The 121,757-nt window shown below is 41.4% G+C and overlaps 5 protein-coding genes and 2 long non-coding RNA genes across 10 annotated transcripts in view; 1 reads left to right on the forward strand and 6 right to left on the reverse strand.

Moving 5' to 3' along the window:
* The window catches only part of LOC308391183 (heparan sulfate glucosamine 3-O-sulfotransferase 6), a 21,036-nt gene extending 3,313 nt beyond the window's left edge, over positions 1–17,723 (reverse strand). Inside the window, exon 1 of the mRNA XM_080873659.1 lies at positions 16,544–17,723. Coding sequence (XP_080729785.1) covers positions 16,544–17,016 — 473 coding nt within the window. The 5' untranslated portion in view covers positions 17,017–17,723. The remainder of the gene's footprint in view (positions 1–16,543) is intronic.
* Positions 17,724–38,106: 20,383 nt separating this feature from the next.
* On the reverse strand, positions 38,107–40,304 carry msrb1b (methionine sulfoxide reductase B1b). The gene is made up of 4 exons (XM_080873632.1): positions 40,150–40,304; positions 39,406–39,548; positions 39,178–39,295; positions 38,107–38,608 (listed from the first exon to the last, which is right to left on the reverse strand). The coding sequence occupies exons 1-4, from the start codon at positions 40,202–40,204 to the stop codon at positions 38,592–38,594; spliced, it is 333 nt and encodes a 110-aa protein (XP_080729758.1). The 5' UTR covers positions 40,205–40,304; the 3' UTR covers positions 38,107–38,591.
* A 458-nt stretch (positions 40,305–40,762) lies between these two features.
* neurl2 (neuralized E3 ubiquitin protein ligase 2) lies at positions 40,763–43,021 on the reverse strand. Of its 2 annotated transcripts, XM_080872597.1 has the most exons (3): positions 42,929–43,021; positions 42,005–42,804; positions 40,763–41,388 (listed from the first exon to the last, which is right to left on the reverse strand). In XM_080872597.1, exons 2-3 carry the CDS (start codon positions 42,767–42,769, stop codon positions 41,236–41,238), a joined length of 918 nt encoding a protein of 305 aa, XP_080728723.1. In that variant the 5' UTR covers positions 42,770–42,804; positions 42,929–43,021; the 3' UTR covers positions 40,763–41,235. The 2 variants fall into 2 exon arrangements, with proteins under 2 accessions (XP_080728723.1, XP_080728724.1); XM_080872598.1 differs by having other exon boundaries at positions 40,768–41,388; positions 41,992–42,995.
* A 2,417-nt stretch (positions 43,022–45,438) lies between these two features.
* Positions 45,439–81,444, forward strand: tex2l (testis expressed 2, like). Its single transcript, XM_080873056.1, has 12 exons — positions 45,439–45,761; positions 54,789–56,221; positions 59,236–59,436; positions 59,616–59,943; positions 61,678–61,913; positions 61,991–62,140; positions 62,241–62,340; positions 74,652–74,787; positions 78,614–78,751; positions 79,097–79,306; positions 80,831–80,951; positions 81,036–81,444. Exons 2-12 carry the CDS (start codon positions 54,830–54,832, stop codon positions 81,192–81,194), a joined length of 3,171 nt encoding a protein of 1,056 aa, XP_080729182.1. The 5' UTR covers positions 45,439–45,761; positions 54,789–54,829; the 3' UTR covers positions 81,195–81,444.
* A 2,925-nt stretch (positions 81,445–84,369) lies between these two features.
* Positions 84,370–95,208, reverse strand: LOC308390765. Of its 3 annotated transcripts, XR_013970490.1 has the most exons (6): positions 94,549–95,208; positions 91,998–92,162; positions 89,090–89,195; positions 88,845–88,926; positions 85,988–86,567; positions 84,370–85,175 (listed from the first exon to the last, which is right to left on the reverse strand). It is a non-coding gene; the product is annotated as an uncharacterized lncRNA (long non-coding RNA). The 3 variants fall into 3 exon arrangements; XR_013970488.1 differs by lacking the exon at positions 88,845–88,926; XR_013970489.1 differs by lacking the exon at positions 88,845–88,926 and having other exon boundaries at positions 85,984–86,567.
* Positions 95,209–109,641: 14,433 nt separating this feature from the next.
* LOC308391119 lies at positions 109,642–110,301 on the reverse strand. Its single transcript, XR_013970568.1, has 3 exons — positions 110,143–110,301; positions 109,861–110,045; positions 109,642–109,780 (listed from the first exon to the last, which is right to left on the reverse strand). It is a non-coding gene; the product is annotated as an uncharacterized lncRNA (long non-coding RNA).
* Positions 110,302–117,259: 6,958 nt separating this feature from the next.
* On the reverse strand, positions 117,260–120,915 carry noxo1b (NADPH oxidase organizer 1b). Its single transcript, XM_080873633.1, has 8 exons — positions 120,767–120,915; positions 120,583–120,663; positions 120,349–120,421; positions 119,897–120,080; positions 119,598–119,812; positions 119,391–119,501; positions 118,983–119,100; positions 117,260–118,835 (listed from the first exon to the last, which is right to left on the reverse strand). Exons 1-8 carry the CDS (start codon positions 120,839–120,841, stop codon positions 118,157–118,159), a joined length of 1,536 nt encoding a protein of 511 aa, XP_080729759.1. The 5' UTR covers positions 120,842–120,915; the 3' UTR covers positions 117,260–118,156.
* Positions 120,916–121,757: the final 842 nt, after the last annotated feature.

Below are 121,757 nucleotides of genomic sequence, written 5' to 3' on the forward strand. Positions count from 1 at the left end.
GCCAATACAGCTGAACCATGCCAGAGCCCACCTCACCTCCAAGCAGGCAGTGGCACAGAAAACTCAACCACGCCTGAACGCAGTCAAAGAAAGTTGACTTTGCAAATGTAGATTGTGTAGAATGAGGTACGAATGAAAAAGTAACTTTAACCCCAGGCCAGTCAACTGATGAGGCTTGGGGCATTGGTGAAATAACCTTTACTATATCCTCTAACTTTAATGTCTAATATTTGTCTTTGCAGGAAGCTTAAAGTAACATTTTAACCCTCCATCACCAAGTATCTCATATTTGATGCATGAATTTCTGACTTTAAAAAAATCTAAATCAATTGCATAAGATGTTGCAAATATGATACAAATTAAAACTAATATATAGAAATTAATATTTGATTAATTTTTGCTTTAAGTTTTTTTAGAATGTTCAAAAAACACAAAAAATTTTTAAAATGTAAAATTTATGGCTAAATTTAATGTTTCAGGATTTACAGGGTTAAAACTGACATGATATGACCACCTTGTGGCCTAAAATAAAATAATTTGTGTTGGTGCAAATGGCTTTTTGGTTCATTACCTTTGCACCAATATGCCTAACAGACGCAAGTCTTTCACAAATTACTGGGAGCTGGATTTGGACAGATTCCTTTTATTTTATCGATCAATCCATGCTATCAAACTCAAGCAAAGTAATAACTAACAAAAATAAGATCCAAACGATAAACTGGGATTGTTATTTAATTTATGGACTATTTGGGCTGTGGTGGTGTAACTGCATTTCTACATTTCAATTATACTACTGCAGCAGTTATACTTGCGGACTGCATACAGCCCAAAGGTATCCTATAATAGGGCTCACCATGTCTTCTGGTCCAATCCTGTTATTGCCTTTGGCTCCCTGCTTGTTATTATCAGTACTTGGGGTATTCTGGGCACACTTTGGCTTTAAAAAAAAAAAAAGGGCTGCCCTCTTCCTCTTGATCTTTACCCCTACTTAGATGACTCAGACTGAGAGGACATACCTCAAAAAGTTCAACAAACCCTGACCGAAGCCTGTGTTTGACTGAGAGTCTCCATAACCTGCCAGAACAGATTGTATATAAATCGGGGGGAAATGGGAGGGAAAGGAAAACCTATTTGTCTCGTATCGTTTACTTCATTCAAATGCTACCGTAACACCAAAATGGAATCTAATAACCTCCGTTGTGAAAAATATTCTGCCAATTTTCCCTCTCCTAAAAAAAACAACAAAACGCACTGGTTTGCAAAGGAGATTCAAATCGCAGGCAGCAGTTTGTGTTATAGAAATCCAAGTGGAGAAGAATGCCAGTGTTGCAACTGTGAAAGATCCCTCAGCTAATTTCCATGCTTCCCCCCTTCCCTCCTCAGCAGGCATGTGGTGGTGGTTGGGTCGGAGTCTTCGTGGTTGGTCTGCAAGTGAGGGGCTTACTGGGGCTCTGGTGTGTGGTGATGGAGACTCCATTTCTCTCTCTCTCCCTCTTTCTCTGATCCAACACACACACTCGGCTCCAACTCCGGCATGTCCCCTGGCATGAAACTCTGAGGGTAACACCAAATACACAACTTATGGCATTCATAAGAAATGTCTGACTCGGATTATGGGGGCTGAGGCAAAACAAATTTGTGAAATGTACAACAAATACCTAAAGGAAAAAAAAACGATGCTGTTCCCATGAGTCCTCTCTCCATTAGGGCGTAGTGTAAGCTACAACCTATAGCTCAGACGTTTCTAAGCATGTCGGTCGCGAGTTTATTTCTGGTGACCACATGATATAAGTGGCAATATAGTTTTTATGGATCTGAGTCCCAGAAAAAAAGAAGCTGAAGACCTCGTTTGTATCCCAGGAAAGTTTAAGAGCTCTGCCTTTCAGAGGAAACTGCACTCTCACATACAGTATGGGCAAAAGTTGTTGAAGCTAGGTTAAGAAGATGCTGAGAGAGCACTACAGATGTGATGTTTGCTTTGAGAGTGTTGATGGGGAAGTATTGAGAAGCTCAGAGTGTTTTTGTAGAATACATGTATGTGAATGAGAGAGAGACAGGTGTAACAGTGACGATCCAATGAGTACAAGTAATGACGGAGGATAATTAAATAATTAAAAATAAAAATAAAAAAAATAATTAAATACTTGGACTCATCCACACAAAGCAATGGACAGAGCAAAAAGTAGGTGATTTGTGACAGAAGGATAGCAGCAGGAGCAACAGGGAAGGTTTACAACATGGTAGTGAGATAGTTTGGAGAAAGGAGCACTGAGAGAAAGACAGAAGTTGAAGAAGACCAGGATGGGACAGATTAGAAATAATTACTTCTGAGGAAATGACTGGAGGAGGAGGGATGGTGGATATACTGGGCAAAGGATGCTGAATGTGGAGCTGAAGAGCAGGAGGAAAAGAAGAAGAACTCTGTAGTGAAAGAGGAGAGGATGTTAGGGATAGAGTGAGATGGACGCAGATGACCCATAAAGGGAGCAGCCGAAAGAAGTGGAAGAAGACGATGCTGTTTTGGTAAATTTACTTCTCCTTATCCATCCTTGCCTACCTGTGTCACCCACTTTTTCCAATATGATTCCTGAAATCCCATCGGAAAAACATGTGCGATCGATTCAGCGAGTATTTCCAGCTGAGAAAAAAGAATAGTCGCATCCTTTAATTATCATATTTTCTGGCCCATTAATATTACTGTCACAGGAATCAGCCTGACACTGGAAAAACTGATATTAACACCATCGATACCCCCTCCCCCTCTTTTTTTAATTGTATTTTTCTGAGTTTCCAGCATGTTTGAACTATTTCGTGAGTGTGCTGCAGCACTAAATGGATGTTTCATTTCAGTCAGGCTAATGAACGCCACAGTAACCTGTTTGAGGCACAGAGGGGCTTCTATTGACGTCGTGTTTACATTTTTAGGCCACACAGTGATGGAACACAGGGTGGGGGGAGGAAAGGGACTGCCGGTAAGGGTGGATTACAGCTGTGAGAAGAAGAAGAAGAGGAAGAAGAAGAAGAAGATCAGCGATTGTGAGTCTAAAAAAACAAAAGGCGAGAGCCACAGATGGAGAGAAGAAAAGCAGCAGCGAGAAAGCACAAAACAGGGGCATCTCATCTAATCTCCCATTATCTCATGAAGATGAGAAGAAAATCAAAATGTTTGTTCTTTTTATCTGGTGCCAGAGAGAGTTTAGGGCGACCTAGCAACCTGATGTTTGTTTTCATCACACCTCTCCCATCAGCATCTGGAGCAGGAATGCGGTTTGGTCCGATAGTATGCTGATGTGCGTTTATCTGTGCATACAAATGCATCCAGGCACACACACTGTCTCTTTCGCACACACACACTCTCTCTTTCGCACACACATTTAGCTTGTGGTCTGTGTGGGTGGGCTGAGGTTTATTAGAGACTGTTTAAATGGCTGCAAACTTGTGGGCTTTTATTTATCAACAGAAAATGAGCACACATCAGTTTAGTAGTTTGTGCTGCCCTCAAAGGCAAGAGAAAAGCAGGGGCTACTTGACAAACAGATTATCTGAAAAAGTATTTTTCAGCCACCCCGATTAATCAGAACAAAATGAATAATTTTGGATTTTGATGAATGGAGGATAAAGTTTTTCTACAGTTTGATCATTACGGAATATAAGGCGGGACTTCTCGTAGCTAACACTACAGAGTTTGATCTTCTTTTATAAAAGCAAAAGGAAAATATCCCATGTACTAAATTGTAGATTAAATTGATACATCTATTTTCTTTCTAATACCCAGCAAAGATTATGCACATTCATACCACTTTTTGCAACCTCAACGCCTTATTTGTTTTTAAAAAAGCGGTTTGGTAAGGTAAGGTACTGTGAATGCTTATTATCACTTTTCCAGTGGTAAGCACATTCCCCGGCCATTTCCATTTCTGTTTGTGCACAACCCATCTTGCTCTGTCTGCCTTCTCCTTACACACACATATATAAACACAGCGCACACATGTGCACACTGTAACCATCTGAACATGCCCTCCACAGGATGGACCCACATCTGGGAGCAATGAAGTTCTTAGTTTGTGTGCGCGTGTTGGATGTGTGTGCGCATGGCGGAGATGAGGGAAGTGTTTCTGGTTTAGGAAGTTTCCCTCTGGTCCCAGGGTTCGGAGCTCTGAAAGCTGTGATCCATACAGGTTCTGCCGGGCCTGAGGCCAGATCCCCGGACCCTCTTAATCCCCACCAGCCTGCGCTGCACGGAAATGGACTCTTCCACCCCGAAGGTCAGGGGCAGATGGTTGCGTTTCACGGAGCGAGACCACCGGGGATCACGGAGATCATGTAATGCAACATGTCATCACGAGCAGACTCTCTCGTATGTGTTGCGTTTCCTTCCTCTATCTCCGACATTTTTTCTCGCCTCACTTCCTTTCTTCCACTCCTGATCCCCCCCCCTTTTTTTTTTAACAACTTCAAAGCTTCCCCTCGGCCTCTACTGTATCCTTCAAAGTGAGAATGTTATGAATGCATTTGACATGTGTGAAGGGATTTTAAAACACACTGACATCCTCAAACCACTACAGAGGGACGTCTGAAGACAGATACAGTTAGCCTGCGTGTGTTCAAAGATCCGTAAAAGCTGCTGCGTGGAGGGAGAGGGTTGTCATTACTGTCGGCAAATACAGGGCTAAGAAGTTTCTGTGGGCTGATTAGAAGTCAGCAGGGACTGTAAGCAACTCAATAAAAGGGGAGCTAAAGTAATGCTTCACTTTGTGTCTGTTGGAGTCGGGCCATTGCGTTAGTTGGATGATGTTTTTGGCTGCTTATCTTTATTTAAATGTACCCAGTGCCTTGTATAAATACAAGAAATCTTGCACATCTTCTCCTTTACTTCTTTGGCTGCCAAAAATAGATTTGATCAATAATAATAATAACAAAAGGAAACTGAATGTGGGATTCTTGTGTGTCTAAATGCAATTCAAGAGGCTTTTTTTAATTCAAAGACGACACCCTACAGGGTTTACGCAGCGTTCATTAAAAATGTAAGACCTTTAAAATATTCCAGGCAGTGATATTTAATTTTATATTACATTTTGTTAATACTTCCCAGCAGTATGTAAGAATTCCTAGCATTAAAAATTAATTGACGGGCTGACCGTAATCAGACAATGAGCTTCTAAGTTAAAATAGCTTTAGTATGAAGTATTGGTAAGAAGTGGTCAAAAAGCACTTACAATGCAAAAGTTACTGTCTCTGTTAGGACCTATAAGAATTTACGCCTGCTTACTGGACGCGTATTCAGTGTTTTTAATGCTTCTTGGACATCTGTGCTATGTTATAGGTTGGCACAAGAGTCTTACACAATATCTGTGTGACATAAATCCATCACAGATCATGTTACGCTCCCTTCAGTTGTGTACGTGTGTGTTTTTGCGTGTGTGTGGCAGACTATTACACGCTCTGAAGGTTGCTGTCTGGCTGACGCACCAGGGTGGCGATGAGTATTTTTACCGAGGAGGTTTGCATCACTGGGGTAGGTCGGTAGGAAAGAGCTGAAGAATGCGTCTAGCTGAGGGGAAAAATAGAGGCGTAACAGTTAATAGACACATCTCAAGGCCTGAGAGCGGTGAGTGAGCGAGCGAGCGAGGAGCAGTCAGAGTTTCCCCTGAAAAAAGATCTGAGCAGATAATGAAAGAGGAAGCTCGGCATGGTTTTGTTGTCAAACCTATGTGTGAATTTCAATAAAACCACTAAGCTGTAGCATTCGGTGGAAACCGACTGCACTGAATGAATGTGTTTTATATTGAACTTCTGCCTTTTTATAACACATTATATTTTTGGGGGAGTAGCTTAACATTTTGGAAAATACTACACTCGTAAATCTCTTAAAGAAGACAGAATGAAGATCAGGAAGAAAGGATGTGGTGATAAGATCTTACTGATAACAGAACAGCCCGTAATGACAGAAAGCACTAAATACGGAAACCCTCATGAATGTCTGGGCGTGTGAGTCTACTTTTTTGTGCCCGTACAAGTGAGTTTAAATAACTGTGTGTGTGTTTGCATGTGCATGGCACTTCCCCTGATTGCTCCCACCCTGCTTGACTTATCAAGTGGGAAAATCTACTGTTGTGCTCCTGCCGGGGCCCACAGCGGCCCGCTTGTGGGGCTTTATCTCCGAGCAGCTAGCCAGGGGGCCTTTAAGGGGCCCCGCCCTGCCTTTCCCCATCTCCCGAATGCAGGATGAATACGGCCAGATAGAGTGGGTGGAGAAAGCGAGGGACTCTTCCATTTCCTCCCTTCTCAAATGTAACCCCGGTGATGTCACAATGTCACGATCTCACCGACATCACAGGACGCTGCAGTTGTATAATTAGGCTGGCAGTAAGATGTCAACACTTGGGAATGCATGTGAGCATGAGAGAAGTTTCTTTGGATTAAGCAAACACTCAATGAACTGCCCTAACACCACTTACTCATATGAGAATGTTTGGTACTTTATCAAAGAATATCCAGAGGAAGAGGACACAAACACACGACTCAAGAGCAAGAGCGAACCAAATTGTGTAGAAACATGAGAAAAAAACAAAAGAAGAACGCTACAAGAGGGGAAAAAAAGAAACTGCTGGAAAATTTGAGTGTAATGAGAACCAGATGAGCGAGCAAGTGGGAGGCGGGAACAGGTGTGGTACATTAAACACAGGTGATACTAATGCAACTGAAGGTGGGACAAAAAAATCACAATATAGGGAAGTCAAAGACAGGAAGTAGAAATCACTAATGTACAAAAAAGACCACAAATTACAAAATAAAACAACAACCAAAAAAAAGCAGTTATAATTATGTTATTACTATGTTATCTATACTACGTATATATATTTATATTATTATTTGCTCTTGACTGATGTGCACTGTTTGGCCTATTGACTGAATGACAATAATTCAATCAAACAGTGCACGTCTACAGTTCATGTATAAGCCTGTTTTGGACATAATAATGAATATGAGCATTTCTAGTCACTATGTTCACTATAAAAATAATGAAAAAATTTGATATAAATATATTAAAACCATACGGCAAAATGTATATCATTTTTACAGCTTGACAAATCTATAATAACAGTAATTATAATTTTATACCACAAATATGACCCATTATAGCAAACAGATAAATTGCTGTTTATTGCCTTTTGACTTGCTGTTAGTTTGCCCTCGGCCCAGTTAGTCCAGTTAAATATTAAACATGTGCAAAGAGGTACATGCTGTAATGTTTACCCTTCCCTTTGACCGTGCACTAGAACCAGGGAACACACGCTTCCACTAATTAAACAGCTCCTCTAAATGAGTACATACACATGTGGGACAAACACACCTCAGCAACGCTATAATTGACTCAATATGGACTTTTGCTTGCCTGGCAACTCCCCAGGTCCCGACCAATAAGATCACTCGATACTGTACGATCGTGGAAACCCACTTCCGAGCAGTTGCAGCCTTCATCCCTGTGGTTTCTCAGCTCATTGTTAGCACTGTCTTAAGCTGAAAAACGGAAATCACTGCTGGCAGAGACTGGGCTTTTACAACTGGAAACCATCCTTGCAGCGGTCTGCCATTAGTAGCATCTATCAGGCTCTTTGCAAGCTTTGGCTACATTTGTCCAGACATCAAACATTCAGGACACAGAAGGCTTTTGGATGAACATGAAGCAGGAGCTGGTGTTGGTTTCCAGATTTCCACCCATCACTGTGTCTTGTTTGATGTTTTGCTTGTCCTCAAATTCAGCTGTAGCTCTCTCTGCCAGAGTTTCAGGCATAATTAACCTAATTTCCTCTCAAAACCCACACAGACATCACTAACAATCAACCAGTTATTCTAAGTTGGTTAGTTCCAGTTTAGGGGAGTTTTCTAGGAAGGTTTTGTAGCAGACAAAGAAAAGTGTGTTTTTCTGTGGCTGCAGGTTCTCACGACCCACCCACCCCCAAGCCCGTCAGGCAGTCAGACATTAAACAGAGATGGACACCAATGAGAGGTCAGCAGCCACACACAAATACACAAACCGTCAATAATTACCTGCCTCTCCAGTGAGAGCATTTGTGGCAAATTTGGTGTGGATTTGTGGATTAATATTAACTATGAATGAAAAGCAGGAAACATCGTAGAGGAAGCAGAATTAAAAGGAGACTTAAATGTCTGAGCTTTTATAGATTGTGGAGCTGACTAAAAATCCCCAGAAGATGGCGAATGTATAAAAGAATATAAAGACATTTTAAATATTTTTCTGTTGTTTTTTACAACAAGCATTTTGAACATTTTGGAATTCAAACTGTTTTACTAACTATTACTATACATTAGGGTTGTTAAACGTAAACGTATAAAATAAAAAAATAATTTAAAAAAAATTATTAAAATAATGAAAATAAATTAAAATAAATACAAAAAAATATATAATTGAAAATATATAAAATTAAAAATATAATAACAAATATGAATATATAAACATTAAATTAAGTTGAAGACATAATTCACCAGTTTGTGGTTAGAAAAACATAATGTTAAATTGAAAAAAAAAAAGATTTATTAATCACGGTTAAATGAATATCAGTGTTGCATCATTAACATGGACGATGTACTGGAGTTAAAAATATTCATTTTAAAGGGATATAAAACAGTACTTATATCCCAGAACTGTACACAGCTTCAAATTTGCTTACCATAGTTCCTCAAATATGAGTAAATATGGCCAAGAGCTACAGATCAAAATGAGCCTATGACTAACTCTGGTATATTTAAAGTAATGTCCACCAATGTAAACTGGGGTTGTTAAAAAACAGTAGACAACATAATGGCCAGAGGTGTGGTCGACATGATCAAATAAAGGTCTCAAATAAGCAATAATAAGCTGTTTGTCTTGTATGTTTACCCTCCTTTTGTTCGTGCAGCGGTCATCAACGTTCACGTTAGATTAGCAAAGCTGTGACACCATGAGTGCAGTGGGTAGCTGCTGGCCTATGAGTGAGTGGAGCATATAAGTATAATAGGTGCTTATTTAAGTGAAATAAATAAAAATGTGTGCTGTATTGTTACTGTAACATGTATATTTTTAAAAAATGTAATGTAAAAACCTTTTAAAAGTAAAAGCCTACATCTAATTTATAAGTATATATATATATATGTGTGTGTGTGTGTGTGTGTGTGTGTGTGTATTCATATGCACAATATGAAGAGTGTTACCATTATTATATAGTTATTGACTCGTTAGTTTTGTTTCTCTCCTCACACCTCTTTCATTTCCTCTTTTTCATTTATGAGTAAGCTACGTCTGCAGATCTTGCACTATTTTTAAACCCCCCCCCCCCCCCCCCCCCCAATCTTTCCTCATGCACGCTCATTTAATATAAAAAGACTAATAACAGTGTAAAGGGGGGAAAAATAAAGCAAGAGGTTTGGTGGAAATGAAGGCAAATGATGTGATGAAAAGAAGGTGAAGGAGGTAGAAATAGGATTATTATTTTGTCATCTGTGGCAGCTCATCAGTCATCCTGATCTCGCAGGTCTCCTGCTGCCTCGTCTGCTCTGTCTGTTTAACGAGGAGAGGCTGATTTCAATGAGTCTGCGACTGAAGAACAAGAGCGACGCCCCCTCTTCTTTGAGTCTTACTAAAAATGCCCATACTCAGCACAGCAGTTTGGAATTAAAACCCCAAACAGAAGAATTAAAAACCAGTCTGAGCGATGAACAACACAAACTTTCTCTTTCTGTAACTGTGATTGAAATGTGGTAAGTTTCATACTTTCCCCAGTGATCCTTTCATTGTTCATCTCTCACCAGTCATCTGTTTCTATTAAATTTGACTGGATGAAAATGGCGTGCTGGCGGGGGGAAAGGTCGAACAGTGACGAGCTGTCAAAAAACTGATGACAGGGCTACATCAGGCCTTTTTTTGACCAAGTAAAAATCCATACCTCCTCCAGAACAAGTCTAGTTTGATTGAGTCACATTTAATTACAGCGCTTAAGCTTTTCCAGCTGAATTTTGTACTCGTTCTGATAATAACATCTCTCTATATATAGGTAAATAATCTCATGTGTGTCAGTTCTGACAGACATGTTGGATGATGCTACTAATGTTAATGGTTTGAACCCACTTGTTTATTCTTGTAGTGATACAGCTTCAAACATCCAAAGCACTGAACCCTGTCTTCCAAGGAAAGCTGCCTTTCTTTCTTTGCATTTCCTATTTTTCTGAATTCTTTATTGAAAGTGTCTCTTTCCCTCCCAGTCCTTGTTTACTCTAAAAAAACACTCCGTAACACGCAGCTTCCAAGAATGTGAGTACTGAGAAATTCAACCAGAGAATCCCATGTGATTGGTAGAGTGCCCTAACAGGAAATACAACCTGGACATTACTGTCTAGGTGGCGCATCTAACCCTCAGCTGAATTATACAACACGCTCCCTTGGTTTTACGACAAGAAAACGAAATGAGTCGATAAGGAAAGAGAAAGAAAAGTAGTGACTGTGAGGAGGCATAAAGAGAACGAGGCTCTAAAAGGAGTGAGAGCGTGTCCAGTGGCTTTACATTACACAGTTTGAGTGACCTGAACAAGCCAATAAATCCACTCCATCAACACTCAGACTGTGGGGCATAAATGTCAGCCGCGGATGGGAGTACGAGCTTCTTGTCAACAAGATGGAATATTCAGAAGTTAATTCATTTCTGCTGCAACAGCGTGATAAAGGCAGAGAGGAGGAAATCGATAGGAAGAACGTATTTTAGGTGATCAATATGGGGAAATGACATTTATATCTGCGAGATATTTATAGCATCAAGAAATGGTGGGGAGAAGAAGAAGAAGAAGAAGAAAGTGGATGGAGATCAGGTATACAGCTGAAGCAGTGTGAATGGATCCAAGCTCACACACATGCTCACACTCACTCATTGCACACCATGGCTGTCTGAACCCCCATTCCCCACCACAAAGCCACAGAATCGTTTCCAGTAGATGGTACAGCCAAGGCTTTTCCACATATAAGCATTTTTTCTGAAACAATTTGCCAAATGCTTCCTTTAAGGATGTCCATGTGTTTTACTTGGTTACCAGCTGAAGACAGGGCCGTGGCTCTCTGAGCTCAAAGACACTTTGAAATGAAGAGCTCTGTCAGAGAATACTAAGTGATACTTTCCAGCACAATTTCAGATGATTTTGTTGGCTTCATATGCTACGGTTCTGTTTCAAATTGATATATTTGAATCACTAGGTACTTAGGCTGTAATTACACTTAATTAGTCATATTTTTTTATTACAAAAATAGATTAGATTTGGAATTATGGAAAAGGCAGAAAAGCAGGAAAATCAAAGGAAGGAGGGAAAAGAAAATATTAGAAGAGTGCGACAAATTTGGCATTTTTGAGACAGATAAATTGCAGATATTTGGCAATTTAAGTATTTGATATTCTGATATATCTGTTAATATTTCCTTTGAAACGTCAAATATAAAAAGATTTCCCAAAGTTTGGTATATGTAAATATTTATTTACTACTGCTATGCTCTGTCCAGCTCTGCTAAGAGCAGCTAGTTGTTGTTTAGGGCGTTCTAAACACAATAGCCATCAAGGAATTTGAAAAGTGCCCTCTGGTGGACAAACTGTACAACGTCAATGCTCAAAACATGGCTGAAGGGTGTTTCTCTAGTCGTTTCCTTACTTATTAAAATGTAATTTAACAGCTGTTATAAAACCAGTTGGCAAATTAGCAAATAGCTAATAATGGCTAATAAGATAAGCTCCAGATACTACAGTAAATGTACTTTTTATACAGACTATAATGTAGCATACAGGGAAAATGTGCTGATGTCAATAAATGGTTACATTATTAAAGTACCTATGCTGTAGATCAGGGGTGTCAAACTCAAATACACAGTGGGCCAAAATTCAAAACTGGAACAAAGTCGCAGGCTAACGTTAATATTTATTGTAATATATTTATTCCTCCAGATATAAGAATGAATCTTTTCTTATGGACTCAAACACGTTTTGCTGAAAAACTGAATATGGAACAAGCAAAACTTAATACTAAACAATATATACATTAGCTGTATAATACCAGTAGGCCAGCTCTAATAGTAATTTGGTATGGCTTCGCGGGCCAAATGTAATTAGTCTGCGGGCCAAATTTGGCCCGCGGGCCAGAGTTTGACACCTATGCTGTAGATAATATTTTCAGAAGGCTATTATGTCTACGATAAAGTTGTGTGTAGTTGCACAAAAAAACTAAAGAAGCTAAGTGATCTCAGTACTTCTGCATAACATAGTTTTTAATAGTTTTTACATTTGGGAAGATATATCCTTAAAATATAAAATAAAATCATTTGACAATACTTTTTTGCACTACTACCACCTGGACTGGCAGAAGGTTTAGCTATTTATTTTGTTAGTTTGACTTAGGCTCACTTTTTCAACCATTAGCAAAAACCTTTAGATGCGTTAGTCATTCCATCTGTTTATCCAAAAACTTTAGATATTGTTTATTTACTTATTTCAGTTATTTACTTATTTCTAGTACCAATAAACTTGTATCAGATGTTATGTATTTTTTTTCTTGTATTTTATCATTTTAACGATTTATTTATTTTTTTACCTGGATATAATAGTTACAATAATTTATCCATTAGTTATCTAGCCTTTTTGCTACTTAGCTAACCTGTATCCAACTTTGCGTGATGTTGTGTAAATAAATTAAAAATAATTTTTCAACCTAATATTAATTTTACTAATATTACTTTTAGCTACTTAGCTTAGCATTACCAATCATCCTTTATTCAGAGGCATTAATCCCACAAAGTTCTGATGCATTATGTAGCATTTATTATATGTGATTCTACTTATTTATTATTTCTACAATGTGTTTAAACCACAATCTTTTTCACCCACCCTCCCCCCCAATACTTGAGTAACTCTATGGTATAACATGTACTCCCTCCAGTTTTAAGTAATGTATGATCTAAGCCTTGTTTGGAGTCACTGGACTACTTCCACTTCCTTTGATCATCTATCTGTCTCACATAAAATAAAAAAGTAGATACATAAGTCAGTGATTGTCTGTAAGCCAGAGGACTACATAGCCCTTGGGCACAATAAGTGTCCCCTGTTGCACTCAGGTGTAGGATGACTGCAGTTCTCATCAAGGATGAGTGCTACGTGGCGAGGCGGTGGCTGGATGGGAGGGGTGTTGACTAATGCTCGATAAGGCCTTGTTTAACTGCAGCTAGGAGCCTAATTCATCTCAGCCCCTTCATATGTCCCTGAGCTGTCCACGTTAATGCCTGACCTGTCATTACACCGGTCCAATTCGCGCAGTGTTGACAAGAGCTGTCAGCGGATTAGGATGGAGCAAAAACACACATTTCATTATATCTTCAAAGGAGAAAAGAAAAGAGAGACAAAAAACACAGAGATGTTTTACATCACATCTGTGTTAAAAAGAACAGGGGTAAGGTCACTTTCCTATCAACAGAAAGTATAAAGAACATGTAAAGGTCACTGATCTCTCCACATTTAATCCTGTTAGGTCTTGCTTTGTCATCACTGACACCGGCAAATGGCTTACAAATCGTGACATTTACATTTTCTTTTCTTTCTTTCTTTTTTTTTTACATCTCTTACGCAGTAATGTGCATTTAAAAATAGGTTCTTAGCAAACAGACTGCAGCCAGTAACACTAAAGAAAGAAGATTTTTTAGAAGATAGTCAGCAAACACAGCATAGCTGTAACGGCAGCACTAATCCACCTGATTAGTCTAGTTTTGCACCTCACTTATCTCATGGCTTTGGTAACATGTGAGAGGGAAAAGATATTAAAAAACAAACAAAAAAGGTTTCACCTTCACCTTTAAATCAAAATGCAAGCTTGAGGTTTTCATCAAGGTTACTGTGTATCTTTATCACTTTAGCAATTAATTAATTGATTTAAAATAAATAGAAAAAACTGAACTGAAATCTGCATTTAATTATAATTTAGAGATTACGGCGGACGGGTGAATAAAACAATTAATTTCAAGCCCAACTTTTGGATTCCAGGAAAAATAAGATGATTAAATAATTGATTACTAAGTAAATATACATATTAACTGAAAATAACATAAACAGTGTTCCACTGTTAATGAGCTAAAAATTCCAGTTTGTTTCTTTAACAGTTAATTTAGCATTTTTTGTATTACCCATCTATTGCTGACTCTATTCACAGTGATCCCCTGTCTGTGTTTGTGATTCTCAGACATACTTATTACTCTGTCAGCTCTCTCTTTATCTGTTCTCTGTTCGTAATCTAGATTTGTAAGATAGGATCACAGCTGGTATTTAAATTTACAGATACCACCTTTTGCCACCTAACCATTTAACGTGCTTTTTTTTATTTATTTTTGGGTGTATGTGAATCTGCTAGACCAGCACCTGACAATTCAAAGACACACCTGTTGGCATGGAGAGCAAATCTGTTTAGATAAAACTGCAATAAAAGCGCAGCTCACTCACTTCTAGATTTTTATTGCACTCTGCCGATAAAAGTGTCCCTTACTCTGGTGTGCGCTGGAATTTTTATTGTCCAATTAAAGGTTTTATGGGATTGAACTAGTCCACTTCTGTGCTGTGCTTTAATCGTCCCAAAGTTCAGCATCACTGATGATAAACCTATCTTCACATCTTAAACTGAAACTGCCCCGAGAAGCATTTCCCACATACAAAACTTCCCCCATCGTTCATCTTTCTCTTTGTTATCATGCATGCACCGTGCATTTAGCAGGAAATCCCCAGCCTCTTCCGCATTCAGTACCACTGTTAAGTGGTAAAAATGCCAGCCTACACTTGTGCATGCATACTTTGATCTCTGATGTCACTCAGCAGTTATTGCACCCTTCCAGCGAACAGCTGATTACCTGTCGTGTATTGACAACACCTGCCACCCCTCCACATTCACCTCTACCCTTTCCACATCTCTTCATCAAACTGTCATTTACTCTGCCGATCCTCTGTAATGGCTCTCATCTTTCCTCCTCCGCACACTAACTCTTGATTTTTTCTGTCTTCTGCAAATTTGAGGTGATCTGTAACGTCCATCTATGTTGTTAAAAGACAGTAAAAAAGATAAATGTTAACATTTTTCTCTGGAGCGTGCTATCATTAAAAAAAACTGCTTCATTGATTCAGTAGAAAGAGCAACTTGTACCGAAAGAAATATGTCCTTTGAAATCTGGGCCACCATCAGATCAACGACACCACCAGCATCCACAATAACCCTCTCTCTGTGTGATCAGGGGCTGATAGTGACGAAGGCTCTCAGGGGACCAGCATGGACACTTAGCCAGGCGGTGTGTCAGCTCAATAAACAGCAATTTATTGGCAGGGGACTGAATACGCTGCCATCCTTGCAAGCTATCAGCAGAGCATCTTATTGGTGCTGAGAGATATTAATGAAGAGAGAAAAGGTGAGGAAATAGGTTAGAAGAGCTCAGCTCTCCTCAGCTCTCCTCTTTCACTACAGCCTGGACTAAAAGAGACTTTATTTGCACTAATAAGGAGGGAGTGTGTTGAATTTGTTGTGTTATTGTTACATCATGTGCCAGGCAGTCCTATTTCAATATTTAGTGCAACAAGGAAGAGACACAAGAGACACAAACACATATTTTCAGTATGTGAGTCCCCCTTGGGATATATCACCTTTATTTCAAATGTGGCCTCAGCCTGAACACACACACACACACACACACACACACACACACACACACACACACACACACACACACACATACATATATATATATATATATATATATATATATATATATATATATATATATATATATATATATATATATATATATATATATATAAAATTTAAAATCCTCCCACTGAACCAGTTATTGATATTTATTTCTTTGCTGATTGAAGGCAAAACAGATTCCAAAGGAACAATTTTTCCCCCCTTCTTCTTCTTTTGATTTAACATCTGCCTAATCAGGCGTCTGCCACATCAAACTGCTCTGACAAGCTACATTAAAACCGCAGCTACTGAAGATAAAAGCCATATCTGGTTCAAGTTTCCATGACAGAGCAATCCAATATAATCCGGAGGGGAGCACTGATAGTACAGGCCCGTACAGAGGGGCTCGATTTTTAATTCCCGCACATGACCTGTTATGAATACACCACTGTCGTATTTAAATGTCTTTTATGAAGCTGAATATTTCATAAAATACATGTTTGCGTTTTTAAAATGCGAATTCGTGGGGGAAATGTGTCCGTGAACCAACATTATTAACGAAGGATAAATGGGGTATTCACATTTACGTAAAGAAAGAGAAAGCGTGTTTTTAAACTTATATTCCGGAAGTTTGAAGTCACCACAAACAGAAAGACTTCTTGAGTATTTTAAGGTCAGTATCCGTTTGCCCATTTTGCTGTTTGAGGACTGCTGGAACGAAACTCGTGATTTTTATGAAAGATTTCATAAGTCCTTCAATAAAAAATAAAATAAAATAAAAAGGAAAACAAAATAAACACGCCTTTACCTGTACCATTCCAGTCCCTTCTCGTAGAAGCGATCGAAGAAGTGCGGCTCAGCGCCCACAGCTCGCACGTCTGGATGGATGCGCAAAAACTCCAGGAGAGCCCGAGTGCCACCTTTCTTCACCCCGATGATGATGGCCTGAGGGAATTTTTTGTTGCCAAAATTATTGGCTATAGAAATATTGTTGGACGGGGGATCACTGTTCGTCAAGTCCGACAGCTGTTCGCGGACAAACGAGACCGGAGACGCGTTATACGCGCCGAGCTGCTCCGTTTCTTGCCCATCTTTAAAGATAATTTTGGTTTGGAGATTACTTCGCTGGTCATACACGGGTCTTGGCAGGGATTCGCAGTAACCGTTGAGGCAGTAAAAGAGGTAAATGAAGAGAATAATCATGGTAAAGAAGACAGGCAGCTTGGAGTGCACCTTCAGGTGTCCAAAGTTGAACGCAGCTCTCCATTTACTACATCCCATGGGTCGCAATCCTGAGCACGGGGACACGACGCAGGAAACATGCCATATCAGGGGGGTTGGATACTAAAGTCAAAGTGACAGCAGCTTAAAAAGCGCCTGTTTTGTGCCACATGTCCAAGTGGCGCAAAACTTGTCCACCGCGCATCCAAAAGCTCCACATGTTCCTTATTATCCCTCTCGCCCCCCGTGACTGTCCCTGAATCCTGCCGTCATCAAAACAAAACAAACAAACAAAACAAAGTTTCTTTAACAACTGGAGCAAAAATCCACAAAATAAAAACGCAGATTCAGCAGGTTGAATCTGCCGCACAGCTCTCCGTGTCTTCTGTGCGCCCCTGCGGCTCCTTGGCAGCGGCTGTGTAGGAAACCCTCAGCGATCCTTTCCGTGTGACTGCCAAATCCACGCCCTGTTTATCAAGCGTACGCCCCCTTCCAATCCTCAGCTCGTGCCACGCTGAAAATACAGCGAAAAATAATTACGCGGGCACGGCGCGTCCCCTCTCCTCTCCGAAGTGACAGAGAGGAGAAAACGCTCATATCGCGTTATTTTGAAAGCAATTTTAGAGAAATATGGTAGTTAGTTTAATTGTATTTAATGCACCGGGAGAGGAGAAAACGTCTGGGAAATGATGAAGAGGGGATATTAGTTTTTTGAAAGCAATTTCCCTTCATTTCCCCTTTAAGTCACCACATCCACTGCTGAACTCTCCGCATACAGGAAAACCACGCACTGAGCTCCAGGTAACCGGTCGCTTTGAGCAGCTCTGTATGGCCAACTAGCGGCCACCTGCTGCCTGCTATAGTTGGGCTGCCGGACCACACACACCAGTCGTGCCAGCCATGACACACACACACACATTTAACCTTGTCACCCCTGGCTAACTGTAACAAACAGGTGTCATCAATTTCTCTGTTTCTTTTCTCCTTGTGAGTGGGTGTGTGTGTGTATATGTGAGACCATACTGGTAAACATGAGATAATTGAGACCACCACCAGTCTGTCCCTTTATTTACTTTCTCCTACAGACAAATGCTAGAAAAAACAAACAAACTTGGAAATATAAAAAAGTCACGTATAGCAGCTCTTCTTTTTATTTCTTTTTGTTGTTGTACATGTTGGTGCAGGTTTAGGATTAGGCATTCATCTCCCCGAGACGTCTACTCATTTGTTCTTGAATCTTGCCAAGAAAGCCCCAGGATGCAGATGATATTTTCAGGAGTGACACAGACAGATAAAAAGTCCACATCGCTTCTTCCCTTCCTCCCAGTGATATTCATGAGGTGTACCGCTACACTGAAAAAACACCCAAGAGTCCCGGCTTGACCTCTGTAACCTGAGGATGCTGGCTGACACTCATCACGGCTACAGCTGAAGTGGCTTCAAAACCTGCTAAACACACTAAAGGATATACTATGGTTACTATGTTTGTGTGTGTGTGTTTGTTTGTATGATCCCAAAGGTATTCCAGCATTAAGCAGTTAGAACGCTGATAACTTTATTGGCACACTTATGATGTCTGTGCCTTTTAAAGCAATGCATTGTACTGCTGGATATAACTAACAAGTTCTCATATGTTATTACAGCTGTTTCAAACAAATCATTCTCTGGGTTTGAACACTGAGCGCCGACGGATTGTCATTTATGCCAACTAATATAAACTGAAAAAAGGAGCAGGTTCGGAGAGGAATAATCCACATCTGCAGTTCTCTTATCGGCCTCTGTGGACCTTTGCTGACTCTGGGTCTGAGTCTGGCTGCCTCGAAGTCATCCTTATATGGACCAGATGTCAGGTATGTTGTGACGTTTGGGGCACATCTGGCCCCTAAAACATATGTCAGTGATCTAACGGAGCTCTAAGTGCCAAAAGTAGCTCAGATTAGGCTGAAAAGTGTCCACTATCTGGGGTAGATGTTACAATCTGCCTGCTTCAGAGCACGTAAGGGCAATTCCAAGCACTTCTATGGCCTTTTTTCTACAAGTCAGTATGAAATCTATGAATAACTGCCCAACATGACATTACGTTAAATTAAAGGCTTGTAATCTGGAGAGTAATGAGAAACACGAGCGACACACCAGTGTTAAAATGAGATTTTTTAGTGTCCGGTGTACTCCAAAATCAAGGAATCGAGGATTGAAAGTGTTTATTTATGCACCGCAAACTGATGAGTATGCAGGAAGGATTTCACAGGGAAAGATTCATCACATAAGACTCAAACAGAGAGACTAAAACAACAACAAAAAAACAAGACACTCAACAGCAACACAGCTCCAGTTTTAAAAGTTTCATCTGCTGATTTGGCCTGAATTCTCTAAATCTCCAAATGCCAACCATCCAGTGTCAGAGAGAGTGCTCTGACACGGGATACTAAATCCCTTTACCTAAAATGGTGCAATCTAAATTGAAGAATATCGGCACCTTCGCCTTATATGTCGAAATATAAGTGAGGGTACATGGCAGCACGCTCTTGTGGATGATAAATCTGAAGGGGATGACAATATCTATCGACACAGGCATCCTCCAGTCCAGCAGTATGTCAATTTCTCAGTCTCTAAACAGAGAAGACATCATTTACTCTTCTCCGCTGCTGGAGCACTCCTCCGTATTGATCTGCCGTGATGTTGAAAAACAATCGGAGATGTGCCTTTCTCTCTCGTCAAAGTGATCGATACCGCTGGTTAGCCTTGTGTTGTTTAATGTTTAAGACCGAGTTTAGCTCTTTTCTCTTTTCTTAAACTGGTTGGCGACAGCTTGGCAAAGTGCGCGCACATTCAAAGGAAGTTAAAGTGAAAATCTTGAAATTACTAATGCTCTTTCAGCTTTCTTGTCCATTACGACAAGTTTGTTACTATATGTGAGTGTGCGTTTTATCTCTGTGTGTGTCCGTTTATCACATTAGGAGAGTGGAGAGGATGACACATAGCTAAATGTCCATCTTGGAATTAAATCAGTCTACTGTAAGGACTCCCGTCTGAAAATCAATATGTTGGCATATTCATATTAAAGTATTTAGTGCACTTAAATTCACTCACCGGCCGTTTTATTAGGCGGTGGGTTGGACCCGTCCCACCTTTTGTCTTCAGAACTGCACTAATTCTTCATGGCACAGATTCAACAATGTGCTGGGAACAGAGATTTCTGAGAGATCGTGGCCTGCTGTAGCCGTTCTGCTTTAAGGGCTGACATGCTGTGCGTTCAGAGATGCTCTTCTGCAGGTGTTATTTCAGTTATTGTTGCCTTCCTATCAGATTTTAAGGAGTCTTTTCATTTCCCTCTCCTCTCCAGCATAAACAAGGCTTTTTCACCCGGAGAACTGCCACTCACTGGATACTCAGATATTTCAGAGATTGATTGCAAACCATCTACAATATTTGGGCTCCAGTTCTCAATTTTGTTAAACACGAAACTTTCTTTCTTTCGCTCTATAATCTGCAAATACAAATGGGAACATGGTATATAAGGTACTTTACGATTCTAATGAGCTTCGGAGTCAATATTTACCTTTATTCTTCAACACAGTCTGAACTCTGAGGCAGCTTGTTGTAGCTTATTTCTGTAGTTTTTAGGAATAGTTCTTCAGTCTTCCTGAAGGACATTCAAAGCTCTTCTTTGGACGTTGGCTGTCAACAGGATCCCACACTGCTTCACTAATGTTGTGGTCTGGCTAATAGCTGCTAATTTTGGCTAATAGCTCTTTGTGAATCACATTTTTGTGCACAAACACTATTTCATGCCTGTCAAACTGTGTTATCTTTGGCATTTTTCATAGATTCAATTAAAGGAATGGGAACAACCTAGGTGCAGGTGTAACAGGCTGCTGGCAACAAAGTTCCTAAAGACACCATTTAAAACTGGTTCTTTGCCATTTTTCTGTTATGTGTAAACGCGAGACTGGGTCCTCCTTTGAGTTATGAGCCTTTTTTTATTCTCCGGTGATTCATAGGTCAGAGCTATGTTGCCAAACAAGCAAGCAAACTAACAAACATTCCTCTGAAAACAGTCAGGTACAACTAGTAGACTAAAGATGAGAGAAAGAATTTCATTTAAACAAAGTCTCCTCGGAAGCCAAATATAAAGAAATGAGGGGAGGCTTTAGACTATTGCTTCTTGAGAAAAACATGTAATTACTGCACAGATAAAATGTGGAAATAAAAATGTCATGTTGTTATTGTATTGCATTGTATTTGAAGGCCATCAGCACAATTACAGTACATGATATGCAGTATAAATAGGCCACTACGGGGCCTGTGTACTATAGCTGTGTAATCATGAATGACAGTGTACTGTATGGGAACTTTGCTCAGTTTACAGGGACACACCTGAACTAAGGTATTAACACTCTTTCACATAGGCCCTTGTCTGAGTGGCATCCTGTGGGTTGAATTCCTGCACACCTCTGTACAGTCTGAGGCAGTGGGAACACAGACAGCTGTACAAAGTCCCTCAAATGACCTGTGGCGGCTGCTTCAAAGACAGGATCTGTTTCACATCCCCCTGCTCCTGAGACTTAGGCGATCTTTCTTTATTATCAAATGAAACCAAATGACGTCTTGCCAAATATAAAACATCGTTTTTAGACAAACAATATGACCTGAAATGCATCTTAGATCTGAAACCACTGACGTCATATCAGCGATTTCACTGAGACATACACCAGACTTACCCCGATGTCGTGCTTTGTGATTCTTTTTAATGCTTCCAGTTTTGTGTTTCTCACAATAGAAAATCTGTTACTGTTTCCTCTCAGAGTGAATACACCATCATTACTTCTCAAGCTGTCCAGAAGGGCGTTGTAGTCATTGTCCCCCGGGAGAATACCGAGCATTGTACCTGTATTGTGCTGCCTCTCTGAAGAGACAATGGATGCGACCGGCAACTGAAGAGCTGTTAAGTCACCTGGATGGAATGTGTCTCGCTCTGAGCCTGGGACAAACACACACACAAAGAAATGTATCACCAAACCACACCAGACACCATCATTAAAGAGGACTGTGGATTAAAGGATGAGTTTCATGCAGAGCTTCTTGGGTTTTTTTTTTAAGATAGTCTGACTGATTCAACCCAGAGTTCAGGGAACACTTTTGGAGTTTTTGTTTGACCTTAAAGGAATACTTCAGGAGTTTAGGGACCTTTAACACACACCTTCCTGATATTCCTCTGATTTTATATTTGGTTTGGCAGAATGTCAAAAAAAGCCTCATATATAGCATCTAAGAATATTTTTATTTTTTATAATATGCTGCACACTGTTGTCCATTTGACCTCAAGATGGCACTGGTGTGTCACTGTTACTTTTAATAAATGTAGACCAAATGATACAAATTCTCATTTTTAAACTTTTTTATTTATTACTTTTTATTGTTTTATTGATAATACGCAGCTCTACAAACTAGTAGGATACAGTGAGGGTGCCAGTGGCATCCTCCACCAACATCTGCCACCAAAGCTCATGCCAAAACCCCAGCCTATCTTGAAGTTTTAAAGAATTTCCTCCCTTGTCAATGCTCTGTGTCACAATCAGGTTCCATTAAACCCGTTAAATTTGCTTAATTTTGCTGATGAGCAATGATTGGTGCAATGATTTTTTTAAGGTGTTCCTGTTGCAGGAAGACACTGGGAAAGCTCTATTCAAATAGACTTATTGGTCAATCCCAGATATGAAAACCAGATAAGATTTTTAAATCCATAAATAATTCTGTTTTGAGCAGGAATAACAAGTTAATGTTTCAACTCATTGTAGGATGGTTTCCTCTCTCTTGTGGTCACGTTTATAGAATTATTACCAACATAGGACAGTTTTTCCAGGGGTGCAATGGAGGAAACCACCAGCAATTTTTTTTTTTTTGGGGGGGGGGGGGGGGGGGGGGTGAGGGGGGGGGGTGTCCAGTACCCCGTGGCCCCCCCTTGGTGGCGCCCCTGGCTTTAGCCAGTGAGCTCCTACAAAGACAGAGGTGAATTTTTATGTATTTATTTATTATCTATGACTACTCAACAAAGAATCCAAAGTGCCTGAATTGAGGGCAAGTCAGACACCAATAGAGATAGATTGATACATAGATATTCACAGGTGAAAATGCTTTACTAGATTTTACTAGAAAACAAGTGGTTAATAATAATTAAGATTCATTCTCTATAAAATATGCACAGTTTCAATAGTTTCACAGTAATTTATAGAGAGAGTGCATTTTGAGCACCAGAGACTTTTTGTTCCACTCACACAATCGGCCCTGCTGATTTTTTGGGTGTTTAGTTGTCCTAATATACGTCACTGTATCCCCTATTGTTACTCTTCAATGTTTTGAGAGATAGAAAAATAGACCAATCTGGACACACTCTTTACCCAGTCAACAAAACATTTAAGGGGGGAAAAAGCTACACCAGGCAAAAACTTTGAATGACAGCGTCTCCCATTCAGCAAAGAAAACACTGCAGGAATTTGTACTCTATACAATAGCTGTCACCAGGAAAACTTCAGACACAAACAAAGCACAGGCATCAGCCAATGGGAGAGTCCATAGAGTCTTCACATCTACGCACACAGAGAGCCAGTGGCAAGGCCATATTCTCAGCCATAACTGCAGGGCAGAGCTCTGCGGCGAGCTGAGTAAGTATAGGGCACAGCAGCACTGTACATTATCACATGGGTGTGGCTATGAGCTTGCTACTTGAAAAATGTTTTCAATAGAGAAGGCACGTCAAGTGCCAGGCATGCCTGCACACGATTGTTGCCTCACTATGCGACCTGGGGAAATCAGAGGGCAGTTATGAAAACTGTTTACCAGTTTAAAGCTTTGCAGAGAGAAAAGCGAGAGCAGGAATTACACTCACCAAATGACCGGCTGTCTTCTCATATTTAGACTTTTACAACACTACATTGCAAGCAACCGATCATTATCTAAAATAAAAAACAAAAGAAAGCTGTTTTGGGGGGGGGGGAGCGCTCTTTTGTTTATTTCTCGTCTAATTGCTTCTCGATTTTTTTCTGATTTCATAAAGCAGAAAAAAGAAAAGGCCTCCAAATTTGAGAGAAAAACCGGAGGGGAACAAATGAATTTCAGATGTTTCCCTCTCAGTGGAAACATTCTTCTTTAACACTAAGGCAAATATTTTGATTCTCGTTCAGTCATTATGAATGCACTCCCTGTGTAATAGGATTGGGGAAATGCCATAATGATGTGTTGAGCTGTGCTGACAGCATGTTGACCAGTGACACACCGCCAGCATTTTGGACCTCCCCCTCCAGCCAGTGGAGTAACAACACAGGATGAGATAAGGCTTCAGGTGCTCCACGCAGGGCTGAGATTCAGACACAACAATGCAGACAGGATCGGCTCATCTACTGCTGACGTCTTCTAACATTTTTGTTGCTTAAAGAATGAGAGGGGAACGAGCCCCCCCCGCCCCTCAAAAAAGGCACATTAACCATATATATAGCTATTTGAAATGATTTTTCTGTTATAAAAGAAAATCAGTAGCTAGTCTCCTAATTCGTTTAATGATGTATATTTGAATCGTCAAGTTCCTTAACAATGACCACAAAAAAGTCTGTTTTTTATATTGTGAAAGTAATTTCAAATTATTTAGTATTTAAATGACTTTCATGTTTGACTATAATTTAAAAAAGGCACAGGTCATCTTTACACATAAGTAATTTTGCATAATGAAACCTTCCCACATACCAATGCATTACAAAAACCTACATAAAAAAATTAAGATTTATGGTACAATGAACTGTTATTAAAAATAAGGAATTTTTTTTTTATCCATATTTTTTAACCATTTACTTTTTACCATTTGCCATTTACAAATACAAAATTTAGAAAATTAACAGGATGTTTCCTGTTTTTTCACAGTTTTCTTTTACAGTGTATACTTTACAGAGTGGCATCCATTTTTTTCCCCATTTCTCTACAGCTGTGATTGCCACACATTTCAACAGCAGAATTAAACTGTAATTATCTCGTGACCTTGAGAGACTTTCCAGATGTTTTAAGTCATTAAGGGTCACTTTAAAAAAAAACTGCCATATACAGACGAGTTCTCACGCTGCACATCTACATGGCAGTCATGCCTGTATAAGCAAATGATAAAAGAGAGTGGCCCAAAGAAAAGCTTTTGAGTCCCCGTGATTCTGATCTCAGCTACACACCTGGAAGGTTTCGTGACACTATCTTGTGCCCTTGTTACACCATCATGTTGAAATCGGGCCATAGATTAACAGACATATAAACACCTGCCAAAACATTCAACACCACTTTCATGATAGTTTCCTGATAGTTCGTGCTACACCGGGTTTCTTTAAACCTGAGAAGTGAAAATATTAGTCTCTTGCACATTAACGTGATTGTTTAACTAGAGATGGTCATATTATAGGATCACACGAACTGTGAAGCCGATCAACATGTTGGTGTTTTGCCTCATGAATAACCCCCACCACTTAATCAGTAGTCACTGGCTGGACAGCATCCATCTTTGAACGTGCACTTCATTTGGATCTCAGCTACAATCCTGTAAAATTTCATGACTGCATTTGGCACAGTTTTGTTGTTATAGCACTGACAGACCTGTCCTCAGTTAGTCATATAAACACCTAACAAAGTATCGTGTTTGTCTCCCTTCCCACTGCAGCACGTTTTGCTGTAATGATAAATTTTGCGATAATGACACAGACACCAAAGCAAATAGCCTGAAAGGCTGAAAGCGAAACCAGTCGCCGCTAAAATGTATATATTTTAACTTACTTTGAATTATCAACACAATACAACATCAAACATAAATAAAGTGCAAGATTTGCATATGTCTTCACATACATACACTCCTAAATCAGTCCTGAATTCCATGTCTTGGTTACAAACAGCATCAAACTGCCATTTTAAAAAATATACATATAAATTATTATTGCATTCTATTTATATATTCAAGAACTATTTTATTATTAATAACCGCACGTAAAAAAACCCCCAAAATAACAAAATAAATAACCGGCGCTGTGCAGCCCGCGCTGTGCAGCCCCACGCTGCGCGAGCTAACTTGCTAACCGTGCTAACTCGCTAATGGAGATTCACCGCGTTAATGTGGTTATGGCATTAACATCATTTTAATGAGATTAACGCTAGCAGCACTACAAAAAACTAAACAAGTAAATAAAGCCATTAAAAAAGTTTTTCCTAGTGGCAGCTTATAACGTGTCAAATTTCTATCAGCGCTGCTTGCTAGCAGTGATAGCTACGCTAACGCTGTCTGCGGCCTGTAGCCTCTTATTTATCAACAAGACATGAAAGTGGACTCAAATCCGTCATCTCCGTTAGACAAGAGTGCAAACATGTAATTTTATATGTGTACTTTTATGTGCACGCGCTTACTTTTCAGCTAAAGTTCACCAGGTTAGCCAACTTCTGGCTGTTTACTTTCATATGAATTAGAAAAGCAGTATTGATCTTTACCTCTACAGCACTTTTGAGCAAGAAAAAAACACGTTGGACAAACAAACAAACAAAAAAAAGCCCAACTTCATGAAACAGCCCACAATCAAACCCTGGAATGAAGTTACAGGAGACCTCGGGGACTTGATGGCAACAGAGCAATCGCCCTATCTGGGCTACAGTTCACAGCAGCAATTGTCTTCTCCGATACGTTATCTGACAGATGTAACTCAAAGTAATAAGACCACCCCATGATACGAGCAGATTAAAGCTTCACAGCGGCATCTGTGCTCGCAGGTTATGCGAGTGCATTTCATATGTGTGTGTGTTGGTGAGTCCTTGCGCGAGGGCCTCCTTCTGCCCACCTTCTTCTTTCCTCCGCATCAAACATTTAGCCCAAAATGTCAGACTGCACGCTACAGCTACCGTGCAATTTACTGCGCTGTGTGATCTCCAAAACCATACCATTCCTTGATCTACAATCATGATGTCATTCACAGAATTTGGGGGAAAAAAAGTGGTTTATAATCATTCTGGTCACTTCTTCTCTCTGCTGTGAAATTCCACAGAGATTTATCAGAAGCTGGAAACGAATATAAATTCAGACACGTGCCATGCTGTTAGATCATTTGGGGCTATTACAGTTACATGGTGTTTGCGTGAATGCCTGTGTTTTGAATACAGGAGCTTTATAGAGTGGCATTGATTTCACTATGTGGTTGTTTAAGCAGGAGAAATCGATGGAGCAAAGGAAAACTCAGAAAACTTGTAAGATCTTGAGCAGTTTCACCACAGAATTATACCTCTATAAACCTAGGCCGTACTGTCATATGCTGTGGGAGTGTCTGGTTGGGCGTGGTCCAGGTTCCTGTCATTTGTCCCTGGGAGTGGAGTTGGCCAGCTCATCACCTGTTGTCAATCTCCGGGGCTCCACCTAGAGGGTTTTTAAGCCAGCACGGCCTGCCACTCCTCGCCAGTTCGTCCTGCTACCATCTGTGGTAAACTCGGCCTCCTCTGAGCTCTGACTCTGTATATCTGGACCTTGGGTTAATATGTTTTTGTTTCCTGTATTCTTCAGATTCTCCACCCATCGCACTCACCAGTAGTGCTGTTTTTGGTCTCCATCCTGTCCTCCCATCTGCTCGGAACCCGAGGATTATATACTCCACTTCTCCTCAGCCTGCCCTTCAGTCTGTATTCTCCATCTCTTCGAAATCTGGACCGGACTCTCCACTCTTGACCCTCTTTGGAATACACCCCTGGCAGCCTTTTCCCCGTTAAATGACTAGGGTCGCCAAGTAAGCCCAAGACTATTCACTGGCACTCCGTACCTTTGTCCCTTACTCGTTTGTTTCCCATTCAGTAACATTTCTCCCCTGTGTTTACAGAAGTTCCCGTTAGAAGTCTCCCCGTGCTCTACGCCGGTTTCTCCGCCCACGGATTTCCTTTAGTTTTCTGCGTATGGTTTTTGTTAAACCCAGTTCCGTTCACGTTTTGTTCTTTTCAATAAATTATACACAGTTCTAAGCAAATTGAGTCTGCTCTTGAGTCCACCGCATTCTCGTCCGTGACACGTACCCACAGAGGGAAAGACAGAGCCTAAACAAACATGACCCCCTCAACCACTAACACCGCACACACAAACAACAGAGTGTATGGCAGCACCAGTTCTGCAGCGATGGCCAGGAGAAAAGCCCCTGATTACATTTCTTTGGAGCGTGTGCCGCTGCGGTTCAGGAAGCTCGGCTGCTTTGAAGCCAGTCACTCGGTTTTTCTCTTATCTGCTCTTGGACTTAAGATAATGCAGTTAGACAGCAGTAAAAGACGATGTTTACAAACAGCGAGCGGTGCTGACAGGAGGAATCCACGGCGACGCAGAAGTGAGGCTCAGAAAGCAAACCAGATGGTGATTACTGGGCAGATGGTGCTTGAAACCTGGATGCACTTCTACCTGCTGCGGCCAGACATCCCATGAAGCACTTCTGCTTAAACTTTGTATCACATCATATTCAGTTCTTTCCTTCCCCCTGCTATATTTCTGGTAAAGGGTCAGTTCACTAAATTATACTAAATTAAGTGACATTTTCGTACTGAGGTTAGAAGTATATTCCTACTCACATAAAGCAGATTTGGATTTATTTACACTGGTTTTGAGTTATGTTTCTGGGATTTGTAAAGTCTAAGACAGATTTTTGGCCTGATGATGACACAGAGGGATGGATAGTTTTTCCTTTTTCCAATATGGATACTTTCCATTTTTCCTCTTTACTGTATGTTTGACCTTTAACCAATACACAGGGGGAGAATGAAACTTAATGTCTGATGCTTAAAATGTTGGAAAATGGTATATTAAAAGCAGAAATGATGAGATAAAACACAGAAAGATGCGTAATTAAAAAAATACTTTTAATAATTTGACTCTTTAAAAGTGATGGCACTATTTTAAACACAAAGAGTTGTGGTCAGAGGTTTGAATACTTAGGTCATGGGCATAAATCTCATGGTAATTTGGGGCTTTTAATGATTATTTAACCTTAATCCTTTAACCATTTGCTTAATGACTTAAAAAAAAACAAGAATTTGGTGCACAAGTTTGAACTTATCTATCTTTTCTAACACACACAAGGTCAATATATATGTACACACCCACTAATAGTTAGTTAAATGTTCCTTAGCACCTTGACCAAATGCATTTTGTGTGTCCTGTTGGAACACCCAACTGTGTCCAAATTTCAATGGTTTAGCTGTTGCATCAAGGTGAAAATGAAGAATTTGGAAGTAGACGTCCCTCTTAAGTTTTCTATCCACCGCTGGCAGCAAAACAGCCCCAGAGCACGATGCTACCACCACCATGCTTGACTGCGGGTGCAGTGTGTTATGGTTTTAAAGCCTGGCCTTTACTCCTCCAAACACACTTCTTGGCCAAATACCTAAATCTTTGTCTCGTCTGACCGTACAATCTTTCTCCAGAAGGCATTTGGCTTGCCCATGTGGGCAGCTGTAACAATGGTGGAAAGTTAAAATACAGAAAGCCACATGAAGAAGTAAACTTCAAAATAAAGCAAGGTCAAGGAAAACACACAAAGCAAACAAGAACTAAAGATTACAAAAACACACTGGGATCATCAGAAAGGCCACAACAATGAAGGCTTTAACTGTCAGTGTGCTTTAACTGCTCCTGAGATTCTCATTAAGAGCTCAAAATTCAGTTGCAACAATCGGGCAGGTAATAAGGACTGGGCTTCTTTTTCACTTGTTTTTTGTCTTCATACTTTCTGCCACTTGTGGGTTCAAGTAAGTGCAGCACCATGAAAATGGCACACCTTCATCCCAGTTTGAACGATTGCTGCCCTCTCTGTGATGGCAGGGTTTTCGTGCTGTCCCCGAGTGTGACCATTAAGGCGTAATTATGCCTTTAGATGTGGCTGAGTGACACTTTGCACAAAAGTGGTTTGAATGAACCGTGCATATAAACCGGCCTCAGCTTTAGTTCGCTGTACCGAGTAACCATTTGATAAAAAATACATTTGGTACACATCTGAAACAGTGTCTCCTTTTTAATAGAAATAATGAAGAATGTTGTAGTACATATTTATGAGCCCCATACCAGGACATTAACTTTATACAGATGCATAGCAGACCTTTTACAGAATCAAAGCCACTGTTAAACATCTGGCAAGAAAAGCACGCCAGTATAGCCCCTTGTTGCATTTTTAACTCAAATCCCATCTGGAGCTGAAAGTTGTCGATACCTCGCTGTCTGTGCTGACTTATTGAGCAGCAGCTCAATGCTCTGATCTCGCAGCATGATGTATGGGTGTGTACGTATGGGGTCCGCTGGGACCCGAGAGATGCCGCTGACACTGGGGACACACAGCAGGCCGAGGGAGCTGGGCGCTAAAGTCGACAGGCGTCAGGGCATCAAGATGGATGGTGGAGATTTGTCCAGAGGATGGAACGTAATTCAGCCCAGATGCTGAGTGACTTTTGTTCCACTGCCTGGCTGGGTAGCTGCCTGTGGGTCGATCCTGTTTGCAGCATGATTTAACTTCTGACTGCACGATCTTCACCCAGCAGGAACGGGTCATAGAGCGTGCTTTGTCTCTTTTTACTCAGATGGTTTTACATCTTCAGACAAATTTATAGCCTAGGCCTGCTTTTCCGAACTTCAATGCTGCCCATGCCAGAACACTGTAAATAAACAGCAAGTGGTTAGTGATCTGACAAGTTGGAGCTGCTTTCTATCTCCAGTATGTTTTACCTTGATTTACATCATTAAATGGCTATCAGGGGAGCCACGGAGAACACCATCAGGTTGTGCGTTTGAAGTGAAATGTTGCATAAATGCACCAGAGCCAATTAGAGGCTCTACCAATTTTACACAAGTAGGTTGGTTTACTCATCATTATGAGTACTATTCAGACTGCGAAAACACTTTGTAAAGTCAAATGACCATCGGGATGAGGTTATAACAGATTTGGCATGACGCTTTGAAATGTCTTTGATGATGCTCCAAACTTTAGGTGTGGCGCCTGAAGCACAAGGGTATTTACTTTCAGACATAGCATGTCCATGAAGGTAGTGAGTTGCACTAACAAAAACACAAAAAAACACAAAAAAAAGAAGGAAGAAAAGAAAAAAGTGTGCATCTCAGTCTCAAAGTCTTTGTGACTCAGATGGCAATATAGAAGTGACACTGCATTGTTGGAGTAACCCTTCAAGGCATCTATTTTTGTAGAAAAAAGCAAAATAATTTTTCTTCAAACTTTCTTTAGTACACAAGAAGGGGGTAAAAAATAGTTTATAACTACCGGTATACAAACAAGTGCAGAAAGGCGAAAGAGACACGAAGAAGACCTGTAAAAAAACCTAAACACAGCCTTTCTGCTTCCTTAGGAATTAAGAGGATAAGGAGCAGCCAAGTGCTGCTAATGAAATGCATTTGATTGAGTGATCATTAGCAAATGAGAGCACCTCTATAAAAGCAGACATTTTGGCAGTTTGTTGGTCTCGAGCTTCCAGCTGCGTGTTAACACAACGTCAGGGAGGAATAACAGTGAGTGAGCAACCGTTATAAGACCACCGCCAAAAGAATCTGAAAGTCTGCCATTCTTCAGTGAGAAAGAAATAGGCATTCAAGACAGCTGTGAATCTTCCCAGGAGCAAACATCCCAGCTAATTCATTTGAAAAAGAAAAGAATCAAAGTGCTGCAATGGTCCAGCGAAACTCCAGACCTCAACCTGACTGAATTATTGTGGTGGGACCTTCAGAGAGCTGTGCACAAATGAATGCCAGCAAGCCTCAATTAAGTGATGTGATGTTTGTTTTTTGTTCCATTTTTTAGCATGTAAACAGTGCACAGTATGGCAAAATTCTGTATATATGCAGGATAAAAATGAGCATAAAAAGAAAAGTCTAAAGACTATACTTCGCAATGATGTGAGAGACTGATAAACTAAGAAAATGTTATTGCTGGTAAAGGTGGTTCTACAAGCTACTGAATTCACAGGACTGCATAGAGCGCTCTGAAGACTTTCTACCTACAGACTGCAAAAGCAACCGAAAAAACAAAAAACAGCATCGACAGACCAAAAAAAGATAAACATATAATAGATATTATTTAAAAAGTATGAAACAAATACAGAATCGTGACATTTTTGCTAGCATGCACATGTGTTTGAGATTTAAAGCTTCATATATAATATATCAAAAATTATAATGAGTTATTTTTGTTGGCATCTCAAATAGATTCATAGTGTGGGAGTCCAATATGGCTGCACCATTTAGCACATATATACCACATATTAGCAAACTGATAGAAATGCTATCTCTCATTGGGGGTTTTCCCATCTACTGAGCAAGTTGTTACCACCAAAACTCGTACTTTGACTTCTGGTACATTCAAAGTAAGGCGTTAAGGCAAAGTCTCTGACCATGCAATATATCATGACATGGACATAATTACAAGAATAAAATATTACAATAAAACACAACACTAAACTGCACCATCAAGTCATTCCTGCTCACATACTCCATTTTAAAATGCCTTCCTAATAGGAAGGATAAACATACCGCGATGCAGGTACAGGTAATTGTTTGTCGTCTAACAGTCGCCCCTATGGAGGAGGCATTTCTGCTGAATATATAACGGTTAAATCTAACTCTTTATCTAGACCGAGACAATAGAGTTTCACCGTCCCATAGCAAAACTGATATGTGGGTATGCATGTGCGTCTCGGCGTTTGTGTGTGTTTTGGCTCAGCAAGTGGCTCTAATATGCCCTAATAACCATGATGTCATCCACCTGTTTTTTGGCTCAGGGGCAGCGATGACTGATGGGACAATTTTGAATAATCATCTTATCTGATCTGGAGCCCGTGGGCTAGAAACCCAAAGAAAATAGTACCTATGAATGTGAAAAGTCGTCTATTCGGAAATACCCTTGGGATTTACTGCTTTGGGAAAAATTGGAGAACAAAGGTTTTTTCCATTAGGTTTCTCCAAAGTGCTGTGCAGAATGTCTGAAAAGTGTTTGTTTTGTAGACCAGAACATTTTCTTTTATAAAATACACTAATTTGGATTCATTTACCCTTTCAATTAAGCTGTGGTAGGAGAGCCCTCCATAAACTCCCCGTTTGTAATGAAAGATTCATCTGTACGGCCGGGGAAGAAAAGGTGTAGTTCTTTGAATACCCTTTCTTTTTTTTACAACACTGCACAGGTAACATATATTTGAGCTTCTTCACACCAGTACAGAAATGTTTTTTCTCACTGGATCAAACATTAGCTCGATCTTAAAATGTTTCAGGGCAGCCAGGTTAATGCGGCGCCTTTGCAACAACAGCGTGATGTCTGCCCTTCGGAGAGAGTCGCCATTAACCCGCAGACGTCCTACGTCCACACACCTCATTGAGAAAGCACTCTGTTTCTGTTTTGCGTCTTTCATTTCATCAGTGGTGAAACCCAAATGCAGCTTGATGCGTATGAGTCATGCTAAAGTTAATGATAGCTATGAGAAGATCAATTATTGCTGAATTATCTATCAAGTAGCTGTGCACAACATGCCAAGTGGAAGCCTTTTATGACGTGCAAAGATGTTCAGACCAGAAAGGTAGTTATCATATTTGTGGTTTAGAGGTGTGCAACTTTGTTTGGTTTCCTGCGAGATATAACTTCAGATCACTGACAGTAGTGTTATGAACATTTACAGATGACAACTTTTAATAGAAAAATCCTTGTAAAACATGTAAGCACAGGCCTTTGTGAAGCAACTCTTTTTCTTGAGGGCAAAATTAGATGATATAGTGCCATTAGAAAACAGACATGTTTAGTCATATTGCAGAAAACGCCAACATAAATTAAAAGAAATATATATGATGACGTTTTTTTTTCCATAAACAACAAGAGGTGAAACTGTTTCTTTCTGTTTAGATTTTCATGGCCAATTACCAAATGTAGCATTGCGTCTAATATTAAAATGGTTATTATGTCTCAAATCAGACCCTTCTGTTGCCGCACTTTTATTTAGTACACTTTATATTTTGACCAGTGTAGTGTATCTCAAAAAATGGAAAGTTTGGCACTCAGTGGAAATGACAATTGCAGCATTTGACTGCAACACATTTTGTAAACATCTGAGATTTTTAAAGCCTCTGACCAAGAAACTAAACTGAAACAAGTGAAGATGGCAATTAAACACAAAGTAACAAAAAAAATGGCAGATGTAACATCAATGCCTGATAAAAACCTATGGATGTTATCAAGATAGCTAGCATTGGCATTGCAATTTAATAAGTATGTATGTCTGTTTGAATCTTCTTAATGTGTTGGCCAAAATTTCTGGACGAAACTTGCACAAACATAACCACACATACAGCAATTAATAACATCTCTATATCAAGTAATTGTATAATAAGTAATTGGCGTGAAACAGTAATTTCACGTCAACATCAATCCAAGGCTTACAGGCTATATGTAGCTTGCAAAGATGATGAATCACTGTCACATGTATCTTTCTGTTGTGAATTTTTATAAACAACCAAAGTTTTTCTCATCTGAATATATACAGCAGCATATACATGAGTGAAACGAAAAAAGTGCTGCAGGCTAGTCCTCTTAATTGTTGTGAATAAGAGTAAGAAGTATGTAGTGTTCCACTATTAACTGAATTGTGTGTGAAGTCCTATTTTAAAGCCTTGAGATGAGCGTTTCTGGCTTCGCTATTTTGGCATTTTGAACTGCATGTGGTTAGCGAGGAGCAAATTTATCTGTGAAACAACATGCTCAGTAGCTAACAACGTTGTTAGCTAACAACGTTAGCCTGGATACTCCTCTTGGGGGGCTCCTTTCTGACACCTAGCATTAGTACTGACACCAGCATTAGTAATCCAATGGGATGCGGACGCAGTTTAAGAACATAAAAGATTTTGAGCAATAGCTGCTGACCGTAGTGACCCCCAGGAAACATTAGCATGCTATCACTGTTATTCCATGTTAGCATCATGGATAGCAGAACAGATGGGTACCTTCCAGATTTGATTACGAAAAAGGCGCTTTATTCTTTTCAACAGCCAGCAAGGGTAGACTCCTCAAGCACAAGTTGTTAGTCAGCAAGGGTGTAGCAAGCTTCTTTCAAAGATCGTCACATAGGCTTCCAAAACACTGAAATGCTAACACATAACAGGACTTCACTAACCATAAATGGATGATGTCTATGGTGGTTGATGCCACCTAGTGTTTAAAGATGACAATGAATAAGGAAAGAAAAAGATGATGCCCAGACCAAACTGGAAAGAGTTAGTCCCTTAAGATTTTTATGGAAAACTATTGTGGGAAATACGAGCAAATTTCTGCATAATATGAAAGACTCGTTGAGGTACAAAGAGTGCATAAGAAAGAAGTCAATCATGACAGGAATGAACCACATGTCACAGCCTCGTGGAATATAACAGCAAAGATGATCCATGGGGCTCCTTTCTCTGTAATTACAGACTTCATCTCGGCTATCTGATGTCGTAATCACAGTCCCCTAGATGTATCTGCTTTTACCTTATCCTACAGGGCTGTACAGTATACCAGAGGCAGAGCATGACAACCACTGCCAAGAGTTATGGGTTTAACTCCTAGCGGGACCACCTCTGCTCAAAATGCTGTGCAGTGCGGCATCTTGGGTAAAAACATCCACCAAATAAGCTAAGTTAGATAAGATAAGATAAGATAAGATAAGATAAGATAAGATAAGATAAGATAAGATAAGATAAGATAAGATAAGATAGAACTTTATTAATCCCTCGGGTGGGTTCCTCTGGGAAATTCGATTTCCAAAAAAGCACAGCACCGACAGAAGTTACAGAGTTATACACACACACATATATATAAATACAGAGACAATATAAATAAAATATACAAAGGGGATAAATAGAATAAATAGGAATAAAAATAAAAAATACAAGTGAATTGCACATTTCAAGTATTGAGTCTATTGCACCGTTGACTATTTACAAAAGTATTGCACAAAAGGTATTGCACAGTGAGGTGAAGAGGCACTACAGCTTAGTTGTTCCCCCCTCCTTTGTCCTCCTGTTTCCCCTCCCTCTCCCCTCCAGAGAGGAGTTAAACAGTCTGATGGCGTGTGGGACAAAGGAGTTTTTAAGTCTGTTAGTTCTTGTCTTTGGGAGAAGCAACCTGTCACTGAACAGACTCTTCTGGTTGTTAATGGCCGTGTGCAGAGGATGCCTGGCATTGTCCATAATGTCCATCAGTTTCTTTAATGTCCTTTTCTCTGCCACTGTCACCAGAGTGTCCAGCTTCATGCCGACCACAGAGCTAGCCCTCCTGATCAGTTTCTCCAGCCTGGATGAGTCCTTCTTTGCTGTGCTGCTCCCCCAGCACACCACAGCATAGAAAAGTACTCCAGCAACCACCGACTGGTAAAACATCCTCAGGAGCTTCCTGCAGATGTTAAAAGACCTCAGCCTCCTGAGGAAGTACAGTCGGCTTTGGGCTTTTTTATACAGGTACTCTGTGTTGCATGACCAGTCCAGTTTATTGTCCACCCACAGCCCGAGGTACTTGTACTTGTTGACCACCTCCACCTCCTCCCCCTCTATCTGAACCGGCAGTGGACCTGCTCTAGACCTCCCGAAGTCCACAACCAGTTCCTTAGTCTTTGAGGTGTTGAGTTGCAGGTGGTTTGTGTGACTCCATGCGACAAAGTTCCTCACCAGACTTCTGTACTCCTCTTCCTGATCATCCCAGATACACCCCATGATGGCTGTGTCGTCTGCAAACTTCTGAATGTGGCATAATTCAGAGTTGTAGCAGAAGTCAGAGGTGTACAGGGTGAAGAGAAGAGGGGACAGCACAGTTCCCTGTGGTGCTCCTGTGCTGCTGACCACTGTGTCAGACGTGATGTCCTTCAGCCTGACGTACTGTGGTCTGTCGGTGAGGTAGTCGGAGATCCAAGCCACCAGGCAGGGGTCCACCTCCATCCTGTTCAGTTTTTCCTGAAGCATACAGGGCCGGATGGTATTAAAGGCACTGGAAAAGTCAAGAAACAGGATCCTGACCGTGCCTTTTCCCCCATCCAGGTGTGAGTGGGCTCTGTGTAGGAGGTACAGGATGGCATCCTCCACTCCGACACCCGCCTTGTATGCAAACTGTAGTGGGTCCTGGGCATGTTGTACCTGTGGTCGGAGGAGGTTGAAAGAATAAGCTGAGTGTCTGCCTGCCAAGACAACACAAGAGGAAATTCACTCAGCCGTAACAACCTCGGTGGAAGGTCAGGCTTCTCTGCCACTCTGAGGCCTGAATGCATTTGAATACCTTTGGCAGCGCGAACACGTGAAGTCGGATGGAATGTTTGCAGCTGAATATTCAAGCTGCGGACAGTGAGAGTTCATCGACATCTCCCAATGTTATGATGACCTCTCGTAATTGCACACTACAAGAAGTGATGTTTGGAAAGAAAATAGGCTTTAAACTTAACTTGTCTGTGGTGAGACCAATAAAATGGAGTTCAGTGTGTGTGTTCTGTGTGTGTTTTGGCATGTACAGCTCCATGTTTTTGCACATAGGAAAAAAAAGAAAGCGAGTCGATGCATGTGACAGCAATTAGGTGGGAAAAAAATAATACATCTCTTTGAGGTAATACACGTCTGTGACATGGACGAGAGAGGGTGGCGACTGACACGTTTGTCGAGCTTTGTGTGCACGAGGGTGTATGTTTACTTCCTTTGTAATGATAGCCCTCAATCTCTCACCAGGCGGCCGAGCTACTCCTCTAAACCTCAGGGTCTTTGCCAACCCCCGGAACCCAGAGAATATGGCCTGCAGCTGGGCCTCAGAGAGCGCCTAAGCCCCTGCTGAAGGAATTAATGCCAGAGAACTCCCACAAACACACACACAGATTTCTGCCTGTGCATCAATCACACGCATAGGCAGTATACCAAAGCATACAGTACACCGTTTGCATCATATAGGGGCAAATGTAGGGAATCCTCACTTGTGGAAAACAGTGAATGTCATGTGAAAGGACAATATCGCCATCTAGAGCTCAATCTAAAGAATGACAGCTCTACCACTTTGAAGGTAAATTTAAATAAGCAAGTTCATCCCTAATGTAGCTATGTTAAGTGCTGCAAATGCATCTTTAAAGACAAAGACGGACTCTATCAAATATAATTTATTGTTTGGTTTTTCCTTCGCATAAGCAACAAAACACTGGAAACTGGAAGAACAAATCAGCTGAGTCATGATTTGTTTGCTACTGCATGAATTTCAAGTAACACAACAGCAGGCAGACTATCTGGACTTTGGTGCATAGTCGATATTTTTAAATAGACAGCAGTCTTTGGAAGTGAAACTGCTTTCAAGTGTGTCTACTCACATCAACGTGTTTCAGCTGAGGAGAGTAAATGACTAAATGCACATTAAATATGAGGTGTTCAAAATATTTGAACCATCTTGTAAAGGAATATTTGCAGAGATGCGGTCCGAGCTCGGCGTCACAGGCCCGGTCAAAGATTCTTCAGTGGACAGGACGTCCCTCCGGGGCCTTTCTCCCATCCACGTCACCCACCGACCCAACCTGTTCGCCGGATTCGAGCCGAGCAGCAGGTACAGCAGCTGGACACGAAACACTTCACTCGCTCTTTACTGCTTGTCCTTACCTTGGACAGAGAAGAGAAACACACTTGTTGTTGTTTGATTGCATGTGAGGCTAAATCTGAAAAATGCTGATTCACTCTTACAGGAAGCTACCAGTCAAATCTCAAACATCGAGCACTTTGTGGAGCAACATCAGGACACACGAGTTATTAGACGAGAGAACCGGAACAGCATTTGCTACCTCAGTTCATTTCAGATTCAATAATATTGTACTTTAAATCCACTATATTCTTCTAATAGCTATATTGTCAAGTAAGTGTACAGTTGATTCTTTTTCCTAATGCTTATCGAGCCTGAATCACCAGTGGTGAGTGGTTTTTGCAAGAAAGGATTGTTTCATATGTGAGAGAATCAACTGACCTCATTGTGGACAATGCTTATTATTTTCTGCTTTTAAGAGAAACAGCTACCAATTAAAACTTTTAACAGGGAGTATTCATTTCACAGCTTAACAAAGCATTATTGCTAAGAAGCAGGTTTTATAATATAGGTGAAGTGACCTTTTCTGCCTGCATGCATGGATTTTCCAAGGTTAACTTGTTATAAAACAGCAGTAAACACAGTTCTCTACCTTTTCTGGGGACAAACTTGAGCGAGTGGCTGAATATTCAAAAACGCGATATTCCCTCCTCTGGACCGTCATTTACAAACTCGTGGCCTAGTCCATTGCCACACTTGCCGCACAGGACCTGTGTACACACAACACCAGAGTGCACAAACCTCCCGTTGGAACCAACAGGTGACTGTAATTATGATTTTTGTTGCTGCAATGCACACTTTGCTTGGTTGTGACTCGGACCTTGTAGGCGGTGAGGGTCTCCATCATCTTGGTTACACTGTCCTCCCTGATGGTCTCTGTGAAAGCCGGCCAGGGAGACGAGTGAGCAAACTTGGACCGACTGGAGAAGAGCGGATGGTTACATTTGGAGCACACATACACTCCTGCAGGGGGACATGCAAAAAAAGCTTTGGTGCCTTTATTTATTTCCAACCTGCAAAAAGACATTCAATATAATCTAAAGATGTTTAAGTAGTTAGAGAGAACTGGGTTTATTTTGTTTTCTGAATAGCTGAGATCGTGCTGTTTTTTTTGTACTTTTTTTGGGCTAAAATCCTTCCAGCATTGCTCCATATTCTACAGTTTGTTTGCTCATTAACAAAAACTAAAATCTGTGTGCTACAAAAATTCCTCCAAGTGCCATGACAACATCTGAAGAAATCGTTTGAACATACCACCCTTTAATAGCTGTAGCTAAATACTTGATTGGATTCTAAAGCTGTATCACTGCTTTGTTTTTACTATTACAGCAGCTTTATTCTATTGTGATCCTGGTAAAATCCAGCTACATTTATTTTATAAATGTACCCAGATTTTGCCACAGTACATCCTGTATCCTGCCACTGCGATGCTGCACAGGATTTACTTAATTTTACAGTCACATGATGCCTCAAAGTTCATTTTCATCCTTACTTATATACTACAGTCCAGGGGAGGTTACATCACATCACCGTTTACCGAATAACGGGACCGCCTGCTGCTCACCTGGTTTAAAATGATCCTTGTAGATCTCACCGCCGAAAAACTGACAGAAGGACATGATATTTGGTCTAAATAGATTAGCTGAAGGGAAAATTCTCTCTTCTAAGCTTGCTCGGTGTTTCTTCCTCCGTTTGGGAGCGATTACGGAACGTCTCCGGTTTCCCCTCCTCTCGTGTGACGTGATCCTGGCTTAGGATTTAACGGGAGCTCCGCCCACTGCCGTTATTACCACGGCCACTAGATGTCAGTGTCTGACAGCAGACGCACAGGTGGAGGTCGTGTTACTCCGAGTCTGATGTCTGAAACAGATGTGTTATCTCTAATTTATGTGTTTGATGGGCTGAGCAAACATTAACCAACATAACGTACCGGAAATGAAGCATCATATTTTCAATTGGAACCACGTGATACTTTTTAAAAATTCAATTACAGCCTTATTCATGGATGTAGTGAAGGAGGACATGCAGAGGGTTATGGAGGCAGATGAAGAAGAACTAAGAAGATTGATTTAATTATAACTTTCCACCACAGCCAGACTCGTTTTAACTTTACAAGGAGATTGATTGTTATTCTGAAATATGTAAATCTGAAAATCACAGTTCAGTGCAAAAAGTATCAAGCAACCCTTCATTTTTTTTTTTTTTAGTTTGCTGGGAAACTGGGGAATAATTGCAGTCATCTTATTGGAACTTGTGCAAACATGGAAATATATAAGGCAAAAACAGATTGTTGACAAGTTTCCACTGAGACCATTTCTGACGAGGCTTCAAAGGGTGAAACGTGAACATGAATGTGGAAATGACTCCGTGTGACCAGATCATCACATGAATTTAACCCTCTGCTTGCAAGCAGCTGCACCGCAGCTGGAACAACTTTATTCATTACAGACACAGCGATGTGTGACACACCGATGCTCCCTGTGATGCAAACATTAAAACTAATCAATCAAACAGACACATAACAAACTATTTAAATTTACTTTACTTTGATCTTGTCATCTCAAACAATTCATGTCAGCTCCAAGTGAAAAGAGTGTAACGCTATAATTTATAAATGTCATCCAAATAAATATCAAATTCTTGATGGGACCTAGCACTTAAGTGATATCCACGTGTCCATGTGTCCTTCATTCATACTTGCAGTAGTGTTTGAGTGCCTCTGGCAGCTCGAGCCAGTCAATGGCCATCCTGTGAACAATGTGCTTCTGGATGGCCTTCCTACACAGTGTCTGCAAGGATGAGACTGGAGTGACAGAAAAGAGAAGAGGAAAATGACAAAAAATACAAAGTGTTTTAGCAGATTAAAGGCAATGGAGAAAATAAGAGATGAATAAAAAGCACTAAAGAATTTCTAAACATGCAAACTGCCCAGCTGTCCCTGAGCCTGAGCAACTGAAATTATTAAACAGTCATTAATATTTGATGGATGGTCAAATTACCATAGTGAAGCCCAACATGACAAAAAGGTGACGACCCTTTGGATGCAGAGAACAATCACGACAAGACACAACATGAACACAAAGAGATGCAAAAAGTCCAAAAGAGGCTAAAAACAGCCATAATCTGACTAAGAGAAGATAAAAATTATAAGCAGACACAAACACAACAACACAGAGACTCAAAATGACAAAAACTTGACACAACAGACTGCAAAGAGATGCCAGACAACTACAAAGAGATTAAATAACTACAGAGAAATGCAAAGTGACTGTGAAGATGACCACAAAGATGTTAATAAAGGAGCGTGTACACAATGACTCCTTTGTAGCTGTGTTGTATCTTTTTTTAGTGCTAATCAATGTCTGTGCCTTGCATCCTATTATCTCAAAATCATTCCTACACTCACATCCATACTCCACCTGGACAATCCGAACACACTTGGTAGCAGCAAATACATCCACCACAGCATAGAGAGGCCCCGCAGTAGAGATTCTCTTTGCAGAAGCTCCCATGTCCTCCCCATTAATGACTATGTGCATGTCAGCCAGGCCTTCTCCTCTAGGCACATACAGTACTCCTATCCTGCTGCGTCTGGCTGTGGGAGGCAGGGCGTTGGTTTTATACAAGTCGTCTAAAATGTGACTGTAGTGCCCGGGCCGGCTCCGACCAACCAGCTTATCTCTGGGAATTCGAACATTCTCGATGTACAAGTGGGTGTCGGTGAAGAAAGTCTTTGGTTTTCTGTTCCTGGCCATTCGTTCATCTGCCTGATCTCCAGCCCCGTCTTCTTCCTCCCCTCGCCCAAGCCTCCGTCCCCCGACCAGTTCTCCCTGCCTGGGCTCTAGGACCTCAGCCTCCTCGACGATCTTGTTATGGTTGCGCGTGATAGCAAATATCCAGCTGTCCCCTAAATCTGTCAAGTTTGGAATGGAGTATTCAGGTACCACCTCTAAGCTCCTGGGGTCCCTAGCAGTCAGACCGATCCGGAGGTGGCCACACCATCCCAGCTCCTTATCTTCAATCTCTATTAGAAAAATCTCTCCAGGCTTCAGGGGGCATTTGCTAAAACAAACTCCGTTGGCAAAGCTCTCTACTCTTGTGGCCTGGGTTCCCGAGTGGTCCAGTCGAACATTGGTACCATGGATGGGGTGGAATTGCATGAACTGGTCAGAAACGGGCTCCATTTCCAGCTTTGGTTGCAGCACTTCAAGCAGCCACTCTGGATCAGGAAATGATCAAAGAACAAAAACCCCAGATGAACAGAGGGGTTAAAAAAAATGAACAAAAGAAATGAACTTGCAGTGGTTTTAGAGTACACGTGGTCATTGTAGAGTCAAAACAACCTGCATGGACGTGGGACAGGAGCCCTCTCTGCTGATCTGCAGGCCACTTACGGAAGCTTCTGGTAGAGGGGCTATTTTTGAACAGCTGCACATGTCAACAGATGGCAAGATATGTGTGTGAGTGTGTGTTGAGGAGGGGGTGGCCAACACTCGCACGGCCACAGTCACTCACACGGCAGACACGGAGAAAGACAGGGACTGAGCAGGGGTTAGCTGGGGCGATGAAGCCCCCGGGGCCTGAGCGCTCATTTTTGATTTCACAAACCCACGTACTGAAGATATACCAGCGTAATTATCCTAATACCATATGCCAGGCAGATATGTTAAAATACTGGCCTTTCATGGCTGCACTCTAAAAATAGCTCATGCAAACAGACTGGGATTTCATTCTTATGTAAAGCAGCAATTAAAGTAACTTACCGAGGTAGACAGAGCCGTGGAGAATATGAAGAAGAATTACTTTTTTTTTTTAAAGGAGGAATGTGATGAGCGGTTTTTTACTTATTATGTATAAATAAAAGAATATAATGTGAAGCTATCTGGTTCTTTAACCAGGTCATATTAGAGCAGTTATGCAACTGTGAAAAAAAAAAGAAATAAGATGTTAGAAATGAGCATTTAAACTAATGAGAATAAAATACGTCACTTGGGTTACCGTGGCGGCGAGCTCATCGTGGCCTGTGCAACCAAATGTTATGAAAAGCACGTTTATATATTCTTGTGTTGCTCGGCAGAGATATATGCTATGAGATACGACTTTTCTTTACTTTTTCCTGTGAATACTGCCTACATGAACTATTTCCATTATGCAGCTGCTGTGGTGGAGATTGCATAACTCCACCACAGCGATTGTCTTTTTAAGGGACTCAGTTCTTTATCTGAGATTCAATATCTGAAGGTTAATATGATAATGTGATGAAAAGAAGCTCTGCACCAGAAAGCTTAAAAGAGTGTTCTTCCAGGAAATAGCATTAAACAGAAAAATTTAACAAAATTTTAAATAAATAGGGGAAAACCTTAAAGTATGTTTAATACCTTAAAGCTATGCTTTACCATACTGCATGATTAGATTTACTTTGAGGCAAGCTTCCACCTGGTCTGTGTTTGAAAATGTCACAAAATCTGCACACTTCGTAAATACACTTATTATGAAGCTTTTTATTTTTGACCCAATGCACTTCATAGTGTTCTACTTTGGGGGGTCTAACATCTACAGTACAGTAATTATATGCTGTGCCAGCTGCCAAGTTGGTGACCCGCTTTCAGTCCTGTGCCTCCTGCTGGAGACGCTGATCTAGCATGCTGCTTTCACTCTGTGTTTGAAAGCTCAAGTGGCCATTAGAGAGTCTTTAGAAAATGACACTGCTAAAGAGAACTAATGCTCAAGCTTCACAGTGCAATAAAAAAACACCAATTTATGGTCTGACAGAAAGTCTGAGGAGTAGTTACTTCTTTTGTTCACATGCAAATGCCAATGGAGCTGCACAGCACTGTGGTGTGATCACAGGTCCTAATAAAGGATATCAGGACATCGTGCCAGTTTGGTCAGAAATATGCACAAGTAGACCACTGGAGGTTACTCTGTAAGGCTCTGGCAGTGCTCCTCCTCTTCTTCCTCGCACAAAGAAGCCAATCCCAGTCCTGCAGCTGGGTTGAAGCCCTTCTAACAGCCTTCACCTCACCTTTGTGTAATCACCCATCTCCTGGAATCTCCTCCACGCTCTCGAGACTGTGCTGAGAGCTACAGCAAACGTTCTTGCAATGAAATGCATAGATGTGCCATCCTGGAGGAGCTGGACAACCTCTGCAAACTGAATGTGCTGCAGCAATGACAAGCGCACCAGAAAAATGACAGTGACTAAGGACATATATTTAATTCAAGGAATCTTTTAAGTTCTCACAGGAGCAAAAACAAACCCTTTCAGGACTATTTAAGGACCCTCTGGTTCCATGACTCCACTCACTGCTCATATGTTAACACCAACAAGTTAAACAAAACGTGTAACGCCATAATACCAACAGAGCAGAGTTAAAGTAAAACAGAACCATGAAAATGACCAAACTGTACACAGGCTGTAGCTCTTCACTGAGTCTCCTCCTCCAGGCAGTGATGGATGGGGGTTACTGTCTCTTACCCCAGCTGCAGCCTGCAGGCCAGTCTGCCCCATTCCTCACGTTGTCATTTCTAGGGCTCATATTGTGTTTTATGTAGGCCAAACTGCACAGAAGAAGGGAGCCGTATTTATTCTTTCCTTTTTAGCATCGCATAAAAGTCTTCTCTGGCATTTCACTCAAGCTAAACATACTCTTTTTAAAAATCGCACATTCCAGTATCAGTGTGTTCTGCTGATTATGGTACTTTTGATCGATAAGACGAGTAACGGAATTTAATGCAGTAGGCTGTGTAACGGTATTCAACCCTCAGGGTGTACTTCAGCTGTCACCCTGTGGTGTGTAGGATACAATTAGACGATTACTAGACACACACTGTGCCAGCGTGCGTGTGTGCGTGGGTGAGTTTGTGCGAGTGTCTGTTAGGACCGCAGAACTCTGTGGTTAATCTGGATTACCATGCCGCGCGGCCACGCTTTTCATAATCAGGCTGTTGAGCTGTGATTCTCAGCAGCGCGTGACACATCTGGAAACGGGCGGAGGGAAGGTGTGCGCGCGTGCGAAGACGGGAGAAAGAGAATTGGGGGGGGCAGGCAGACGAACAGAAGAGCGACACTTTCGCATTTCGCAGTCCTCTCGCGCACAAATGGAGAGGAACCCGGAGGAAGACAAAACTAACGAACCGGTTTAACTATTTTCCGCACACATACAATTTCCCGGGGTAAGTAAACGCCCCCTAAACACATTTTTATCTTCCTTTTATTTTATTTTATTTTATTTTCCAAACATCATAAGCGGAGGAGACGTGTCTGCTCTTTTAGCTAATTGTGCGCACTCGCCATCGTCTCTTTAACTTCCACCTCTCCCGCCGTGATTTCCTTTCACGCTCGTCTTGTGCATGCAGGGAGGGATGCAAAAGTGAAGATTTTACTGCTACACGGTCTGTATGCGCTGTTCCAAAGCTGCACTCTGTGCTTTAATAGTTTATATGAGACAACTGTTCTTGGATTTGGCTGTAAAGTCAGCCAATAATATTTTATATTTTCTTTCATACCTATCACATATGTTGGTGCAAAAAGGATTGTTCTTATTATTGATTGAATGATTGATGTATCGTTTATTACATTTATTGTTTGAACGTCGTGGGAGGAGCCCCGAGTGTCATTTTCAAACTCATAACTTTATTATTAGTGAGGTTGAAGTTGCTTTTAAACTGCTGCAAGAAGTCAGTTGTTACTTGTAATATTTAATCTAACAGGGACTGACATTCTTCGACTTTTCATGTGAAAAGAAAAAAAATCTCAGGGTATCTTTATATTGTTTGTGGTCTCCACCGGCCTCCATCTCAGGTTCATGTAAGAGCAGAATCTCCCATAAGTCCTCAGTCTGGATATGATTCCTGCAATTTTTTATTTGTCAATCATCTGGCTTTCACTTTAAGCCCAGGAAGATGACTCATAGCTAAGGGACTCTAAAGTATTGCACTGGTACTAATAACTACAATCAACATTGGGTCAGCTGAGATGAGCTAGCTTGGAAACACACTCCAGCAAATGTTGGTCTAGCCCATAATCCGGCTCTGTGATTTGTCAGATTTCACAGTAAAGCCCTGCATTAATGTTAATCTGAGATTGTTACTGTTTGTGTCTGATTGGCGCGCCACACAAACACACAAACCTCTACACTCACATACAGAGAAAGTGAGTGAAAGACACCCTGTCATTTGAATGCTTGGATTGCATGTTAAGATCTGTTATGGCCTAATTGTTTGACAAGTGAGCTTGTGGTTGAGCTTTTCATGTTGCCTGTTAAGAAACTGAAATGAGTTTCTGGAATCACAAATACAAATGAAAGGCTTTAGGAGTAGTAATGTTGAGACACCAAATTATTACTTTTTTCTTGCCCTTGTTTCACACAGTTTTCAATGCCCAACGGGGCTGCCACTGTCAGGGTTTCTGGGTTGTTGACCAGTATTTTCAGTTCATGTTCACTGTTTATCCTCTGTACGTTCCACTTCCTGTTTTGTGTTACGTTACTCTGTGTGCATTATGTTCTAGTTCTCTGTCAGTGCGCCCCAGGGTGGCTGTGGCTACAATGTAGCTTACCATCACCAGTGTGTGAATGTGTGTGTGAATGGGTGGATGACTGGTTGTGTAAAGCGCTTTGGGGTCCTTAGGGACTAGTAAAGCGCTATATAAATACAGGCCATTTACCATCACCTATCAGTCATTGTTCAGCCGGTGTATTTAAGTCCTCAGTTCTCTCCTGGTCGGCGTCGCGTCATTAATGTTGTCACTGCTGTCTATGCCCCATGTTTGCCTTCCAAGTTCAGATCAGTCAGCCGTTCATTCAGTTATTCAGTCAGTCAGCCATCTCCTGTTTTCGTCATTCGTCCCTCACAATAAACACCCTGCATCTTCACCGTGAGTCCTGCGTTTGAGTCCTTTTCTCCACATCCACTCAGCAACCCCTGACAGCCGCAGATGAATACTCCAAATGCACAGTTAACTAAGTGGACAAAAAGGACAAAGTCAGGGAAATCCCCAGAGATCACACAAACACATCATATAGGGATCTTGATATTTGTGTAAATGTTTCTGAAACATTAGACTTTGTGTCTAATTTTCTTCTCAAAAACACATCAGGGATCAAGTTCTGAGCCACACTTGTTATTTATCAGTTGGTCTGCATTTTGGTACAGAAGGAATAACCTCAGAAACTGTTTTTTTGCAAGTTAGCATGTAAACATACAGTAAGATAGTAGTGTAAGTTAAACAAACATGTAGTTAGTTGTACATGTGGATCATAAGCCATATAAAACATGGACATAAGTACTGTGATGTCGCCCATTGGTTTCTGAAGCCCTGTTTTAAAGTCGCAGTCATGCCCAGCACACTGGTGACAGTGAGCACGCATGCAGATGGGTCAAGGATTTCTTAACAAATGGACCACAGAGTTGGGAGTTCCCCACTCTGACACTCTTCCGGGGCTGTGTGCTAAGCCCACTTTGCTACTCCCTGTACACCTACTACTGCACATCCACCCCAGCACCAACTTAGTCATCAAGACTGGACATGGTACCAATGTCATTGGATTAATATATAATGATAACAATTCTGCCAACAGGAATGAACTCTGCAAACTATCAGAGTGGGGCTTCATCAATAACCTGGCATTCAATACCTCCAAAGCAAAAGAACTGATCACTAGCTTCAGGTGACAGAAATAGGAACCTATACAGAACTATTTCTGTATAGACAATCATTCTGTACAATACAATAATTATAGTTCTGTTCTGGTCTGTTTACAACTGTTTATTAATACTTACAATTGTATATCTACAATCTGTATAGTCTCATATTTTTAACCATATTTATATCCTGTTCATAGCCTGTACATAGCTTGTACACTGACTGCAGCCTATAGATACTTATAGTTATAGCATATTCATAACATAGCTTCACACCACGTACATTGTAACATACCTATAATAGATCCATATCTTGTAATATACCTATATTATTACTAAAGCGCTTTCTGGATGGATGCAAACTGCATTTCGTTGCCTTGTACTTATGACATGTGCAATGACAATAAAGTTGAATTCTATTCTGTTCTATTCTAGGAACCTGTTCCATTAAACATAGGTGGAGAAACTGTTTGGAGACTATTCAACTTTAATTTTTTTAGCACACATGTTCCAGAACCTCACATGAATTATAAACACAACCAGTCTGGTGAAGAAGGCGCAGAAGTGGCACTAATTGAGACACTGAGGAAAGCTAATCTGTCAAAACAGTTGTTAGCATCAGCGCAGCAGGCATACAAACAAAAAGGCTTTTGAGAGAGTTAATAAATCTATGATCATAATATCTATGAAGTGCCTTGAGGCGACTTTTGTTGTGATTTGGCATTATATAAATAAAATTGAATTGAAATTGAATAAATCAGCACAGATGGCCATCAACACTCAGCTATTTTCAGTTGAGCATATGTACATTAGGTCAAAGACATCATCAACGATGCTTCTCATTTTCTTACATGGTTGCCCTCTGGAAGGCATTACACATCCTCCCTCTAGACTGAAGAAAAGCTTTTATCCAAACGCCCAAATATATCTTTTATACAAATGTCATAAAAAGACATTTGGCTCATTTTGGCTCTAAATTTTGTTATACGGGGCTCTAGAGTGCAACCAATTTGGTCGCAAATGTGACCAAATTTTTCAATGGTGCGACTAAAAAACAATCTTAGGTCGCACCGGTGCGACCAACTGTTCGAGTAACAAAAAAAAAGTCTCTGCAATTCTGAAAGTCTCTGTGTGGTCAACAGCAGACACACATTATGCCCCTATCGTGGTCTAAACCAATCAGAGATAGTCAGGGGCGGGACCTCTCTGATTGGCCGTGGTCCAGTTGAAAGTGCAGGTGGATTTAGAGAGGTGAGCTTGAATAAAGCGATATCGATTCATTAAATCCTGAATCGACTTTTAAATATAAATGTATTTTGCCAGGAACCCCAGAATCTCAGGTTAAAGCTCACAAAACTATTTCAACAACCACCAAACAGTAAATGAGAGCTTGTACACGGATTCCGCACAAAGACACACAGAGCGGACCCGACGCATCAAAATCAGCTTTCTCTTTCTCAGCTTTCTCACCTGACGGCACGTAGACTGACACGCCGTTGGGGCTGAAAGCCGACAGCTCACTGATTCTGATGTGTCGGGTCTGCACTGTCTTTACGCCTTTTTTGCGCTAGATTCTGAGCTGCAGGTTTTGTGTCTCTCCAACCGAAATTCACTGCCTGAAAAGAAACTATTGATTCTATTGAAAAGAACGATTGATAACTTTTTTGTTAAGTTAAGGCCTGATCTGTCTGAAATTCATAGGCAGTGCTCTGACACAGAGCCATCAATCTTTGAATGCTGAAAAAGCACAGTGTATCCAGAAAACACATTATATGTCGTGGTAAATGCGCTGCCCAAGTGTCCCCTCTCCCCACGGCCTTTCAGCAGCAGGTAGCAGCAAACAGGTCGTCAGGAGAGGCCGATGTGATGATTAAATTTAACATTGTCTAAAATATTGCCAAAGAGTGCCAAAGCACTTTAAGCACAAGCACAAGATTGTTAGTTAATCATTTACACCTAACATTTGTGCTGGTGCGCCTAAGAAAAAAAGTTAGGTGCACCAGTGCAACCGTGGCAAAAAGTTAGTCTAGAGCCCAGTTATATATCAATACAGTGACAAATTGGAGCATGTAACTTCTTCCAAAATGAGTTACTGAAAAAAATGACTGACCAACTGAATGTCTTTAGAGGTCAAGACAGAAAGTTGTTTTCTATAAATAGCCCTGGAAGTCTTTTTGCAACCACAGCTAGGGCTGTGCGATATGACCAAAATCTCATATCCCGATATAAAACATCTATCGTCCCGATAACGATATAAATCACAAAAAATTTTATATTTTCTGTAAATTCTGTGAATCTCGGGTAATTGAAGTGTTTCCAGCTGGGCGTCGTGTACCTGGAGTCGAGTGTTTTAACCGATGTATGAAACTATACATCTTTAGACATAAGTTGTAACGGCCGCTGTTTTCTTTGAGTATTTATTACACGGCGTGCTGCGGGGAAAAGCCTGTTCTAACGTTTGAGTCTTAAGGTTTATTTTTTAGCACCTGGCGGCTCTTTTTTTGCTTCTCATCCATCAATACGCTGCATCCTCTTTCAAGTGATTCCGTTTATTTTGAAAAGTCTCAACAGGATCTTGAGCTTTATTGTGAAAGGTTTATGTGGAAAATAAACAAGCGGACATGCGATGGTTTTACTGTCGTTGTTGCTAACGACAACCCATTAAAAACAGGCGCTTGTCCGCCCGTAGTGTGGTTATATTAAATATAAGAGAAAGACAGAACTTTAAGAAATTAATATAGCCGCTACAGTGACCATCAAAACAATGAAAAAATATTGCCGTAAACAGTTTATTTTGCGACACCATGAAACAAACGATAGCGCAAAATGAAATGACGTTTTTATATCGTCATCCGATATATATCGTTATATCGAACAGCCTTAACCACAGCTATCGCCATCTGGGGTCCTTCATTTAGAATCCTTTTTTTACGACACTGGCTTCATTTTTCTGACTTGAAAGCTATATCAATTTTTAACCTGTCCATGCTTGTGCTGAAAGCTGAGAGAAATTTAACTTCTGAAGCACCAGCACTGACATCAGCCAGTCAAGTCACATTCATTTCATTCACTAACTGTCATGCTCCAGCATGGCAGTCAGCGAATGAAATCACGTTATGCAAACGTCCTTAGAGAACGGCGTGGACATTGTGTAAGATGTACTTCAAAATGTAGGAAACTGATCACTCTGTGAATAAGCAGCCTGTTGTATATGCACCAAGTTAGCAATAGCCAGCTCGCTAATGGGCTAATGCTCGGCTAATGCTACCTTCCAAGCGAAGCTTGGTTATCTTGGCTTGTAATGATTGGTTCTAGTTCTTATGAGCAGAGGTGGGACCAAGTCATTGTTTTGCAAGTCTCAAGTAAGTCTCAAGTCTTTATCCTCAAGTCTCAAGTCAAGTCTCAAGTAATGTCAGGCAAGTCAGAGTCGAGTCTCAAGTCACTGGTGTAAAAGTCCGAGTCAAGTCACAAGTCTGAAACTTTGAATTTCAAGTCCTTTCGAGTCTTTAAAAAAAAAAAAAAAAAAAAGCATGTTGCAGTTATGCTAAATGTAAATATTAGACCATGTAATTTTTAAATCTGTGTTTTTCTCAACACATGACAAAATAGTGAACTTAGAAAATATACACAAATTGTAAAATTGCACCTCTTTAAAATGCAGCTCAATTAAACCTAGCTCCAAGAATAATTTTCACCGACAGTTCTGAGATAAGCTGCATGTTATTCTTGGATGCGGTTGTAGGACCAGCTTTAAAATCGCATGACAAAAATATCATACATATTAAAAAAAACTGCATCACCAACGTAGCCTGGACAACATTTGCTAGTTAGATGAAGTCAGCTATCTCATCGTAGCATATTTATATGCATATTTATAATCATACGGTTCTTGGAGTGAGTGCACACACTCATGAAGTTTAGTAACTTCAGGTCACTGCAACAAGCCCAGGTACAGTTTACCGACGGATGGGTACAGGACCTTGAAATGCACCGTGTCGAACGAAAGACCATCTACCTATCATAAGTTTACCAGTCTCACAAATTGTCGTCATAAATACACATTCCTTAACCGTTTATTAATAGGACCTTTGAGCTCAACGGTAATTAATTAGTAGTGGAAATAATTTCTGGTAGCATCACAGAAATGTAGCAGTGACAATAATATTGTATGCTGTAATCGTACTGGGCAATTAGTGATACAAAAAACCTGTTTTATCCTGTGAATAAAAGTATATGTTTTTGTCAATGTACCATAATAACAGAAGCGAAACGCAATATTGTGTCAGGACAATTCACTATTTATGCACAATAAATAAAGGAGCATAGCGCGACAATTTCTGTTCAGCGCCAGACTTGCTTGTAACCTATATCACTAATTATGTTAAGAAAATGACGCATTAACTACAACAGCAGACTGACCTTTGTGTAAATGCTTGGAGCAGACTAACCTGTGAGCTGGAGTGTTCTGGGACGTTATATTTGGTCTTAGAATGGCTGCAATCCAGGACACCCGTCGCCTCTTTGTTACTTCGGAAACATGGCTCGAACAATTTCTCTTCAACGACGTAATCCGATAACAACCGATCTCTTTACCCGTCGGCTTCCCGTGGCTGTCATGCGACCGGCTATTGCAGTTAATAATACAACAGCTTCTTGACATTTTTGTGTTTCTTTTTATCGCTGTGTGACTGATTTTAATTGAAAGCCTAGTACCGCTTGCCACGAGTTCCCAGAATCCTTTGCGGTTCTACCCGTGAATGACGTCACATTTTCAATCTCTATATAATATGCATGTTAAATTTTATATTTGGGGTAAAATATCAAGTCTTTTCAAGTAAACCGGTTCAAGTCCAATTCAAGTCCCAAGTCATTGGTGTAAAAGTCCAAGTCAAGTCACAAGTCTTAGAACATTTTTTCAAGTCAAGTCTAAAGTCATAAAATTAATGACTCGAGTCATGTGACTCGAGTCCACACCTCTGCTTATGAGGTTCCCACCAGCAGACATGTCCCCCCAAGTGACAGGAACAACTATAGACAATCACTGAAGCAACACTTCCACATGAATCCTGTGTAATTAAGGTGTTTAACAGCAATTTCTGTACAGTTTTATTTTCTCTCTGTCTTATTTGAGACATATAGAAGACCTGCACATGTTTTAGCTTAAAGCCCTCTCCACTGTGGATTTTGTGTTATGCTATTTGACCAATACAATAATCTTATATGCGTTTATGCATAAAGCCGACTTATAGCTGCCGTGATTGTTATAAAAACATCTGGATTAGAACTACAGCAGCATCTGGAGTCCACAGCAGTTTCCTAACTCACATGATGATAAGACAACAGTCAGCTTGGACAAAACATTATTAGCTTAACAGTTGTTTAATGTGTGAGTGCATTTAGCACCTTGCAGCTTCTGGTCCCTCTTTCCATCCCGTTAAAGGTTGTGAGGAAGGAGTAAAGCCGCCTCAACACATCTGTGTGTGTTAGTTTATCTCCCCTCCGTCCATTTTGGGCAAGAGCAGATTAGTCAGAATCCACCAGCTGCTGGGGAAGTGGGTGAAACTGTGCCACACAGTGCCCTAATACAGTTACGTAAATCTGAACAGTAAGAGGTAGGGTTCAACTTGCAGGGCACTTGACCTCAAGAGACTGCAAATAAAAGGGCTCCCACTGGGCCTTTATGCTGGTTTCCAACTTGTGTTTTGGGACACAGAACTGCTTTTTTCATTCACTAAATCAGAGCTGATCTAATGCGTCTCTCCAATGTTGGTTTTTACTTGTATCATTTTACAAGTTTGTTGGTGGTGGCCGTGTTATGTGAAAAAGCGCAATGCTGTTGCGACACACAAAGGCCATATGCGGGGATGGAGGTGGGGGGTGAACGACAGAAAACATCCCCCCTCACTATTCATCTCAGGGTTGCATAAGTAACTTTCAAAGCAGCTTGAGAAGACATCACAGGGAGCGTTGTGGCTCAGTTTCAGTGGCTGACAGTAGGCTCTTTGGAGGGTGACGCTGGAGAGAGATTACATTCTGAATACTGCTTCACAGAATGAGTGGAGCTTTTTTATGTTTGTTTCTGCTTTAAAGGGATCTTACCATATTTAAATTACCCCTTTTTTACTATCATGCACAGATTTTTCTGTTTCCATAAATGCATTCATATCAGGGCCAAAAAGCATATAGATCCAAGCCTGAGTTGCCCTAGTTTGTGCAACATTTGGGGAAGAAAGTCTGTCTTGTCTATTTTTGCATGCTTCTAAAAAACCTTCAGTATGTGGAGCGACAGCTATGGGAGACATGCTTACTTGGCTGTGATTCAGGCTCACTGGTCTTCAGATTAATGTAGGTTTCCACAGCTCTTCAGAGCTCAACTAAGCGGCATTCACACATTAATGCGCAGTTGGCATCAGTAAGCAGTTTCTTTGGAAATTACGCACTAGCACAGAAAAGATGCCCTTCCTCATTCTCTACAGCTCAGACCCTGACTGCTTTCATTTGTTCTGCCCTTGAGGCTTAGTGATGTAGCTGACCGTGTCTTTTTTTATTCTTTTTCAGTGACACATAAGTGCCTCGGCCTGGAAATGTAAAGTCAAGAAATGGCAGAAGGTGGTAAAAATGGAGAGAGAGGAAGCGAGGACAAAGGTGGAGCAGGTGGCAGATCTCCCGAGGAACCCCACGGTCTCTCCTCAGTGGGTGCCACCTCCCTCGGGACAAAGAGGCATCTCCCCCGAGGGATTGTGATCCAGCTAACAGGGACTGAAGGAGAGTGGGACAGCCTGGATGAGAGTGAGTTCATCTTCTCCCTTGAGCATGATGAGGACTACCCTGCTATATCGCTCTCAAAGGAGAAACATTTTTCTGTCGAGGATGACAGAGGGGTGAAGTCCGAAGAGTTCCATGTCCCTCTGTCTCCCTCAACGCCAGGTTCCCTGGGGAACTGTTCTGGTTCTCTGGGCCCAAGCTTCCTCTTGCCTGGCCCGCCCTCACCCACCCACCGACCCTTAGCGAGCCTGGTCAAGTCTCTGTCCACAGAGCTGGATCTGAAAGAGAGCTCCACCCTCAAACCCAGACCTTTTCTCAGCCTCGTCAAGTCAATCTCCACAGAGCTTTCCCGCTCAGAGCCCGAGGTGTCGCAGTCCAAATCAGACTCCCGACTTAACCTCCACCTGTGGAAGCAGCTGACACAACCGAAAACCCGCAGCAATGGGGACTCTCGGACTGCTCCCCCATCTCCTAGTTCGCTTTCCCCAAGCGGAGACAGCCTGAAAGGTGGTTTCTTCAAAATGGAACTGGAGGACACCAAGAGGAAGCTCACTGAGGTTGTGCACGAACCTTTGAGCAGCATGTTCAGTAAGATCAGGAGGGAAGAAAGCTCAGGCAGCCCCAAACACCAGTGTAAGAACCAGGGAACTCACCAGATCAGCTCCAGAGGTTTGGGGCGGGAAAGTAGCACAGACACTGTTCTGTCCGAGTCTCCTGTGAGAAGCGCCAGGAAAACAGATGCTGATGTTTTTTCTGTCTTTGAGTGGCCTTCTGTAAGACATCTCGGGAGAACTCAGCACTGCCCCTGCCCGGTGCATCACCACGTGCAGCAACACAGGGATGAGGAGCTGGAAATATGTACAGATGGTGATATGATGCAAGTGTTTGCCATCGAAACTCATAAGCAGGCGAGGAGGTTGCCTGGTTCTCAGGCTCTAACAGCACCCACGACCTCTCCCGTTCCACAGCCCCCTCACCCTCTGCCACGAATGAGTTTATTTTGTGTGGCAGTGCTTTCATACGGCTACTTTATCCTACCTCTCAGTCCATACTTCTCTGGCCTGGCTCTGGGATTAGCACTGGGCTTCTTGCTAGGGCTTTGGCTCATTCGGATGGGTTCCTCCAGGTCTAGCAACTCAGTCCATACCTATAGACCGCCACAGACGCTGTTGGGAGAAGGGATTCTGACAGGTGGCATTGTAAGCACTGAGCCTGACACACTCAAGGTAAATGGATGAGTCATCAACGATGAAAATGTCACTTTTATTTTCAGACACCTCTGTTCAGCTCCAGTACTCACACATTTTTAGTTTGTCATAAAAATGCCTGGGAATCAAGTGCGTTATGGCACTTGAAGGTGCCATAATGCTCAACAGATACAGAATTGAATTTCTTTGTTTTCCTCATTCTCCAACTCACAGGGAACGGGGTTAAAAATGAGACTAGACCCGACAGCCAGTTGAAGTGTTAGAAAAAGGCTGGCAAAAGGGAGAACTAAGTAGTCCTGGATGAAAATTTTGAGGATTTATTTTACATTTTTGTTCATCAATCAGTGATCTTTACATATACCCCACATTGCACCTGTTTATAGTCTTTATACTATGAGCTCAACTGGCTCTATTTTGATTCAGAGGCTGTTAAGCTGAACAATTTTCCACCAAATGTTTGAAAACTGGCAAAAGCAAATGTATATATACTGTACATTGGCTTTTCCATTTTCTGCACTTATTAGCAAGAAAGTTCTTGGATTGAAGCTCTTAGTCATCTGCGGCCTTTCTGTCTGTCCCACCTTCCCTGGTATGGGTTATTTTTCAGGCTCAGATATGCATGTTACATCGACTGGAGATTTTAACTCTCTGAATTATAAGTTACTGTAGGTAATAAATCTAGTTCTGACTCTCAACTTAACCTAACTCTGTTTTTGAGATAGTCAAACGTTTTTTTTAAAAGGGAAGTAGTTTTTAATTTGTGTCAGGATGGTCATTTTCTTTGTTTGTTCCTTAACTGTCAAGACACAGATTTTTTTTAAAAGCAACCCAAAAACTATTCTAATTACATAGGTAGAGTTAAGGTTAGGGTTCGGTATTGCTGCTGAAAACTTTGATCTCAGAGGTTTAAATTGGCCATAGGCGTGAATGTGAGAGTTTGTGGGGCTACGTCTACACTAGCCCGGATAAATTTGAAAACGGCGTATACGTCTAAAAACGCTCTGCGTCCACACTATTGTTTTCATTCATTTTCACAGAGTTGTGTGTCCACATTGAAACGGCCGAAAACGCTTACGTTCCAGTACTGCACATGCGTGAAATGCCAGACGATTCGACCTGCGTCATTTCTGTCTGCCATTTATTTACTTTTTGGCTCTTTGAAACTTTGCGGCAAAATGTCGAGGAAAAGTTTTTTAAATGGACTCACAATGAGGTGGAGTTGTTGCTGCGAGTAACCAAAGTACAAAGTTGCAAAAGTGAGTGAGAATTAAAGAATTTGAAGAAAAGCTATGTGGAGCATGTTCAGACTGATATTAATCTTTAATAGGGCTGTCAAAATTGAGAGCAAACAAAACAACTGCTGTCTAATGCCCTCCGCTATCTTAGTTTAATTGGTCACATGACTGCATCACATGACTAAAATGTCTAATTTACGAAAAGACTCCGAGTTCGCTGTCCACACTGCGACGCAAAAACTGAGTTTTCAAATGGATCCGCTTTGGAGAGTGTTTTCAAAATACTCTGTTTTCCTTGACCAAAAACGCCGTCTCAGGCCAAAACGGAGAGAAAAAGATGCGGTTTAAAACGAAAATGTATTAGTGTGGACGTGGGTCTCTGTGTGTCAACACTGTGATGGAGTGGCAATCTCTCTTGGGTGTAAAGTCATTTCTATCCAGCTTTGACAGGTTTTGTCTGCCTGTGACCTTGAATTTGATAAGTGTTCAAAAGAATGAATTGAACAAATACTGTTGTATAAATATTATGTGGAGATGGGATCAAGAGTTACTGCAAAATAGGGCATTAATAGTCTCAGAACAAATTCTGATTTTTGACCCCCCTGTGCACAGAGAGCTGAAACAGGTTCATATTGTAGTGCACAAAGTTTTTTCATGTTGGCATGTTCCTACTCTGTAAACAAACTTCAGTTTTGTCTAAAATGTTCACATGAAGCAGATGGATGGAAACATGTACCTTAGTATGGTCACAGTGGGATTATGGCTATTTCAAAATGTTTACCTCTTATACGAATGAAAATTTACTAATTTCTGAATTCACTTTAAAAAGCTTGTTAAAAAATTCCTCCAAGTAAACTTCAGCACCCAGAGTATGCCAAGTAGTTGTTATTAGTCTTCACTGCTGCTCACTTGGTCCAAAATAACAATGTCATGCTGGCGAGTCGCTTCAGCAGGTCTGACTGTTTTGTTCTCAGATTAAAGCTTCTGAATGTGGCGTGCTACTACCGTACACGAGGATCCTGGAACACAATTAAAACCGTCAATAATGAAAAGTGCTGGAGCCGCAGTGATAATTGCTGTTCTGCTCCTGGCTTAGCTTGACACGGGGCAACCAGGGAGGACTACACCACCCAGACACTGTCAGCTCCAGAGGCAATTAGTGGGAAATACAGACTGGAATAAGCTGTAATTTGTCAGGATGGAGACTAGGGATGGAGAAGAGTGGAAAACAATGTTTGCTGTCTCGCTATTGAGCTACTTCCCTTTTTTGGCCATTAGCAGTTGGGTATCAGTTTGAAAGCAATTAAAACGTGAAAGCTGGGGAGGTTTGTGAGGCAGTCTCAGAGGTCATAGGGTGACTCTGCTTTAAATTATTAAATTACTGTGTGTAATGTACCAGTTAGTTGACTGGAACTTTAAAGTGGAGTGCACAAACAGTTAATGAGGTACTTTTGTTTGTTGCCTTAAATTAAATCTGGAAGTCTGCACTTCAATCGCACATTGAGTATTTGTAAAGGTGAAATAAGATAAAGCATATCTTTAAAAATCAAGAGAGTTGAATATAATTTGCCTAGTTTGGTCCCGAGACATCAGCTCTCACTGAAACCTTCACTGACAAATAAAGCGTTTAAAATGCACCTTTACTTTTCGCTCTCCACATCACATCTCAGTCTGATTACAAAGATCAGGATTTTCACGGCTGGAACAATTTGAGATGAAGTGTTTACTTCTCACTTGAATGTGCATAAAAACCCCTAGTGTTGATTTTAAATCACCTCTTACTTTCTTTCTTTTCAGGGCTGGATGAATGAGATATTTGATTACGACCCAGAAACCAGCCATCTAGGTCTGACTCACTCTGTGTTTGCCACCCTGGAGGGATCGTGTCTCCGTCTGGAAACGCCACGATCGAACATCAGCCGCAGGGCCACGTATGACGAGAGATTCCACGAGCCCACCTTTGTCAAGTCACGCTGCTATCAGCTGGCAAATAGCAAAGTATGAGAACTCGCTAAGTAATAGTGTTAAATGAAAGGTTTTACTGTATCTGAGGCCCCACTGGCTGAAATGAAATATTTGATTTTGAAATTAACTCTCAAGATTAAAATAAACTGTTTACGTTCCCCGTTTAACAGTTTTGCTTCAACGCCATTGAACTCTGCTTGCTTTTCCCAAAGGTATTCCTGCTGCCATCTGTGTTGGCGCAGAAGAGGATGTGGAACCCAAAGTATCCCATCTGCATCCAGCTAACCAGGGGGGCAAAATCTCAGGAGGATGAGGGGGGAAGGCGGGAGGAGAGGCGAGGATCGGAGTCCGGAGCCGAATCAGCCAGTCCAAAACCAAGATCCTCCAAATATGACCATGAGCTTCCCACCGTTCTTTACCTCTTCGGCCGTACGGGAAGAGAGAAAGAAGAGTGGTTCCATCATTTCCTGTTTGCATCCATGGACACAGAAAGGGAAAAGGAGAGAAACAGACAGAGCAAATATGTCTCCTGCACAAAGGGTATGACACGTTGTTAATGCATTAGGAATCTGTAATATATGAGTGGAATATGGATTACGTGCTCTGGCAATCCATTTCAAGCGAACATGCAATAAAAAACAGAGACCAGCCTTGTTTTGGGGAAACTTGAAACGGTTTTACTACAAATATTCTTAAATCAAATCTGTTATTTCATCATGCTTCTGTTACACTTCCCTCTTCCACTGGCAGCTTTATTCATCCGAAATCCGCGGCACTAAAAGTATCTGTCATGCTGCGCTCTTGGGAAAGGCTGGTTTTTAATCTAAACGGTCATTTTAGTAAATTCAAATAGAGTAATAGTTGAAATAATCATGCATGATTATTCCTGTGTCTGAGGAGCTGAGAATACTATTAGCGCTGTCTCTCCTGTACTGTTCTAGTAAAAACCTGAAGCTAGGAGATGACTAGCATAGCTTAGCATAAATGCACTGTCGTACAGGGGCAACACTGCCCCTAGCTTTGTCGTAGTGGTCTCACCTACTATATACTCGGGAATCACAGAATACAAGAACATATCGGAAAAGTGTTCATCAATACTCCCACACCACAGGATGATTCAGGGTTCAAACCACAGACTGTATATCAAAGATGGACAGACACTATTTTTTGTGAACTCCAGTTTTGAAAGCGCAACTTGAGTAGTTTGGCTATTTTTTTGGTTTAGGGGGGAAGGGTGGACCCGACTAAGAAATTGTTGATACTACACCCAAAATGATGTTTTATTCTAAATGAGAACATTATTGATATACTGACTTCAAACTAGTGATTGAAGTCATGGATAAAGCAGTAGCGCTGCTGTCTTATATGTACAGTCGCCCCCTTTTGGTCATTAAAAAGATTGTAGGTATGAGGTATTTCCACTTTAGCTTCACTTTCACATCCTGAAAACTATGTCTGTCCGTTACATACTGTAGATATGATTAGAAACTAATGGTCAGCCAGGTTCCAGTGGAGTTTACATGGTCAACAGATTGTTCCTCAAAAACTGAAGATATATGCTTGCAAAGAATTTTCTTTCAGATACCATCATCTACAAGTCTGTCCATCAAAAACAGACTTCCAGCTGCCCTGTTCATGTGGAAAATATATTAGAGGATTAATGAGGAACTGCAACATAAGCGATGATATGATCACTATAAAAAAAAGCTTTCAGAAATTAAAACCCATAGTACAATATTTCTCACTCAAGATTTCCAAGGTGGATGTTGTGAAACTAGCCAAAGTAGCTTGCAAGTTATCCCTTGCTGAAAATGAGACAACTTGCAAGTTGCAAATAGCCCTTCTCCGCTAGTACCTAATCAGCTCGACATAACTTGGTCATTTTCCATTATAATCCAGAACCAGAACTTAATGTGCATGGGGTTGTTATAGCAACACGGCCGAGAGTATCACACGTATGTATAGTTGCATATATATGTACATATATTTAGTTTGTGATATTACTCTGCTCTTTTTTTGAAGTTTGTGTCCCAGTGACAGGTCGGCCACGCATTGACTGGGTAGAATTAGCCATTTAAATCCGTGTCTGTGTTGTTTATGTTTTTTGAATACAGTTTTCAAGAAATAAATCACTTTATTTTATATTTTATATAGAGAGAAGATTTATGATTGGGCATGAGATTTTCTGGTTTTAAAGTGGGTCGCTTTGCTCTGAAAAATTATCAGAGTTACTTTTTGTCAGAACTATGATTAAATGATCCTGTGTTCTCCCAGGTGACCAAACACAGCGCACCAGTGTACAGGTTAATGTCCCGAGCAGCAGAGGCTCCAGCAGAGTGGGCAGCAGTGACGAGGACGCCCCATCCACACCCCCATTCCCCATTATCTCCGGAGCGCCCTCCAGTAGCACCAGGGGCCTTTCTGTGCTCGACTACCCCAGTTATATGGCCCGTCTCCTGGTTACAGAGGAGCTGACCCCACTCTGTAGTCCTGGAGCCAGCAGCACAGATGTAAGCTTTACCATTACAAACTATGCAGCCTTTAATTTGATCTAAACTTGTGTTTTCCTTGTCTTTATTTTTTTAAGTGTACCTGTGATCTAGCAGAGTACCCAGGGAAAAGCCAAACTGCCTGGGCTAACGCTCTACTCGGTCGGATCTTCTGGGATTTCCTGCGAGAGAAGCGCTGGGCCGACGCCGTCTCCCACAAGATTCAGAAGAAACTCAGCAAAATTAGAGTGAGAGCAGTAGTGAAAGCTGCCGAGTCAGAAAGGTTAACCATAATTACACCACAGTTTTGCCCCCCTGTGATTTTAAATCATGCAATATTCTCTACAGCTGCCTTACTTTATGAATGAACTGACTCTGACTGAGCTGGATATGGGCAGCTCAATGCCGCAAATCACCGCTACCTCCAGACCAGAGGTTAACCCCAGAGGTGAGTGCAGAGAGGAGATTAAACACCGCAAAACATAAGGGCAACACAAAATGCAAAGAGATTTACACAAATACACAAACACAGCAAGCGATGACCTCAGCATCAGATCAGACACGGTTATCCTGTCGTAATCTTGTGGGGCAGGGCAACCATTACTCTGCAATTTGGGGCATATTTGCGTGTGTGTGTGTGTTTTGAAATCAGGCCGTTTGGCTGCTCCTAACGATGAGGGAAATTTAAGCTTATCAGCATGAATGTAGCTGTGTGACATCATGACTTTTGTTAAGGTTCGTTCGAGTTAGGGAAGAGAAGAAAGCAAGCCCAAGTCGAAGTAGGTGTCAAAAATAGTGATCTTTATTACACACTTTGTGCACTGAGTGTGGGAAAAGACAATTTGCAATCGAATCTTCTCGTCAACTGAAGCATCAGTCTCCTTATATTGCCTTTATGACATCACAGTTGGATCTTTACTGGAAATGATCTCAAATGATAACAATTCCCCGCCTATCCCAAAGTTTTCCCTTATATAGACATCAACTGCTACTCTTAAAAGAAAAACAAGTGTGTATTACATTGTGCATTTTGTGAAAGTGTATTTATCAGAAAAACTGTCCTCAGATGACCCTCCTATTATTACTAAGTGTGTAGGTGAACGTGCGTGTGTGTTACATAAGTGCGTGCATGTAGTTACAGGCCGGCGTACGTGCAGAACCACACGCAGGCCTGCCAGGCCCAACAGGACTGGTGGGTCTAAATGGTGTGACTGCTCTAACGTGCAACAACTTTATATAAACAGTCAGTGTGCATTAATATTTGCTCAAAGTAACACAGATGTGATTAAAAGATTATACTGTCAACAGATTCAACAATGGTAAATGATTAATCAATGATAACTGATTGTAAGAATACAAAATAAAATATCTCCTGATCACACTCCTCCTCTTTGGCCTTTTGAAAAAAGGCCAACATTTAGAGATATTGTGTCACTCCTCCGTCCAGGCAGCTTCTCGCAACGGCATCATATGTTCCGGACCAGCTGACCCAGCTGAACCAGAAGCTATGGCCCTGCTCACCAGATTACCCAACACCTGCCTCACCAGAGGAATGAGACAACACCCGATCAGCAACAAACCTAGAAAAACTAGAAGAGAAAACATGGCAGACATAAACAATCCCTTATATTGCCCAAAAACAGATGTGAACCAATCTCCCAGCCTTGAGTTCACGCCTGATTGCTCATGCATGGTTCTAGATAACGTTTTCAAATTTTCCAGCGCCCGCGTGACTGTTCCGTCCGGAGCTGTATTGTTGGGAATAAAGGTGCAACATAAATCTCCGAACATCGCGCACACGCCTCCCTTCTCGGCCAATAACATGTCCAGCGCCATGCGATTTTGGATTCCCATTAACGACGTCGGACCTAATTGTTCTGCAAGACCTTCCACCGCGTCCCTGGTGAGATTAGAGAGTCTCAACACATTATAATGAACATAATTAATGCGATCAACATTTTTATTGGGAGTCACCCACAGAAACACACTTTCAAACCCGGCCGCTATCTGATCAACTAACTTATACTCATCTGGAACTCCTCGGGGAACTCCTATTGAGTCTATCCAGGTTGGCGAGTCCCGTCTTGGATCATACTTGTGGATAGCTCCTGCGGCTCTCCTCCGTCTGGCTGTAGACACATCCGCACCTTGCTGTGGGATTGTCTCTAGCCTACTGCCTATGAGCATCAAAGGTGCAGCTAAGCGCACCAGAGCACACGTTCCCACACTCCCCAAGGGAACCTGCACCAAAAGGGTGTACTCCCCACAATAATAATATAGCCCACCTCTCGCCCAGGTGCCTATAATTGTGCTTGGGTCACCTACATCATTGTTAGTCCTACCTGTGATTGTCCTCTGGCACCAGCTTGGATTAATCCTTCCTAGCCTAAATCTCACTCTGTCTGTAGAAAACTCAAAACATGTATAATTATCTCGTTTTGGTGTGAATGAACCTGGTTGTGTGCGTTTATCAATTGGCGGATATAAACCTGACAAAGTGGTGCAGTTACCTGTGTCCACCGCCTCTCTAGTTAATCTCAACATGCAATTATATCCCCACTCATCCTCTGGATACAGAGGAGCGGGTTCAGTAAACAAATGTGGTCGAGCGGTAGCACAAGCAACACAATCAACCACTTTCTGCTCCTTAGCATTTTGAGCCACCCAATCTAACCAAAGATTCCTATCTCCAAAACCTGTGGCACGCTCTATCAACTCCTGAGGTCTTAACCTAGTATAATCAGTGGCAACAAACCATTTTTGTTCTGGATCCTTGTAAGTAACTGTCTCTACGGGATCTGTTTGCACCGTGAGATTCAGTGCTGAGTCATTTCCCAGCGGTTTAAACCTGGGATTAAATAAATTCACCCGAATTAACCCGAATGGATCTGTCCCTACTTTATCTACCCCTACTACTAAATAAAACGCACCTCCATCAAACCCAGGTTCAGGGAGTTCACTCCATGGTCCTAGGGAAAGAGTAATAGGGTTATTTGTAACAGAATAATCTCTCTGAATAGCTATTCCTTCAAGGGCCGGTGGCACCGTTGGCTGCCATCCTACTCCTGTCCACGCGACCACATCCTGCCAAGAACACCACTGATCCGTTACATAGGTGTAGGTGTCACTATCCCATGATGGGCCCCACACCGACTTAGGGTAACACATCATTGGATGATAACAAACCCACACATTATATGTTCTCCAGCTATTCCCGTCACCCGAGCATTTAATTACCTGACACAAATCGAATGTGAACGCTGTTGTAGATCCATTAACATACCCAAACTCGACTCCGCCACTGGCTTTGAGACACCCATCATCCCCACCTGAACCAACCGCACGCTTGACTTTTTTCGACGATTTGATCGGTTCGGGCTCAGGAGCGGATAGACCTCTGTGTCTGGGCAATTCACCTGTCTGCCAAAAAACAAAGAAACACGTTATAACACTTATTAACCCCAACACCCCCGTTATTTTCCAATTTTCCCACAATTTCATGATGACTGTTCCCAGGCTCGTTTACTTTTACTCTATACTAAAAAGATAAAGTTACAAAAAGAAGAGTATAAGGTTATGAGTATAAAAATATGCAAGTAACATACAAAACTATTACGATTCCTTCAAACTATCAAATACTTTAGACTAGAGCCCTAGCCTATTTAAGAGCCTGTAATGGATTCCTCCTTGGCGCGTGACGCTCCTCTTCTTTCTTCGCCTCACTCAGGTTAGACTACTGAGGAGGACCGTAGCACAGGTGGAACGAGTATTATTCTGGCTCTATGTTCCCTCCTGCGTCGATTGGGTGGAAGCTAGCTCCAACAAACTCTCGTCCGCGACTGCACACTGAGACCAATGGAACCAGGTCTCCCCTTTTCCCTTTAGACGGACAGCACTGGTGGTTCGGGCAATTACTTCGAAAGGTCCGGTCCACCTTGGGTCTCTCCACTTTCGCTTAATGACCTTCAGCCACACCGCCTTGGCATCGGGGATGGACCTGTCCTCCGCTTTCACCCCTTCTCCAACCTGTTGTGTGAAACTAGACACAAGAGCTTTTAATTCTTTCCAACATTCAATATGTTTTCTATTACTTTTTACACTTTCTTCCGCCGGAACTGTTGTCCAAGGACCTGGAAACTGTCGTCCTGTCAACAGCTCATATGGTGTGAAACCTGTGGATTGATTAACACAACATCTTATTATCATCAATGCAACTGGCAGGGCCGCTACCCAATTTAGCCCCGTGTGAGCTGAAATCTTAGCAATTTTATTCTTCAGATTTAGATTCATTCTTTCTACCTTTCCCTGCGACTGGGGGTGATATACTGTGCCAAATCTATGTTGTAACCCCAGCTTCTGTTCTACCTCTGCCAAATCTTTGTTTTTGAAATGAGTCCCATTGTCGGACCTAATCCGCTTAGGGAAACCATGCCGGGGGATGTAATGATTGATTAAACACTTAATCACACTTTTTGCATCCTCCCTCTTGGTAGGCCATGCCTCAGGCCAACCCGTCAAAGCATCTACACTTACCAGTAGATATCGAACTCCTCCTGGACCTGGATCAATCATGTCAGTGAAGTCAATGACAATCTCTTCACCTGGTCTTTCTGGAATGGGGAACTTACCTGCCTCTGGTTTAATCACTGGCTTCGGATTGTGCCTCCCACAGATCAGACACGTCCTAGCCTTTTCCTTGATCATATCCTTCAAAAAGGGATGCCACCAATGGCACAGATGTCTCCCCATCTGGGCGACACCTACATGTCCAAGGCCGTGCGCTTCGGCAATCTTCTGTTTTGCCAAGTTGGCTGTCAACACTGGTCGACCGTCAGGTCCTCGCCAGAGACCTCCTTCTTCCCAGGCTCCTCGACTCTTCCAGATCCCCTTCTCTTCTGGGGCAGCCTCCCCTTGGGCCTTCCTGGCCTCCTCTAGCATGTTAACTCCTGATTCTTCTTCCACCGTTATTTGTACCATCTGTCGTGATGCTTTATAACCCGCTGCCTCTTTTGCAGCTCGATCGGCTTCCTGATTTCCTCTGGCCATCAGGCCGGTCCCTGAGGAGTGGCCTTTGCATTTTATGATGCTCACCTCCTCTGGATCTCCCAAGGCTTGCTCAAGTTCCTCCATTTCCTTTTTGTGGCAGATTGGTGCGTTATCTGCTGTCCTGAATCCTGCTCTTCTCCATTGGGCTAGCTCCACATGAGCTGCTCCAAAAGCATAAGCTGAGTCCGTGTAAATGTTGACTCTTTTTCCTTTTGCAAGTCTCAAAGCTCGACTTAGAGCAATTACTTCCGCTCTTTGGGCTGACTGCTGCCCTTCAAGTCTTCCAGCCTCCTTCACTTCAAATGCAGCCCCTTTTCTGCAAACTACCGCGTAGCCTGCTTTTAATCCTTCATTGTCCCTGTAGCAGCATCCATCAGTGAACCAATCTTCAGCTCCTGTCAGAGGTTCTGCTTTCAAGTCTTCTCTTATCTTCTCGTCCACTTCAGCTCTCTTTGCGCAGTCATGAGGTTCTCCTCCTGACTCCATTAAATCTGCCATGTTAATTCCTTCATGTGTGAAGGTCAAGTTAGGAGCATCTAAAACTCTACACACTCTCTGTTGTGTAAGAGGTGTCATGGTGAAGGCTTGTGAGTTAACATATGCCACCACACTGTGGGTGGTCAGCACCTTCAACGGATGGTCCCTCACTATATGTGCTGTCTTTTGTATAATTTTTGACACCCCAATGGCATGCTGAGTGCATCTCGGGTGCCTTGTCTCTAATGAATTCAGCCTGATGCTGACATACATAAGTACATCTCTTCCTCCCCCTTTTTTCTGAAACAACACCCCATTAGCTATCCCGTGTGTTTCAGAAACATCAAGATAGAAGGGTTGTTCGTAATTAGGGATAGCAAGATCAGCCGATCTAGATAAGTCCTGTTTTAATGCAATAAATGCCGACTCAGTGGCCGATGTCCATGGCAGTTCAGCCTTAAGATTTCTGACACCTGCCGTTTTTACCAAATCCCTCAACAGGGCTGTTTTGCCTGCATAATTTGGAATGAAGTGCCGGCTGTATCCCGTTAACCCCAAGAATGAGAGCAACTCCTTAACCGTACGCGGTCTTGGATGTGTCAAAATCTGATCACGATGAGTGTTTAGCAGACCCACTGATTTGTGAGCAATGACACGGCCCAGAAATGTTACTTCTGGTCGGACCAACTGCAACTTTTCTTTACTGACCTTGAAACCGCACTCAGCGAGTCTCTTCAGTATGGTAAGTGAAGCTGCCGTGCATGCCGAAGCAGACGGAGCTGCAATGAGCAAATCATCAACATATTGCACTAGTGAACACCCCTCTGGGAGATGGCATGGCGATAAAGCTTCTTTCAACACTTGGTTGAAAATGCCAGGGGAAAGTGCAAACCCTTGTGGCAACCTTGTGTATCTGTACTGTTGTCCCCCATATGTGAATGAAAAAATGTCCCTCAGAGACTCATGCAATGGGAGACAGAAAAATGCATTCGCTAAATCAATACATGTAAACCACTTCTGATCTGGTGTTAATGCCGTCAAGGCTGTGTATGGGTTTGGGACTGGCACCGTGTCAGTACGTAAAATGGCATTGATGGCTCTTAAGTCATGTGCCATTCTGTACTTTCCTGTCCCATGCTTCTCTACTGGCAAAATAGGAGTATTCCAGTAGGATTGAGAGGGCTCAAGCACCCCTACTTTCAATAGCCCCTCAATAGTTTCTGCAATTCCCTCCTCAGCTTCTCTCTTTTGCCTATACTGTGGTTTCCAAATTGGCGTTTCAGACTTCAGCTGGAACAAAACGGGCGAACACGTGGCCTGGCCCACATCCGTAGGCCCTGCTGACCACAAAGTGTCAGGAAGAGTCGCAAGTGCGGCAACTGCATCCGCATGGTCTGTTCTTTCTCTCCCATGAATTCTTGAGATTTGTTGATGCTCCAACATCACTGTGTCCTCTGATTGACAAGTGATACGATAAATTTTGCATTTTGGCGAGTACCAAACGTCTGGAATCTGAGTAGCTTGCCAGCCAGGTTCCTCGAGGGCTCTTTTGACCATCGTCCCCAGCTCCTTCGCCTGATGACTCTCATGGACCGCCAATGTTATATGGGGCACTGAATCAGGTCCCATTTTGAACCAAGGCCGTTGTTCGTCGGTTAATTTTACTGCTGCCGCGACACCCTCCGGACCGACATAGATGTTTTGAGAACACACATTCCAAGTCTGGCCTTCAAGGTCAGACTGGAACAGGTCCCTGTAAATTTCATCATCATTTCTATCATAATAGAGGGTGACATGGAACGGATCCCTGGGGAGAGAGAAGACTGCCAAGGCCATAATCCAAGGTTTCCACAACTGATATTGTCTTAGTATGCCTTCTTCCACCACACGACCCCAATAGATGTCAGCGGTCGTTTGTTCACAGTCTTTCAGCAAGTACTGGTTCTTTGCAAATGTCCCCAGGCACGGAAACTCTTTTCCTCCTGGAAGTGTCACTGTTAGTCCATCAGCTGAACACATGATGGTGGCCCCCAGTTTAATGAGCAGATCCCTGCCCATCAAGTTCACAGGCGCATGGGGAGACACCACATAGCTGTGCTTCAATGTCTGTTTTCCCAGCACCGTCAGGGCTGGATTGGTTGTTGGCAGCGTCATTGGTACCCCAGAAAACCCAACAACACTGACCACATGGTTTGAAAGTGTGGCACTGTTTGGTTTTTGTTTCAGTGTTGAATAGGTAGCCCCAGTGTCCACAAGGAAGGTCATTTCATCTCCTTCCACACTCATTGACAACATAGGCTCTGCCACCCCCATGTTGTCTGGTCTCTGTGGGTCCCGTCAGTACAGCTCCTCCTCTCCGCCCCAGTAGCCCAGGGGATACTGAGCCGCTGGCGCCATGCCTGGGTTTGGAGCTTGATGTCCCCTTGTCTGGCCCACTCTGCCTCGAAAAGTTCCCTGTGCCTGGGGTGATGATGGATAAGCTGTTTCTGGTAGCCATGGCGTAGGACAATTACGAGCCCAATGTCCTCGTCCTCCACACCTTCGGCATACATTCGGGTCCAGCATAGGTCCCCCCAGACCACGGCCCCTTGGTCCACCTCCCCTTTGGGATCCACCACGTCCCCTCAGCGACCTAGTAGCCCCCCAATTCCCCGCGGGTCTTCCTTGCCTTGGGAATTCATTGGCGGGCCATCGGTCATCAGGGTACAGAACCGGATTCAAATCTGGCCAATCAGGCCCCGGATCGCCCCGTGGCTGCGCCACCAGCATCTTCTTTGGTCCATCTTTAGTTTCCTTTTTCTTTTCGTTTAGTTTTTCTCTCGCCTCTGCCAATTTCAATTTCACTAACTGCCCTTGCGCCTCCTCCAGCTCCTGTTTTTTCTTGTTCACCTCGTCTTTCTCCAGCTCAAGTCGATGTATAATGTGCCTCTCCCATTTTGCTGAATCCGCCACCGCAAAATCAGGATTCTTTTGTAAATCTGTTCTTACTCGTTCTGGGAGACCTGCTAATACTGCAGATCGGAACCACGCCCTTGGTTCACCATTCTGCCCAGGATGTTCACCAGTTTGAAGAATCCACTGTTCTTTTGCATGCTCCATAAACTCTCTAGGGGACTGTTCTGGGGTCCAAACAATCCTAGGTGTAGTGCCCATGTTATGAGTCGGATACTTCTCACGCACTGCGTCAGAGAGAGCATTTCGCACCCTTGCATAGGGGACGTCGTTTGGTTGGCATACAGTTCTTGCTATCTCTTCTACATCTGCGAGGCCTCCTCCTCTGAAGGTCCTCCCACCGATAGCTCGGAAATCTCCCAGAGCCAATTCCTCTCCTTCTGTAAGACTTCCTAGTCTCCTCAACCAAGCGGCTCCTCCCTCCGTAATTGGGGGCAGCTGCTTCACCAGAGCCTCAAGATCTCTGATATTGTAGGGGTGGTAGACTGGTTCACCCCTTCCACCCGTCAATAAAGGCATTGTGAGGGATAATTCCTCCTCTGCGTCACACTGCCCTTCTTCAGTTGGCAATGCAACAGTCTTCCTCTGGTTCTTCTCAAAGATGGACGGTCTTTTATCTCTTGGTTCCTCCAGAACCCTCCCAGAGCGAAGGATCGTCCTTCCTGTGGGAGTCTGAAACTTTGGGGCAAATCCTCCCCTTTGCAGGTTTGACACTTCTCTGGATTTTCGTGTGTTGCTTTCTACTGAGGCCGCCAAGTCCTTTTCCAAGGCATAAAGTGTTTGTGCTACGCTACGTGGTGTTGCTACGCCTTCCTCCTCCAATTTTCTCAAGAGGCGTTCCAACTGTATCACGGCCTCCCGATTGTCAGATTCTTTTCCAAAAACGTGGCCTTGCCACTGTTCTTTCTCAGAATCATCAACCGTTGACCTCTGATTAGTTTTTCGGGTCGCCTTTGATGGCGCCTTCTGATACTGCATTGAAGGTGAGTCTTCCTCTGAAGTCCAGGCCTCCTGGGATGGATTTTCCTGGCTGGGCTGTTGCAATGTCACCTGTCCGGTACTTGTAGACGCCACAGGTTGAGCTTCTTCTGTAGCTCTATCTGGGCTAAAAAGAGAGGGAGGAATCAAGATCAACCCCCGTGTAGTAATTCCTTGTGATGTCCCAGCAACTGGGTGCGACTGACTTACCTCTGATGCAGCTGCGGCTGATTGAGACTGCATTGCTTTCTGTGCAGGTGCCCCTGATTGTGGCTGCACTACTCCTGTGTCTGCCTCCACTGTGGCTGGAGCAGATGTCGATGGTGGAGGATTCTCCTGTAAGTTGACAATTCCACCTGTCACTTTTCCTGTTTTTCCTTCGGGCCCCCACATAGTACCACCCTCCAGGGCCACCACTGGACAAATATAAGGTGGGGGTGGGCCACTCAGGAAGTCCTTCAGGCTGGGATATAGCTTTCCCTCAGCCTCAGCTTCCTTCTTTAAGGCTGGCTGGATGTCGTTCACTTCCTCTTGCATCCAGTGGGAAACACCTTGGGAGATAATCATAAGCTTACAATACTTACTTTGTTTTTCCATCATAAGTTTCTTTTCAGCCTTTATTTTTCTCCCCTGGAAACGTCCTAAAGATTCCTCTTCAAGCTCCTTGATTCTCTCTTCACATTTCTCCCCTTGTCGTTGAAAGAGGGAGTGCAGAGGGATTCTGTCCTCCAATGTCTTCTGTTGATTTTCACATAATTCCTTCACTTCTTTTTCTAAATCCTGACACTGACGAGCAATCTCTTTTGAAGACGTCCCTTCAGTCATTTTAATGGCTTTCTTCAATTCCTGTATTTGCTCCTTCAGTGGCTTGTATCTCTTTCCCCCTCCAGGGGTCGCCTTTTCCTCTTCAGCCATTTTGCTTTTTGACCTCACTTACCTTACCAAAATGGCCGGTCTTAGGCTCCTCCCCTAGGGGTTGCCTCGTTGTATTTTCCTTTCGGCAGTCAGAATCTCACAAGCTGGTCAAGCCGAACTTCCGCTAGGCTCCAGCCTGAGAGAGAGAGACCGCCCACAGACACACACACACACACACACCCTCTAATCCTCCTTTCAAGCTCAAAGCTTGACAAACGTCTAATATAACAGTTTTAAGCACGCAAAGCCAGCGAAAATTCACTCTCACATTCACTTCCCTGACAACTACAAAGTTTTCACATACACGAATAATCCAAACAATCTACCATGCACCGTTTTCCCTCCTTATACGAGAGACTCAACCAACTTTTAAAAGCTTTATTTACACAACATCAAATAGAGCACAGATCTCTGCCTTTTCCAGGTAGAGAAAGAAATACGACCCAACTAAAAATCTCCCAACAATCACACAAAGTTCTCAAATCTTGTCAAGATATTTATCCCCGCACTCCTACCTTACTGGAGTTTTACACAAGGGATCATTACTCATGGAATTCTATTAAACCATAATCACATTAGGAAATCACCAACACAAGACTACAAGGTTTAGTTTATTTAATATACTGAAATCTTTCAACCATACTTCTGAGACCCCCCTTCACCTAACGAAAAGAAGCTCAGAAGGACAGAAAGGGAGAAATAGGGCCGCAACTGTACACACACACACACCGCTCGTACTCGCGCGCGTGTGCCCGCTACTGCGCAGCACCACACACCCCTCCCCTCTCCTTAAGGAGAGATACACACACACACTCTCTGTTCCCTGAGAGTGAGAGAAGAGAAAGGCGTTTTCGTTTTTTCACACACTCTGAATCCACACAGAAAAAGTTCAACAACACAAGACAGTTTATACAATTTACACTTTTAAATGCACAGACACACGAGTAATTTATATACAATATACACGGGCCCCATAGACGTCATATACCAGAAGAGGTTACTCCTAACTTTTTTGACTAATTTAAAAGCACCTATAGCCCAGGCCTAGCCTTGCTGGTCAATACACACCTCGGGAACGCCCTCCCGATAGTGCTCAAATTCCTAAGAAAACACCATATGCCAGAACAACTTTATCTCACTTCTCTATTTCTCTGCTGGTGTTGCTAAATTTTTGACTAATTTAAAAGCATCTTTCAGCCCAGAGCCTCGCTCTTGCTGATCAATTACACGTTTCAAGTACGCCGCCTTGAAAACGGCCTCATTACTAAGTTCTAGTACTTTAAAACTGCTTCCCCGCCCGGACACCCGGATCTCCACCAGCGGCGTGAAATATCCCAGATCACGCTTTTGGCTTTACTTAAAGTTCACAAGCTCCTGACGTTTAAATAGGAGGCAGCCGGTCCGCGACTCTACCTGCCAATTAATGCAGTATAAGACACTCACTCCTAGAATGCCTGGCCATTAAGGGCGTCCCAAGTGCCCGCGGTAGGCCAACCGAGCTTAAACATACCAACGCGTCCGTTGCATGTGGCGTCTGCCAAAACGCTGAACAGCCTGCATTCCTAGGGGCCGCGCCCCAGTCCTAATCAAATTTACTTATTTTAAAAGCCTCACTGTGGGTACCCTGCCCTCCAGTTTAATTACCTGAGACCCAAAACCGCGTTTTTGCTACCCAATCAAAACCAAATTATCCCTACACTACCGATTGACTGGCTGGCATTCCCAGTCAACCCACATTTAACCTCTTAAACCGTATTTATTTGTTTCCACACACCTTAAACCGTATTAACTTAAACACATAACTTCTTAACTCAAAATTCACCCCCAAAATGAACAGCAATGAATTTAGTCAGACTACTATGCCCTATTTTAAAACTAATTAGTCAAGATCACTATGGACCAACGCCAGAAGCCCAGACTGAGTGAATATTATTTAATTAAATTTAGTTTTAACTTCCAATATAGCGCCTTTGGATAAAAATCAACAGGTGGCACTCACCTTTTCTTATGTCGCCTGGCGTCACTCAGATAGGCTGCTGGCCTTCGCCCCCTTTGTCACCTTCCACGACGAGCTGCAGGTTGCAACTCCTCCCCACCCGGAGTTTCGGCACCCCTTTTTCGATTTCTCCGCCTCCTTCGCCGTTACGCAACCGTGTGTCAACAGCTTTTGCTGTTTTCTGTCCTCCCCCACTTTTTCCCCCCACTCACCTCCTAAAGAGAATTAATAGTCTCTCGTAATTTACTATGAATTTAATTCCAAGCCTCGATAATCTCAATGAAAGCTGTTTAATCTGCCTACTAAGCAGCGTGTGTCCAGATTAGGCTGTCTCTAGCAGCATTTGTCTTAATTTTGGAGGTCTAGTTTTGACCTGTTTGGGGTGTCCTCTGCAGGCCTGTGGGTGGAGCTTCAGCTGGTTTACACTGGTAACCTGCAGATGACCCTGCAGACCAAGTTCAACCTGTCCAAGCTGGGTAAAGATGGCGGTCAGGAGACAGTGCACTGTATGACGGAAACCGGTAGCCCACGGTCAGTGCTGCACACATGTCCATTCGCACAGTGACACGTGACGCATCCCTGTAATCTTATAGAGTTACCTATCTATAGATATATTCTTACATATCACACACTTTCTTAAACAAGATGCTGTTTAAAATGTAATAGCCAGTGATGTCTGTGGATAATCTCCTTAATTAGCTACCTTACTGACTTTGTTTTCATATTCCAGTAACCCCCACAGAGCAGTGTATTAATTGCATCCTCATCTCTAATGCACTAATCACCGCGGGGGTGAAATTCACAAAGACAGATACATCCTGACTTACCTACTGAGCTGCCTCCTATTTTTAAATTCTGTCATGTATTATTATTTTAAAAAAAGCTAATAGTGTTTTTATCATCTGTAATGCATATTTCATCATGTTGCCTTGCCCAAGTAGCACGAGCAATGTAAAAAATAACAGTAAACATGGGTTTTTCATTCTAATCCTTTCTATTGCACGCACGCACACACCTACACATCTCTCTCCCTTGATCCCTTCTGCTTTCTGATCTACAGAGCCGCACATTATAATGATTAGACCTTCTTGTCATAAACCCACAGGGATTAAAGTCCAGGCAAAGCTTCACATTAGCCGTCTTTGTGCTGCATCTAAAGCTAAAAGTCAAGATAGCAAAGCTGCAGATATGTTCACTAATAGCAGATGCAAAATTGGCTCCTGCACATGTACGTCCCCAGTTCTGGAAAAGTTGGAACGCTGTGTGAAGTGTACATAGAAACAGAATGATTCGCAAATCTCAGAAAGCGACATTTTAATCAGAATAGAACAGGATATTTTAAGAAACATATTTGCTCTTTTTTCATTTGTTGGCATGAACACACCTCACAAACAGGGGTGGGGGCAACGAAACGAAGTGGTACTAAAAAGAAATAGCTGGAGGAACATTTTGCAACAAATTAGAGTAACTGGCAACAGGTCAGTAACACGATTAGATAGAAAACGAACATCTTAAAGATGCACAGATCCTCAAAAGTAAAGATAGGCAGAGGTTCGCCAGTCTGGAAAAAAATGTGTGTACAAATTATCAAAACAATGTTCCTCAACACAAAATTGCAAGGACTGACTATCGCATCCTGTACAGTACATAATATCATGAAAGGATTCAGTTTGCATGTATTGGATGCTGTGATCTTTGTCCCTCAGGCAGCATTGCATTAAAAACAGTCACGATTCACTTCATGGGATCAGAAACACTCCCAGAAATCACTGTTTGTGAACACAGTTCACCATATCAACCACAAATGTAGGTTAAAGCTCTGTCGTGCAGTAAATATGTCATATATGAACATGATCCAGAAACATTGCTATATAGTCTGGACCAAAGTCATTTTAACACTTACATCACCACGGACTGCCATTTGGCTTTTTCTACCTTTAAAACCTGGAGAGCAGCCAAATGGCTTTTAGCTAAGCTTTAGCTTCAGCCAAGTGGAAGCTAAATTGGCTAGTCATTCATATGTATATTAGGTTGTTAGCTGGGAATTCTGGAGGGAGGGGAGTGGGGGTGTGTGGATGAGGGGGTGGGGGAGCTGCTAAAAGCTGTGAACTTCCTTTTGTGTTTCATCTTGATGCATTCTCAATCATCCAGGGAAATAAATCTCCAAAAGTCACCAACTTGGAGTGTTTCAGTTTGCCGTCTTAGGGAGAAATCAACACACATGGGTGTAGGTCCTTTGTTGCTGAGATTTATTGATAAAAACAGTACAAAAAACCAACCATTTGTACACATATTTACAAATAATAATAAAAAGTGAGTGAGTACATTTCAACATTATACCAGTGGTCTGATTGATGCCACAATGGAGCAAATCGAGCAAAGACTGATAAGTTCGCTGCAATTTCCAGTGTGTGGGGATCATTGGTCACCAACTGCATCACGTGCTACAACCCTGGTCTACATATCACCGTTGATGAACAGCTTTTCCCATCAAAGACTCGGTGCTGTTTCCTGCAGTATATTGCAAGTAAACCTGACAAGTTTGGGATCAAGTTTTGGGTGGCCTGCGACCTAAAATCCAAGTACATTTGCAATGTCTTCCCATATCTTGGCAAGGACCCCAATCGTCCCACTGGGGAGAGACTTTCTGAAAATGTAGTAATGAGGCTGATGGAACCATTCCTAGACAAGGGCAGAAATGTTACCACGGACAATTTTTTCACATCGCTTTCACTTGCGCAAAAACTTCTTAGACTGAAAACCACCATCCTCGGCACAGTCAACAAGATTCGCAGGGAAATTCCTCAATCCACTAGTGGATTGGCTAGTCATTCATATGTAAATGTGGTGGAGCTTGCAAGAGAGTTGGCTCACTCTCATGTAGCTGAGAAGAAGGCAAGAAAAGAACAGTTGCTTCACACCTAGTCCTGGAAAAAGAGCCATGTGTCAGGTCAAACACAAATGCAAGAACAATCAGGCCACTGTGCGATGTGTTCACTGCTACAGATACACATGTGGTAAATGCAGACTACAGATACCATGGCAGTGCCAGGATTGTGAGTGATTGCTGAAAATGTTGAAATGTACTCACTCACTTTTTATTATTATTTGTAAATATGTGTACAAATGGTTGGTTTTTTGTACTGTTTTTATCAATAAATCTCAGCAACAAAGGACATACACCCATGTGTGTTGATTTCTCCCTAAGATGGCAAACTGAAACACTCCAAGTTGGTGACTTTTGGAGATTTATTTCCCTGGATGATTGAGAATGCATCAAGATGAAACACAAAAGGAAGTTCACAGCTTTTAGCAGCTCCCCCACCCCCTCATCCACACACCCCCACTCCCCTCCCTCCAGAATTCCCAGCTAACAACCTAATTTACATATGAATGACTAGCCAATTTAGCTTCCACTTGGCTGAAGCTAAAGCCTAGCTAAAAGCCTACCAGCCATTTGGCTGGTGGTGGGTTTTAAAGGTAGAAAGGTAGAAGCCTGGGACTCCTAGTTTAATTGGATCGAGGCAAACTGAAAAACTGTTCTGTGGTCAGATTAATCAACATTTTAAATTATTTTAATAACAATAATGGATTGCATTTATATATCGCTTTCTAGGCACCCAAAGCGTTTTACAATTCCACTATTCATTCACTCACACACTGGTGCAGGCAAACCACAGTTGTAGTCACAGCTGCCCTGGACACAACGACCAGGACAGAGAGAGCTGGGGGATCGAACCTTCCGGGTACAGATGAGCTTCCCAACCCCCTGAACTATGGTCACCCTATGTTTTGTTGGGAAACATGGATGTCACATAGTCTGGACTAAAGAGGAGAGGGAGGATCCAGCTTGATATCCGTGCTCTGTTCAAAAGCCTGCATCCTTGCATATTTCATATTTCTGCAAGACAAATGCTAAACCGCATATTGCATGGCTTCATGGTAGAATAAAAACCTCCTCATTTCCCAGATGTTTATGGGCTGTTGTTAAAAAAAAAGAAAGCGGTGATGCTACATAGTGGTAAACATGGTCTTTTTTCTCATTTTTTGAGATGTTTTACTGCCATCAAATTCAAAATGAGCCAATAAAATGCGATGTTTTCTCAGTTCAAAAAGTTTGTTCTCTGTTTTGCTTTGATTAAATTCAGGTCTATGAGATCACATCATTTAATTCTATCGTCCCATTGTCCCAAGCATTTAATTCTAAATCTAATGTCTCAATGTTTTAACACTTGAGATTGTATCCATGGTGATATAAGTGAGTGTTTCAAGCACTGAATTGCCTCAGAAATGTTTTTTGAATACTTGTATTATGCCTGTGTCAGTACCTAACTTGCCTGCCTGTTTATCCTCCCAGCTGCAGGCCGATCCTCAGTGTGTTGGCCGACAGTGATGAGGAGTCCTCCAGCGCTGGTTCATCTGACGAGGAGGAGCCGCTTCTCTCTGAGCCTCAGGGTCCGGTGGGGGAGAAGGGATGCCCACCAGCTACAGAAGGGTAAATTTTGAATGATTCATGTCATCCATTCATGGAAAATATATCCTACTTTTGCATCATGCTTAGTAAGAGCTAAAAAAAAAGTTGCAGCAATGACATTATATTACTTTTGTGGAATGATCAGCAATAACGGCTTCTAAAAGGAACGTTTCAGTAAGAAGTGTGAAAGAAAGTGTTACTTCCACCCTGCTATCTTGCAAATGCTCTTTTTTTAAACCGTGCTGACATCACACCCCAGATGGCTGCTGCTCTCATTTACATTTCGAGGCTCTCGTCTCCTCAAAATTCTGACTCGTAGGATCACACAAACGCTGTCGTTTCGTCTCCTCTAATCCTCTCTAACAGGACAGGGGGTGGCAAGACTGGAAGGAAGATTTTGAGATTTGTGGACAAAATCGCCAAATCCAAGTACTTCCAGAAGGCGACAGAAAACGAGTTCATTAAGAAGAAGTTCGAGGAGATGTCCAACACGCCCCTGCTGCTCACTGTCGAGGTTCAAGAATTGTCAGGGACTCTGGTTGTCAACATCCCGCCGCCCCCTACAGACAGGATATGGTACGAAAAGACACGCCGCTGCCTTAGAGCTGGAACGAGGCACAAGCAGCCCTTCAGTGTTGATCCAGATTATTTCTTTCTGCATATAAACATGTAGACTAATTCAGAAGCCCTTCAAAACCATGTTGGATCAAAGTGTTCAGGCCCAGTAAGAAGATCAGTCGCTATAGCTTATTCAATAACCACATTAAAGATTAAAGAGGATTGAGCAATTCAGATAAACATGTATGTGCTGATAGGGCTTTGGAGGCTTTGGACCATTATGAGTGCACGTGTTTAAATAGCAAAAAACATACAATTGCGTATGCATGTGTTGTAATTAATAGTTTGAAAACAGTTTAAAGCATCCAAATATTAACAATGAATCAAGCGAACATGAAACGGCATCAAAGGCGTAATTACACTCACTGGTCACTTCATTTATTATACCTTGATCTTCACACCAGCTCACCAAAATTGGACAACAGAAAACTGGAAAACACAGCCAGGTGTGATGTGTCCTGATTTCTGCTGCAACATTTAGACGGTAGAGTGAAAACTTTGTGTAAACAGCATCATAGCATGGATCCATCCTGCCTTATATCAACAGTTCAGGTGCTGCTGCTGGTGTAATACTGAGGCAGGGATTATTTGGCACACTTTGGGCTCCTTAGTATCAAGTGAGCATTGTTTAAATGACAAAACATTGTTGCTGTTCATGTCCATCGCTTTGTGACCACAGTGTAGTCGTCTTCTGGCGATTGCGTCCATGTCACAAAGCAACTTTGGCAAATCTGCATTAACTATGTGATGCTATCGTGTCAAAATGGATACAAATATCAGAGAAACATTTCCAACACCTTGCTGAATCTGTGTGTCATGAAGAAGCAAGGCAGTTTAAGGTGTAATAAAATGACCAGTGACTGTTAACCCTTTTTTGATATAAAAAAAAATAAAGCTAATGGAAGTGCCACCAATCGCTACTTGGGTTTGTCTTTAAAAAAAAATGGTGACACCTTCTAGAGTAAGATTTTCTATATTTTGCATCTTTAAAAATTGACAGAATGAAGAGGTGACAAACAAGTTGAGCTTAAGATTGATAAGCTTTAGATTGGAACTAATGCAAAAGTTAAGAAAAACATAAAATACGGAGAAAAAAATATGGAGAACATGAACAAAACATCTGATTTTACTTCAGGACGTCCTGATTAATTGATTTTCTTAAGATATAACACAGTATAAGTTTACATATATTCAAGGAAAAAAACACTGTGAGATTTAAAAGACGTGGTTATGCTGCATGCCATAAGTGCATTTAACAAATTCTCAAAAACAAATCAGCTGTGTGATCTGTTTCTGACTCTCTGTGGAGTGACTCACTTTTCACTGCTTGCCAAAGGAACATTTATTTATTCGCCCGATAAATCTGTTCGAGCACTGAGGCTGTTTTGAAGCGCTCCAACAACGTGAGATCGAAATAGACCTGAAACATTCTCATACTTGTTATCATCTTGATGCATTTGAATATTTGAATGTCATCCGCAGGTACAGTTTCTGTGTACCACCAAAGCTGGATCTGCATGTCCGTCCTAAACTGGGGGAAAGGGAGGTGACTTTCTGCCATGTGACTGAGTGGATTGAAAGGAAACTGCAGGACGAGTTCCAGGTAGTCAAAAATCATTCGAATTCTGTGCTGCCATCAAATGTTTCTGATGCGTTTTCCTAGCTCACTCCTGCTTTTCTTCTTCAGAAAGTTTTAGTACTGCCAAACATGGATGACATCTACTTACCGCTGATGCAGTCCGGCGTGGACAGCACTCAAGCCTCAGAGTCCCAACAATCCCAAAGCTCCTCCACAGAATCCATAGAAAGGATCCCACCTGAGATCGCCGGGGCAGAATCAGACTAGTGCCACAGTGATAATAAAATAATGGAAAGCCGACCCTGTGAAGTGGATACATAACATGAAGCTAGTAGCTCTTAGGCAGACTCACTAACCTTAGTGTTTATGTCTGAACCAGGAGTTTCTATAAATTGCGTTTCACACTGTACGTGTTAAGATAACCGACCATGACTTAGAGATCTGCTTGTATCATCTAAAGGAGAATAACTGTCACAATGAATGCTATGGAGCAACTTGCAACTGTTTACATGTGAATGATCCATAGAAGATATATTTATTTATTTATTTAATTATCTGATGTTTACAATGTCCCTTTGGATAATAAGATGATGGTCATTATTAAATAAAGTTGGAAAATACTGAAAGCATCTCATCTTACTACAATACACAAAACGTGTGTGTGTGTGTGTGTGTAATGAACCATAGGAACATCAACAGTCCCTAGCATTAGGGGTGGTTAGTTATAAATAATAGAAATGTGTTAATTTATAACCAACCATTTTTTGTTGAATTCAGTCATTTGCTGCTTAAAGGAAGCTGACATTTTTTCTAGTGATATATGATTTAACAGACGGTCCTTCTCCTGTACAGCGAAACGTCGCTCTGCACTGAAAAAAAGGGATTGGCCAACTCTTGGATTTACGTAAGCATCTTGCGTGTATTTAACATAAGTGCCTCATGCTTTAAAGTTAAGTGTAACTATATAGTGTAGAAACTACATGATATGCAGAGAGGCTAGATTAAATTGTTCATATCATGTTCGAGTGAAGTAAGTCAATAATTTACTGCGACACCGCACGGGATTTCAGTCTCGCACGCTTTGGATCGTGGTTTCAGGAAGGCATCCATCTCAGTCAAATCGAGCAACCGCCTCTAAGTAAATTGGGTGGTTGTTGCATTAAAAAAGTCTAACTTGTAATTTAAACACAATAATTTCATGTTTCTATGAATGTAATTAAATCATGAAGAATCTGTACGAAATTCAACAACTTAATTTGTTCTTGTTGAGATGACATGATACAATCTAGTAAGAGTGGTTAGTTGCTGAACTCATGAAATTCACAAGATCGCACGAGATGTCAAACTGCAGGAAAATCACTGGAGTTATAAGAGGCAGACAACTACACACACACGACATGTATGCTATTGCTATTTATTGTGGTTTAACCTGTCAAGGGCAAAAATGTACAAAAGAATTCTGCATCAAGCCTTGAAATCATAGCTTTCGTTAAGTCTGGATTGGTGGCATGGTAGTTAGTGCTGTTGCTTCACATTAAGAAGGTCCTGGGTTCAAATCCACAATCTGGCTAGTTTGCACTGGGTTCTCTCTGGGTATTCTGGTTTCTTCCCACAGTTAAAAGTCAAGCAGTTGTTAGAGTTAGGTTAATTGGTGATTCTAAATTACCCGTGAATGTAAGTGCAAATGGTGGTTTGTGATAGACTTGTGAGTTGTCCTGCCTTGTAACCTATCACTTCAGGGTTATTTCCCTGCACCAGAATAAGGTTAGGAGGATGGTAGCTATTGTAGATCCATTCAATTGTTATGGTAACCAGACTCTAGACTTTGAACATTATGTAGTATTTAAGTGACCAAGTAGTGCTGGGGTAAAAGTTATTGAATAGTGTTGAAATAAAATGACAAAATTGTGAAGGTGTTTCGAAAAAATGCGTCTCAACTGTTCCGATACTCCTGACACATATGGGATCACTACAGGTTTTCGCTTGGGCAGCGGTTGTCCTTCTCTCCTGGATCGGCTGGAGCTTTCTTTAGGTGCCTTTCCATGCATCAAGACATGTGGATAATACAAGTAAGGTCAGGCATCTACCTACTGACTTATTTCTATTTATCCATCTGAGGCGACACGAGCGCTCACAATTGATTCTGTCTGTCTGTCCTGGTCGTTGTGTCCTTGGGCAAGACATTTTACCCTACCGCCTACTGGTGTTGGCCAGAGGGGCCGATGGCGCGATATGGCAGCCGCGCTTCTGTCAGTCTGCCCCAGGGCAGCTGTGGCTACAACCGTAGCTTGCCTCCACCAGTGTGTGAATGCGAGAGTGAATGAATAGTGGCATTGTAAAGCGCTTTGGGTGCCTTGAAAAGCGCTATATAAATCCAATCCATTATTATTATTATTATTAGACAATCCCCACACTCATATTTTGAAAGTACTAACCAGCACTTAGTACTTTCAGGTTTCCTGACCAGGTGTGTTAGCTGGCTCGGTTGCTACCGTAGCAGTCTTTGACGACAGCTTTGACAATGCATTTCTCTTAAAATCTGCTCTCATGCATGAAATGGACAAAAAGTGGGCGTTGCATCCGTATGCTTGTTATGCTCTTCTGATCATTATTATGTCTGTGAGTCTGAATATTTTTTGAAGTCTTTTGTGACACAAAAACCATCTCCAGCATGTCTAACATGTGTCCATTCTCTGGTGACTCACTTCTCTATATCAAATAAGTACGAAACGTCATCCTTGCACAGTTTCTGTAACCATCATCTCAGACTGAGGCTTCCACAAAATTTACTTAAAAACCAAACAAACTTTAAATGTTCCTAAAAGCTTTCCGTGTTTGGAACGATTAGCAGAGGAAGAGCTTGACGTACCCAGGAGGTAAACTGGACCTGAGATCTAACAGTTCGTTCTCCTTCCACAGTTATCTTCTGTTGTCCCCTTTTGTGGACAACAGAAGATTGAAAATGTTGCCTGATCTGATGGGTCTCAATCTCTGTAACATTCAGATTTTAGCTTCAGAATTTGTCTTAAAAAACACAAAAGCATGGATCCATCCTGCCTTGTATCAGGAAACGCTGATAAACTCTGAGCAAATGAAACCACAACTATAAAAGATTATTTTCCCTAAAAAAAAAAATAAAAATAAAAAAAATCAGAAGTTTTAACACCTACAGCAAGTTTGATAAAAAGAAATACAAGATTTTAAAGATCTTATTTTTCTTAAATTTAAGATCAGAGTTTGTAATAAGCTGCAGGAACCCTGCTCAGTGTGAGGGAAGGAAAGCCAAGTGTCCTCCGATAAACCTCCATCTGGGTCACTGAAAACAGTTAATCTGACTCTGACTGTAAACATGTTTCCATTCATCCCTCGAGTCTTTACTCTGAAATACAGGAAATGACATCATGGCTCAAGCTGTCATTAAACCATTTCTTTATTTAACATTTTCATTTTTTATTTAACCGTTGCAAAGTTTCATAACACAGACAGCCTGAACAAAGAACACCTACAGAACACATGGATCAAAATGCATTCAATAAAAACTTGATTACATAACAAGCTTTCTTCTTCCAACAAAAAACAAAAAAAGCTAACCACTCGATAAGAGCACTAAAGTAGAAGAGTTTAGAAAGCTTAAGATGTAACTGCAGGAACATTTATATTTACAGCAGCCTCATCAGTTCTTTACGTGAGGTTCCAGCTGAACTCTGTGGAGCCTGATCTCAACAGTTTTAAGTCTGACCCTGACACCAGATTCACCGTGATCACGCTGATGTTTGCACAGAACAGATAGTGAAGTGAACGTTTTTGCACATTTGTAGCAGTGAAACAGTTTATCTGCAGTGTGGGATCGTTTGTGTTTGGAGTATGAACTGAGATTCCTGAAAGTCTTGTCACACCGGTCACAGCTGTGTGAGTGTGACCGTGTGTGCACTTGTATGGTTTCTCTCCTGTGTGGACTCGTTTGTGTTTTAAGCTCACCTGCAGTAGTGAACGATGACCCACACTGATCACAGAGGTGCTTTTTAACCCCACTGTGAATGACTTCATGGTGTTTTAACTCATGTGATCTGGGGAAGCTTCTCCTACATTCTTTGCAGTATTTCAGTTTGTCTCCAGTGTGTCTACGTTGATGTATTTTTAGGCTCTTTGCATGACTGAAAGATTTTCCACAAAGGTCACAACAAAAGTTTTCCCACCACCACAGCGATGACAGGGTTGAGAACTGGACCCATCTGCACCACTCTGCTTCTAAACAAAGACACAAAGACAGTGGAAGTCAGTCCTTCAACATTTGTATCGTGAACGTCGCCTGAAATAAAAAGCATCTCTGCCAACGTCCAATTACTTTTTACTCCAATTACTTTCTCAGTTCACAGGGATACGATAACTACAATACTACCACCATAATACTACAGTAATACTTATTTAATGTTACACCATGCTAATATTTTCAGGGTACCAACACAGTGCTAAACTACTAATGTAACACTCCAATAATATTAATTTAATACTGCATTCGAAACACTGCAACTGTGCAGTTACGGTACTCAGCTGATTGGGACACAAGAAAAAACACTACTACCCCCATGACACTGCAATGATAATATTAAATGAGTATTTTAACACTGATGTCTAAAAGTACTTGAGCTACAAGGAAGCAGTGATACTACAGCTAAAGTACTACAACGCCAATATGTAACGATACAACTTTGTTAACATAAGAGAAGATTACTGAATGGTTTGGTTTTGTACTTATTTTGTGTTTTATTGTATTCCACGTACACCTGACAGAGGAATGAGCCGCTGTAAACCAAAGGTCATTTATGCTGAAATAACAACAAAACCATGATATACCACGAAACTCCCTGAGGATTACATTACAGCAATTTTAGTTTTTCATGACTGTGTAAGCAAAAACCATAAATGAAATTAAAATCTGAATAATCACTCAGAGCTGCTTTTCCGTCCAGTAGAATTTCCAACATGTTAACACAATTTAATGAGCTGAGTTTTCCCAAACAGTCAGGCTAAAATTATAAGATAAAAATAAACATACATACGTCACAGTAACTGCACTTGTAGAGTCTCTTTCTGGTGTGGATCTGTTGGTGTCGTCTCAGGTAACGTGGAGCTTTAAAAGTCCTCTCACACAGGTCACATTTATAAGGTTTCTCCTCAGCATGGGTAAACATGTGGCTTTGTAACTGTACATCTGTTATAAACTGTTTGCCACACTGATCACACCAGTACACAACATGTCTGGTGTGAATGCGTAGGTGTCTATTTCGGCTGTCTCGCCAAGTTTTTCCACAAATGTCACAGCTATATGTCTTAGTTCCAGAGTTGCCTCTGTAAGCTGCAACTGCGATCAAAAGCTCTGTCACACTGATCACAGCTGTACGCTTTCACTCCACTGTGGACGAGTTGGTGTTTTCTTAGGCAACTATCCCAGGGGAAAGACTTTCCACACAAGTCACAGCTGAACGGTCTCTCTCCAGTGTGGATGACTTGATGCATTGTTAGTGAAGCTTTGCGAGAAAAATCCTTCCCACACTCGTCACAGCTGTAGTTTTTCTCTCTCTTTCTTCTGTGAGGTTTGTCGGCCTCCTGAGAGCGCTGACTTCTCGGTCCATGTTGGTCCTGCAGCGACAGAGATACAAACACAGGAAATGAGTGAAATGCAGTCGCTGAACAAACTGAACCTTCAAAGTCCCTCCATTAACACTAATTTTAAACCTGAAGGTGGAGTGTGGCACCAAACACCTAAAGGTCTCTTATCACCACCTACTGGTAACAGTAACACATTACATCCAACCTGGTGTTAAAAATAATGAATGACTGTTCAAACACACTAAAATCATGCCCATCCACCCTGCTTTACACAAATATTAATGCTAGCATGCTAACACACTCAGAATAGTAATACATGTTTACCAGGTCTATACTTTCTTATATTTCTTTCCCCTGTTTCATATAATTTAAATCCAGTGTAATAGTTGCAAGCTTGGTTCAGTGAAGAGTCTGTTTGTAAACTAAGGTTGTTGTTTTTTAACATTTACTCCCTACATTAAAAATAATAATCTGTACTTTATACTCCTTACATTTCCAAACAGATGTGTTACTTTTGGTTTAAGGCCTTTGAGAGGAGTTAGTTCATCACAGCTTAAACAGTAACACATGAACGGCAATCCAGATGGTGTATTAATCACCAGAGTGTGACACATGAAAATGAAAGAAAGAAAACTGTGGGCCATAGTCAGGGGTCAAAGTGGGCCAGTGTTTTTTATTTTGGCACAACGCTGGAGTGACTGCAGCGCTCATATGTTGCTGTCACAGTACTTCAGCATCTAGCCACACACAAGATGAGCGAGCATACGTGGAGTAATAGTTTTTAAGTGGCAGCTAATTTCAAATGCAGCATTTTTATCAGCTCAACAAAAATTTGAAACGCACCAAATGTTTGCATGCAGTTTGTCTAACAGTGTGTTGCTAGCTAAAGGTCCAGCTGCTGTATTTCACAGGGAGAAAAGGTAGCTTCAAACAAAAGGACCAGTCAAAACAAATCGAGGACCTTATTCCTAAACGAGGGGCTACCTCTGTAGCATGGACGTAAAAGAGTATGGAGAGAGTTTACAGATTTTATTGATATCAGTGATGGCCAAATGAAGCTTTCTGAAACACTGAAGCTTGTATTATAAGCAATGTAAGCCCAACAAGGGACAATGGTTGGAAATTAGCAACAGCTATAAACTCATGTGCAGTACATCAGTTTTATGTTTCATACTTGGACTGTGTTAAACTGCACTGTTCCTTTTAAATAAAGAATTATTATTATTATTATTATTATTGTCGCGCTGACCTAGTAGGTGTGGCTGTTACTCTTCTCTTCCTCCTCCTGCCCACTACCTGCTCTGTGCTGCTGCTTGCGCGTGGCCGCTGATTAGACCTTGTGCAATCTACAGCTAAGCGCGGCCTGGTGCGCGCCGCTCCGCCAGGTGAGCTGAATTAGAGCAATCAAGGGCGGGCGTGCCTAGTAGACCTTAAAATGCATGCAGCAGTCATTTGACCTGGGTGCGACATACTGAGAGGACAGCAAACGAAGCACAATCCACTTTCCACTGTGAGGAAGGCTTTGAGCTAGACGGGCTATCGGTAAGCTCTTGGACTCATATTTGCTGCTTATATGTTGGGGAACTATGGAAGCTCAATTGTGGAAATGTATTTATGCTTTGGGAAATAGTTACTGCATTTAAGTTTAAAAAAAATTATATTGATATTAAAATGAATGTTTAAGTTTGAATAAATTGTTTATGTAGGTAGTGTTTCCCACATTTATGTTAATTAATACTAAAAATAGTTACCCCCAAATCCTTGGTTAAATCTTAAAACTTGTGTAAATATGTTTGGTTTAATTTAAGGAAAATAATTCTTTGTAAAAGAAAATCCTTGGTTAAAGTCTCTATTTAAAATATTTGCAAACTCTAAAATGTATACTTTAAAAATGTAATTGTTATAAAAGTGTAAAAAATGCAAGGTAGACACATTTTGTGTACTTTGTGTACTTAAGAACCACAGTTTATTTCATCTTCATTTTTTTGTAATTACTCAGCTCTGTGATTTAAAAACCAATGAATGTAAAACTAACTTAAACTGGGTTAAATGATAGTTTAGACAAAAGTATTTAGCTTTAGCTATGTTAAGTGGCTTTACTGAAGTGTATATATTTTTGTTATTTCATTTGTCTTCTGTATAATGCATTTAATTTATCTGAATGATTAATGAAATGTTCTTTATTTTTTGTGTTGAAAGGTTTTTCACTTATCTACGTATCTATCCATCTACCTATCAGCTATCTAACTAGCTGGTCAAAATGAATTGAGCAAAATTCAAAGTCTGGTCTTTTTCAAGTGTGGGCACCTCAGAGACAGAACACTTGACAATTATTCCATCCATCCATTTTCATCCGCTTTGTCCGGGGCCGGGTCGCGGGGGCAGCAGCCTAAGCAAAGAGGCCCAGACCTTGACCTCTAACTTGACAATTATTGTTATTGAAAAAGGGTTCATTACTCAAAGCCTTTCAACACAGTCGTATGTGGGTGTATGTGTACATATATGTATTAATTGAAATCCATTTGGTGAAACGGTAGCATTTTTTTCCTCACCTTCTGTGTTGAGCTCATCGTTTTCTCTGTAGTAGCTGAGCTGAGTGCAAACGGCTGAAAATGTTCCTCTGCTGCTCCGTCAGACTTCTCTCCTCCTGCTGATCAGCTGGGACACAAAACAGATTTTTGTTAGGCTCCACACTGCACTGAACAGTCAAAGTGTCTCATATGTTCTTCTGACCTACTGCTGCACACTCTGGTTCAACTGCTGTACTGTGGAGGACATAGGAAACTGTAGTGGGTGGTGAGGGTGCCAGAGCGGGCAATTGGCACTTCGCTGCTACCCACAGGCTGTCAAGCATGCCCTACCTCCACCCTGAATGAAGGTTAGCTGTGCTGTTAACACTCATGGACACTTGCACTGTACTTATAAACTGTACTCATTACAGTATCAAATCAAAATTTATTTATAAGCACATTTAAAAACAACACGGGTTGAGCCAAAGTGCTGCACATAGTAGAGATAAAATGGTAAACATGCATAGTAATTATTATAACAGACTAGTCTGTCGTGATGCGGATGCTGCACCGGTCCATCATGGTGAAGAGGGAGCTGAGTGTAAAAGCGAAGCTCTCAATTTATCGGTCGATCTACGTCCCTACCCTCCCCTATGGCCACGAGCTGTGGGTAGTGACCGAAAGAACGAGATCGCGGATACAAGCGGCGGAAATGAGCTTCCTCCGAAAGGTGGCTGGCCTCTCCCTTAAAGATGGGGCGAGAAGCTCAGCCCCGGATAAGCTGGAGGAGGTGGCTGGGGAGAGGGAGGTCTGGGCTTCTCTGCATAGGCTGCTGCCCCCGCGACCCGGACCTGGGTAAAGTGGAAGAAGATGGATGGATGGACTAGTCTAGAGAGTGCAAATGTGTTTTCAAGCAGGTTTTAAAAATGTCGATTGTTGGCGAAGACCTAATGTGAAGGGGCAGAGTGTTCCAGAGTTTGGGTGCAGCGATCACAAAAGCTCGGTCACCTCTGTTTTCCCGTCTAGTTCTGGGGATAGTCAGAAGAAACTAATCTGCAGATCTAAGGGCTCTAGTTGGATTATTTTTTTTGTCAATAGAGCTGGGCGATATAACGATATGTATCGCGATATAACTTTTACTCGATAGAGAAATTAAGCTATTGCGATAGACCTCGCTGCTCTTGTCCTCTGGGGAGAAAAAAAAAAGGTCAGCCAATCCAAATTAAGTAGCGCAGAGCCGAACCAATCACAGCCGCAGCGTCACGTCGCGTGACTTGTTACGTACAGCACAAGTGCCAAGTCGCACGTGGTTTTTTTTTTTTTTTTTTTTTTTTTTTTTTTTTTTGGGGAAGCGGGTAATGGAGCAAATGAGTGTGCCGACTAGAAAAATCAACCGAGCGTGACCGAAGAGAAAACAGATGATGGTTCCAATGCCGGAGAGATTGTCGAACGGAAGAGCCATAGAAGTTCCGTAGTGTGAAGGTATTTTGGCTATTTCAAGTCTGACAAAAAACAGAGTAGCGTGCACTGTAAATTGTGCCGAAAGCAAGTCTGGAAATACAATAAACTGGTGCATGCGTCACACTGTGTGCCACGTTATTGTTTCGGTGAAATGAACTTCTACAATACTGTTAATTGTACTCTCTGCAGTGTTTAAATGCTTACATACACACAGTTACTGTCCCTCCACACATACGACTCGGTTCTGCTTCTATGCCCCAGCTTTGTTTACTTTTTCCCACCGAGGCTTCTAGACTTCTGATTGGCCAGCATTTCTGCACGGTTAGGAATGTAGCGCCACCTGCTGCTTTGGCATGTTCATAGCAGCGTTTTCCTTCATTTCTGCCTTTATGTGTGGACAGGATTATTATTATTATTATTATTATTTTTTTTTTTAAACGAAAACGGAAAAGCTCCTTTTTCAAAAATACCAGTGTACGTGTGGACGTAGCCTCAGTCTCTGACTGGAAGCGCTAATTCGTCATTCGGCTTTTGTCAGACTAAAGTAACTGTTTGAAAAGCTAAGCTATACAACAAGGAGAGATTGAGAATTTCCTTTTAGTTCTCAGTTTATTTGATATTGACAAAAGTTAGTCAGTTTTGTCTGTTCTTCTGTAAAACAAACTAAGATTTATTTTTAGAATTAATATTTTGTTTCTAAGTGGAATTGACAATTTAGTCTGTTTCGTTTGTTCTATTTTGAAACTTAAACGCTTTAGCGGCTGCCTTTTGTGTAGTTTGCAATATTTGCCTTTATTTATCTGAAAAAGTCTCATGTTCCTTAAGTACATCTACCCTGTTGAACTTATTATGGGAAATAAATATTTAAATAAAAACAAGCTGCTGATTATTTCACATTTTACTTGTGAGCAACGGCACATTTAAATCTTACAAATATAGTTATTTGGCTTATGGTTTGTTTGTTTTTTTTTTTTTTCTTTTCATTTCAGGCGATAACGACATATCGTGATATGAACAAATCTCATATCGCCCAGCTCTATTTGTCAAACAGTCTGCAGGCTCAAGCACACAATGAATTCAAACAGAAGTAAAAAAAAAAAAAAAAACTGGACACTGAAAAATGTAACAAAGTGATGTGGGAGGGGACAAAGGGAAGCATCAATGAAAGAGCAGAGATTGCAAAATAAATCAGGAAAGGACTTCAGGCTTACTGAGACTAAGGCCTCTGTTACAAATCGGTCTCATACAAAAACATGTTTTACAGGTACAGTATGGTAAGCGCTCTTAGTAATTCATAAGCCAGCTCTACCTGAACCCCTTCAATATTTAAAAGTTTGTGGGGTTTTTTTTTTTTTTTTTTTTTTTTTGTTTTTTATTGCAGTCAAAGCACATACTGAATGTAAACTGAGCTTGGAGACCTTTTGTTAGTAACAAATGAGGCCAAAAGAAAAGTAGAGACGAGTTTATCCACTGATCCACATCACTTTACCCGGATGTTTTCTTTCAAGCTGGATGATGACTCCTCTCTCCCTCACTCCAGTTCCAGCTTCGCAGACCAGTTGCCCTCTGAGGTCACAGTGATCATCGGAGGCAGGAGACGGGAAATTCAGATCGGTTTCTTCCTCCTTTTATCTCCATGTTTAGAAAAACATTCCTAAAATACCCAAGCAAATAAATATTATTAAAGATTTACACACTTTCTGTAGGTAGGCTTTCATTTTCAGCCAGCACCCCTGTTAAATTTGACTGGCGTCTGTCTCATTTATATCCAAGAAGCAACACTTTGAAGCACTCAGATCATGTTTTCTTTGATCACTTGTAGCTCAATGGAGAAACATTTTTGCATTTATGATCAGGTTCCCCAGTTTGATATTATACCATTCACGGCAGAGGTGTGGACTCGAGTCACATGACTTGGACTCGAGTCGGACTCGAGTCATAAATTTTATGACTTTAGACTTGACTTGAAAAAAAATGTTCTAAGACTTGTGACTTGACTTGGACTTTTACACCAATGACCTGGGACTTGAATTGGACTTGAACCGGTTTACTTGAAAAGACTTGATATTTCACCCCAAATATATATAAAATTTAACATACATATTATATAGAGATTGAAAATGTGACGTCATTCAGGGGTAAAACCGCAAAGGATTCTGGGAACTTGTGGCAAGAGGTACTAGCGCACGCAGGCTTTCAATTGAAATCAGTTACACAGCGATAAAAAGAAACATAAAAATGTCAAGAAGCCGTTGTATTATTAACTGCAATAGCCGGTCGCATGACAGCCACGGGAAGCCGACGGGTAAAGAGATCGGTTGTTATCGGATTACGTCGTTGAAGAGAAATTGTTCGAGCCATGTTTCCGAAGTAACAAAGACGCGAGGGATGGCCTGGATTGCAGCCATTCAAAGACCAAATATAACGTCCCAGAACACTCCAGCTCACAGGTTAGTCTGCTCCAAGCATTTTCACAAAGGTCAGTCTGCTGTTGTAGTTAATGCGTCATTTTTCATAACATAATTGGTGATATAGGTTACAAGCAAGTCTGGTGCTGAACAGAAATTGTCGCGCTATGCTCCTTTGTTTATTGTGCATAAATAGTAAATTGTCCTGACACAATATTGCGTTTCGCTTCTGTTATTATGGTACATTGACAAAAACATATACCGTATTTCCCGGACTACAAAGCGCACCTGAATATTAGCCGCACAAGCTAAAATCAGGGGAAAATCCTGTTTTGTACATACATTAGCCGCACCTGACCAAAAGCCGCAGGTGTTTCAATATTGACTTATCATATGTAAGAGAATATGCACAAAGCGAATTGTCAGGAAAGAGATGGCTGTTTGGAGACACACCCCTTTTATTAATATTTTGAAAAACAAGTTATGAGTACATATTTGCATAACCTTTTAGGTATATGTACAAGTAGCAGTAATTACAAGTAGGAAACATGTGCTGTGCTGTGGGGCACCACAGGGGACTGTCCTCTCCCCCTTCCTCTTCACCCTCTACACCACAGACTTCAGCCACTGCACAGAGACCTGCCATCTTCAGAAGTTTTCTGATGACTCTGCGGTGGTTGGATGCATCAGCAGGGATGATGAGACAGAGTACCGGGCTGTGGTCGACTCCTTTGTCACGTGGTGTGAGCAGAATCATCTGCAGCTCAACGTGGCAAAGACCAAGGAACTGATCGTGGACTTCAGGAAGACCAGGAAACACTTGACCCCTGTTTCAATTCAGGGGGTCAGTGTTGACATTGTGGAGGACTATAAATACCTTGGAGTACACATTGACAATAAACTGGACTGGGCTAAAAACACCACAGCACTTTACAGGAAGGGCCAGAGTCGTCTCTATTTTTTGAGGCGACTGAGGTCCTTCAACATCTGCCAGAAAATGCTGAGGATTTTCTATGAGTCTGTTGTGGCCAGTGCGATCCTCTATGCTGTTGCATGCTGGGGGAGCAGGCTGAGGGTCGCAGATGCCAACAGACTTAATAAACTGATCCGTAAGGCCAGCAATGTTGTGGGGATGGAGCTGGACTCCCTCAAGGTGGTGTCGGAGAGGCGGATGCTGTCCAAGATAAAGACAATGTTGGATAACACCTCCCACCCACTCCATGACATGCTGGTCAGTCACAGGAGCACGTTCAGTGAGAGACTGAGATTACCGAAAAGCACCACTGAACGACACAGGAAATCATTCCTGCCTGTGGCCATCTCCCTGTACAACGCATCCACTTAACACACTGTTTGCTGCTACAACTACACATGTTTCTTTTCCAAATATTTATTTATGAGTGACTTATGTATGTATGTATGTATGTATATATATATATATGTATATATTGTACTATTCTTAGTTAGTGTATTGTCTGTCTTGTCTTAATGTTGGTTTAAAATGGAGCACTGTAACAAAAAATAATTTCCCCCAGGGATCAATAAAGTATTCTGATTCTGATTCTGAAATGAGTAACAAATGTAGTACATAACAATAACCTACAGCACACCAGAAAAATAGATTCAGACTACCTTTTAGGCTCAGGTGCAGTGACACGGCTTTAACAAGAAGAAAAGTCAGTCATTCACCACCATCTTCCTGCCCACTAAAACCACCAAAGTCCTCTTCTCCAGTGTTGGATACGAACAGGCTCAGGGTGGCTTCATCATCCACTCTCAGCTTCTTTCCTTCGTTGTCACTTTCAAAACCAAAGAAATCCTCGTTGTCAGTGTCAGAGTCGAACACCCTCAGAAGGGCCGTGGCGGTGTCCTCCTCTCCATCATGCAGCATTCAGCCCTTCGAAATCCGTTGGTGATCATTGATGTTTTCACACTTTTCCACGCTGTCAGATTCCACCGGTGGAGTTGAGCATAACTTGCTTTTCGCAAGTTTATCGCCGCACATCATCCACGACTCCCGCTGAACGTGTAGCACTACTTTGAAGTTTGTTTTTCGCGCTACTTGTACGGCACTATGTTGTCTGGCGGATGGACACGTGACCAACACACCACTCTTGAACCCCGATACTGTGTGTCTGATCACATGCCCTTCCGCCAGGCAACGTAGTGCCGTACAACAGCGGAACAAACAAAACAAATCGTCTTACGATATGACAAAAATCATGGATAATCCATAGAAAAGCTGCACCTGACTAAAAGCCGCAGGGTTCAAAGCTTGTGGAAAAAGTAGCGGCTTATAGCCCGACAATTACGGTACTTTTATTCACAGGATAAAACAGGTTTTTTTTTTTTTTTGTATCACTAATTGCCCAGTACGATTACAGCATACAATATTATTGTCACTGCTACATTTCTGTAACGCGTACCAGAAATTATTTCCACTACTAATTAATTACCCTTGAGCTCAAAGGTCCTATTAATAAACTGTTAACGAATGTGTATTTATGAAGACGATTTGTGAGACTGGAAAACTTATGATAGGTACGATGGTCTTTACTTTCTGACCTGAAGTTACTAAACTTCATGAGTGTATGCACTCACTCCAAGAACCGTATGATTATAAATATGCATATAAATATGCTACGATGAGATAGCTGACTTCATCTAACTAGCAAATGTTGTCCAGGCTACGTTGTTGATGCAGTTTTTTTAATATGTATGATATTTTTGTCATGCGATTTTAAAGCTGGTCCTACAACCGCATCCAAGAATAACATGCAGCTTATCTCAGAACTGTCGGTGAAAATTATTCTTGGAGCTAGGTTTAATTGAACTGCATTTTAAAGAGGTGCAATTTCACAATTTGTGTATATTTTCTAAGTTCACTATTTTGTCATGTGTTGAGAAAAACACAGATTTAAAAATTACATGGTCTAATATTTACATTTAGCATATAACTGCAACATGCTTTTTTCGTGGTTGGTGTGTTTTTTTTTTTTTTTCTTTTTTTTTTTTTTATAAAAAGACTCGAAAGGACTTGAAATTCAAAATTTCCGACTTGTGACTTTACTTGGACTTTTACACCAGTGACTTGAGACTCGACTCTGACTTGCCTGACATTACTTGAGAATAAAGACTTGAGACTTGAGAATAAAGACTTGAGACTTGCAAAACAATGACTTGGTCCCACCTCTGGTTCACGGTAATACCGGTATAATGTTAGGCAACGATAGGAAAATGAAATATTGTGATAGAATATGAGTAAAACGCGCATGCGCAGTGCCTTTGTTTTCATACGCACATGGCCGATTGTTGAGTGAAACAGATGAACCAGGATTGGTTTGTAAAAATGGTGCAACTTCAGTGATGTGGAACTGGTTTGGTGTTTGTCCGTCAGATACACGACAAAGCGCTTTTTTTTTTTTTTTCTTTTTTTTTTTTGCAGAACATGCAAGCAGCTGTCGTTATTGTTGGATTTGTCGGATTAAGATGCTCTTAAATCTGGGAGTAATCTGGGTCCTAAACTCCGTAAACTTCAGGTCAAACGAACACTGCAGCATCACTGAGAGTTAAACTGTCTAAATTCTTTCATCTTTAATAAAATGATCAGCATTGCTGCTTTACCAGGTGTAACTGTGAAGTTTAACTTCCAGGCATCCATGAAAACAAAATTTATTACATTTAACGGAGTTAGAAGTTAGCAGGAAGCTAGCGGAAGTTAGCTCGCTAGTTTTGCTAGTTACCTAAGCATGATATTGCATGTTCTGACTGAGAGATTTCTGAAAAAATTAAAACGTACAGCTCTGCTATCACTTCCAACATAAATGAAGACAGGAAACTAAACAGCAGTGACGTTTGTAGGGTTACTAAAGTTGGGCTAGCTGGTATATAATGATGTGCTACGTGATCGCTAGCGACTCAGCTATGTTAGCATAACATAAACAGTGAAGCTGGAGGACGAACACTAACACTTTTCCACTTATAAAAGTTAACGTTAAGGTTCCTGATAGTTAGAGACAAATGCAATCGCATGGCAGGATGCTGTAAATGGACCAAACTTCAGTCAGGAGAACAACTGAGATAATCCATCCACAATACAAGGTTAGTCATTACTGCAACAACATGGGAATAGCGCAGCTGCCAGAGAATTCAACATTAATGCATCAATGCTACAGAAGTGGAGGAAGCAAGAAGAATGAGTTTAATAAAGTTTGATTTATCTCAAATCAAATCACTTTTATTGTCGCATCACATGTGCAGGTACATTGGTACAGTACTTGTGAGTGAAATTCTTGTGTGCGAGCTTCACAAGCAACAGAGTTGTGCAAAATACAAGAATGGCTACATCTGAAACTAATAAATATATGTACAATATATAATAGTATATGCATTTCTGGATGTGTATATTAAATATTTTTCTGTGTGTGTGTGTGTGTACACATATTTTACAAATTAGAGTAAACAATAAATATATAAAAATATACAGAGTTGAGACATGTGCAAAACAGTGGCATTACTGTACAGTATGGAGTGCATAATGTTAAAGTTCCAGTAGTGAAGCTGAGGTGTCTATGACGTGTTCAGCAGTCTGATGGCCTGGTGGAAGAAGCTGTCTCTCAGTCTGCTGGTACGGGACCGGATGCTGCAGAACCTCCTTCCTGATGGAAGCAGTCTGAACAGTTTATGGCTGGGGTGACTGGAGTCCTTGATGATCCTCCCCGCTTTCCTCAGGCACCGCTTCCTGTAGATGTCTTGGAGGGAGGGAAGCTCACCTCCAATTATCCGTTCAGAGCACCGCACTACTCGCTGGAGAGCTTTGCAGTTGTAGGCGGTGCTGTTGCCATACCAGGTGGTGATGCATCCAGTGAGGATGCTCTCAATGGCACAGTGATAGAAGGTCCTGAGGATGCGGGGGCTCATGCCGAATCTTTTCAGTCTCCTGAGAAAGAAGAGGCGCTGCTGCGCCTTCTTCACTGTTTTGTTTGTGTGTACTGACCACGTAAGATCCTCAGCCAGATGTACACCAAGGAATCGGAAGCTGCTCACTCTCTCCACAGCAGCGCCGTTGATGGTGATGGGGGTGTGTACTTCTCTGCACCTCCGGAAGTCCACAATCAACTCCTTTGTCTTTGTGACGTTGAGGGTGAGATGGTTGTCTTGACACCAGTGGGTCAGGGCGCTGACCTCCTCCCTGTAGGCCGTCTCATCACCGTTGGTGATAAGACCCACCACTGTAGTGTCGTCCGCAAACTTCACAATGATGTTGGAGTTGTTAGTGGCTGTGCAGTCGTAGGTGTAGAGTGAGTACAGGAGAGGGCTCAGTACACACCCCTGTGGAGCACCAGTGTTCAGTGTGATGGGGGATGAGGTGATGCTGCCCAGTCTGACCACTTGGCGTCTGTCAGACAGGAAGCTAAGGATCCAGCTGCAGAGGGAGCTGCTCAGTCCTAGATCCTGCAGTTTCCTGTCCAGCTTCGAGGGAACGATGGTATTGAATGCTGAGCTGTAATCTACAAACAGCATTCTTACATACGTGTCTCTCTTCTCCAGGTGTGACAGGGCAGTATGTAGTGTCAGGGCTATGGCATCATCAGTTATTATCTGACTGCTTTGTTTCGCTTAATGTGCCTTATAATCCCGTGCACCTTATGGTCCGAAAAATGCGTACTGCACACTGCAGTTTAATGTTGCAAAGCACCTCTTTTTAACTTCAGTGGATATTATACATGGTTATGCTCAGGATATGTCAGCCCATTTCTACTGGAAATGCCTTTTGGTTAAACTTTCAGCAAGGAATTTGCATTTGCACTGTTACATTTTTTTGTGAGGGAGCTGCTGGTGAAGATCTCTGTTAAAAACCCAAAGGACAGCATTACATTTTTTAATATTAAAAGTAACTCTGGACTTCTGTGGAGTGTGCAGCTGATCTCATTACTGTCTAAAAATGGAGAACAAAACCTAAGAAGTGCTGAATTATTCAAACAATGCAGAGTATTAGAGTAACAGGTGTGTAGCATGCTAACTAGCTAGCAGCAAGCCTCTAACACAGTGTGTATGCTAGCAGCTAATCTAGCAAACAAATTAACAGTGATTTTAGGTGTTGTAGAAGATAAGATGATAAGCTGTGTGTCTTTTTTTTTTTTTTTTTTTATAATGACGTGGTTGTATTAACCTTAACTGACCGAGTAGTCAGTCGAGGTAAACCCATTAACAGATAAACTGGATCAGTCTGCCTACCTAAAAAGTGTACCGGTGTTGTGCCAAAAAGTGATTTCCGGCATTTGCCAAAAACTGATTGCTCGTATTTAAACTGCAATAAGTAACTTGTTGGGCTATAATATGTGAAACATATGTCAAATGCATCCCTCATGGATGACACAAAGTCCTATTGAGCCACAAACAACATTCGTGTAACAAGGTAGAAGCCGCAATCAGTTTTTGGCAGCGACTTTCATAGAACCTTTATTTATGCAGTTAAAAAAAATCTCATTAAGATTAAAAATGTCTTTTGTAAGAGTAAGTTGGCCAAGAGGACAGCAGAAATGGCAGCAAATATCACAATAGTTCTGTAAAAATATTTTAAGTGGGGATAAAGGACTGGATTGGTTATAATGTAAGTACAATAACACAGAGTTATAAAGATACTTGGAAAAACAAAAAATTTTTTAATTCTATATATAACCCCTTTGTAAATTCTGTTCACTGAAGTGTATTTACCAACATGCGTAAAGATATTACACATGAAAAATACACAGAAACACTGGAAATCAGTTTTTGGCAGGCAATCACTTTCTGGCACAACACCGGAGCCTGAAGTCAAGGCTCCAAAAGTGCAACGTGCAGCTCCCACAAGCGGGATATTTTGGCTTCATTTTTGCACAATGGGAAGAAGTGCTGTTATGTCTTTCATCTATTATACACTCATTGCTCCACACAAGCACATTAACATTACTGAAACTCGCTGGCACTCTATAAATAGTGGGGGTCTGACCTGCAAGCTCTGGTATATCCACCAAAAAAGAAAGGATGTAAAGTAGTGACTGCCGTGTAGCTGCAAATGGTCTGCTGAAAAGAGGCAAAAAAGCTGAGATGTCTGCTCAAAACATACTGTTGCTGGGAGGTTTTGAACCAGGACCGCTAACGCCTTCTCTACTCTCTGAGCTAAACGTGGGCTACCGCCAGCTCTATGAACAAAACTTACATTTGTAGAGTACAATGAGAAGTTAAAACCGCCATTTCTTCCTGTTAAAAACCTTGTGTAACTCGAAAACTATCAACTAAAGAAAACTAACTAATGGCAATGAGGAATATAGGTATGTTTTGATGTCTAAATTGTGTGGATGGAGGGGAAATTGAGTGAGTTAGGAGCCTTTGTTAGGACATGAAGAACAGATTGAAAAGTTAAGGAGGGATTTGAAGAAAAGGGTAAAAAGGCAGAATGAGTCTGGAGCTCTACAGACTACAGATTAGGCTGGCTGAAGGTGTACTGAGAAGAGTACAGAGCGTAAGCAGATGGGAAGCATGGGATTCAAACCATTGCCGCTGGGGTTCAAACTTAGTGATGGGTCGGTCTCGAACGAAATGGCTCTTAGAGCCGGTACTTTGACGTGAACGAGGCGAGCCGGCTCCTTATGGCAAGCAGTTTTGTTTTTTTTTTTCTTTTTTTTTTTTCTTTCTCTCACCCTCTCTCTCGCACTTTTTTTCCGCTTCACTCAGCACGCGAGCCTTGTGCTTTACGCTGGGAAGAGGGGGGGTAGTTACACTCGCAGTAGCACAGGAACAGAGTAGGAGGGAGAGACAGAAAGAGAGCCAGGGACAACAACGTCACATTAGAAAGCTATAGTAATCATCCACAACTATTTTCAGTTGCAGATAATAAAGGATTCAGAAAGTTTATTCATGCAGGTCCATATGACAGAGAATATGCATCTTCTTTTTGTTTTCATATTATAATTTATATTTAATTGTGTTTTGGTTTGCAGTGTTTTGTGTTGTTTCACTTTAAATTTGTAAAAGGAAAAAGCTGAAAATTTAAATAGTTAAAAGATGAAATGTGAATAGTTGATTTTTGTATTGTATGATTTATTTATTACATTTTATGTGGAGTGAATAAATAAAAGTATATTTACGGTGGCCCCTAGAGACAAAGCACATACAAACTTCAAATCACGTACAAACTTCAAATCACGTACAAACTTCAAATCACGTACAAACCCTGAAGCACGTACTAACTCCAAAGCACGTACTAACTCCGAAGCACGTACTAACTCCGAAGCACGTACAAACTCCGAAGCACATAAAAACTCAAAACACGTACAAAAGACAACAGAAGTGCTCCAGGATGCTAGGGGCAGTGTTGAACTTTTGTTACCTAGTGGCTACACAAGCCAGCAAGTACCAGCGACTGGATTTGGTGTGTGGTAATAACAGGTAAATGAACTTTGCTTTTTAATTATTTGACTATATAATCTATATATGAATGCTTGTGTATAAATACACAAACAATACACATATGCTTTCAATTGTGTAATTTAAGTGATCTAGGTAGCTCTGCTTTGGAAGTTCAGTTCATGCTAAAAATGTGTTTTGGAGTTTGTACGTGCTTTTTGGAGTTTGTACGTGTTTTGTCTCTAGGCGCCACCGCATATATTTATATATAAACATATATAAATATATGATTTTTTTTTTTTACATTAGTAATTCCTTTTGTGCATAATTTTATATTATCGTTAATAATAAATTAAATAAAGCAACAAAACAACCCAAAGAGCCGGTTCAGAGCTGAAAGAGCCGGCTCTTTTTAGTGAGCCGAACCGAAAGAGCTGGTTCTCTAAAAAGAGCCGGAAATCCCATCACTATTGCATGTGTGTTTTCAAACTGCTCCTCAGATGGGCAGGATATCAGTACTGGACTGTCCAACCTGCCAGCTTCAAGAAAGGACAGAGACAAGAACAGAGCAGCATTCAGGGACCACCACACATGAGCCTGTTCCTGCAACATTCAGCATCTGATCCTTGTTCGTCTGTGTGCTTCTGTGTTTGGTAAGTATAGTTACCTAACTACACAAATTATAACGCAGTCCCTCTAAACACATGCTGCCATCCATTTCTAACTACCTGGTTACTTCCTGTCAGTTATTTTACAAACCATGTGGTCACCTGACCTAAGTCTGCTTCTTCTTGTTCCCTTTAATGTTAAAGTGTCAAATGTCAAACAGCTGGAAAGGAAACTACACGAGTGCACTGGGATGTTTCCCCAACTCGTGCCAGACGCTGTTCCTGCCTGTGAAGGTAACATCACCAGAGACAGCCCGCCTACCTCAGGACCTCGCCAAGTCACGTATTAATCACGGTGATTATGAAGATGACAGCAAGCGGAAGACTGTAAAAATCCACCACCAGAATGTTTAGATGCTTTCTAATTATTAATGAATATCGTGTTTGTGTGGTTTGGGTTTTGTTTTTTTGGCCTCATTTGTTACTAACAAAGGTCTCCAAGCTCAGTTTACATTCTGTGTGTTTTCATCTTTAGCAGCCACACTCTGACTGCAATTAAAAAAACACAAACTTAGAAATATTGAAGGGGTTCAGGTAGAGCCGGCTTATGAATTACTATGAGCACTTACCATACTGTACCTGTACAACATGTTTTTGTATGAGACAGATTTGTAGCAGAGGCCTTAGTCTCAGTAAGCCTGAAGTCCTTTCCTGAATAATTTTGCAATCTCTGCTCTTTCATTGACGATAATTCAGTGCTGCTTCCCTTTGTCCCCTCCCACATCACCTTGTTACATTTTTCAGTGTCCAGTTTTTTTTTTTGGTTTTTTTTTTTTTACTTCTGTTTGAATTCATTGTGTGCTTGAGCCTGCAGACTGTTTGATGGGCTCCTTGTCTTGTAACCGCTGCCTGTTTTTGACTAAAGATTTGGACTTTTGACTTTAATACAGCCTCTGCATGTCCTCCCTTTGTGTCCTCTGTGAATGTGTTCCACGTGTCACAGATGTTTTCATTTTAATAACACAGCTTTCCCACAGTGGGTTGCAGCAGCATTTATTCGCAGCACATTCGAGAAAGTTGATTCAGATGACTACAGTGATATTAAAGATTTATGAATTATTATCTTTCACCAGGTCAATTTTTAAACTTCAGCATTTCAAAGCAGGAGCTTTGAAGAATCATATTGGCATTAGGACTGTGACAATATGAGATTTTTACAAAGTCTCCTTTTTCTAATTGGGTTCAAAAACTGGAAGAAACGTATGCAATCAATAATACTGTTAGAACTTTGAGTGTTTTTTTGCATATGAATTATACTCAAATAGTTTGCTTCTGTACTGTTATGGTCACAAACTCTAAGCCACTGACAATCTAATATACATTATTGGCTCTGAGTTATTCACAGCACGGCTCATTAGACAGACCCCGGGTCTCTGTGTGAAACTGCTGTAAGGTGCAAGAGAGTTGTCCCGTTTCAGTTCATTGAAAGCACGAGGCAGGTTGTTGGAATTTGATCCAGTTTAATTAATAGGTTGTGCAATCGTCTCTGTAAGAGAACAGAGTTGAATTTTTGTCATATTAAACTGTGAGTATCGGCACCACGTAGCATCACCTGTGAAGACAATAGAGGGCAGCATTTGTTCATCATTTAGCATCATTTAAAACATGAAACTTAATAGACTGTACAGTGTAAAAATGTCTCAGTGGCCATTATAGATGAGAGAGACAACCACAATGCATCTATTGTGTATACTAGCAAGAGACTATTGTATTAAAAGAACTTGAAAAACTGGAACTGAGCCAGTTGTGTAACATGAGTGTGACACAGTGTGTCTATGTTTGTACAGATATGCTGTACTGTACTTTATAATACTGCACTGTTGTTTTCTCAGAATAAAACAGATTACATTTCATTTTCCAGTCACCATCAAATCCTGACAGCAAACACTACCCATCGGTCATAGCTCTACAAACCAGTAAGTTTGCAGAGCTACTATTAGAAGAACGACTAGCAGGAAGAATCTTTGTGAATGAAATTACCTTTAAGAAACATTACAAACCACATGAGTTAATAAATGAGACAATAAATGATCGACTGTTGTTGTTCGTTTTTTGTACAGGGTCCTTGCAGCTTTCTGCATGAGTGTTTTATAACATGGATATAGGGAGAGTCCTCGGGCATGTCTGTTAGCTGCTAACTCATACATCTGCTCCATCAGAGACACTGAAAGAAAAGTAGGTAAAAGGTTATTGCTGAACTGGCTCATTTTATTTATGAGGTTTGACAGGATACTTTTCATTACAGCACTTATAATCAACTTGTTTACTGTCAATTATGTGTTGTGCAAAGATGGGCAGTAACGTGTTACTTGTAATGCGTTACTGTAATCCGATTACTTTTTTCAAGTAACGAGTAAAGTAAGGGATTACCAGAGGTGGGACCAAGTCATTGTTTTGCAAGTCTCAAGTAAGTCTCAAGTCTTTATCCTCAAGTCTCAAGTCAAGTCTCAAGTAATGTCAGGCAAGTCAGAGTCGAGTCTCAAGTCACTGGTGTAAAAGTCCGAGTCAAGTCACAAGTCTGAAACTTTGAATTTCAAGTCCTTTCGAGTCTTTAAAAAAAAAACGAAAAAATAATGTTGCAGTTATGCTAAATGTAAATATTAGACCATGTAATTTTAAAATCTGTGTTTTTCTCAACACATGACAAAATAGTGAACTTAGAAAATATACACAAATTGTGAAATTGCACCTCTTTAAAATGCAGCTCAATTAAACCTAGCTCCAAGAATAATTTTCACCGACAGTTCTGAGATAAGCTGCATGTTATTCTTGGATGCGGTTGTAGGACCAGCTTTAAAATCGCATGACAAAAATATCATACACATTAAAAAAAACTGTATCACCAACGTAGCCTGGACAACATTTGCTAGTTAGATGAAGTCAGCTATCTCATCTTAGCATATTTATATGCATATTTATAATCATACGGTTCTTGGAGTGAGTGCACACACTCGTGAAGTTTAGTAACTTCAGGTCACTGCAACAAGCCCAGGTACAGTTTACCGACGGATGGGTGCAGGACCTTGAAATGCACCGTGTAGAACGAAAGACCATCGTACGTATCATAAGTTTACCAGTCTCACAAATTGTCGTCATAAATACACATTCCTTAACCGTTTATTAATAGGACCTTTGAGCTCAACGGTAATTAATTAGTAGTGGAAATAATTTCTGGTAGCATCACAGAAATGTAGCAGTGACAATAATATTGTATGCTGTAATCGTACTGGGCAATTGGTGATACAAAAAACCTGTTTTATCCTGTGAATAAAAGTATATGTTTTTGTCAGTGTACCATAATAACAGAAGCGAAACACAATATTGTGTCAGGACAATTCACTATTTATGCACAATAAATAAAGGAGCATAGCGCGACAATTTCTGTTCAGCGCCAGACTTGCTTGTAACCTATATCACCAATTATGTTATGAAAATGACGTATTAACTACAACAGCAGACTGACCTTCGTGTAAATGCTTGGAGCAGACTAACCTGTGAGCTGGAGTGTTCTGGGACGTTATATTTGATCTTTGAATGGCCGCAATCCAGGCCATCCGTCTTGTCTTTGTTACTTCGGAAACATGGCTCGAACAATTTCTCTTCAACGACGTAATCCGATAACAACCGATCTCTTTACCCGTCGGCTTCCCGTGGCTGTCATGCGACCGGCTATTGCAGTTAATAATACAACAGCTTCTTGACATTTTTGTGTTTCTTTTTATCGCTGTGTGACTGATTTTAATTGAAAGGCTGTGTGCGCTAGTACCTCTTGCCACGAGTTCCCAGAATCCTTTGCGGTTCTACCCGTGAATGACGTCACATTTTCAATCTCTATATAATATGCATGTTAAATTTTATATTTGGGGTAAAATATCAAGTCTTTTCAAGTAAACCGGTTCAAGTCCAATTCAAGTCCCAAGTCATTGGTGTAAAAGTCCAAGTCAAGTCACAAGTCTTAGAACATTTTTTCAAGTCAAGTCTAAAGTTATAAAATTAATGACTCGAGTCTGACTCGAGTCCAAGTCATGTGACTCGAGTCCACACCTCTGGGGATTACTATTGCAAAAACAGTAATTAGATTACCGTTACTTTCCTGTAGGAATGCTGCGTTACTGCGTTACTAAAACCGTGTTTTTTTTGCGAGAATGTCTCATGACAGTGACGTAAGCAAGTGCTACGTTTGTGACAACAGCTGTGTGCAGATCAACAATGGATTATTTATCGAGTGCAGGAGAGAGTATGAGCGTGCAGCGTTTAAAGCGTGGAAGTACTGACCTTACTTTAAGTTTGATTCCATAAAAAGTGACAAAAACATTAGCGTCCGCTGTTCATTGCGTGGGAAGAAAACTTCTTTTTACAGCAAAAAAACCCCTAAACTTCCGAGCAAGCACCGAGTGCGCTGCGACGTAATGGGAAACTCACAGAGAAACTGCCATATCCTTCCACTGACCGCTGCGGCACACCTGACCCAGGGCAAACCTCCACCTACCCCACTCCTGGTTTACAGGTGAAAATAGAGCAACAGGACCGCTAGTCTTTGACTTTATTAATTACTTTTGAAAATAAGTAATCAGTAAAGTAACGGGATTACTTTTTTGGGGAAGTAATCAGTAATTAGTTACTGATTACTTTTTTCAAGTAACTTGACCAAAACTGGTGTTGTGTTCCTTTCATACTTGCGGTTTCATGTGGGTTGGGCATCCCATCACTGTTACATAAAATAAGAAACAGCATAACCAGTTTAACTATATTTGTTATATAAATCTGCTATTCTGGTAAGTAAAAACATTTCCTTAACCCTTTACAGCCGATCGGAGCGGGCACGCTCTGTTTTGCGTAACTATTTTTAAATCCCGGTAGCTCTGCAACCAAGTAAGCTAGCGCAATAATTTTTTTTGCATATGAAACTGGAGGAGTTGTACTTACATCTTATGCCATCAGCTTGTCCTAGGTCACAGTTTCCTTCCACATATAGCTTTGCAAAAACTGCATAAAAATCACTTGCAGCAACAAAAACATGATATTCCAGAAACAGCTTCGCAGATCCATCAGCTGTTTGTAACACTTCCTACGTCCATCAGCGCGAACTATCACATGACCGCATGACCTGCCCGAAACCGGAAGTGACGTCATTTTGCGGAAATGTAGTTTTTTACGATCGGGGCCTTATGAGCTTGTGTTTTACTTGTTATGTGTTTTAAAAAGTTATGTTTGACTTTATGACTTTCTGTGTCGTTTCTGGGATGCTTAAGACTCATATTGCACTGCTGGAAATAGTTTATTTTGATGCATATGCTGTTATTTTGCAAATTTGCACTATAATATTTATTTTCGTTTTTCCTGCAGTATATAAAAATTGGTGTATTTCAAAAATAAAACTATGAAGACACTCAAAATAAATTTCCTGTGGTGGGAAACTAGTTTGTGTAACTTTTTTGTATTTACAGTTTTGAGGGATAAGCCTCTTAAATTTCTCTAACTAGAAATATATGTTAAAAAAACAAAAACGATTTTCAATTTTTTTGTAGTTTATTGCACTTTTTTGCAATTTATGTAATTACTATGCACCTAATGCAGACATATTATTAAAGTTTGGGCTATAATGGTTGTATTGATGTATAGCAACTTGAAATGCTCCCAAAAATGGCTCCACAGCATGTAAAAATATAATATAAGCTCTGGCGAACTTGGTTCTATGGTAGGTCTTAAAGGGTTAAAAAATTCCCTCAAACAATGATCTAGTTTGGTGTGGCGCTGAGTAGCGTATGCTCAATAGGAGGACAATGCTCCTGATTATGATGCCCAGACAAGTAACAGCGACACACTGCACACGCAAGATTTATGATGAGGAAGAAGAGGGAATGTTATTTCCCATCCTGGGGAACAAAGAAAAAAACATAAATCTTTCTGCACTTAGTTGACTCCAAGAACAACAAGATCCATGTAGCTGTAAGGAAGGAAACCCGATCAACTTAATAAGTTCTCATGGTGAAATTTCAGTGTAAAATAAAACCTGTAAAATACATATTTGCACCATTCTGCGGTTTCATGCGAGGCATACCATATACTAGAGATTGAAACGCTTGAAGTTAATGATTACCGCTTAACAGTCACCACATCAAAAGCCAACAATACAGCTCAGAAATCAAAGACTCTTTCCGAGATGTTTGGATCTGGCTTGTGAAATGAAAACGTTGCGTCGGTCACGTTTGACCAGAATTAGAAAATATATTAAAACTTCACCCTTCTGTCTGTGTCTGTTGTTCACCTCTTTATTTGAGTTGTTTCCTCTGTCTGGTCTGTTGTACGATTTTTTGTTGCAAGGGGTTGATTAGGCAGTAGACTCTGATCCTTGGCCACCAGTCTAATTTTACACTGCGTGTCTGGAGGAAAGAGACAACACTGCACTACCTTCCCTGCAAACGTCATATTATTTCTACAGATTAAAGCCAATGCACATATCAGATTTGTGCATATCAGAAAAGTCACAAAATCTGTGAAAGCATCCCTGCAAGGATTGGATCACATTTATATATGCATCAAAATATCCATTTGAAAACCTGCACAGACGCAGTACGTGCACCAGATAATGTATTACTAAATGTAGTTCTGAGTCATAAAGCACATTGAAATTATAGTATTTAATGTAGGCTAGCATGTTATGAGGACACAATAAAAAGAAGGGATTGTATTTTTAAAATGCAATGTGAGCTTATGATATCCTCTAACCAGCAAACTTACTTAATTTACTTTGCAAAGTGTCAATGAAAAAACTAATCTACCATAATTAAGTGCTAGAAGTGTGTCTTTTAACAACAGTCCTGAGAATTGATTAAAGCAGCTCAACACGGATAATCGTCGTGGCATACTTTTTGACTCATTATATAATCCCGTTCTGTTTCTCATATGACGTGTCAGTTGAAATACCGGCCATTGTTTTCTCAAGAATGTCAGATAGAGATGCTTAGATAAACTGCTGTGAGTAAACTACCTGTAAATACAAGGTTAGCATTTTGTTTCTCTGACATGTGAATAGAATTTAAAGGTGGTTTCTGCTAGCGTTTGTTGTCAGTTACTCCAAACCCAGAAGATTAAAAACATCCCGTCGGAGCTACTCCCAAGTGTGACAGTAACACTAAACATTCTTGAGTTTCTGGGTAAACTCCGAGCCTTGAGACTCATCCTCGTAACATTTTACTGGTCATGGTTCGAAGAGCGTGAAACTGGGATGGTCTTCAATTATCAGTGCTGATAAACTGTGATGATGTCCTGTAAATTACCTCTGCAAAGCTGCAGTAATGCTGGCATCAAAACTGCAATAGGAAGACAGGCCTGTAGCTGATCGTTGTTGTGATCAGTTAAGTTGTTTCAAATACTTATGTTTATATAATTGAATGAAGTCAATAAGTAATAGTGCCCCCAACTGCTGCCTAAGCAAAAACCTGTAGTGTTCCCGTACGTGTCAGGAGTATCGGAACAGCTGAGACGCATTTTTTCTGATGACCACGTCTCGGTGGCTTTTAAACGCTCGGCCAAAAATTAGTCCACCACGAGGATAGGGTCCTCCGACACAAACAGAGTAATATAGTGTATGTGTTACGGCCGGGACCGTTTCAGACGAGTGACAGGACTCAAACGCAAGACGCCGAACAGCTCGTAAATATATTTTAAGAATAATGTTTAATGTGCACACAAAATATTCATAAACAAAAGGTGAGCGTAGACGTTAACTAAATAATGATCTGGTCCGGGTCCGGGGATTGGACTGGAAAGCAAGTCACAAAAGGTCCAGGGAAAGGTCGGGGTCACTGTAACAGAATACAAATGTTCAAAACATAGATAAGGAGGCATATGAATATGTCGTTTGGTTCAAAATCCTCCTTCGTACTGTGTACTTGCCAACGGAGGTCGGAGATAACATAGAGGGGGAGTAATCCGGGTGTGTAAATCCAAAAACTCCTGGCGTGGAGGCAGAGAGGCAGGTAGGTAGTTTTGGTGGTAGCCTGAGGGACTGCCAGAAGGTCCAGCATCCAAGTAGAAGCTCTTCGCCAGGGGTTTAACAGTTAGGTGTAGCTGAAAAAGGGAGGCGCACAAAAAACAAACATACAGTGAAGCAAAAGTGATTCACAAAAAAACACGTAAGGAAATTATGGTGGTGGCCTGCACTGACTGATGTTTAGCAGAGAATCTGGCGAAGAGAGATTGAGAACGCTGGCCTTATGAGTCCCCCGGCTAATTACCCACAGATGTCAACGATCAGCAAAAACACTGAGGCCCCTCCCAGGGGTGGAGACGCCGGCTCGGAGGGAGACACACTGGCACACACCCGGACCATGACAGTATGTTGTTAAGTTCCAGGAGGATTGCCTGATTGATGATGTATACCAAACAACCTCTGGCTAAGCGGACAACACACAAGAGCTACTTCGTCAGGCCAGTCTATTTACACCTACAGGCCAGTGGACCCTCCTTCAGTGATGAGGATGTACACATCCTGGATGGGGAGGAGCGGGGTGTGAGCGCGGAGTCAAGGAGGCCATTTACGTGAAAAGAGAAAGACCATCTCTGAATCGAGGAGGGGGCCTAAGGGTACATCTTTAGCCATGTTACAATGCTGTGATTGCAGCCGTTCCCCAACTCTCTGTGAATGGGACTCATGGCCATTGATCAGTGGTTGTTGATCAATGGTCATTGTTAGGTATTTTAGTACCATGGGAGCATTTACTGGATATTGTTTTATAGTGACATTATGCAGGAAAACTCTGTCATTCAATAAGGCCCCTTTGTTTTAGTTATTTTTCTCTTTGACCCAAGAATTGATGTGTGAGAATCACAGGCTGGTACAAGGTTGAAATACCACAGAGATCACTCCCTCAGCTACATTAGTTTCTTAATCTTTTAGACGCCTGTTGAAGGCCAAATGGTTTGTTTCAGATTTCACTAATGTAAGAACTCTTTGTTTTGTGCCTTGAAAATATGTCGCTGAGATAATCACAATTGTAGCTGAACTGATAAACTACACAAAGGATGCTTCTTCACCCATGGGCAGGAAGACGCTGCCTTATCTTGGTCTGTACTGGTTTAAACTGATAATCTGCTGTCTCATGAATTTTACCCTCTATATAAACTGTTATACTTGTGAATAAAGTTGAGTCAATTTGGGAAGACAATCTGAAGCAGTCTCTGTTTTCTTGTTCTCCCAAGCTGCTCCCGAGCTCGTACTAACACGCTGAATGGCATGCTTGAATATTGCTTGAGAATATATTTGACTGTGTTACAGACTAAGGGACATTCTCTGCTGATAGACGTCCACGCCTCGGAGGAAGTCGATCCACGGATTAGGCCCTGGAAACCGTTTCCTTCAGTCATAGAATTTGCATATTAATCATCAAGAAATGACCTCACAGCCCATTTTTCATTCAGGGGGCTTGTTTCAGTTATTGTGCAAATGCACTGTTTATGAGGTTGGAGAAACCTGCAGTCAGCTGAGACTGAAGAAGTCACTTGGATGAGTGATGAAACGTTTCTCTCACTGAAAATGTCCAGATGAACAGAATCAACTGTTGGGATTTATTTACCTGGATGATTGAACGTGCATCAAGACAGCAAGTCATAGTGGTCCACATTCATTTATTCTTTTTTTTCTTGATGTACAGCAGTGCCTGCTGCCTCAGCTTCATTACCCAGACAAGCACTGTGTTTGTGTAGGTTTGTGTGTGTTAGAGAGCGAGAGAGAGAAAGCGAGAGATCCTAGAAGTTTTATTTGTAATGAGTACAGATCAAGTTTTACAGGTGTAACAGGTCCGACAGGTGACTACTAAGTTGAGGTTTTCCATCTGTAACGCCCCCATAAGAGCTTTCTTTATACTATCTGTCAACATTGCCATTAAATCTGAAGTGATCACATTGCCAGACGGTGTGAGGCTTTGTCTTCTACGCTGAAACTTGATTATGTTGGACGTGCTGCAGTATATTCTCAGGTTACAGGGTAATGATCAGGAAATGGAGCTCTGGAGCTGGGAAAATGCTGTTGTTTGTTATTTGTCAATCACACATAATATTCACACCCATTGTCTCACTGCCAAAGCTGATGGGATGCTTTGTGCATTTGTAAAGTTGGTGCATTGTTGTCAAGTACCAGTCTTTTACACATTATACAGGGTTGCTGGCAGCATATCCTTGTGGGAAATAATAACTTGGATACGTTTACTACTTTGAATCACAATAAAAAGACACTAAATGAGACTTTGATTTTATAGGAGTCTGCAGGGTTTTACTGTGTTTCTCACAACAAAGCTCAAACTGAAAATGAGCATGAATATAAATGAAGATTTATGATTTTGAAAGCACAAATAAAACCCGGAGAATTTACGTTTACCGAAAAGTTGTATAATATTTAATTGAAAAACATGAGTATGTTTTCAATAAATGTAATGCAATACACTTCAAATTTCTCTACCGATTTGTTTTCTATCTCATATTTCTGCAAATTATGGAAAGATTGCTTTACGTGCAAAAAGATCCCCCAGTTTAAGACCAGGAGGACAGCACAAACGGAACCTGTGAAGGTAAAATCTGTATCAAAATGCTGATCCGTCTGCTGTGGTGACCCACTGGGAACGGTGGAAAGTACCAAGCATTTCAAAATGTGGAAATTCTTTTTTTTTTTTGCATCACCTTTATCAACACTGTAAGCATTTGGAAAGTGCTCAGTGCATTTACTGGAGCCTTAAAAAGTGAAATATTTTTCATTCATTTTTAATGTAGGTATAGATTTGAGAAGCTCACCAGCTTAAGGCTTCTTATCATTTGTTTCAGTTGCTTGATAATTCTGGACTGCAATTGGGCCAATTAAGCCAGTTTAGACTTCAGTTAAGCCAGTTTAGACTGACTACAGATCTGTGCTGGTGCATGCTCAGAATGTGGCTGGATCTCTTTTGTTGCCTTCCTAGAAAATGAAATCATCTGCATGGCAGCACATGTTGCCCCGTGTGCCACACATCATCACAGATGCTGGTTTTTGAGCCGTGCCCTGCTTGTCGCTCACATACAGAATTCATTCTTTTGTCCAACTATCGAAGCTTTTCATTTGAGTATTACCTGTTAGCAGGAAAACCAAATTACCTGGGAGATCGATACTTTTATCAAATGTGTGGAGGAAATAATTCGCACAACATCACAGCTGAAACATGCCCCGGGTCACTGCTCAAATAAACACGTGAATCCAGTGCCAGCAGCATTCAAGTGTTAAGTTGCATTCGCCAAAGAGGAAGGTTATTCAGTTACAAATCGAACACATTGCTCTGGGGTTTCCAAGCTTTCATAAATGATACGCTGTTCTTAAGCAAATGCACCCACATCCCAAAAATGCATCACGTTCACAAGTGGTCACGTAGACTTGTTGTGCAAACTGAACAGTGCAAAATAAATCCTCAAGGGTTACAATTATTATTTCTTGAGACTTCCTTTTACTGCGGCTTCGTGATATTTGCCCCATAAAACGAATGCCATAAAAACACAGCGTCGATGCTGTTTTTCATGTAGTGCACTCAAAAGGAAATAGAGCCTCCTGCTGTGTTTACCTTAGAGTCACTTATCAACCAAGGATTAAATGTTTACTGACATGGGCAAGGAAACCTGGGGTGAATAATTAGCCAGAAGTGGGCTGCTGATGGGAAGATGTGCCACGTGGTTGACACACTTTTATCGAAAAGATTTTCAGTTTGCTTCTGTCATTGAGGCAGCTTCATGACCAAAATGGCAGTGTGTGTGTGTGTGTGTGTGTGTGTGTGTGTGTGTGTGTGTGTGTGTGTTTTGTCTTTACAGGAACCTTAAGGAAGTAACAGCAGTTTTTGTTGAGTTTTCTTCTTATGATTACTCACTTATGTTGAAAATGGTGCAATAGATACCCTATTACACAAAAATCAGATTCCCATTGTGGTAATCATCTTTAGCCTATGGGAGTGTCTGTCTTAGCTGGGGTAAGACTCCCAACACGTATGTGGTTCCCATTTGAGTATACTTCCTAGTTCTTGAAATGACTGATAAGTAAAACTTTATCTGTGGCTACAAACCTGAAGGAACTGAAAAAAGAAAAAAAGTCAACAAAAGGAGTCAAAAGAGTGAGTCATAAACGAATTCTTCCTTAAGGGAAACCTGTTCACATTTATTAACTTCCTGTTAATAATAGGTATAACTATACTTCCAAGAATCAAAGGTGGAAAAGCTGCAGTCTGGGAATGCAACTGATATTGGGGAGAGGTGCAGCTTCACTTTTGTTCTTAAATAAAGAGTCATGTGAGAAGAACTATTTCACTAAGTTAATAAAAAAGAGTGAATAAAAGTAAACAATATTAATTAGATTACGATTAGATAAATACAGTACTTTGCAAAAATCTTGAGCTATTCCTCCTTTCTTTATATTTTCCTAATAAAACATCAAATAGGAGAAGCAATTTTTGTAAATACAGATTTTAAGGGGAAAACGGAGTTATGTAATTGTAAGAGCTCTTCTTTGGATGTTGGTTGTTCCTTTTGGTTCCTGTTAAAATGATCCCACATTGCTTTAATAATGCTGAGGCTTCAGCCTTTTCTTATCGTTGTCCTTCCTTAAGAATGGCTTCCTGACAGCCAGCCTTCCACTGAGACATTCCCGATGAGTCTTTAGTGAACAGTGGATGGATCAACTGAAGGGCCAGATCTCAAGTCTCGTGTCAGGTCTTTTCTTCTGTCTGCTGTAGATCATTTTTTGTTTATTAGTTTGTTTGTTTTTACAGCTGCCATTTCTGTTGTGCCAGGTCTTTGGCTAATACCTCTTTGGGAATCAACTTGTTGGCACCAAAATATATTTTTATGTCTGTTGAATGGTTTTACATTTAGTATTTTTCACAGATTCAGCTTAAGAAATAGGGCCAAATTGTATGTTTTGATCAAAGGCTGCTTAAAATTGGCCATCAGCTAAATTAGCCACTGAACACAACCCTGGTTCATCTCTTGAGTTAAGACCCTTTTTATGCTTGAATGATTCAAATGTCAGTGTTAAGTGGTTCAATAGGCAAAAAAACACACCTCTGAAAATGGTTGGTTATGAGGACTGGATTGAAAACAAGCGTACCTTCAGAAACCCCGGAGAACATCTACTCAAGAGCACTTGTAAAAAAATATAGAATAATTTTTTTGACTTTTTTGAAGCAAAATATAAAGGCATGAGGGTTTGTTTGTTTTTTTTAACTTTTGCACACGTCTGACTTTAAATTGGATTTTAATCGTTGACTTGCAAGTTTATAGATGGCCTAGATCTTTTTTTTATTTAGTTTCCCTTTAACCTCTTCTGTACCTGTTTTCTGCAGAAAATCTTGCAGTCAGGGAATCATGATTCCTTACATTATTTCACAGACAAAATAGCTAGATGACAAAAGAAAAAGAAAACAATGTGTTCCTCATAAATCAAACAAGCAGATGCACTGAGTAATTATCCAAAGTTAATCTTATGAAAAAAGAGACAATACTAGATAAAATGCTGTGATTCAATCCACGTGAGAAAGGTGAAGCTTGGCTCTAATAATGCCCACATCGTCTCAGACCTATCAGAAGAGCCACAGACCATAAAATGTTAGTTTGTCATGTCTGGGACATTGCATCATCTCTCTCAACCACTTGCATCCACTCCATTCATTTGCTGTCTGAAACGAGGCATTTTAGCTCCGGCTGCCCCTCACACATTTTGGTTTGAACAGCACGTGGTACATAGTCAGAGCTGTGCGCCAGAGACGACTATATGAGGGACTTCTGCTCTTACTGTAATCATACATGGAGTTCCACAGGGCTCAAAGCAATTCTGTTTACATTATACATGCTTCCCTTACGCAGTATCATTAGAAGGCCTGGGATACAATTTCACTGCTATGCAGATGATACCAAGCTTTATTTGTGAATGAAGCCACATAACATACGCCGATCTAGGTGACCTGTAGGAATGTCTTAAAGAGATAAAGACCTGGATGACCTCTAATTTCCTAATTCCAAATTTGGATCAAACTGAGGTTATTGTACGTTGTCCTAAAAATCTTAGAAACATGGTATCCAACCCAATGCTTACTCTAGATGGTATTACCATTGCCTCCTGTGAGGAGTCTTTGAGTCATTTTTGACAAGGATATGTCCTTCACTCCATATAAAACAAATATGCAGGACTGTTTTTTTTTTCATTTGCACAATATTTCTAAAACTAGGAATGATGCTGAAATACTACTTGTGAAATGATCAGGACCCACACAGCGTTTGAGTCTCAGTCGTAGCACCTTTATTTTAAAACAGTGTTTTCCACTGCTTTGACACCTTATGCTCAAACGGGAAGCCAGCTTTCCAGCTCCTTCCACACTAAAAAGGGTGAGAGTTCATTAGTTGCAGTCCCTCTCACCTGTCCTCCGACCTCCCGGCACCACCCTGTGAGCTTACTGTACCACCCTTCCACTGCAGCAGAGCTAGGGACCGCATCCCCGTCACACAACTTTATAAATGTAAATGGCCTGCATTTGTACTTTATAAATGTTTATAAATGTATTATTTCTAGGCTGGACCATTGCAGTGCATTATTATCAGGCTGTCCTAAAACTCCCTGAAAAGCTTTCAGCTGATCCAAAATGTTGCAGCGTGACTGGTGACAGAGAATAAAATGAGAGAGCAAATTTCTCTTGAGTTTCCTTCATTGAATCCCTGTTAAATCCAGAATTGAATTTGAAATCCTTCTCCTCACATACAAGGTCTTGAATAATAAAGCCCCAGCTTATCTTAAAGACCTCATAGTACTATATTACCCCAATAGAGAACTTTACTCAGACTGCTGGTATTTAAAAGTAGAATGTGAGATCCCTCTTCAGGGGAACCAGCTCCCAGTTTGGACACCCCTCTCTACTTATAACCCATAAGAGCCCAGAGACATTTTTATTGTCAGGGAAACTAAGTCAATGTTGAAACTTTAACAGGAACTTTCTTCAATATGTAAAGGGGCACCTATTTCACCGTGGGTTCTTAGAAGTTAATATTAAGCTTCAAACTTTAGTTAGGACTGGGTCAGGCAACCCTGAATCCTCCCTTAGATATGCTGCAATAGGTCAAGGCAGCTGGGGGCTTCCCATGATGCACTGTATATTTAATCAGTCATTAAAAGAGACTGTGATCTGAGAAGTACAAGCCCATATGGTTGCCCTTTTTGTTTTTTTGCACTCAGAATCTTTTGACACCCAAATTTGTCAAACACACGAGAAACGAACAAACATCGGTGCACATTCAATTTTATTGACCTATTTCATGCAGGATATAAGGTACATAGTGAAGCAGCAGCACATTCATACAAGGGGCTACTTCAAAAACAAACAAAAATGAAAAAAAAAAAACCTACAAAAACAACACATCATGGCAGGAGACCCACAAGCCACCCCTCCCTGTTTCCCCGACAGCTTGTTTACCACGCCCATGACGTTTCAGTGCAGTCATTCAAAAGGCCTTTGCGTCAGCATTCAGTCTGTTCACTGATGCGTGCCTTGCTGCTCCTTTTTTTTTTTTGCAAAAGCTGCTTCACATGTATTAGTTTTTCAAATCTGTCAAGCACAAGCACTGCAGTGAATAAAGAGGAAATAATCATTTAACCATATTCACAATCTATTACAATATTTTTGAACCCACAGCTGATTTGATTGATTTCTACATGTTAAAACAGCCATAAAGCCCCTGTACATTTACAACCGCTTCAAGGCCACCGAAATTTCCCCAAAACACTCTTCAAAGCTAGAAAACAAACAAAGGTCACATACGTAGACTTACTTACTGCTCCTCATAATGCTTCACTGAAGCTACATTAGTCTTATACTTACACTGAAATATTCAAAATTAAGACGCCAAGATCCATTTGATAAAATGGGAATTGTCTTGACATCATTTTATGAAATTTTAGTCTGCGGCTGCCTTGTCCAAGCTGCTTTCCCTTTAGCCTTTCACATAAAAAGGAAGCAAGCAAAAAGTTAAGCAATGCGTCTTAAACTCATCTAAATGTGGCTTTGAACAAGTTACATTTGCTTCTTATAAACACATAATGAGTCTAAAAGGTTTGCAGAAACAAGTGAGTATCATTAAGAATACAACTTATTGTAGGATTTGTAATGTATAGCACTGGTGCCGTGGTTTCCTTAACGGCTGTGAATGGACTTGGGCTGAATCTGGAGCCGAGCCTTGGTGGCCAGGGCTGCCTTGCGCGTCATGGTGGTGCAGCGGGTCAGGATCTCCTCTGTTTTGGGTCGGGGAGGTACCCTGGGGACGACTGAGGCGTTGCTGCTGCCTTTGGACTTGACAGACCCAGAACTCTCTGAGCCGCTGTTGAAGCTGACGCCGTCTAAGAGGCTGGGATCGGGGCTGCTGCGCGAGCTGTCGGGCTGTTGCGTGGCTGCAGGGTGGTCTGCGTGGCTCTGCGCCTCCTCCCTCAGACTGGAGGACGAGTCACTGCTTGAGGAGAACTCAGAGAGAATGGAATCAGAGCTGATTTGGCTCATGATGCTCGGGTGACTGTTTGAGGCTGGGGCTTCCCTCTCCTCCTCTCCCTGAGGCCAGGGATCGGAGAGGACATCAAGAGATCGAGCCTTGTGGAGACGTGCAGGCTCAAACATTTGTCTGGAGGGGCCAGCAGAATTCTGGTGTAGGTCATCTTCTTCGTGGATACTGGGAGGGTAGGGAGCCTGGCGATCCCTGCTGGCTGTTGCCAGATTCAGAGAGGAGCTATGCAGCCTGTTGTGCAGCCCATAAAGGCCTGCCCTAGGGTTGTTGTATGGCTTCAGGTACATGGTTGGGATGTAGCCTACTCTGCCATTGAATCTGTAGAGAACAAAACATGATGTAATTCAAACCTGTTAAAAATAATTAAATTGTCTACAAACTGCTATACTATTAAATGTGGACTTTCTAGTTTTCTAAGTAGAAGATGATAAGTTTATCATTTGCAAACAGACAAGACCGACATACCTAATGAGCCACCAGCCGTTGTCAGACTTCCTCAGCACCTCAACCACAGAGCCAATGGGCACGGAGATCTCATCAACCTTCTTAGACGTGTAACTTCTCACAGCACAGTACAGAGCACCTAAAAGTCACAGGCAAGAGAAAAAAAGCTTGAGCAACAAAGCAGAGCTGAAAAGTGGTCAAATAAGTCGCCTAAAATGCAAAAACAGCATCTAGATTTTTATTAAAAGGAAACATGCACTGATGAAAATGGCTGAAGACAGCTCTCTAGTGTTGGCTATTTGTAACAACAAGGCAAAGCTTCATCAGCACATATGTGGAACCTGCTCACAGGCATGCTCATTTATGTTGTAAATGTGTATCCAGTGCACTCTTTGAAGTCAAACTTTCCAGCGCAACGCAAGTACACACCTCTCAGCTGAAGCTCATCTTCATCGTCATCGTCGTCGCCTTCCGACAGCTCCAGATACGGAGCGGGAAACCAAGCCAGGCGCTTATCTTCATTCTCCACAAGCCACCAGCCTGGAGATGAATTAAAAAAATTAGCATGAGACTCTCTTGTTTAGTAGAAAGATAAGAGTCTCTTCAATAAAAATGCATAAATTTGAAAGCACTGACCTGCAGGGTCTTTGATCAGGACGTCCAGCTTCTCGTCCTTGGCCACCTTGAACGGGCGGTTCTTGGTGTCCTTTGTCTCATAGGCAGCCACGCAGTGGTATGTCTGGGTCACAAAAGGGTTAGTGATGCTGCCTCCATGGTGAAAGTGGTGGGCAGATCTGCCTCCTCCTCCACCTGACTCGTCATTCTGATCATCAGAAAGCAGCATCATGACACTGTATAGAAGAAAATTTATGTTACCAAAAATGGTCAAAGCTCTTATCTGCCCCTCACAGTTTCCCACTGGGCTGGGAGCATACCTGTTCTTGGTGTAGTCTGGCTGCAGGTCATGGTCTTTGGGGGTGAAGAAGCGGGTGACCTCGATGCTCCGGGTCACGCTTTGGTCGCACTTCAGCAGTTTTTCGAGGTAGCTTTCCAAGAACTTCATCCGTCGGACTGACTTCTTGGAGCCTTTCCTTTGCACGCTGCTCTTCCTGGCCTTCCCTGGAAAGAAGATGAGACAAAAACAAAAAAAACCTATCAAGACATGATTCGCAGAAGAGCAAAGTTAAAAAAAAAAAAAAAAAAGAGCTAAATGACAGCTCCACTAGTGTTTTACTCAAATTCTGAGAGACTGAGCTGCTAAATTAACCCAGGTTTGGAGACATGCTTAACTAACTTTACTCAAACCTTCCTCTAGTTGGAAGAGGGCTTCTGAATTTCATCCGATTAACTCAACACACATCAACAACAGCAGGTGAATCAGTCTCACCTGTGAACTTTGGGATCATTCTGTCGTCTTTCCGGAAAGGGTTCAGATTGGGAAATCTCCTTTTTAGTTGTTTCTGTTGAAAATTTAAAAAAAAATTAATTAAATACACATTTAGCCTCAGTTATTTTAAAAGATCCGATACAAAGCAGCCAAGATCAGTCCCAATAGTAATAAATGTAATAATAATAATAATAAGAACAGATGAGCTGATATATATATATTTTTGTTCCTTACATGAAATTCCTTGAAATCCTGGAATGATCTGTAGATAATAATTTCATTCTGGTCAGACCAGAGCACAGACAGCATGAACATCTGTGGAGGGGGATTAAAAAATCAAAATCAGCCCAAACTGTCAATTTTTACCCGTTTATTCATTTTATTGTATTTTTAAAGCTAATGTCTGGTCTTAGCTCACCTTGAGTTTCGGTGCGTCCCTGTGAACACCTCCAATGATGCGAGCGCTGAAAACAAAGCGATGTTCGTCAGCCATCGTTTGGCACTTCGTGTCTCAGCTCAAAGGATGAGTAGCTGCTTCTTTTCTGACCTCAGGTATGCCGGTAAACCTCCCTCCGCTATTCTGTCTGCAAGGAGAGCCAACTGCTGCTTAATATACAGTCAAGGGGCGGGGGCGGGGCGGGGCGGGGGCGTGGTCTGAGAGGAAGGATGCCAGCATCCCAGCGCGTGAACAGAAACAGCTGTAAGAATCACAAACGGAGTAGGAGAATGCAGTGGAACCGGAAGCCCAAATTGAGTTCGTGGTGCATGAAATGGGAATGAAAAGAAAGTCAAATCAGCCACTAAAAAAGCCGCTATTATGTGTTTATTTTTATTTTATTTAAAAAAAAAAGAGATAAGTGAAGAGTCGGTGGATATGAAGGCATGATACAAATAGCTCACATATTTGACCCTTGAAGCAGGTTTATTGACAATATTATGATTATTATTACATTTCCAGCTGCTCCGCTCCCGTCTTCCTTAGTCTTCCTGGAATCCTTTACATCCTCAGCTCTCATAATTACAACATTTTTGCACGTGCAGCCGCTTCATGTTTATCACCTGGCAGTAATATCCCCTTATCAGTAACAAGTGCAGAGAGCTGCAGGGCTAGGTGTGTGTGTGTGTGTGTGTGTGTGTGTGCGTGTGTGTGTGTGTGTGTGTGTGTGTGTGTGTGTGTGTGTGTGTGTGTGTGTGTGTTGTGGGGAACAGGTGTTTCTTCAAAGTGAAGATAGCATGAAAGGGCCGGAGTCAGAGGGGGTTACCCCGACCAGTCTTGAGACAGTGCAGTACTGGTATGAAGCAATGCCAATCCTTTGTCTCAAACACACACACACACACACACACACACACACACACACACACACACACACACACACACACACACACACACACACACACACGCACTGCTT

The sequence above is a fragment of the Rhamphochromis sp. 'chilingali' genome, assembly GCF_963969265.1.
Source record: "Rhamphochromis sp. 'chilingali' genome assembly, chromosome: 22".
In the NCBI taxonomy this organism is placed as follows: Eukaryota; Metazoa; Chordata; class Actinopteri; order Cichliformes; family Cichlidae; genus Rhamphochromis; species Rhamphochromis sp. 'chilingali'.

What these genes read in the sequence shown, in the direction of transcription:
- neurl2 (XM_080872597.1), bottom strand. Translation starts at nt 42,769, where the DNA reads ATGGAGCCCGTTTCTGACCAGTTCATGCAATTCCACCCCATCCATGGT. An exon ending in AGTGTGTTCGGATTGTCCAG is followed by an intron (nt 41,389 to 42,004) that starts GTGGAGTATGGA and finishes CTGTCACTCCAG; the next exon opens with TCTCATCCTTGCAGACACTG.
- tex2l (XM_080873056.1), top strand. Translation starts at nt 54,830, where the DNA reads ATGGCAGAAGGTGGTAAAAATGGAGAGAGAGGAAGCGAGGACAAAGGT. An exon ending in ATCAGCTGGCAAATAGCAAA is followed by an intron (nt 59,437 to 59,615) that starts GTATGAGAACTC and finishes CTTTTCCCAAAG; the next exon opens with GTATTCCTGCTGCCATCTGT. An exon ending in ACGGAAACCGGTAGCCCACG is followed by an intron (nt 74,788 to 78,613) that starts GTCAGTGCTGCA and finishes TTATCCTCCCAG; the next exon opens with CTGCAGGCCGATCCTCAGTG.
- noxo1b (XM_080873633.1), bottom strand. Translation starts at nt 120,841, where the DNA reads ATGGCTGACGAACATCGCTTTGTTTTCAGCGCTCGCATCATTGGAGGT. An exon ending in AGATGAGCTTCAGCTGAGAG is followed by an intron (nt 119,101 to 119,390) that starts GTGTGTACTTGC and finishes TGTGACTTTTAG; the next exon opens with GTGCTCTGTACTGTGCTGTG. An exon ending in AACGGCTGGTGGCTCATTAG is followed by an intron (nt 118,836 to 118,982) that starts GTATGTCGGTCT and finishes TGTTCTCTACAG; the next exon opens with ATTCAATGGCAGAGTAGGCT.